Below are 144,179 nucleotides of genomic sequence, written 5' to 3' on the forward strand. Positions count from 1 at the left end.
TGAATTTTGCCCCATTTTACGACTTATAGTTGTTAAGTGAATCACAGCAGTTGTTAAATGAGTAACACGGTTGTTAGGAGAATATGGCTTCCCCGCTGACTTTGCTTGTCAGAAGATGATAAAAAGTGATCATATGACCCCTGGACACTGCAACCATCATAAATACAAGTCAGTTGCCAAGCGTCTGAATTTTGATCATGTGACCATGGGGATGCTGCAACGGTCGTAAGTGTGAAAAACTAAGGCACTTTTTCCTGTGCTGTTGTAACTTTGAACGGTCACTAAATGTTGTCAGTCGAGGGGTACCTCTATTTAATAAAGTGCTTTTATGTTTTTTCGGCCGAAAGAAACTATTCAAAGCAACTTGATTTATTTGGAGACTCCTAGTTCTGGTTGCACGTGCGATGCATGTCAAGCTAATTTCCAGAGAGGCTCAATTTTGATTTTAACAGCCTTTTTTTTTCCCCAGTTGCTCCAGTGGTGACGATGAGCAGTAGGACAGAAGCCGATGGTATGGAGAGGCACGTCTGCCGAATCCATGGCTTCTACCCCAGGGAGATCGATGCCTCCTGGACGAGGGATGGGGAATTCTGGCTGCAAGACACCTTCCATGAGTCTCTGGCCCCCAACTCAGATGGGACCTACTATTACTCGCTCGGAATCCAGATCGATCCCAAGGAGAGGGACCGCTATCGGTGCAGAAGCCGATGGTATGGAGAGGCACGTCTGCCGAATCCACGGCTTCTATCCCAGGGAGATCGATGCCTCCTGGACGAGGGATGGGGAATTCTGGCTGCAAGACACCTTCCATGAGTCTCTGGCCCCCAACTCTGATGGGACCTACTATTACTCGCTCGGAATCCAGATCGATCCCAAGGAGAGGGGCCGCTATCGGTGCCACGTGGAGCACGATGGCTTGCAGCAGCCTCTGGATCTGGACCTGAAGGGTGAGAGGCTACAGGGAGGGAAAGGCTAGGCTCTTTGGAGGATTATGGGAGAGAAATTGTGCCCAGATATATAATAATAATAGTAATAATAACAACAACAACAACAATAATAATAAATAGTAGTAGTAGAGTTGGAAGGGACCTTGGAGGTCATTTAGTCCAACCCCCTGCTCAGGCAGGAAACCCTATACCATTTCAGACAAATGGCTGTCCAGTCTCTTCTTAAAAACTTCCAGAGTTGGAGCATTCACCGCTTCTGGAGGCAGGTTGTTCCACTGGTTAATTGTCCTCACTGTCAGGAAATTTCTTCTTAGTTCTAGGTTGCTTCTCTCTTTGATCAGCTTCCATCCATTGCTTCTTGCCCTGCCTTCAGGTGCTTTGGAGAATAGCTTCACTCCCTCTTCTGCTACGGTATCATGTCACTCCTTGTCCTCCTCTTCATTAAACTAGACCAGGGGACTTCAAACTTGGCCCTTTTATGACTTCTGGACTTGAACTCCCAGAATTCCTCAGCCAGCATGCTTGGCTGAGGAATTCTGGGAGTTGAAGTCCACAAGTCACAAAAGGGCCAAGTTTGAAGACCCCTGAACTAGACATATCCAATTCCAACAACCGTTCCTTATATGTTTTAGCCTCCAGTCCCCTAATCATCTTTGTTGCTCTTCTCTGTACTCTTTCTAGAGTCTCAACATCTTTTTTACATCGTGGTGACTAAAATTGGATGCCGTATTCCAAGTGTGGCCTTACCAAGACATTGTAAAGTGCTATTAACACTTCACCTGACCTTGATTCTATCCGTCTGTTATTGCAGCCTAGAACTGCATTAACTTAACTAGAACTGCATTAGGTTTCAAGCTGATTCTTGCCAGGACCCATTTTGGAGCAGACCAGTTTATCCAGCTTCTTTGATAGCCACAGGGTTGCGTGTCAGATGGCATGTCAGAAAAGAGCAACTAAGATGATCAAAGGCCTGGAGACCAAAACGTACAAAGAACGGCTGCAGAACTTGGGTTTGGCCAGTCTAAAGAAAAGCAATAGGAGAGACATGATAGCAGTATTTCAGTATCTGAGGGGCTGCCACAAAGAAGAGGGGGTCAGGTTGTTCACCAGAGTACCAGAGGGAAGGACGAGTAAAAAATGGTTGGAAGCTGATCAAAGAGAGAAGAAACCTGGAATTAAGGAGAAACTTCCTGACAGTGAGGACAATCAACCAGTGGAACAGCTTACCCCCAGAAATTGTGGGTGCTCCATCACTGGAAATTTTAAAAAAGAGCCTGGACAATCACCTGTCTGAGATGGTATGGGTTCTCCTGCTTGAGCCAAATTCTATTCTATTCTATTCTATTCTATTCTATTCTATTCTATTCTATTCTATTCTATTCTATTCTATTCTATTCTATTCTATTCTATTCTATTCTATTTTACCATTCTATTCTATTCTACTATTCTATTCTATTCTATTCTATTCTATTCTATTCCATTCTATTCTACTATTCCATTCCATTCTATTCTATTCTACTATTCTATTCTATTCTATTCTATTCTATTCTATTCTATTCTATTCTATTCTATTTTACCATTCTATTCTATTCTATTCTACTATTCTATTCTATTCTATTCTATTCTATTCTATTCTATTCCATTCTATTCTACTATTCCATTCCATTCCATTCTATTCTATTCTACTATTCTATTCTATTCTATTCTATTCTATTCTATTCTATTCTATTCTATTCTATTCTATTCTATTCTATTCTATTCTTCTGTTCTATTCTATTCTATTCTATTCTATTTTACTATTCTATTCTATTCTATTCTATTCTATTCTATTCTATTCTATTCTATTCTATTCTATTCTATTCTATTGCCCAATGTGGAGCGGAGTCCATCTGCCAAGCAACCGTGTGTTTCTCAAAGACGTTGGCTGGAAAAAAATTTTCAATCCTTCAGAAAGATTGCATTTGCGAAGCATTGGAGAGGAAAAGAGATGCTGACTGTTGAAGAATGGATTTTAAAGTTGACTAAATTAGCCGAGATGGCAGAATTAACTGCCCTGATGAGGCAATGGACTAGACAGCTTTATAAGAGACTGGAAGTCATCTGTGGACTTTCTATGTGTTAAATACAATAACAGATGGTTAACGGGGCGATTTGAAGATTAGGATAATGTTTGGGTTAACCTATTGGCTTTTTTTTCTTTCTTTTTACATATATATTATGTTGGGTCGACTTGATTGTTAGATACATATATTCTCTCCTCTGGAATATTTGTTTATGTAATATAGTATTTTGCTAAATAAGGATGGGAAAACTTATAACTATTTGTAGACCTGTTAATGTAAAGGGAGGAAAACCTATCAGTTTTTTTAAAAAAATTCATCTTTCAGCATCCAGCCAGGTTGGATACTTTATGTTCATCGTTAGATATATCTGACATTTTTTTTAATTTTCCCTTCTTTTTTGTACACCTCAAATTTTCTTTCTTATTTTCACTGTTAATGTTCTATGTTTTTTGTTTTTCCTGTTTTGTATTTTATTCTTGTTAAGAAATGAAAATAACTATGTTAAAAAAGAGAGAAAGATTCTGCTTGCTGCCTTTCTGCAAACACGATCTTTTCAAAGGTAGAAAGGCTTTTCTCAACACTTCACCCTTCGGAAAGTTATCCTTCAGAGTGAATAGCCTGTAGAATGTGTGGAATAAAAATGTTGACATCTCCTGTGACGTAAAGACATCTGACATTTCTTAACTTGGTAGATCCCTTATCTTTCTCGCTGTTTTAGATCTTTCCCCCCCAATAAGTAGATATTTTGTGGTTCCCATGGAGTGATTTGCTCTTTCTCCCAATCCAGTTCCAGAATCCAGTTCCAGTCTGGGGCTTATCATCAGTGTTAGTGTGGCTGGCGTTATCTTGGTGTGTGCAATTTGTGGGATCTTGGCATTTCTCAGTAAGTATCCTTTTCTGGGTGATTGAAAGATGGATCAATTTCTTTCATGTGTCTCCCTTTGGGGAGCTAGCTAACATGTTTGCTTACTTGCTGCTTGCTTGTTTATTTATGAATTCATGTATTTATTACCTGTCTTTATTATTTTCACAAATAACTCAGGGCTGTAAACATATCCAACACACCTTCCTCCTATTTTTTTCTCCACAACAATAACCCTGTGAGGTGGTTATGCGACTGGCCCAAGGTCACCTAGCTGGCTTTCGTGGCTAAGGCAGGACCTGATCTCAAGCATGGTCTTCCGCTTTCTAGCCCAGTGCCCTAACCACTAGACCAAACTGTTTCTCTTCTTTTTCTGGGCTTCCTTTTTCCCTGTTTTCCCAGCTAACTTAAGGAGCATCTGAGATCTCAGCCTCTTGCTGGGATTCCAGTCTCAGTTCAGCTGAGTCCAAGGTTTGGACAGTCCTGTCTTCTTCTGAGTTGGGAAGAGGCATTCCAGTTCTGTCCCTCTCAAAGGCTTTGTTCAAAGAGAAGGGCTTCAATGAAAATCTTCCTCCCCTCCCAGCTGCTGCTTCTGCTTGGTGCTTTCTCCATTTCCTTTCCCTCCTGGGGAATGATCCATTGATCATTGATAATCAGGTGATCCTGTCAGAGAATTGGGCAGCAGCTGACACAAACTTGTAGGTTTATATAAATAAATATATTTAACATCTCTATGTATACAGTAGACTAGATAGTCAGGCAAGCAGGAGCATCGTGAGGTAAATCGCAGAGCCCAGAAGGCACACAGAAGAAAAAAGGCGGGGAAAAAAGGACACTATCCCTCCGCCGCACCCACAGCAACCAATCACAGTGCAGTTTGCCTCAGGCAGGAGCCAGCACACTCAAACCATCGGTACCTAGTTAAAAACAAATATACATGACACCTAAAGAAATGGCAAGTCAAAATGAACAGGCACGTAGCTGCCAAAGTTTCATTCTTGACATATCACCTCCCCAAAAGAAGAATGAATCTGGAAATACATAAAAACAAATATACAAGCATATAGACATGGATTAGGAATTAAAACCCCTAATCTGTGTCTATATGTATGTATATTTGTTTTATTGGTTTAATTCTATGAACTGGTGTCTGGGAACCTCAAAGTTAATTTTGCTTTGACATTACCATGCCGTGTATTCAATAAACAGTAAGATTTTCAGAAACAGAGTGAATCTGATGATTTATTTGGATCCTCAAGCTGGATGTTGAAAACAACCCGTGTATTTGGGCTCACTGCACAACCCCACTGCTCCAGCAACTAAATTTGAATATCTTTAACACGATCCATTTGTATCAAAGCCAGGATCCTGGGATTCTCTGCCCTAAGAGAGGGACTGATTTGATCCTATTTGGAAGGCCTGTTGCCGTGTGAGGTTGGCATGCTTTGATTCCTGATGCGTCGGCAATGTCTTTTGGTTGGATCCAGAAAGGGTACCGTCTCTGATCCTGCTCCTCCTTTTGGAAACAGGGCAATAACCTCCCCTCCCTGAGATTTGGTTAGTCCCAAATAGAGATGGGAAGGCCTGGGGGAAAAAACCCGGAAAAAATGGGGGGAAATGGGGGGGGTGTTCTGTTTTTTTCCTTTTTTCCCCAAAGCCATTTGGAAAAAACTGGACAAACTATTTTTCCCCACTTTTTCTGGGTTTTTTCCAGGCCTTCCTATCTGTTTTCTTTTTGGAGAACATTAAAGTCCTATTTTTTTCCCCAGACCTTGGAAACCCTTTTTCAGATTAACACATTTTGTTAAAAGGCACCAGCTTTTGCAATATGCATCTTTTGAAGTGAAGTCATGAAAGTTTACGCCTTCCCATCGTTGACCGGCTTCCCCTGGGGTTTTCTCCTAACATCTCCTTTTTTTGCTCTCTCTTTCTGCAATCTAGGATTCGGGAGAAGAGAGGATGATCCCAGGAATGACCCTTCTTGTGAGTAGAATTATTACCAAATATATTTGTGTTTTGCATGCGAGAATCAAAATCCAGGCTGTGAAATGAACCTGAGAGCAAATGCAAGCAAAGATGTCGATGAGAATGACGGGCGGGTAGGATTTGAACATCCAGGTTCAAAATTTTCTCAGCCTGCTATAAAAATATTATGGGCTGCCTGGAGCCCTTCAGGTAGGTTTGTCTGTTTAGATTTGTATTGCATCTTTATTATTTTATTTTATTACTGTCAAGGTTCCGACTGACGAACCCAAACAAGCAAACACCTTCAAGAAATTCCAATCTCTTAATGTAAAATTTTATTGAGTACATCATTTCGGCACACATGAAAGCAAAACCAGCTCTGGCAAGATCCCTCCCAAACCCATATAGGAAAAGCATGGAATTCTCCCTCCTCCCTCTGGGTCAGGTCGCGTTGCCCAATCAAGTAGAAAAATATTGTTATGAGAAAGTGTCTCTGGGTTTGGTCAAACACCTGGTGCAATGTCCTTGAGTCTCTCGGTCTGGGTTCCGAATCTTTTTTTTTTTTTTTTTTTTTGAAAATATTTTATTGTTTTTTTTAATTTTTAAGAAAAAGTACTCAGGACACACCGTGGTGTTTGGGTAATCAGACATTCCAAAGTAAAAACATAAATAAACAACTCAACTCAATACATTCACTGTCTCCTCTCTATTTCCCTCAAATAACATTATACGTTTAAAATATTCCATTTCTAAATTAAATTTCTATTACTACTAAACCTATTTTAAAACTTTATCAGTTTACAATTACCAAAATCAAATTTAACTTTAAATCAACAAGTTATAAATTCAGATATCCCTTCCAGAGATATTCTAGTTCTTAATCTCTCATCCCTCCTTTTATCACCAATCTCATTTATTTATTCTTCCATTACACAATAGCTATCTTAGTTAAAAAATAATGTTAAACCTTAATTCACTTCAATTCATTACAGAAACTTCAAATTTCATCCAATTGATTGTCATACCTTATCACATCTATGTTATTGTACAAAAAAATCATCTAAATTAAAACACTCCATTAATTATTAAAACCATCCCAATCTAAAAAATCAACATTTTTTCAATTCCAATACATAATTTTCATCAAAATAAATCTGTTACTCCAAAAAGTATTTTTAATCTATTTAAAATATCTTTTCTAAAAAACACCCTCATATATATATATTTATATTTTTTCTTGCTTCTAACTCTAAGTCATAATCCTTAAAACAAACCATAAATCAAACATTGCCTTTAAATCCATTACACAATTTTAAATTTCTCTTTTCAGTCTAATTCTGGCTTTTTTCCTGTGTCAAGCAGGTTTCCATAGGGATGCTTCCCTTTCAGCCAGTAAATCTGTCTTTGTTGCTTGCAGTAGCCTTTGAAATAATAGCAATCCCATCTTCTGCATTAGACGTCTATTTCTCTCTTCCTTAAAGGGTCATTGCTTTGTAGTTTGAAGTCTCAGTCTTTGCTTCTTCAGTTCCTCTAAATTGCAGATGGAAGGTTTGTAAGCTGGAATAAGTTCCTCTTTTATCTCTGTTAATTACTCTTCTAGTATGTTTTGATTTATACCATAGTCAGATGTAGCCTGGACATCCATTTGCACATTTGAAGTGAAATTTCTGGATCTTAGTTTTGTAGTGAACTTTTTCATTGTAGCACATATTTTTGCAGTAGCCTCATAGATCTTTTCCAATATAAGTGTACAGTTTAATTGTGACTGAGGTTTCTCCATTTTGATAGTAATTAAAAAGAGTCTCTTTTTTCTTTTCTTTTCTTTTTCTTTTTGTGGAGGCTATATTTGATATAATTTAGGCAATATCCACCCCCACAGTTCCCACAGCTGCCCAGCTTATCTTTTCTCTTCAAAAGTGTTTTGAAGGTCAGATCTAGTCCATCTTCACACCAAGTAACCAGATGTTGTAGTTTTAAATTTTCGCCACTAGATGTCCTCAGTAAATTAAAAAAGGTCTTTTCCAGAAACCATTTCCTTTTTTTTGGTATCTTTTAAAATATAATGTGACAAAGAAATAATCTTCCAGTATAGGATAATAATACAATTCTTAGAAAGAGAGGAAAAAAGAAAAAAAATTTCCTGTACCCCAAAAAATATAAAAGTAAAATATAGTCTTTAAAATTTTGTTCTATTTTTATAGAACACCTTTCTTCCCAAAGAATGTAGAAGCTGCCTTTTCAAGTCAGGGAAATAATTCCAACAAGGCTCTTTCAGGTACCAAAAACAAAATAGAATAGAGAGAATAGCAAAGCAAAGTCTCACCCGGATTCACCATGGGGGTTCTTACAGCTTAGATGTTCTTTGGCTTGCGGTTTGAAGCAGCAGGGTGATCGGCCATTTTACTGGCCGATCTTCGTCGGCCCTCAGAGATAGCTCAAACCGCTAAAGGAGCCGCCACTCCTCAGTAGCCTCCTCGACAGAAGGGCAACTTTGGAGCCGCATAAGGGTCTGCCGGCGGAGAGAAAGCTAGCCGACGAGGAGACGAGTCTCCCCGTGCAACTAGAGAGGCCGCGATGGGTTCCGAATCTTTGATGTCTGCATTCCAAACCCTTCCTTTCTCCCCCCTCCCGGAGTTCATTGGCAGCTGAAAAGCAATAATTATCACACCTGCAAAATCATGCTTCGAAACTTGACAATTACTTTGTATTTATTTATAAGTAACTCCTTGTGGGGAACAGACATAGTACTCTTCTTCCTCCTGTTTTCTCCACAACAACAATCCTGTGAGGTGGGTTGGGTTGAAAGAGAGAGTGACTAGTCCCAGCAGGCTTTCATGCCTAAGGCGGGACTAGAATTCACCATTTCCTGGTGATCGGCTGAAATTCATCCAGCCTGTTTTCGTATGTAAGGCTGGACTAGAACTCACTGTCTCCTAGTGTCTAACCTGGTGCCTTCACTACTAGACCAAGGTGGTTATACACTGGTGCCCCTCCAATCAGCTTCTCTGCTGTGACAACTTGGCTCCAATTCTGTCTTTTTGGACCCTCAGCTCTGAAGTAGAGAGATGAGGGAAGGAGCCTGGAGCAACTTTGACCCCAGAAATGGAGGTTCTCCCTGAGAAAAGATGGGGTGAGGGAGGAGGAGATGTGGAAGGAGAAGGGGGGAGATGGCTGGGCTGGAGGGGAAATCCTTCATGGTGGTGGTACTTAGGGATGGAGGAGAAGCGAAAAAGAGAAGTCTAGAAGAGAGATGAAGAACATATCCAGGAATTCATCTCCTCAGGGAGCTGATCCATCAACAGGGAGCAGAAGCTTCCCATTATACAACTAGATGGGAACTTCCCTGTTTTTCTCCCCTTTGCAGCAAAAAAGCTGCCAATTCTGACCAGGTTGAACTGAATGCTGGCGCTGGAGAAGAAGAGGAGTTTCTCTCCCACAATCAGGGATTCCTGCAGCCTCTTCTGGGAGGGGGAGAGCAGTCCCCAGATTGTTCAAGACCTCATTTTGGAAGCCTTAAGAAGGAACAGACGATTGTGGTGTTGGCTGTTGCTCCTTTTCCGGTCTCCTGTGATTTGCAATTAAATAAATTTGAGGGCACCGAATCAAGTTCAGTTCCTGATGACTATAGAGTCAAAAAAGGCTTCTCAGTCTCCTTAACTTGGCTGATTTTGGTCATTTCTGCCTTCTCATCTTTTTCTATAGGTAAACCTCCACTTATGACCAGTTGCTGAGCTACCGTTTGAAGTTACAACAGACCTCCTCAGAGGTATTTACTACCAGCTTCCATAATACTGCCCATCTTCCCCACCCACGACCCCCCACCTCTTCATAGCACTTATGGCTGTTTGCGGCTTCCTGCAGTCACATGACCGTGTTTTCCTAAAGGTGCTTTTTCATGAGGCAGCTGGACTTTCTTGTTTTAGTTTGAAGACATTTTGCTTCTCATCCAAGAAGCTTCTTCCGCTCTGACTGGATGGTGGGGAATGGAAGGATTTATACTCCTTACAGGCAGCTGGTCATTTGCCTTCTTTTAGAGAGTCGTTGAGGCCACTTGGAAGAATGCAAATGACCAGCTGTCTGCAAGGAATAAAAATCCTTCCATTCCCCACCATCTGATCAGAACTGAAGAAGCTTCTTGGGTGAGAAATGAAACGTCTTCAAACAAAAACAAGAAAGTCCAGTTGCCTCCTGGAAAAGCAATTTTAGAATAACCATAACCTGGATGACTGAGAATCTCCATAGTCATGAGCATATTTTGTGATGTTTTTGTTGAAAACCAGCATTTTTCAGCAAAACCAACCCATGGTTAACAATTGACTACATCAAAAAAAAGTTGTAAAATTGTGTCGGTCACATGGGTGACTTGTTTTATGACCACCGTGACTTAGAAGCATAATGGGCGGGCTCCATTATGGTCATTAGTTGGAAACTCCCTCTACCTCCCTCCCCCTTGTCAAGCCAAAACATTTTATTTTGAGGGGTCCTTGATGTTCTCTGAGCTTGCTGTCAGCAAACAAGATTCCTTACTAGCACTGATGATGTTACCTAGTTAGGTAATGAAACGTCTGCAAGAAAACAAGCAAGCTCAGAGGGCACCAAGGACCTTCTCAAAACAATGTTTCTCAGCCTTAGTAAGTTTAAGATGTGTGGACTTCATCCCCCAGAATTCCCAAGCCAGAGCTACAAATACATTTCAACCCTGAGCTACAAATATACTCCTTTATTGGTACATTTTATTTGATTACACCAACTAAATAAAACCCATATTAGTTTGAGCTGGGGGGGGGGCAACTGATCCCAAGAAGAAAGTCAAGGTCAATTCTGGTTAGTCAGAATCACACTCCAGCTTGAAGTCAGCAACCAGGATAGATCTTGGCCTCCTGGTTTGTCCTCATCCAGGAACAAAAGTAGATGTTTTTTGTCATTGCAGGTCTGTCACTTTGCTGTCCTTCTGCAGTGTTGAATTGATCATTGTTTGTCCTATGTTTTCTCCGCAGTCTGAAACGATGCTGTGAATTGAGATGGGAGGAAACGTTCCCACGTGGCTCTTTGTTCATGTCACGATGTCAACTTCCTGGCTCTGGCTGAGCTATTCGGACTGCAATAGAATTGATGAAATGTTTGCAAATGTATTTGGATGTTTGTAAGCTTTTTAACTGCTCGGATATTTAGCGAGTAGCAAAATGTCCGCTGAGTTCAACACAATGTGGTAAACAAGGCTATCAAAACAAGGTGGCTGTATTCACAAAGCTGTTATGGCAGAAGAAGTAAATATATGATTTAAGGTGAAGGCCTGCTTGATACAGCAAGCTAAGATGAACCGCTTGAGTTAGAATAGAATAGAATAGAATAGAATAGAATAGAATAGAATAGAATAGAATAGAATAGAATAGAATAGAATGTGGAGTAGAGTAGAGTGGAGCCTGGACAATTCCTATTGGCTTTTGAAAGCCAATAGAATTAGACTCTATTCAAGAGAGTCTATTCTGTTGGCTTTCAAAAGCCAATAGAATAAAAGGGAGTAGCACAGCTAAGGAAAAGGGGGAAAAAAATGGCGGACTGCGTTGTTTGGCGACCCCCGTGAAATGGTCGTTCGACTCCAAATGGGGTCCCGACCCACAGGTTGAGAACCGCTGTTTTAAGGGAAGACGGGAAAGAAGAAAATACAGCACGGCTGATTCTGGAATTCTGGGAGTTGAAGTCCATGAGTCATAAACGAGGCCGAGTTTGAAGACCCCTGTTCTAGATCAGTGGCCCGCAAGCTTTTGAACACCAGGGACCGGTTCTGCAAAGAAAGGGTTTTCTGCGGACCAGAGGGGGCGTAATTCCACGTGTTGCCTGCATCCCGTGGATGGGGCTTCTCTTGTTTGCACGAACCGGTGCCGATCCACGTACCGGGAGTTGGGGACCCCTGTTCTAGATTATCCTCAGCTGCCCAAATACCAAACTATTATTGATTGCTGCCCCCTTCCCCACCCCTCACCCCACCCTGTTGGCCCAGCCCCAGTTCCCCCTTGCTGCCCTCCAATCCTCATTGGATGACAGTATTGTTAGCTATTAAATGTGTAGGATGCCAAGCTGTTCTAGTGCAGGCAGTCCTCGATGTATGATCACACGGAGCCCAAAATTTCTGTTGCTGAGACAATTGTTCAGTGAATCTTGCCCCATTTTAACAACCCTTCTTGTCACGGTTGTTAAGTGAATCACTGCAGTTAAGTGAGTAACAGGGTTGTTAAGTGAATCTGGCTTCTCCATTGCTGGTCATAAAGTCGCAAAAGGGGATCACATGACCCCGGGACACTGCAACTATTGTAAATCTGAGCGTCCAAATTTTGATCACGTGACCATGGAGAAGGTGTAACGGTCATAACTGAAAAACAGAAATCACTTTGAATGGTCACTAAAGAAATGTAAGTCAAGGACTATCTGTATGTTAGAGTCCCAAAGACTCATAAGCTCAGGGCTGACTCAATATTAAGCAATATTGGAAAGATAAATTTATGGCCCTTTCCCTCAATGGAAGGAAAATCTGACTGGCCATCAACTATGAGCCTATAGATGAAGACTTTGTATGGATAAATGCAGTTGAAACATGGGACTTATTTATACAGCTATAAATTAAATTTAAAAATAGCTATGTAAATGTGTCAGAAATATATTTGTTTGGAATAATTTTGCCCTAAAGAATGTGATTACAAAATTATATTTTTGCCTTTCAAGTACATACAGTATAGAATTGTAATATGTGAACCTATTTTTTATCTTTTTGTTCCAGCTCTTTTTACTGATATGTTTTTCCCTTCTCTTCCACAATGTATATATGCATCACTATTCCTATTGTTTTTGTGTTTTGTTCTTTAAATAAAAAAAACTATAAAACGTGCATACTGCCAACTGCTCCAGTATGCTGGAGTCAGCTCGGTGCTGTTTCAGTTTTAAGTTGTCCCTAAGGTACTTTTTTCAAAAGGCAACTGGGCTTTCTTTGTTTTTAGAGTAGAATAGAGCTGGAAGGGAGCTTGGGAGGTCTTCTAGTCCAGCCCCCTGCTCAAGCAGAAGAACATATATCATCTCTGACAAGTGACTGTCTAGCCCAGGGGTAGGCAACCTTGGCTCTTTTATGACTCGTGGACTTCAACTCCCAGAATTCCTGAGTCACCATGACTCAGCTTGGAAACCTCTCCCTTTGCCCTCAGCATGGCTGGTTCAGGAATTCTGGGAGTTGAAGTCCACGAGTCATAAGAGCCAAGATTGCCTACCCCTGGTCTAGCCTCTTCTTAAAAACCTCCAGTGATGGAGCGCCCAGGATTTCTGGAGGCAAGTTGTTCCACTGGTTAATGGTTCTCACTGTCAGGAAGTTTCTTCTTAATTCCAGGTTGCTTCTCTCTTTTATCAGCTTCCAACCATTGTTTCTTGTTCTTCCCTCTGGTGCTTTGGTGAATAATGTGACCCCCTCTTCTTTGTGGCAGCCCCTCAAATACCGGAATACTGCTACCGTGTTTCCCCCAAAGTAAGACCCGGTCTTATATTATTTTTGCCTCCAAAAGAGGCAGTAGGTGCTGCCTACTGTTTTGGGCAGTGTCTTATACTTTTCATGACACCTGCCTCACCTTGTAGTGGTGGCACCAACAGCCCCATCCAGCAGGAGCCGGCATGGCTGCTGGCCCACTTCTGCTGTGGCCGCTCACAGTAGAAGGCCACGCAGCAGATCCCATTGCGGCTGCCACAACGGAGGTTGGTGGAGGGACTGGAGCTGCTCCACACACTCTGCACCTGCTTCCTTCAGCCCCCCCCCCCCCAGCCAGGCCATTCCTTGGTCCCTTTCACTTCCCTGGTGAGCTGGACTTCCATGCTACCCTACGGAGGATGGGCAGAGTAGACCTGGTCCCCCTCCACCGTTTCTGAACCTGAGGGGAGTGACGGTGCAAGGCTCTGCTGTTGTGCGCCGCTAGAGGGGCTTTCTTCATGCTCCGCCCCACAAATTACCTGCCTGGCAATGTCGCCTCCCTCCGCCAGCCCTCCATCGCCACCACTAGAGAACAGAGAACGGGGAGGGAAGCGTCTCTTTGTAGCAATGCAGAGCAGAAAAGAGCACTTGCTTGCCACCCTACCATCGCCTCGCGTCTCTCTTCTCTGTTCTCGAAATGGCATCCCTGTTTCCTGCCACTTCTCCCGGTGCTGCTATAGAGCATGGCGCACCATTGTCCTGCTCCTCCCTCTTCCCAAAAGGAAAAGATTTCTTCACTAACCTGCTTTCCAGCTCTGGCATGTTTCTCTCCTGCTGCAGGGAAACAGAGTTTGTGGGACTAAAAAAATTTCAGTCAGACCTTCCAACTTCTCGCAAAAAAATTAAATAAATCTTGCTCCACCCCCTCCCCCACCTGCCTCAGCTCATTGTGGCGGCAGTGGCGGGATGTGCCACGTGGCCTCCTGCCCCATTGTGGCAGCCAGGTGGGACGGAGTGGGTAGGTTCCTAATTAGGGCTTATTTTAGAGTGGGGCTTATATTAGGCCCACCCCCACAAATCAGGGTAGGTCTTTTGGGGGGGGTTATTTTCGGGGAAACACAGTATCATGTCTCCCCTATTTCTTCTTTTCGTTAGATTTGCCAGAGCCAAGTCCCATAGCCGTTCTTCCTATGTTTTAGTCTCCAGGCCTTTGATCATCTTAGTTGCTCTTCTCTTTTTTCCAAACTCTCAACTTTTTTTTTGTGATACGATGACCAAAATTGGCTGCAGTATTTCAGGTGTGGTCTTACTAGTGTTTTATAAAGCAGTACTAATACTTCATGTGATCTTGATTCTATGCCTCTGTTCGTACAACCTTTTAGCTTTTTTGGTTGCTGCTGCACACTGCTGGCTCATAGTCAAGTGATTGTCCACTAGGACTCCAAGGTCCCTCTCAGTTACAGTTTTTAAGCCAGGTCTTGCCCAGTCTGCACTTGTATCTTTGATTTTTCCTGCCTAAATGCAAAACATTGCTTTTGTCCACAATGAAACTCATTTTGTTGGGTAGGGCCGATTGTTTATCAGCCTGGGATCTTTTTGGATCCCGAGTTTATCTTCTGGGGTGTTGGCTACTCCTGTCAGTTTGGTGTCATTTTCCTTGAAGATGTTTTGCTTCTCATCCAAGAAGCTTCTCCAGTTCTGACTGAATGATGGGGAATGGAAGGATTTGTATTGAAGAATATAAATCCTTCCTGTCGAGACTGACTCGCACTTTCATCTATATTCCCCTTCACTGGCAGCTTGACAAAGAAAAGGGATGAGGTGGGATGCTATTAACCCAGCTGTATAGTGAAAGGCCTACAAGAAAACAACCAAGTTCAAAGAGCACCAAGGATTCCACAGTTCAACTCCGAGCTCTCTTCTGTTGGTATCTTCCCTTGTTTTTTGTGTACATGGAATGCATACTCATCACTTAAAAAAGATTGGCAACGCAAGTAAAAGATGGGTTTGTGTATTTTAGTTTGACTTATTGCTAAACAAAATGTGCCGGTAGCATGCTGCAGTCAGGCATCTCCCAAGAAAAACTATTGAGAACTATTATTATTATTAATAATAATAATAATAATAATAATAATAATAATAGTAGTAGTAGTAGTAAAGTTGGAAGGGACCTTGGAGGTCATCTAGTCCAACCCCCTGCTCGAGCAGGAAACCCTACACCATTTCGGACAAATGGCTATCCAGTCTCTTCTTAAAAACTTCCAGTGTTGGAGCATTTACTGCTTCTGGAGGCAAGCTGTTCCACTGATTGATTGTTCTCACTGTCAGGAAGTTTCTCCTTAGTTCTAGGTTGCTTCTCTCCTTGATTAGTTTCCACCCGTTGCTTCTTGTCCTGCCTTCAGGTGCTTTGGAAAATAGCTTGATTCCCTCTTCTTTATGGCAGCCCCTGAGATATTGGAATACTGCTATCATGTCCCCCCTTGTCCTTCTCTTCGTTAAACTATACATACCCAATTCTAGCAACCGTTCCTTATATGTTTTAGCCTCCAGTCCCCTAATCATCGTTGTTGCTCTTCTCTGTACTCTTTCTAGAGTCTCAACATCTTTTTTACATCGTGGTGACCAAAACTGGATGCAGTATTCCAAGTGTGGCCTTACCAAGGCATTAAAGAGTGGTATTAATACTTCACGTGATCTTGATTCTATCCCTCTGTTAATGCAGCCTAGCACTGTGTTGGCCTTTTTTGGCAGCTGCAGCACACTGCTGGCTCATATTTAAGTGATTGTCTACTAGGACTCCGAGGTCCCTCTCACAGTTACTACTAGTGAGCATGGTGCCACCTATGCTGTACTTGTGCATTTGGTTTTTCTTGCCTAAATGTAGAACCTTGCTTTTTTCACCATTGAATTTCATTTTGTTAGTTAGTGCCCAGTGTTCAAGTCTGTCCAGATCCTTCTGTATCTTAAGCCTGTCTTCTGGAGTGTTGGCTATTCCTGCCAGCTTGGTGTCGTCTGCAAATTTGATGAGTTCCCCATCTATCCCTTCATCCAAATCGTTGATGAAGATGTTGAAGAGTACTGGGCCCAGAACAGAGCCCTGGGGCAAAGGGTTTGTTAAGAACCCTGTTTTTAAGAAGAGACTGAACAGACACTTGTCTGAAATGATATAAGGTCTCCTGTCTGAACGGGGCTGGATTAGAAGACCTCCAAGGTCCCTTCCAGCTCTATTCTGCTTGAGAGGTTGGATTGCTTGGACTTGAGATTGTGACGGTTGCCTTTGTTTTGCAGAAACCCCTAGGTGAAAGAATTTGAGACAAATTCCTGAGAATAAAAATTATGGAAGAAAAAAATGATTCCCAGCCTGAGCGCAGAATAGCACAGCAGCTGCACCTGAGAGGAGAAAGGGGGAGCCCTGATCCTCAAGGCTGCCACAAAGAAGGAAAACTCTTCTTCATGGTTCAGTCCAAGCTAGGAATAAACAACATGGCGACTGCTTTAAAAAGAAGGTTGCAGTTTATAGCTGGAGGCCTCCAACCTTCCTGAATAGATTATTACATCTGTATTTCTACAGAGCTGGTTTCTGCTTGGGGGAGGGAGACTTGGGGCTATTAAGAAAAACTGGGCATGCTTTTCTGCCTCTTTAAGATTCTTTGAGGAAATATAATATTCTGCCCTTTTAATATTTCCTTCTCTGGGGTATGTACTCTCCCGGTATGTACTTTAGAGTGAAGTTAAAATGGTTAAAGTACTGTGCCCAATGTACCTGTTTCAGGGACAATTTGCGAGTAGTTTTCAATGCTTCTAGATTTTTGTGATCTGTCCATAGTTCAAAAGGCACCTTGCTCCCTCCTAGATAGTGTCTCCAGTTTAATAGAGCCCACCTGATTGTAAAAGCCTCCTTTTCCCAGATGGCCCACTTCCTTTTGCTTTCAGTAAATTTTTTCGAGGTGTAGGCGCAGGGTTGCAAAGATCCACTTTGGTTCTTTCGCAGCAATACAGCTCTGATGGCCATGTCACTAGTGTCGGCTTGAATTACAAAGGGCTCCCCTGGGCAAGGGTGCTTTAGGACCAGTTCAACAGCAAATAGTCTTTTTAAATTCTCAAAAGCGGTTTGACAGCTCATGGTCCATCCTAGTGGTTGGCCCGGTTGCGGCTTCCCTCCTCCTTTGCCTGTTTTGAGTAGTTCTGTAAGGGGTTGGGCAATCTCAGCAAAGGAGGGGATGAATTGAGGGTAGAAGTTGGCAAAACCTATGAAATTCTGGAGCTGTTTGCGAGTCTTTGGGGGGCTGCCGTTCAATTACAGCTTTCACTTTGGCTGGGTCCATTTCAATGCCCTCATTGCAAATTCTGTAGCCAAGATAATCTAATCGGTCTGGTGAAATTCACATTTTGACAGTTTGACATAAAGCTTGGCATTCAATAGTTTCTTTAACACTTCTCTCACCAACTGTATATGATCAGTCATATTCGTGCTATATATCAGGATGTCATCAAGATACACCAGGACCCATCTTCTTTTTCTTTAAACAATACAGGGACTCCCACAGCAAACCTGGCCCATTCAATTAATCCTCTCACTAGATTTTTGTCCACATATCGCTGCATCTCCTCCATTTCGAGGGGGAACATAGTGTACATTCTCGATTGTGGGAGTTTGGCCCCCAGCAACAGTTCAATGGAGCAATCATTGTGTCGGTGAGGAGGCAGGGCATCGCATTCTTTCTCACTAAATGCCTCCGCTAGGTCCTGGTACTCGCTGGGGATGAGTGGCTCGCCTGGTGGCAGTGAGGCAGCCATGTGCGTTCCCTCATTGGGTGGACTAAAGTTTCCTGTAACGTCTGTTGAATCAGTGGGGCTTGGGCCCTATAGGTAGTCTCACAGTTCTCATTCCTTTCTCCCACCAGATAAATGGCTTCCATTAGTCCAACCAGGCTAATCCTAGGATCACAGCTCATTCATTTTTGGAGCCACCAGGAAGCGAATAAACTCCCAGTGCTCACCTATTTCTAAGCATAGGGGCTCAGTTACTTGCGTGACTAAAGTTCCTCCCATCAGGGAGCCATTGGCTTGCTCAAACCTCACAGGTTTGGAGAGCAATTTTGCTCGTATGCCCATTTTCATGTCAAATGGCAAGCTAATGATGCACCAGGAGCATCCAGAATTGACTAACACTTTTAAATCTACCTGTGCCCCCGACTTAGGGATTATGAGTTTAGGCTTCCGGTTCCGGATCACGGCGTTGGCGGATGTACAGGGCGATCGCTCCCTCTGCCGTCCATTTTCTCGACGGGGGACCCTAAAAGGGGCCGAAAGTTGCCTTGGAGGGGCAACGAGAGGGGAAGAGGATGTCCTGATTGATCGCGGAAGGGCAGCAGCCCTTCCATTTGATCCGGGGCAGCTCTTCGAACCGACAGAGAAAAGATCGGCCATTCACATGGCCCATCATTAAGCCGCTCTGCCAAGGCCAAATTTACAACCAAACACATTGAAATCCCCACGGAGGAACTGGGTGAGACTTTACCTTTTTGTATCCCAAGTATTTTCCTGTCAAAAGCCTTCTGAAACTTCTTCCCCCTGCGAGGAGAGAGGGAAGGAAACATTTTCCTCCTACCCTCTAAAATGGCAGCGCCTGACTACGTAGGGAAAATAAAGTCCTGAAAAATACAATTAAGTAACTGGATTTTTATTACCTTGATATCTGAGGACCAAAAAATTCCTATTCTCATGGGGACCTGTCACCTTATCTATGAAAAAGAACTTTATCTGGATAAAAACCTAGCCCTGCTCTTGAAAAAGATTTTAAATGCTGTCAGGGACATCTTGTGGCAAAGCTTGGTATAACAAGAAAATACTTTGGTTAAAGAGACCTGCTTACAGCCCAGATTTGTCCTTGGTACTATCTAAAAGAGATAAAAAGCTGGGAGAACAGCTGGACAGTAAAATTGGTTTTTAGGAATCGTGGAGGTAAACATTTACTAACTTTCATCTAAAAATAGCCTTCACTAAAGGACTACCTATACCTGTGTTGGAAATGGAGGAAGACCAGCAACAACTTAATTATAAACTCCTTGAAGCTACTGAAGCTACTGAAATAATTAAATCCAGACTGAAAGACAAAGGTGCCAGCTTAAACCTACAAAATGAAACTCTGACTTCAACAAAAGAACCTATAATCCAAAAACCAACAGAGGCAGAAGAAATTAATACCAAGACAGAGGAGTTTAAAGATCAACCAATACAATTTATTGAAACTTTTGACAGACAAACCCTGACCACAACTAAAGAACTTACAACCCAAAAAGCAACAGAAGTGGAACAAAGCAACACTAACACAGAGACTGTTAAAGATCAACAAATATAGCATATTGAAAACCTAGATAACCAAATAACCACCCTAAAGCTGGACGTGACTCTCTACCTAAACCAGAAGAAACCTGAGGAACAAGAAGACCAAATTGAAGGAGCCACCTGGACAACAACCTACGACTATGAATGGGCCAGCCTTTCTAGAAAACTGATAACTAGATGGTCTCCCTTGGTTCAAGCAATACGTACAAGAACGAAGGGAGATTTATTTGATGATTTCAAGGCATGTATGGAAGACTGGTTGGCACAAAAAGAAAGCCAGAGTTAGATTTAAAAAAAATAGGATCTTTTAATTTATGATAGAGGATCCTAAAGTCTCAACTAATGGGCTAAAGGGAGATTTTTAGATGAAGGGAAATTATTGGATTTAAATATTGTTGTTAAATGATAAAAAATAAGGGATTAACTGGCTTAATATTCAGGATTTAGACTTATAAGGGAAATGAAAATAAACAATTAGGAATTAGCTTCGAACTATTGCTTAGCCCAGATAATATAGATGATGATGGACTTGAGACAATAAAGGACACTCTATCAGCAAATGATGATGTATTAGGATGAGAAATAGAAAATGTTTATGAAATAAGATAAGAATATATTTGTAAGTAACATGTATATTCTAGATATGATAACTTTTATGTAGTGAAATAAAGGAAATTTGGATTACCCGAAACTCAAACACTATGGATATTGTAATATAAAAATTAAAAATTAGGTAAAACTTAAAAACAGGATATGGATATGTATAAGCAAAAAATATATTGATAAATGTTTTAACTAACTTTGTTATAATTAAAGATCTATTAGCCTAAATGTGATATAACAAATGTTAAGGGAAATGGAGAAGGAATTTCTGATGATGTAACCTGAGATATGTACTAAAGATTTTGTTATTGAACCACTGATTACCCAGTCACCACGCTGCATTCCGAATACTCAATGTAAAATTGGAAAACCAATAAAAATTTGTTTTTAAAAAAAGAATATTTGAGTAGCATAGCATCGGCACTAAAATAATTGAAGCCAAAAACTGAGGTCTCCTTCCCTGAGCACATAATATCAAAGCACAATTCCCTCCTCCAGTTAACAGTCATAAATCACATTCCCCAATTAGTTGGAAGCATGGGCTTCCCCTCCAGCTTGCCAATTCCTTATCATTTCTTTTTTCAACAATCTTGGTTCTCACACTAGGTCCAGTGTTATTATGTCTAGCTAGCCTCTTCTGCACAACCCCCCCCCAGCATCATCTAACTCTAAAAGCAAAAAGAAGAAAATGGCTGCATCTCCATCTGTTTTCAATGCAAAAACATTCCACATTAAATGTTTCCTGTGCTCCCATCTCAATTGACAGCATCGTTTCAGACTGCGGAGAAAACATAGGACAAACAATGATCAATTCAACACTGCAGAAGGACATTAAAGTGACAGACCTGCAATGACAAAAAACATCTACTTTTGTTCCTGGATGAGGACAAACCAGGAGGCCAAGATCTATCCTGGTTGCTGACTTCAAGCTGGAGTGTGATTCTGACTAACCAGAATTGACCTTGACTTTCTGCCCCCCCAGCTCAAACTAATATGGGTTTTATTTAGTTGGTGGAATCAAATAAAATGTACCAATAAAGGAATATATTTGTAGCTCAGGGTTGAAATATATTTGTAGCTCTGGCTTGGGAATTCTGGGGGATGAAGTCCACACATCTTAAACCTACTAAGGCTGAGAAACATTGCTTTGAGAGGGTCCTTGGTGCTCTCTGAGCTTGCTTGTTTTCTTGCAGACGTTTCATTACCTAACTAGGTAACATCATCAATGCTGGTAAGGAGTCTCGTTTGCTGACAGCAAGCTCAGAGAACATCAAGGACCCCTCAAAATAAAATTTTTTGGCTTGACAAGGGGGAGGGAGGTAGAGAGAGTTTCCAACTAATGACCATAATGGAGTCTGCTCATTATGCTCCCAAGTCATGGTGGTTGTAAAACAGGTCACCCATGTGACCCACCCAATTTTATAACTTTTTTTGAGGCAGTCAATTGTTCACCATAAGCTGGTTTTGCTGAAAACTGCAAGTTTTCAACAAAAACATCACAAAATGTGGTCATGACTATGGAGATTCTCAGTCATCCAGGTCATGGTTATTCTAAAATTGCTTTTCCAGGAGGCAACTGGACTTTCTTGTTTTTGTTTGAAGATGTTTCACTTCTCACCCAAGAAGCTTCTTCAGCTCTGATCAGATGGTGGGGAATGGAAGGATTTTTATTCCTTGCAGACAGCTGGTCATTTGCATTCTTCCAAGTGGCCTCAACGACTCTCTAAAAGAAGGCAAATGACCAGCTGTTTGCAAGGATATAAATCCTCCCAGTCTCCACCATCCAGTCAGAGCAAAAGAAGCTTCTTGGATGAAAAGCAAAACATCTTCAAAGAAAAACAAGAAAGCCTCATGAAAAAGCACCTTTAGGAAAACACGGTCATGTGACTGCAGGAAGCTGCAAACAGCCATAAGTGCTATGGAGAGGTGGGGGGTGGGGAAGATGGGCAGCCCTTAGTATTATGGAAGCTTATTGTAAGTACCTCTGAGGAGGTCCGTTGTAACTTCAAATGGTTCCTGAGCAACTGGGCATAAGTGGAGCTCTACCTACAGAAAAAAATGAGAAGACAGAAATGACCAAAATCAGCCAAGTTAAGGAGATTGAGAAGCCTTTTTTGACTCTACAGTCATCAGGAACTGAACTTGATTTGGTGCCCTCAAATTTATTTAATTGCAATTCGCAGGAGACCAGAAAAGGAGCAGCAGCCAACACCACAATCGTCTGTTCCTTCTTAAGGCTTCCAAAATGAGGTCTTGAACAATCTGGGGACAGCTCTCCCCCTCCCAGAAGAGGCTGCAGGAATCCCTGATTGTGGGAGAGAAACTCCTCTCCTTCTCCAGTGCCAGCATTCAGTTCAACCTGGTCAGAACTGGCAGCTGTTTTGCTGCAAAAGGGAGAAAAAGAGGGAAGTTCCCATCTAGTTGTATAATGGGAAGCTTCTGCTCCCTGTTGATGGGTCAGCTCCCTGAGGAGATGAATTCCTGGATATGTTCTTCATCTCTCTTCTAGACTTCTCTTTTTCGCTTCTCCTCCATCCCTAAGTACCACCACCATGAAGGATTTTCCCTCCAGCCCAGCTATCTCCCCCCTTCTCCTTCCAGATCTCCTCCCCCCTCACCCCATCCTTTCTCAGGGAGAACCTCCATTTCTGGGGTCAAAGTTGCTCCCGGCTCCTTCCCTCATCTCTCTACTTCAGAGCTGAGGGTCCAAAAAGACAGAATTGGAGCCAAGTTGTCACAGCAGAGAAGCTGATTGGAGGGGCGCCAGTGTATAACCACCTTGGTCTAGTAGTGAAGGCACCAGGTTAGACACTAGGAGACAGTGAGTTCTAGTCCAGCCTTACATACGAAAACAGGCTGGATGAATTTCAGCCGATCACCAGGAAATGGTGAATTCTAGTCCCGCCTTAGGCATGAAAGCCTGCTGGGACTAGTCACTCTCTCTTTCAACCCACCCCACCTCACAGGATTGTTTTTGTGGAGAAAACAGGAGGAAGAAGAGTACTATATTTGTTCCCCACAATGAGTTACTTATAAATAAATGCAAAGTAATTGTCAAGTTTTGAAGCATGATTTTGCTGGTGTGATAATTATTGCTTTTCAGGTGCCAATGAACTCCGGGAGGGGGGAGAAAGGAAGGGTTTGGAATGCAGTCATCAAAATTCAGAAGCTAGACCGTGAGACTCAAGGACATTACACCAGGTGTTTGACCAAACCCAGAGACACTTTCTCATAACAATATTTTTCTACTTGATTGGGCAACGTGACCTGACCCAGAGGGAGGAGGGAGAATTCCATGCTTTTCCTATATCAATTTGAGAGGGATCTTGCCAGAGCTGGTTTTGCTTTCATGTGTGCCGAAATGATGTACTCAATAAAGTTTTACATTAAGAGATTGGAATTTCTCGAAGGTGTTTGCTTGGTTGGGTTCGTCAGTCAGAACCTTGACAGTAATAAAATAAAATAATAAAGATGGGATACAAAATTTAAATGGACAAACCTACCTGAAGGGCTCCAGGCAGCCCATAATATTTTTATAGCAGGCTGAGAAAATTTTGAACCTGGACTGTTCCCCAATCCTACCCGCCCGCCATTCTTACCGACATCTTTGCTTGCATTTGCTCTCAGATTCCTTTCACAGCCTGGACTTTGATTCTCGCATGCAAAACACAAAAATATTTGCTAATAATTCTACTCACGAGAAGGGTCATTCCTGGGATCATCCTCTCCTCTCCTGAATCCTAGATTGCAGAAAGGGGAAGGCAGTCAATGATGGGAAGGCGTAAACTTTAATGACCTCACTTCAAAAGATGCATATTGCAAAAGCTGGTGCCTTTTAACAAAATGTGTTAATCTGAAAAAGGGTTTCTAAGATCTGGGGGGGGGGGGGAAATAGGAGTTTAATGTTCTCCAGAAAGAAGACTGATGGGAAGGCCTGGAAAAAAACCAGAAACATTGGGAGGAAAACAGTTTGTCCGTTTTTTTACAAATGGCTTTGGGGAAAAAAAAGGAAAAAAACAGAATACCCCCTCCTGTTTTTCCCCATTTTTTCTGGGTTTTTTTTCCCAGGCCTTCCCATCTCTATTTGGGACTAACCAAATCTCAGGGAGTTTGTTTCCAAAAGGAGGAGCAGGAACAGAGACGGTACCCTTTCTGGATCCAACCAAAAGACATTGCCGACACATCAGGAATCAAAGCATGCCAACCTCACATGGCAACAGGCCTTCTAAATAGGATCAAATCAGTCCCTCTCTTAGGACAGAGAATCCCAGGATCCTGGCTTTGATACAAATGGATCGTGTTAAGATATTCAAATTTAGTAGCTGGAGCAGTGGGGTTGTGCAGTGAGCCCAAATACACAGGGGTTGTTTTCAACATCCAGCTTGAGGATCCAAATAAATCATCAGATTCACTCTGTTTCTGAAAATCTTACTGTTTATTAAATACACGGCATGGTAATGTCAGAGCAAAATTAACTTTGAGGTTCCCAGACACCAATTCATAGAATTAAACAAATAAAACAAATATACATACATATAGACACGGATTGGGGGTTTTAATTCCTAATCCATGTCTATATGCTTATATATTTGTTTTTATTTATTTCCAGATTCATTCTTCTTTTGGGGAGGTGATATGTCAAGAATGAAACTTTGGCAGCTACGTGCCTGTTCATTTCGACTTGCCATTTCTTTAGGTGTCATGTATATTTGTTTTTAACTAGGTACCGATGGTTTGAGTGTGCTGGCTCCTGCCTGAGGCAAACTGCACTGTGATTGGTTGCTGTGGGTGCGGCGGAGGGGGAGTGTCCCTTTTTTGCCGCCTTTTTTCTTCTGTGTCCCTTCTGGGCTCTGCGATTTACCTCACGATGCTCCTGTTTGCCTATCTAGTCTGCTGTATATAGAAATGTTAAATATATTTATTTATATAAACGTACAAGTTCGTGTCAGTGTCTCTGACTTTATTTGGACAGCTGCTACCCAATTCCCTCACAGGATCACCTGATTATCAATGATCAATGGATTATTCCCCAGGAGGGAAGGGAAACGGAGAAAGCAGCAAGCAGAAGCAACAGCTGGGAGGGGAGGAAGATTTTCATTGAAGCCCTTCTCTTTGAACAAAGCCTTTGAGAGGGACAGAACTGGAATGCCTCTTCCCAACTCAGAAGAAGACAGGACTGTCCAAACCTTGGACTCAGCTGAACTGAGACTGGAATCCCAGCAAGAGGCTGAGATCTCAGATGCTCCTTAAGTCACCTGGGAAAACAGGGAAAAAGGAAGCCCAGAAAAAGAAGAGAAACAGTTTGGTCTAGTGGTTAAGGCACTGGGCTAGAAAGCGGAAGACCATGCTTGAGATCAGGTCCTACCTTAGCCACGAAAGCCAGCTAGGTGAACTTGGGCCAGTCACATAACCACCTCACAGGGTTATTGTTGTGGAGAAAAAAATAGGAGGAAAGTGAGTTGGATATGTTTACAGCCCTGAGTTATTTGTGAAAATAATAAAGGCAGGTAATAAATAAATGAATACATAAATAAACAAGCAAGCAGCAAGTAAGCAAATAGGTTAGCTAGCTCCCCAAAGGGAGACACATGAAAGAAATTGATCCATCCATCCATCCAGAAAAGGATACTTACTGAGAAATGCCAAGATCCCACAAATTGCACACACCAAGATAACGCCAGCCACACTAACACCGATGATGAGCCCCAGACTGGAACTGGATTCTGGAACTGGATTGGGAGAAAGAGCAAATGGGGGGAAAGATCTCAAACAGCGAGAAAGATAAGGGATCTACCAAGTTAAGAAATGTCAGATGTCTTTACGTCATAGGAGAAGTGTAGAATAGAATAGAATAGAATAGAATAGAATAGAATAGAATAGAATAGAATAGAATAGAATAGAATAGAATAGAATAGAATAGAATAGAATAGAAGCAATGGATGGAAACTGATCAAAGAGAGAAGGAACCTATATCTAAGAAGAAAGAACAATTAATCAGTGGAACAATCTGGCTCCAGAAGTTGTAAATGTTCCAACACTGGAGGTTTTTAAGAAGAGACTGGACAACCATCTGTCTGTAATAGTATTTGGTTTCCTGCCTGAGCAGGGATTGGACTAGAAGACCTCCAAGGTCCCTTCCAACTCTACTATTATTTATTGTTGTTGTTGTTGTTATGATTATTATATATCTGGGCACAATTTCTCTTCCATAATCCTCCAGCTGTAAAAAGAGCCCAGCCTTTCCCTCCCTGCAGCCTCTCACCCTTCAGGTCCAGATCCAGAGGCTGCTGCAAGCCATCGTGCTCCACGTGGCACTGATAGCGGCCCCTCTCCTTGGGATCAATCTGGATTCCGAGCGAGTAATAGTAGGTCCCATCAGAGTTGGGGGCCAGAGACTCATGGAAGGTGTCTTGCAGCCAGAATTCCCCATCCCTCGTCCAGGAGGCATCGATCTCCCTGGGGTAGAAGCCATGGATTCGGCAGACGTGCCTCTCCATACCATCGGCTTCTGTCCTGCTGCTCATCGTCACCACTGGAGGAACTGGGGGGAAAAAAAGGATGTTAGAATCAAAATTGAGCCTCTCCAGAAATTAGCTTGACATGCATCACATGTGCAACCAGAACTAGGAGTCTCCAAATAAATCAAGTTGCTTTGAATAGTTTCTTTTGGCCGGAAAAACAAACATAAAAGCACTTTATTAAATACAGGTACCCTTCGACTTACAACATTTAGTGACTGTTCAAAGTTACAACAGCACAGGAAAAAGTGACTTAGTTTTTCACACTTACAACCGTTGCAGCATCCTCACGGTCACATGATCAAAATTCAGATGCTTGGCAACTGACTTGTATTTATGATGGCTGCAGTGTCCAGCGGTCATATGATCACCTGTTACGACCTCCCGACAAGCAAAGTCAGCGGGGAAGCCATATTCTCCTACTAACCATGTTACTCATTTAACAGCTGCTGTGATTCACTTAACAACTATAAGAAGTCGTAAAATGGGTCAAAATTCACTTAACAAATTTCTCGCTTCGCAACAGAAATTTTGGGCTCAATTGTGACTGTAAGTCGAGCTGTATTATTATTTTCTCTGTTGCCTTGCAAGTACACTGAGTGTTTCTGTCCTGGAGACAAATTCCTTGTGTGTCTAATCCCCTGTGGCTAAATCAAGTTGATTTGATTTGATTCGAATTAACTCTTCTGGTCCTGTTTCCTGTCTGGATTCTCTTACAAGATTGACACTACTATTTCCACTTCTAGAGGCTGATTTAAAAAAAAGAAAATCAGAGAGGGCTAAAAACAAGGGCAGCATCAAGGCTGCAATCGCTTGGACGACTCCCGAGATTCTTCCTCAGAGATAAGCTCAAGGCAGGATGAGGCCATTCCTGGCACGTCTGGAACCCGGTTAAATAATGACTCTGAACAGCCAGCCAAAAGAGAATCAGAGGAGGCTTCAGCTGGGGAAAACGTGCAGAGGCAGAGGGCCAGCGAAGAGGAGGAGGAACTGTCTCCTGCACCTGATCCAAGAGCACACAGAGCAGAGAAAAGGCAGGAGCAATAGAGGTCAGCCAGACTACTCAGGAAGAGAAGGCCCTGCCCGTCTTGATGGGCTGCACTGGGAAACTGGCTATTTAGGACAACAGGGATAGGGAGGCGTTACTGCCGGCTGTTTGTTTCCTCATCATTGCTTCCTGCTTCACTGTGTTTAGAATCGTGCCTTCGAGACTCTGAACTTTTCTTGCTAAGTGAGCTTTCGAGTGTGTATGTTATTTTGGCCTGGTGGATTTAAGTTTGTTTGTTGGAGCTATCTTTTGGAACAACTTTCATTTATTTGTGGACTACTGACCAGTTGCTTTGTGGACTAATCTTGGCTTGCTTGTGGCTGGACCTATAGAGACAGTTCTGAATATTGGTAAAGGGAATTACTGGGGAACATTAATAAACTCATTAAACCACAGTTACCTGGGTGTGAGTGAGTGGGGCAGCACATCGGCTGACGATCGCCAGCAGAAAACAAGCTAACTGGTTCATCTGACCTGTTCTTTGCCAGCAAACCTAGACAGGAAACACTTGCAACACTTAAGCACATGCAGCTCCCATACTTTCTCTCTGGCTGTTTCTCCATACCTTCCCTCAAGGATGTCTTTGATCTATAGTGGTCGTTCTTCTGCAGCCACTCCGTGCAGATGCTCTCCAGGAAATCTGTGAAACGCTGCTTGATGTAGGTTTCAGCCCTCTGCTTGATCCCTTGGGCTTCTTTGTCAGCTGCTGTCCAGATGCCGGTCGCCATCTCGTAGTCAAGGAAATGCCGCCCATCATAGCCGTACTGCCAGCGGCCGCTCCTTTTCCCATCTTCCCCCACTTCACAGGAGACCATCAACTGGACGATGTGAAAGCCTAAAAGAAGCATCCCCAAGGTTAGGAGAAAAAGCTCTCTAGGAAATCAGAGAAAGCCACTTCCTGCTGGAGCTCCAGATTCTGTGACTGCTGAGACAAGAAAGCAAGGAAGACAAGGATTACAGGAAGAGATCTTGAAGGCCAGTCGAGGTTGAGACAGAATTGGGGATCTATAAGACAGATTTCTCACTATAAAGGAACTCACTATAAACAAGGCTGGGAAATTCCTCATACAGTCCAAAATTTCTTAATTAAGATAGGATTTCTTAGAGGCCCACATCTCCCGGCACTGGAGTGAAGTCACCTTTCCTGAGATCACTTTTAGATAACTCAAAATTATGAAGGCAAAAGATCTATATTGTTAGCATTTGTGGATGATATTTGTTACAGATGTTGAGAATCAAGAAAGAGTGCAGAGAAGAGCAAGACTGGAGGCTAAAACATATAAGGAACGGTTGCTGGAATTGGGTATGTCTAGTTTAACAAAGAGAAGGACGAGGGGGGACATGATAGTAGCGTTCCAATATCTCAGGGGTTGCCACAAAGAACAGGGGGTCCAAAGCACCTGAGGGCAGGACAAGAAGCAATGGATGGAAACTAACCAAGGAGAGAAGCAACCTAGAATTGAGGAAAAGTTTCATGACAGTGAGCACAATTAACCAGTGGAACAATTTGCTTCCAGAAGTTATGAATGCTCCAACACTGGAAGTTTTTAAGAAGAGACTGGACAAAAATTTGTCTGAAATTGTGTAGGGTTTCCTGCCTGAGCAGGGGGTTTGGACTAAAAGATCTCTAAGTTCCCTTCCATCTATTCTATTCTATCTAATTCTAATTCTAATTCTATTCTCTGTTGTTGCTATGAAAATTATATGGATGTACAGATAGTCTTAGGACTGTTAGGGTTAGCGACTGTGCAGTGATTCGCTTAACAACTGGGGCAAGAAAGGTCGTAAAATGTGCCAAACTCACTTAGCAAATGTTTCACTTAGCAACAGCAATTTTGGGCTCAATTTGCTCAATTTTCTGCACCCACACAAAAAAAATTCACATTCCTAATGCTTCTCGGTGGGACTGCCATTGTCAACGCTGCTAACCTCAGATGTTTTTGCTTTGACAAGAGATGGAGATGCAACCATTTCCTTCTTACGTTTTACTCTTAGAGTTAGAGTTAGGTGATGCTGGGGGAAGGAATATGCATGAGAGTTTAGCTAGAGCAGCGGTTCTCAACGTTTGTGTGACGGCGACCCCCGTCACACAAACGTTATGCGCATGCGCGGCACGGCCGCGCATGGGGGCAGGGCCCCCGCGCGCGGCGCGCATGCGCGGCGCCACCCCCGGAGGTGCGGCACCGCCCCCATGCACGGCGCACATGCGCAGCGCCACCCCCCGGAGGCGTGCCGCCGCCCCCACACGCGGGGCGCATGCGCGGTGGCGCCCCCAGGAGGCGCGCCGCCGCCCCCACGCGTGGCGCGCGTGCGCGGCACCGCCCCCCCGGAGGCGCAGCGCGCTCCCGGAGGGAACAAAATGGCGGATCGCCGCGTTTGGCGACCCCACAAAAGAGGTCGATCGACCCCAAATGGGGTCGCGACCCATAGGTTGAGAACCGCTGAGCTAGAGATAATAATACTGAACCTAGTGTGTGAACCAAGGTTACTGAAATAAGAGATGATAAGAATTGGCCGGGCTGGAGAACTGGAGGGAGAGCCTGCATTTCAAACTAATTGTAGAATGTGATTTATGACTGTTAATTGGAGGATGGAATTGTGCTTTGATACTATGTGCTCAGGGGAGGGGAAATCCAATTTTTGGCTTTGACTGTGTTAGTGCCAATGCTATGCTTCTCAAATAAAGATTCTTTAGGGTAAACAATACCTTAATGTTCTTTGAAGAGTTTCATCTGTCAGGACTATGACAGCCATATTTTCATTTTAGACTCGAGCTCATTGGAGCTCTGCAAGAGGAAAAAGGCCAGGGCATCAGCAGCCAGCTTACTGTAAACCAATCGGTCCGATTCATGAGGAAGGCAGGAAGATCCATAAGAAAATAGAGCTTTCTCCTTCGTCTACTTTCTTGGAAGATAGCACCCATGTTTCTACCACTCCTCACTTGTCTCTCCCACCCCTCACTTACCTCCACTTTGGTTATAGCGCCTCTGGAGCATTTGCACATCCTCCTGAAAGTCTTTCTGGTCTTTTTGCAAAATCCAGGTGTACTTGTTAAAGAATCTGAAATCTTCCTTCTCCAGTGTATTTATCCAATCTACTCGAGGATGCATCTTCCTGGTGTGGCTTTCGTAGCGAACAATGAGCTGATCATCCATATAACCTTCGGCTGTGAAGGGTGACAGCCCTGGACAAGCCTCCGTCGCAGAAGAGTAGCTCACACGGGTTACGCGAGGGGAGGAGCCTAGGGAGAAACGAGAGCAGGGCGGAGTTAGGAGGGACTGGAGACGGGTTACAGACTGAGGCTCCAGAGTTGCAGCATCAGGTGCAATATGGGACTGTCAGAGCTGCCATCATACGTTCGTGGCTGTCAGCCTGCCATGAAGTATGGAGGGAGGGAGGGGAATGTGAAACAGTTGAAGGTGGTGGGGGTGCCACTCAGAGTCTTCTAAGTCGTTACCATGGGAGAATAATGCAAAAATAGTTGCAAAAACAGTTTACTCAAATATAATTGGACAATAAGGGGCCAGGGTGAAAAGACTGATTTGCCCTTTCACCTACATTTTCTCCTTGCTCATAGCTTGACAAGATTGTGGGATGCAAAGGTAGGAGGGATGGTATGTAGGCAACCGAGGCATCTTTTGAGAGCTTGGTGCTGATAACACCAAGGTCACTAATGCAGGTGCTCGATGGAGAAGTGGACTTTTCCCATAACAAGAAGAAGTATTACTATTGGACAATGTGAATACCCAGTGGGTAGAGGGAGGGAATCTATTGTTTAATTAAGCAAGCTTTTGAGCGGGAAAGCCAGAGCTGGTGTCAACTCTACAAATGGCTGCAACCATTTTTCTTCCCATTCTAGATTGCCACATAAAACGGAGGGAGAGGTGTTGCCCAGGTGCTTCGCTAGTCAAAATAATCTTTTGTCCCATGGGAACCAAGGTCATCGGCTCATCCCGAGACTAGGGATTGGGCGTTTCATAAAAAGCCTGCCAAATAATCATACTGGGTAATGTAGTTGCTTGCATAACTTTTATGGGTGGGACATTTAACTTTGTATTGGAAAATTGTTGCTTGTGTATCCAGACATGGTTTCAACTTTGACCATGCTTATATTTTGTAACTAATAAACAGGTTCTTTGAGGAATTTGCAAGCCTCAGCGTTCTGCTTTATTCATCTCTGTCTGTCAGAACCATGACAGCTGGTTTTGCGTGCCAATGTAAATTTTGTGCCAATGTAAATTTTCAGTAAAGTATTATACTCTTGGTAAAATCATGTCCCAAAAGTTTCTTTACCTGGAAATGCCAACTGGACAGTTGACATAGAGGAGGAGAGGAACTGGACAGGGAATGTTAACTGGGAAATTTTGGCACACGAACTTCAGTTCTGGCTTTGCTATACTGTAGTCCATTTGGCTTTTAGTAACTTTCACTACAAATGGAGTCGAGGGTCTTCCTTTATTAAGAAACCAAACTGGGGGAAGGTGTGAAAGAGACCTTCACTCCACCCAAGTTATAAATTTTGAAATGAATATAGTCCGCGATTTACAGACACAATTGGGACCAGATTTTCCATTGTAAGTTTTTGCAGTCAGGCCCAATTTTATGAGAAATTTTACAGCATCCATTAAGCAAATCACATGGTTCTTAAGTGAATAACATGATCATTAAACAAATTCAGCTTCCCCAATGGGCATTATTGCCAGGAATCAGTCCTCCCCCCCCCAAAAAAATAGGAAATCTTGATCAATGGCCAGTGCAACTGATCATAAAGCTGGTTGTCAAATGCTCAAGCTGCAATCACGTGTGTATGTGTATGTGTGTGTGTGTGTGTGTCAGTCATAAGTGTGAGTACAAATCCTTAAGTCATTTTTTCTTAGGCCGTAACTTAGAATAGAATAATTACTTTAATGCTAGTTTTTATGGTGTTTCTATGTCAATGAGCGATACTAGAGAATATGATAAACATTTCAATATAAAAAGGTTTACTATTAGATATTTATTAAGTGGTATAGGCAAGGCTTTTTTTCTCATAGAACGCCCAGAACGGAGTTCCGGCACCTTTTTGGATGGAACTTCGTAGGGTAGGCAAGGCGGGTTGTATGACATGTTTGAGTTACGGCACTTTTTTTTTTTTAGAAAAAGAACACTGGGTATAGGTTACAAAATGAATTGGCACTGTGAGAATATTGATAAAAACTAATAGATGAATTAATTAAAAAACAAAAAATGTAATCTTAGCATATTTAAAATTGTTACAGGTGGAAACTGCTTGTTTATAGAAACTCATTTAATGGAACAAGATAAATATTAATAAAGGATTGGATGGGACTGATCTATCTCACAGATACTTTGACAAAAACTAAAAGTGTGTCCATTTTGCTTCAAAAAGGATTTCCAATTGATGTACAATACATTACTGATGTAAATGGATGTTATTTAATTTTAAATGCTAAAATAGCAGGACTTGTAATAGCTATAGTTAATGTTAATGGATGTAATTTAGATTCTCCTATTATGTTTTATTAATTTCTTCAGTAATTGAATGAGTGTATTTATGATGAGGTAAAGGAGGGGATTTTAATGAAGCATTAGATCCCATACTGGCTAGATACACCAGCTTGATATTCCAGCATTAACTATAAATATGAGTTTAAGTTAATGCTTACCTATCATACAAAAAACAAACAGCAGATATTACTTTAATACCAAAAGAAGACTCAGATTTGACACAGGTAAAAAACTACAGACCGATATCGTTATTGAATGTGGACTATAAAATTTTTACTTCAGTAATGGCTGAGAGACTGAATTTATATATCCAGACCAAAATGGTTTCTTACCAAAGAGACAAATTAAAAACAATCTAAGAGTGATAATGGATGTATTAGAATACTATGAATTACATCCAGGGAAACAAATGGCACTAATATTTCTAGATGCTCAAAAGATGTTTGATAATGTTTCCTGGCAATTTATGATTCAGCAATTACAAATAATAGACTCTGGACAGAATTTTATAAATATGATAAAAACGATATATAATAAACAAACAGCGAAAGTGATTGTGAATGGAGATTATACTGAGAACTTTGAGATAAGGAAAGGAACAAGGCAAGGATGTCCATTATCTCCACTGTTATTTATTTTTACTTTGGAAGTCTTAAGCAGAAATATTAGACAAGATATAGAACACAAAGGACTAGAAATAAAAGGCAAAACATATAAATTGCAAGCATTTAATGATGATTTGGTGTTCAATTTAGATTAGAGGAACCTTTGGAGATGATTCCTAAACTATTGGGAAACGGCAGGACTGAAAATAAACAAAGAAAAACTAAAGTAAGATTTAAAAATCTTACAGATAAACAAAATTTTTTGGGGGAAAAACAGAATTACAGATAATTAAAAAGATTAAATATTTAGGAATACAGTTGACAGCAAGATGTTCAATGATAAAAGACGCTAATTATATAAAATTATTAAATCAATTAAAATTGGACTTAGAAAAATGGAAAAATTTGCAATTGTCAATACTAGGAAAAATTGCTACAGTGAAAATGAATTTACTACTGAAAATTTTATTTTTATTTCAAACAATACCTATAAAACTGCAGAATTTTTTTTTTAAGATTTGAATTCATTAATTTTGAAATTCATTTGGCAACAAAAGAAAGCTAGCCTAGAATTAAGATGAAAATGTTACAAGATGCTAAAGGAAACGGGGGATTTGGCCTACCAGAGTAGGTTCTATATTATCAATAATCCGTATTAATATGGGTAAAAGAATGGATAATTCTTAAAAATAAAAGGTGGTTATATCTGGAGGGGCATGATTTACAATTGGGGTGGCCTGCCTTTTTATGGTATGGGGAAAATAAAGTTCATAAATATTTCCAAAATCACTATACAAAAATGCATTGTTAACAACATGGGAAAAAATAAAAAGCAAAATATATTTGAAAATTCCAGGGTGGTTGTCAACAATGGAAGCATTTGTACACCCAAATTTAGTGGACTTTGAAAAATCTGGACATATAGAGATATTCTAAACTCTGAAGAACATTTAAAATCTAAACAAGAAATGGAAAATCAGGGCATCAACTTATCATGGTGGACACATTTACAAATACAAACTAGATATGATAAAAGATGTTAAAATGTATGGGTTTTATAAGGAACAAACTGTGTTTGATAAGACTCTGTTAACTTCGGTTGAAAAATTAATTAAGAAAATGTATAATTTTTTATTAACTTTGGAAATGAAAGGCAAACAAGTTAAAGAAACAATGATAAGATGGGCGAAAAGTTTTGGACACAATATAGAACTAGAAAGATGGCAAAACCTATGGGAAAGAAATTATAAACTGACAATGTCAACTTCTTGTAAAGAAAATTTATATAAAATGTTTTATAGATGGCACTTGCCACCAGCAAGATCAGCGAAAATGTTTAAAAATATATCAGATAGATGTTGGAAATGAAAACATAAGTCAGGTACGTATTATCATGTTTGGTGGACATGTGATAAAGCAAAGAACTATTGGAAAAAGATACATACTTGGTTAGAAAAGATGTTAGGAGAACATGTTGATTTTAAACCTGAACTTTTTTTATTAGGTATAATGCCAGAAAAGGTCAATAAACAAAGCTTATATTTGACTTTGCACGTCACAACAACGGCAAGAATTACATTTGCGCAATACTGGAAGAATGAAGGAATACCATCAGATGAAGAAATAATTAAAAAAAATACTAGAATGCGCAGAGATGGACAGATTGACTATGAGACTGAAAGAAAAGGAAGGACTATTATCAAACCTGGAACTTATTTTACTATTGGCTTGAGCAAAGAATAAAGGATTAGGAATTAAATATGTATTAGCATATATAAACTCAGACAGCACGTTGGTTGAAAATTTATTATTGTTTCTATGGAAAAAATGAATAAAAAACTTTAAAAAAACAAGATTAAAATAGCATGGAAAATAATTTGCAAAACGAACTGAAACATTTACGGACACAGAAGGCTAGATACCTCCATCTACAATTCCACGCAGAGAAATATAGGAAAAAAAATGTGAATTAAGTATTGTAATATCATCGCGGTCCTGGGTGCTCTCTGAGCTTCGTTTTTATGTATGTTTCTTTTCCTTTGAGGATGTATGCACTTCTATTTTTGTGGGAGTTTTTAAATCATTGTTTTAAAAGCGATAAAACAGTTTCACTTTAAAAAGTGAAACTATGCAATAGATGGGTGTGGCATGCTTAGTTGTCCTTCTATATTTAGGAAGGGGCAGCAAAGAGAGCTCAGCATGGACAAGCTTCCTGTCCGGTCTTTTTTTTAAATAAATACATATATATATATTAAAACATTTAAAGAATTAAATAAATGACTAATCAACCATTAAAAATAAAAAGACATCGTGATTGGAAAGTAAAACACTGGAAAAATCAACAGGGACGTTTCAATCATCATAAATGATGCCATTCATTATTGAGGGGGGTCCTTGGTGCTCTCTCTGAGCTGGCTTGTTCCCTTGCAGACGTTTCATCACCCAGACTAGGACTAGCACTGATGAGGTTACCTAGTTTGGGTCAGGAAACGTCCGCAAGAAAACAAAGCCAGCTCAGAGAGCAGCAAGGAGCCTCTCGTGTCAACCCTGAGTTACGAATATTCTCCTTTATTAGTACAATACATGATTTCATGAATTCAGGGATCCCACCCGAGCAAGTCACGCCTTCAGGGATGTCAGGGAGGGGTTGGAGGGCAAAAAAGTCACGAACGGGGTCCTATCGCAGGTGGTGCCCAAGATCCTGACCTTGCAACCCACCTAATTCCCCCCACCCCCCTTCCTGACCCAGCTGTCCAAAATAAGCTCTTGCGCCCCTCCAACTACGCCCCGGGACTCACCGAGGCTGCCCTCCAGAAGGCAGGAAGCGGCGGCCCTGAGAAGCCACAGGAGCCCCCAGCGCAGCCCCATCGCTTCGGCTGTCCCGCTGAGCGGCTGCTTGCAACGAAACTCTCCGCGCGTGCGCTTTGGAACCGGGATTCCCAGGTCAGGTGGAACGCTGGAAAATCCCTCTCATTAAGGAGAGTTTACGCTTAGAACGCAGGTAGATAGTGTCGAACGTGATAATAGAGGGGCGTGGCCAAGGCCGCGCGGGGTGGGTCTTGCTGGAATCTGGAGGGTTGCCCAAAACAGAATGCGGAAAAAAAATAATAATAACACAGTCCGATTTCACACGAGACGGGCAGGCAGGTGAAGAAGGCAAGGCCGACGGTGGCCTTGGCGCAACGTAATAGAGTAGAGTAGAGTAGAGTAGAGTAGAGTAGAGTAGAGTAGAGTAGTTGGAAGGAACCTTGTAGGTCATCTAGTCCAACCCCCCCCCCCGCCGAAACAGGAGACCCTACCAAAAAAAGAAAATATATACCTATACATGTATACACCTATACATATGATAGAAGAATAGAATAGAATAGAATAGAATAGAATAGAATAGAATAGAATAGAATAGAATAGAATAGAATAGAATACAATACAATACAATACAATACAATACAATACAATACAATACAATACAATAGAAAATAGAATGGAATGGAATGGAATGGAACAGAATGGAACAGAATAGAATAGAATGGAATGGAATGGAATAGAATAGAATAGAATAGAATAGAATAGAATAGAATAGAATAGAATAGAATAGAATAGAATAGAATAGAATAGAATAGAATAGAATAGAAAGTGATAGGATTAAGTGAATGGTCTTCAAAATGTAATATTGAAAGAAAATTTTAAAATTCAATCTGCTGTGTAGTGGAAATTTACTGAGTGGAGAAACAAGCCTGTCAAAGAGTGTAACCTCATAGTACCTCAGCCAATGGGGAATGAGGAGGGATGTGGCGGCCCGGACACTATCCCTGTATTTGAGAGGCTGCCACAAAGAAGCGGGGGGGGGGCAAAAGCAAAAATGTGGGGGAGGCTGTCTCATTTGGGGAGCCCGTACAGCGCCTGGCACAGAGTCCCAAGGCCAGCCCTTCTCTCTCAGCCCCAAGAAGGAGCCAATGGCAAACCAGTTCTGAAACACCTGGTCAATAATAATAATAATAATAAAACGCAGTCAGGGCAGTCGCCAGGAATCACAAAAACTGGCTAGATCAGGGGTCTTCAAACTTGGCCCATTTTATGACTTGTGGACTTCAACTCCCAGAATTCCTCAGCCAGCCTGCTGAGTTGGTCCACAAGTCATAAAAGGCCCAGGTTTGAAGACTCCTGGGCTAGATGGCACCAAAAGAGGGAAACAGCACCAGAGAGAAAGCTGGAGACTCAAATGAATTTTCTTCTGCCCAGAAAATGTCCAAAGACTGGGCTGGTGCTGTTTTTCAAAAAAAGCATGTTTTACCTGTCACAGATGTGACAGCTATATAATATAGGTATATAAAAACACGCGCGTATTCGAATGCAACGTTGTGTGAAAATTTCAAAGTAATCGGTGAAGAACTTTCGGAGATTTAAGATTTTGAACAAACGAACATTTACATTTTTATTTATATAGATCAGGGGTTCTCAACCTTGGCAACTTTAAGACTTGTGGACTTCAACTCCCAGAATTCCTCAGCCAGCTGAGGAATTCTGGGAGTTGAAGTCCACAAGTCTTAAAGTTGCCAAGGTTGAGAACCCCTGATATAGATTATTCCAGAGTACAGGCATTCATTTTTTTCAAAGCTCCAAACTTCTTTGTTGGGTTTCTTTTTGGCAATAAAAGCCATCTTTAAAAGGTTAAATTAAATTTTAATTAATTAAATTATTTTTCCAAACATTAAATGCTAGCTTAAAATCCCCAACTCTGCCCAACCTCAGCCACCCTGGAAACAGACCCCTGCTTGCCTCAGGTGGTGTGCACAACGCACCGGATACTCCATGCATCGTTTTTTTTGTGTGCGGTTTCCTTTTACCTTTTGAACTGTTCACCGGCTGGATGAATAATCCATTTGCCAGATGAAATTGCAACTGGTTGAACACCTGTACCAAAGGCACTGTCTACGTGGAGGGAAATATGCGGTGGGCAGCTGCCAAAAAGGCCAACACAGTGCTAGGCTGCATTAACAGAGGGATAGAATCAAGATCACGCGAAGTATTAATACCACTCTTCAATGCCTTGGTAAGGCCACACTTGGAATACTGCATCCAGTTTTGGTCACCACGATGTAAAAAAGATGTTGAGACTCTAGAAAGAGTACAGAGAAGAGCAACAAAGATGATTAGGGGACTGGAGGCTAAAACATATAAGGAACGGTTGCGAGAATTGGGTATGTCTAGTTTAACGAAGAGAAGGACAAGGGGGGACATGATAGCAGTATTCCAATATCTCAGGGGCTGCCATAAAGAAGAGGGAATTAAGCTATTTTCCAAAGCACCTGAAGGCAGGACAAGAAGCAACGGGTGGAAACTAATCAAGGAGAGAAGCAACCTAGAACTAAGGAGAAACTTCCTGACAGTGAGAACAATTAATCAGTGGAACAGCTTGCCTCCAGAAGCAGTAAATGCTCCAACACTGGAAGTTTTTAAGAAGAGACTGGACAGCCATTTGTCCGAAATGGTGTAGGGTTTCCTGCCCAAGCAGGGGGTTGGACTAGATGACCTCCAAGGTCCCTTCCAACTTTACTACTACTATTATTATTATTATTATTATTAAGGTCCTGGCTGGGGCAATTATTCGGAGTGGGACAGAAGAACTGGTAGAAGTCAGCGGGCGGAATTGGTTTTTCTCACTGCACTCCATAAAGTCTGGGAGCCATTAGAAACTACTCAGAAAAAGCTACAGCAGCAACATGAAAAAGTGACTGCTTTTAAAGATCAGCTGTCTGGGTAAGCTAGGGTTTGAGGAGACAAATTCGCTGTCCATGTTACACTGACTTTTCCAATCAGAAATATTTACGGGTTGGAGAGGGCACTCCTAACATTTAGATTGTGCCTGAAAATTTTATATAGTATGTAAAAAAATCTTCTTAATTATTGTACTTTTGGTCTTATGCATTTGAGAGCATTCTAGACGGCTGGACCATCCACCACCTCCACGGCCCACCACAGATCACCCAGGCAGCCCAGCACGGCCATGGTAGCCACGCCCTCTACCCGTGCCCTGCAGCATCATCTGTGCGCGATGGGGTGCAAGGGCGGAGTCTTGTCCCTGCTGCCCGGCTACCATGTCCTTGGCTGCGCAGTATTGCATGAGCCGTGCCCGGGGGCGACTCTCCTGTGGAGGGCTGCTGGTGAGGAGGGGTGTGTGGGAGGAGGCGGGGCTGGGACGACAGTGCGTGTGCCCACAGAGAGGGCTCCGAGTGCCGCCTCTGGCACACGTTCCATAGGTTCGCCACCACTGCCCTATACCATTTCAGACAAATGGCTGTCCAGTCTCTTCTTAAAAACTTCCAGTGTTGGAGCATTCACCGCTTCTGGAGGCAGGTGGTTCCACGGGTTAATTGTTCTAACTGTCAGGAAGTTTCTCCTTAGTTCTAGGTTGCTTCTGTCCTTGGTTGCCTATCCCTGCACTAGCCCCTAATAAAAGTTCCTACTGAGACAATGCCTGTTTCAACAGTTCTGCTTTCTTAGGAGGCTGGGGTGAGGTAGGTCTTTACACTCCCCCCTTTCCCAATTTACTCAATTCCTTCCTCAATATCATTCCATATGTGGGAAGTCAGTTCCCCTCCCAGAGAAGGAAATATTAAAAGGGCAGTGTTGTGTCCTGAACCTGCAACAGCAGGCTCGGGACGTTGCAAGAGTCCTGGGCATTGCAAAAGCTGCCCGGGACCAGACTGAGTGGCGCCAGCCTTGCACGCATGCGTAAGGCGGGAAAAGTGCATGATCTCTATTGCTAGCCTGCCTGGGGATTTGGGCATATAAAAGGAGGCCTGCGCGCCTCTGCTCTTGTTCAGAGTTGTGACTGAGATGAATAAAGTAGTTGTTCTGTTCAACATGCGTTGTTGTCATTCGCCATTCCTGCGAGGACTTAACACTGGCGACGAGGATGGGATGTTCTCAAAGGCGAATTAAGAAGCTTTGAGGACTCACCCAAGAGGTCCTGAAGAGGGAAGACGGCATTAAAGTCAGCGTTCTATCCTGCCAGTACAGCATCGCTGGAGGGTGAGTTCGGCTGAAAGACCCTTTCCCTGGAAGAATGGCGAAGATAGGTCGCTTATCTGAGTTCGATGTCTCCCACCCAGAAAAATGGGAGCCTTATGTTGCAAGGATGGAGACTTACTTCGGAGTAAACCAGGTAAGAGAAGATGGAGTGAAGGCTGCCACGTTGCTGTGTGTTTGTGGGCAAGACGCCTTTGAAATTGCAGAAAATTTGGTATCCCCTGCCTCTTTAGAAACTGTTTCATATGCAGATTTAAAGAAGATGATGAAAGAGCACTTCCAGCCAAAGCAGTCTGTTATTGCTTGGAGGCATACATTTGAACAAAGGGATCAGAGAGCAGGGGAATCTGCAAAAGATTTTATCGCGGCCTTGAGAAAAGCAGCTAAACTGTGCAAGTTTAAAGACTTGGAAGAAAGGCTACGCGATCGTTTTGTGTGCGGACTGAGGAACAGAGACATACAACAGAAGCTCTTTGCAAAGGAAGATGTCTCTTTAGAAGATGCTCTGCGAGAGGTTACAGCAGAGGAAGCAGCAGGCAGAGCGGTGAAGAATTTGCGGCCCACCAGAAGTTCTCCAGAGACTGCAACGGTCCATAAAGAGAACGTGTGGAATGATTCGGAAGAGGATCCTGAAGATGAAGTGGATAAGCTTTACCAGGCAGCCGGAAGAAGGCAGAAGAAACGCCCAGACAAAGCGCCTACAGACCTTCAATGCTTCGGGTGTGGAGGACGACACAAGCGAGCGGACTGTCGGTTCCATTCCGCCATCTGCAGAACATGTGGAAAGAAGGGCCACATCGCATCCGTCTGTTTGAGTCGGCAGAAGGTACAACCAAAGAAAAATTGCATCTGAAAGGTACCAGAGTCCCCAGCCAAAACAGGGTGGGTTTCTGCGCAACACGCAGAAACATTTTGAGGATAGGCACACAAAAACCCCTAAAGAAAAAACTGTCCCTTAAAGTAAGGTTGCAAGGGGTTCCTTTGTCTATGGAACTGGATACTGGTTCCGCACTTTCAATAATTTCCCTCAACACATTCAGAAAAAAGTCTGCAGCAGCAGTGGCATTCGAGTTGCACTCAGGCCTTCCAATGTCATTCTTACAGATTTTCAAAATTCTAAGGTGTGCGTTAAGGGGGAGGCCACTCTTAAGGTACAGCATAAGGATTTTGAAGGTCCTTTAGAGGTGTTGGTTGTTGGGGGTGAACGAACGAGTCTGATTGGACTCGATTGGTTCGAGGCTCTGGGAATCCAGGTCACAGGGCTTCACAATTTGCAAACGGAGAGCCTAGCAGCAGTCTGCAAGGAATTTGCAGATGTGTTTAGCTCTGAGCTTGGATCCTACAAGGGGCCTCCAATTTCATTGAAGCTAGATCCTTCTGTACAACCCATAAGGGTTAAACCTAGGAGAGTACCATTTGCTCTCAAGAGTAAGATTGATGCTGAACAGGACAAATTGCTCCAGCAGGGCGTCTTAGAGCCTGTTGATTCTAGTCCATGGGAAACCCCCATAGTAATGCCTATAAAGGCTAATGGGGACATTTGTATTTGTGCAGACTATAAATGCACACTTAACAAGGCCCTTCAGCAACATGCATATCCAGTACCTGTGGTGAGCCACATCCTGGCGTCCCGGAAGGAGGGCAGGGTTTTTGCAAAGCTAGACCTGGCTCAGGCATATCAACAGTTGCTTGTTGATGCTGCAGCACTGAGGCTCAGACAATTGTGACCCATAGAGGGGTTTTCAAAGTGAAGAAGCTGCAATTCGGAGTGAATGTAGCCCCAGGTATTTTTCAAAGTGTAATGGAAAACACCCTGAGGGGTATTCTGGGTGTCTGCCCTTATTTTGATGATGTTCTCATCGCTGGGGCTTCACCTCAAATCTTGGCTGAGAGGTTGAAGGCTGTCTTACTTCGTTTTCGAAAAGCAGGCCTTAAGTTAAAGAAGGAGAAGTGTAAGATTGGAGTCTACTCTACTGATTTCCTGGGGTTCAGGATTGATGCTCAAGGCATCCACCCATCTGAGGATAAATTGAAAGCCATTCACTCCCTATATAAGCTGCTTTCAAGGCTCTGTGAACAATAGGGTGTAAGAAGGCCAACTAATTTTAAAGAAGACAAAAGGAGGCAATGGTGTCTGAGCCATAATAAAAGTGTAAAGGCTCAAATGAAACCTTCTACTACTGTATTATATAAAATACTCCAACAGTTGCCAGGCCTGGAGAAAAACGACACCCCACTGAGTTGTGTCATTATACTGGAGTTCCATATGGGAGTTGCAGTCCGTGGACCGGCACCGGTCCGTGGCATGTCAGCAACCGGGCCACACAAACAAGCAAAGCCCCATCTGCAGGGTGCAGGCAGCATGCAAAACCAGGCCACCTCTGGTCTGCAGAAAAAACTTTCTTCATGGAACCGGTCCCTGCTGCCCAAAAGGTTGGGGCCACTGGCTTAGAGCATGACAAATGCAGGAACTTCTCGACTTACAGTTTGTTTAGTGATGGTTCGAAGTGTGAGGTACACAAGAAATGTACATGTTGCAATTTTCCATTTCTGCTAAAGGAATAGGCATATAGAGGCACTTGGCTAAGGTATTTTTTAGGAAAGGAGATGTAAGCTGGCGGAATAGAGAGGAACTATATACACTGACTTAGAACATATTTTTAGAATAGTACACACTATTGTAAAATAGCGTATAGCTTATAAATAACATATTATCCATTTATGTAAGGTTATTCTTTATAAAAACTGCCTAGAGTTAGTATTTTAAAGTATAACTATGAACCAAAGTGCAGCCATGTTTAACTGAAGCATGAACTCTGTTACACACATAGCTTCTAGATGAAAAGCAGACATTCTTATAGATAAACAAGGGAAGACGTAAATCTTTTTAAACTGTAATTATCCAGTTTGAGTAAAAGTTCACCTTGTAGATAAGGCTATACTCTTAGTGAACTGCATGTTACAAATCATGCCACAGACAAGGAAGTGAAGATAAGACAGGATCAAAGGGCACTTTTGATCTAATAATTGGAGGGTTTGGTCACTGTAATGGTTGCTAGGCAGTCGGAAAGCATGTGACCGAGTGGGTCTATCAACTGGGCTCACTTTTGGAAGGATTTGGCGTGATAAAAACCTATGCAAAAATTGATTTAGGTGTGGACTCTGGGATTTGCCATTGCCAAGAGTTCCACCAGCTTTTGCAAAAGCTTTAATAAGACTTGTTTTGTTTTCCAACACCCTTGGAGTTGAATTTTTATTCCTCACAGAAGTTACAACGGCTCTGAAAAAAGGTAACTATAATCTTTTTCATGCTTATGACCGTGGCAGCATCCCCATGGTCACGAGATCAGTATTCAGATACTTGGCAACTGACTCAGATTTGTGATGGTCGCAGCATCCCAGGGTCACGTGATCCCCTTTTGCGACCATCTGACAAGCAAAATCAATGGGGGGAGCCAGATTCACTTAACAACCGTCTTACTAATTTAACAACTGCAGTGATTCGCTTAACAAAAGTGGCAAGAGAAGTCGTAAAACTCACTTCACAAATTTCTCACTTAGTGACATAAATTCTGGGATCAGTTGTGGTTCATACATTGAGGACTACCTGTAAATGCTCAAATAAAACATTCTACTGACGTATTATATAAAATACTCCAACAGTTGCCAGGCCTGGAGAAAAACGACATCCCGCTGGGTTAAACAGCTCCTGTTGTGTAATTATACCAGAATTCTATATGGTGCTTGTCGACTTATTTTTCAAAGCACTAGAAGGCAGGACGAGAAACAATGGATGGAAACTGATCAAAGAGACAAACAATCTGGGATTAAGGAGAAACTTCCTAACAGTGAGGACAATTAACCATTGGAACAGCTTGCGTCCAGAAATTGTGGGCGCTCCATCACTGGAGGTTTTTAAGAAGAGACTGGATAAGTCACTTGTCTGAAAGGGTATAGGTTAGACATGTCAAACACAAGGCCCGGGGTCTGGATGCAGCCCTCGAAGTGGTTTCATGTGGCCCACAAAGCCATCCTGAAAACAGTGAGGGAACAGCCCCTGCTGCCTTGGCCCTGGCCCAGGCAAGCTGGGAGCCAATGTACAATTTTGTGGTGGCCATCTTGGCACTTGCCCCGGTCCCACCCCCTTCTGCAAGAGACCCTCAGATTTGTCCCACTCCTGCCCAGGCCCCCATAGGCACCCTTGACATGAATGATGTAGAACTGGCACGCCCACCCAGTAGGCCACACCCACTCCATCCACGCCCACCCAGTAGGCTGTACCCACTCTGGCCACACCCACCTGGTCCCCCAAGGGCAACCGCAATGCTGATGCGGCCGTCAGTGAAATTGAGTTTGACATCCCTGGTATAGGCTCTCCTGCTTGAGCATGGGGTTGGACTAGAAGACCTACAAGGTCCCTTCCAGCTCTATTCTGATGGATCTATTGCAGTGGTTCTCAACCTTTCTAATGCCGCGACCCCATAATACAGTTCCCCATGTTGTGGTGACCCCCAACCACTTATACATCACCGGGTGCCAGGGGTGTGGCCAAAGAAAAGGGGGAAAAAATGGCGGACAGCCTTGTTTGGCGACCCCTGTGAAATGGTCGTTCAACCCCAAATGGGGTCCGGACCCACAGGTTGAGAACCACTGATCTATTGTTTAGTGCATTACAACTACTGCCTTAAGGTAGAATTGTTCTGTCCTTGGTGCTGAAAGCAAGAAAATAAATGTAAACAGTATTATCAGTTCATAATTAGAAGTGTTGGGGGGATTGGGGGCTCTGGAGGGGCAGATGTCCCATCCCTCCTCCTGCGTGTACAGTGAAGGGCTTGGCAGAATTAGAAACGGCCCAAGCATCTGTCCAACAGCAATCAGCTCCCAGATCAGCATAGATTATCTCCAAGATTAACATCAGACCAGCGATCAAGAAATAACACCCCAATCAGGAAACTGTCAGAGAAGCCAACAGTAAACAGCCCAACCAAAGAATTTCTAAGACCTCTCCCCACCGACGCAGACAGGGCAAGCCACCAGACAATAAACTGACAGCACATGCCTTTCCTTATACCAGCACTTACCATGTAACCTAATTTGGATAATGAAAAGTCTACAAGAAAATAAGCAAGCGCAGAGAGCATCAAGATAAGAATTAAAAATTCATTCTGCAGGAGCAGCAAAACACATTGAACACGCCATCTCCGATTGGGCTTCAGAGGCAGAAGCAGCGCCCTCTGGTGTCTAGAGAGAGGCATTTTTTTCTAGTTTCGCTTTCCATTTCTTGGAAAACTTGTGGTTTCCCTAAATAAATATTTGGCACCCTTCCTTTTGTTTATCCGTCTTTTTAAAAGTGCCAGCTGCTTTTTTTTTTTTATTAAGCCAAAGGGATCAGGAGGACTGCCTTTTCCAGATTTTTCAGAGCCTGCAAAAAGAGAAAACAAGAAGCAGCGCCCTCCGGCGTCTAGAGAGAGGCATTTCGAGGGCACAACGGCAGCAGAACCTTTCGCTGTCACTCCGACATGGTGGAGGGGGACCAGGTCTACCTTGCCCATCCTCCATAGTATAGCATTGCAGTCCGGCTCGCCAGGGGAGTGAAAGGGAGCAAGGAATGGCCTAACTGGGGGAGGGGGGGGGCTGAAGGAAGCGAGTGCAGGGTGCATGGAGCAGCTCCAGTCCCTCCACCAGCCTCACCTCGTTGTGGTGGCAGCGATGGGATGTGCCACATGGGCTCCTACCAAGAGCGGTTGCAGCAGAAGTGGGCCAGCAGCCATGAGGGCTCCTGCTGGATGGGGCTGTTGGTTCCGCCACGGCGAGGTGAGGCAGGTGTCACGAAAAGTATAAGACACAGCCCGAAACTAAGACCTACTGCCTCTTTTGGAGGCAAAAATAATATAAGACCTGGTCTTACTTTCGGGGAAACATGGTAGCAGTATTCTGGTATTTGAGGGGCTGCCACAAAGAAGAGGGGGTCACGTTATTCACCAAAGCACCAGAGGGAAGGACAAGAAACAATGGTTGGAAGCTGATCAAAGAGAGAAGCAACCTGGAATCAAGAAGAAATTTCCTGACAGTGAGGACAATTAACCAGTGGAACAGCTTTGCCTCCAGAAATCCTGGGCACTCCATCACTGGAGGTTTTTAAGAAGAGGCTAGACAGTCACTTGTCAGAGATGATATATGTTCTTCTGCTTGAGCAGGGGGCTGGACTAGAAGACCTCACAAGGTCCCTTCCAACTCTGTTCTACTCTAAAAACAAAGAAAGCCCAGTTGCCTTTTGAAAAAGCACCTTAGGGACAACTTAAAACTGAAACAGCACCGAGCTGACTCTAGCATACACACTTTTTATTTTTATAGTTTTTTTTATTTAAAGAACAAAACACAAAAACAATAGCAATAGTGATGCATACATACATTGTGGAAGTGAAGGAAAAAAACATATCAGTAAAAAGAGCTGGAACAAAAAGATATAAAAAATAAGTTCACACATTACAATTCTATATGTACTTGCAAAGGCAAAAATATAATATTGTAATCACATTCTTTAGGGCAAAATTATTCAAAACAAATATATTTCTGACACATTTACATAGCTATTTTTAAATTTAATTTATAGCTGTATAAATGTGTCCCATGTTTCAATTGCATTTATCCATACAAAGTCTTCATCTATAGGCTCATAGTTGATGGCCAGTCAGATTTTCCCTCCGCTGAGGGGAAAGGGCCATAAATTTATCTTTCCAATATTGCTTAATACTGAGTCAGCCCTGAGCTTATGAGTCTTTGGGACTCTAACATACAGACAGTCCTTGACTTACATTTCTTTAGTGACCATTCAAAGTTACAACAGAACTAAAAAAAAGTGACTTCTGACCGTTTTCATAGTTACGACCGTTACACCATCCCCATGGTCACATGATCAAAATTTGGGCGCTTGTCAACTGGCTCATATTTATGACGGTTGCAGTGTCCCGGGGTCAACTTTATGACCAGCAATGGGGAATCCAGATTCACTTAACAACCCTGTTACTCACTTAACAACTGCAGTGATTCACTTAACAACTGTAACAAGAAGGGTTGTTAAAATGGGGCAAAATTCACTGAACAATTGTCTCACTTAGCAACGGAAATTTTGGGCTCCGTGTGATCATACATCGAGGACTGCCTGCACTAGAGTAGCTTGGCATCCTACAAATTTAATAGCTAATAATACTGTCATCCAAAGAGGGTTGGAGGGCAGCAAGGGGGAACTGGGGCTGGGCCAACAGGGTGGGGTGAGGGGTGGGGAAGCCCCATCCGCTCTGCAGAAAACCCTCTCTTCGCAGAACCGGTTCCTGGTGTTCAAAAACTTGCGAGCTGCTGATCTAGAACAGGGGTCTTCAAACTCGGCCCTGTTTATGACTCATGGATTTCAACTCCCAGAATTCCTCTGCCAGCATGCCTGAGGAATTCTGGGAATTGAAGTCCATGAGTCATAAAAGGGCCGAGTTTGAAGACCCCTGATCTAGAAGGTGAATTTAAAGAGAAAGAATGGGAGGTGAAAGAATCCAGTGTTTTGCTAGGGCGCAGTTCAAAACAAATCACATTTTCATCACTACATATTAAGATTCTTAGGAATCTTGTCAGTTATCAGTGGCTTTCTTTGAAAGCAGTGTTCCTGATTTTTGGGAGGACAGTGCCCCTCAATATTTCAGAGGTGCCCCTGCCGGCTCCACACAATCAGAAGTCCCAGAGGAGGGACAACGGGAAAAGCGGCAAGAATGAGGCTCCAGAGGCACTAGTGGTTTATTCTGCAGTCGATGACCGACATGACCCCTTCATCCTCTAAAACGGGTGGGGAAAGATGTCCCCTTTATGACTTGTGGACTTCAACTCCCAGAATTCCTCAGCCCTCATGGCTGGTTGAGGAATTCTGGGAGTTGAAGTCCATAGGTCTTAAAGTTGCTATGTTTGTAGACTCTTGAGCTACCTGGTCAGCCCTTCTTAGCTCTCTCCCTTCTGAGCTCTTCCACAGTGTAATAAGAATGCATCCCCCAATCCGTTCCCTGTACCCTTAAAGACACAGGAATCAAGTGCAAAGCAATAAAGAAACACAAACTCCATTTTCTCTCTCTCTCTTTAAGGTCCCTCAGGGGTGTCACATGTCACAATGTTGCAATCCTAGACTGAAAGGCTCAGGCAACTGTGAAAGCTTTAATTTAGATTTAAATTAAGCCTGCTTATCTTGAAAGAAAACTTTCTAAAAGGCAACTAATTACGTTTGTTTAAAGGGATTAAACCTTTCCTGTTGTCTTTTTCTCCCTTCCCCCATCCAAACCACCTCCTTTTATAGCCTCTCTGTTAGAGAATTTTAATTTCTCTATTGGTAAAAAATAAATCAGAAGCTCTCACAGTTGACTGCATTTAGCTGATTCAAATAACTTTATATTTGTATAAAAATATTTACAATACCATTCTTCTTTACAGCAACATATCTTAATGAAGACTTCTTACAGAGACAGACCAGAGATAAACCTTGAGACTGGAAATCCAGCTCCTAACTCAATACTCTTTTTGCACAGACTGAGTAGCACTTTCCTCACGTTGGCTGATTGAGTTACCACATGACTCTTCCTGTTCATGAATATTCCAACACTCCTCCCTTCATGACAGGAAGAGACATCAGACCTATTGACTTTACACATTTTCCATAGTGAACATCACCCAGTGGTTTAGTCATCATGTCTGCCAAATTATCCTCAGAAGAACAATGATCAATTGTAATCAATTTTCTTTTTACAGCTTCCCTGACATTACAATACTTAATGTCTACATGTTTACTTCTGTTCTTCACCCTGTCACCAGTTGCCATTTTTATACAGGCAGCATTGTCTTCAAATACCTTTACAGATTCTTTTACATTAATATTTAAATCTTGCAACAACTGTACATACCATGTTACTTCAGAACACAATTCAGATAAAGCAATAAACTCTGCTTCCGCTGTTGAAATAGCAACAGTTGTTTGTTTTCTGGACTTCCATCCAATCAGAGTCCCTCCAAACAATATTATAATCCCAGAATTTGATTTCCTTGTGTTTATGTCATTTGCATAGTCACTATTGACATAACACTTTAATTTCAATTCCTCAGTAATCTGTATTTGAAGACCCAAATTTATAGTTCCCTTTAAATATCTGAGAACCCTTTTTACACCCATCCAATGTAACTTTGTAGGTGCAGCAGTAAAACGATTCAAAATGCTTACTGCACAAGCTATGTCTGGTCTGGACCACGGTGATAGATATAACAAACTCCCTATTGCTGAGTGATATATCTCTTGATCACAGGTTTCACCTTTGTCCGCACTTAAACTATTATAAAAATCTGCATTCATGGGTGTGGGAGCAATATTGCAATCTTTCATATTATATTTCTCCAATAACTGCTCAATTTTTCTCCTTTGACTGAGAATATAACCACCTTTTTCATTTTTCTGTATCTCTACACCGAGATAATTTTTTATTTCTCCCAAATTCTTTAATTCAAATTTCTTTCCTAATTTATCAGCAAATTCTTTGACTTGTGATGCATCCTTTGCGATGAAGCAAAGATCATCCACAAATGATAACAGTAGACAATTCCCTCCTTGTAACTGTCCAGTATATATACAATTATCAGCTTTGCAACTTTTAAATCCAAGATCCTTTAAAGCAGTATCTAAACAGATATTCCAGTTTCTGGCTGACTGCTTCAGCCCATAAATAGCCTTGTTTAATTTATATACGATGTTAGATTTTGCAATTTCATATCCTGGTGCTTGGATCATATAAATTTCTTCCTCTAACTCAGAATTGAGGAATGCAGTTGTGATATCAAAGTGCCAGATTTTATGCTTATATGCCGCTGCCAACGCCAGTGCTAATCTTATACTCTCACTTTTCACAGTTGGCGCAAATACTTCATCGTAGTGCACATTCTTTAATTGTGAAAAACCTTGTGCCACTAACCAGGCCTTATACTGTATATCATTATTTGGCAATACCTTTTTCTTATATACTAATTTACAACCCACAGCTTTGGTTCCCTGTGGCAAAGTCACTGATTTAAATACTTCGTGGTCTCCCATGGATTTCATCTCTTTATCCATGGCCTCCTTCCATCTTTCTTGTTCAGCTTTTGGTAATGCCAACACTTCTTTATAACTTCTTGGCTCATACCACACATTGCAAACCTTTACCTTGCTGGCAGAATACCTGTCAGGCAGAATTCCTTTATTGCATCGCTCTGACCTACGTGGTATTAACTGCTCCTGTGTCTCAATTCTTTCTGGTTTCATGTCTTGTTCAGCCTCTCCTTCCTGAACATCGACATCTTCAATAATGATTTTTCCATCATTAGATGAGTTATTGTCACTAAACAGATCACCGTCATTAAGTGAGACATACCCAGAATTTGCATTAATTCTGTCCCAATTTTGTTCTGCAAAATTAGCAGACCTTGAAATTATAATTCTTTTACTTCCATCGCTAAAGCGATATCCTTTTGACCCTGGCTCATAGCCCACAAACCTGAGCTTTCTTGCCTTTTGCTGTCCCTTTCTTCTGATTGCTTTTGGAATATGTACCCATGCAGTACTTCCAAAAATTCTCAAATGTGCCAGTGATGGCTTTCTCCCATATAGAATGGCATATGGAGTATTATTAATGGAGGAACTCCACAGCCTGTTAACTATATAATTAGCAGTCAATATGGCTTCTCCCCAATATGACCTGCTCAAACCAGAATCCTCCAATAATGAATCTTTCATTGTTTGCAAAACACCATTCCTTCTTTCAGCTACACCATTCTCTGCTGCTGTGTAAGGATTTGTACGTCTGTGTCTTATCCCCAACTGCCCCAACCATTGTTGGAATTTAGTTGACATAAATTCAGTACCTCTGTCAGTTTACAACTGACACACTTGTTGTCTGTATCTTCTCTTTACAAAACTTACCCACTGTTTGAATTGTTGTAGCACCTCTGTCTTTGCTCTAAGCAAATAGCAAAATGAATACCTGCTATAATCATCAACAATTACCAGTACATATTTTGCTCCTCCCAAACTGGCTTGCATAGGTCCCACCAGATCTGCATGGACCAGCTCTAGAACTCTTTTTGTTTGTCTTGTGCTACATTTACTAACTGGGAATGCCTTTGACTTCGATGCTTTGCATACTGCACAGTCCAAATATGTTTTGCATCCCTTCAAATTTAGCCCTTCTGCAAAATCTTGCATTTGCTGCAAAACTTTAAAGCTTGCATGGCCAAGTCTTCTATGTAGAAGATGAACACATGAATCATGCTCTGCAACATTCTTAAATATGTGGGAACATTGAACCTTTTGTCCCTGCAATACATAAAGATTATCTTCCTTTATGCCTTCTGTACAAATATTCCCATTCCTTCTGATGAGACATTTCCCATTTACAAAAATGACCTCAAAACCTTGTTTGTCTAAATTAGACACACTTAACAAATTATGTTCCATCTCAGGTACACAAAGCACATTGGTAAACTTTGATTCCAAATATGGAATTTTTACATTGCCTTTTCCAATGACTTTTGCTTTCTGGCCATTTGCCAAAGCCACAGCTTCTTGTGCTACTGAAACAAACCTGCAAAATAATTCAGAGTCATTAACAATTGTTTGACTTGCCCCACTATCAATTAGCCATTTGTCTCTGTTGTTGCTATTGCAAACGTTTGCAACACCAAAATGCTCCTTTTGCAAAGCAGTCCTTTTTCCTTGCACAAATGTCTTTTTCTGCAAATTGTTCCTCTGCAAACAGTTCCTTTGCAAATGTGTGCTCGCTCCACAAATGTAGCAAGTCTTTTCCCGCTCTCTGCTTGCTCTCTGCTTGCAAAATCTCTCCTTTGTTGCAATTTGGTCTGGATCTGATCTGCTTGTTTCTTCTCCTCTGGAGACTTGCAGTCTGGACCCCCTCCTCAGGAATTTCTCCTCCTCGTGGCTGCTTCTAAAATGGTGTTTTTCCTCCTCATTAAGCAAACATGCCTTTAAAGCCTCAAACTTTAAGTCTTGTTCTTCTTTGCATTCAAATATTGTAGAAACTGTGTCCCAGGTTTTATCTAAACTGTTCAACACCAATAAAAACTTCTGGGACTCAGGGAATTTAATCCCACGTTGTTCTAAGTCCAAAAATAAACTTTGCATTTTATTTAAATGCTGTTTCACAGATTCACCTAGTTGCAAACAGGCCCTGTAAAGTTTTCTTGATAATTGCACTATATTGCATGCAGAAACATTCACATTCACAGCTCTCAACTTCAACCATATCTCCTTTGCAGTCTTTAAATTTGCAACATTTAGAAATTGTGCATCATCTAAATTCAAGATGAGATAAGCCATAGCTTGATCATGGCTTTTCTGATCTGCTGCTGCAAACACTTGTGGTGGATTTTCAACAATATACCACAGCTCTTTTGCTTTCAACAAACATTCCATTTTTGCAGCCCACACAATGTAATTCTTCTAGCCCAAACGAGGCACACAGCTTTTTTTAAATTCCATTGCAGCCATTTTGCTAATTCTGCCTTGTTCTTAAACTTTCTAAACCAGCGGTTCTTAACCTTTGTGTGACGGCGACCCCCGTCACACAAAGGTTATGCGCATGTGCGGCGGCGCGCATGGGGGCGGGCCCCCGCGCGCGGCGCGCATGCGCGGCGGCGCCCCCCCGTGCGGCACGCATGGGGGTGGGGCTCCGCGCACGGCACGCATGCGCGGCGGCGCCCCCGGAGGCGCGCCGCCACCCCCACGCGCGGCGCGCGTGCACGGCACCGCCCCCCCAGAGGCGCAGCGCGCCCCCGGAGGGGACAAAATGGCGGGTCGCCACCTTTGGCGACCCCCGAAAGAGGTCGATCGACCCAAATGGGGTCGCGACCCATAGGTTGAGAACCGCTGTTCTAAACCAACGGTTCTCAACCTGTGGGTCGCGACTCCATTTGGGGTCGAACGACCATTTCACGGGGGTCGCCAAACAATGCGATCCGCCATTTCCCCCCCCTTTTCCTTAGCTGTGCTACTCCCTCTTATTCTATTGGCTTTAGAAAGCCAATAGAATAGACTCTCTTGAATAGAGTCTAATTCTATTGGCTTTCAAAAGCCAATAGGAATTGTCCAGGGCTGTCTCTGCCCTGCTGAGCCTGCCAAAAGCCCCAGTCTGCAAACGGTGCTGCAAGGGGAACAGTCTGCAGAGCTTCCCTCCCTGTTGAGCAACTAAAAAGTAAGTAAAAGAGGGCCGCGGTGGGAGGTGGGAGGCCAATGGGTGCAGGGAGGGTTGCTGGCATGCGTGGGGCCCGGCAGGTGCATCCGGGCCTGCCTGCCACCGCCCCTTGCCGGCTATGCCTCAGCCAGCGCAGGGGGCGGCACTGCGCATGCGCGCCGTGCCGCGCATGTGTGCCGCGTGCTTATGACCGGGGTCGCCAGTATAAAAAGGTTGAGAACCACTGTTCTAAACACAGGCAATTTCTTCCAGCTTTAAATTACAATGCAGTCCTTAGTAAGCTCTGGGCCTATAACCTGTTAGAGAATTTTAATTTCTCTATTGGTAAAAAATAAATCAGAAGCTCCCACAGTTGATTGCATTTAGCTGATTCAAATAACTTTATATTTGTATAAAAATATTTACAATACCATTCTTCTTTACAGTAACATATCTTAATGAAGACTTCTTACAGAGACAGACCAGAGACAAAACTTGAGACTGGAAATCCAGCTCCTAACTCAACACACTTTTTGCACAGACTCAGTAGCTCTTTCTTCACATTGGCTGACTGAGTTACCACATGACTCTTCCTGTTCATGAATATTCCAACACTCTCCTCTCCTCCTCCCCCTTTTTCTTCAGTTTACCTCCAGCTCCGAGCTGCTTCCGGAAGCGTCAATCAGCTGGAGCCAATCAGCTGGAGCCCTGCTGGCTCCTGGGGCTTCTGCCGAGCCCAGACAGTCATGCAGCTGCTCGGCTCGCTTAGGCTCATTCCCCTCCCCTGCTACACTTGGCTAGCATTTGTGTACCACCTGCCACGTGGCAAAGTACCACAGATGGTACGCGTACCACCAGTTGAAAAGCCCTGTACTACAAGACCTCCAAGGTCCCTTCCAGCTCTATTCTATTCTAACTCAAGCGGTTCATCTTAGCTTGCTGTATCAAGCAGGCCTTCACCTCAAACCATATATTTACTTCTTCTGCCATAACAGCTTTGTGAATACAGCCACCTTGTTTCGATATCCTTGTTTACCACATTGTGTTGAACTCAGCGGACATTTTGCTACTTGCTAAATATCTGAGCAGTTAAAAAGCTTACAAATATCCAAATACATTTGCAAACATTTCATCAATTCAATTGCAGTCCAAATAGCTCAGCCAGAGCCAGGAAGTTGACATCGTGACATGAACAAAGAGCCACGTGGGAATGTTTCCTGTGCTCCCATCTCAATTGACAGCATCGTTTCAGACTGCAGAGAAAACATAGGACAAACAATGATCAATTCAACACTGCAGAAGGACAGCAAAGTGACAGACCTGCAATGACAAAAAACATCTACTTTTGTTCCTGGATGAGGACAAACCCGGAGGCCAAGATCTATCCTGGTCGGTGACTTCAAGCTGGAGTGTGACTCTGACTAATTAGAATTGACCTTGACTTTTTTCTTGGGATCAGCTGTCCCCCAGCTCAAACTAATATGGGTTTTATTTAGGTGGTGGAATCAAATAAAATGTACCAATAAAGGAGTATATTTGTTGCTCTGGCTTGGGAATTCTGGGGGATGAAGTCCACACATCTTAAAGTTACTAAGGCTGAGAAGCATTGCTTTGAGAAGGTCCTTGGTGCTCTCTGAGTTTGCTTGCTTTCTTGCAGACGTTTCATTACCTAACTAGGTAACATCATCACTGCTGGTAAGGAGTCTCGTTTGCTGACAGCAAGCTCAGAGAACATCAAGGACCCCTCAAAATAAAATGTTTTGGCTTGACAAGGGGGAGGGAGGTAGAGAGAGTTTCCAACTTATGACCATAATGGAGCCTGCCCATTATGGTCCTAAGTCATGGTGGTCGTAAAACAGGTCACCCATGTGACCGACCCAATTTTACAACTTTTTTTTGAGGCAGTCAATTGTTCACCATGGGCTGGTTTTGTGGAAAACTGCAGGTTTTCGACAAAAACATCACAAAATGTGGTCATGACTATGGAGATTCTCAGTCATCCAGGTCATGGTTATTCTAAAATTGTTTTTCCAGGAGGCAACTGGACTTTCTTGTTTTTCTTTAAAGATGTTTCACTTCTCACCCAAGAAGCTTCTTCAGCTCTGATCAGATGGTGGGGAATGGAAGGATTTTTATTCCTTGCAGACAGCTGGTCATTTGCATTCTTCCAAGTGGCCTCAACGACTCTCTAAAATAGTGGTTCTCAACCTTTTTAATGTTGCAACCCCCAACTGGTCGTACGTCGAGGACTACCCAACCGGTCGTAAGTCGAGGACTACCCAACGGGTCGTAAGTTGAGGACTTTCCCTGCCCGGGAGCACCACGCATGCGTGGTGCTGCCCCTGCACCAGCCGAGGCGTAGCTGGCAAGCGGCAGAGATGGCGCAGGCCGACCACCAGCTGGGCCACCAGCTGGCCCAGCCCAAGGGAGGTAAGGCACCCGCCGGGCCCTACGCGTGCCAGCAACTGTCCCTGCGCCCGCCGGCCTCCCACCTCCCACCCCTGGCCCTCTTTTACTTACATTTTTAGTAGTTGCTCAGCAGGGAGGGGTGGAAACTTCCAGATAGCTCGCCTTCACTGCAGACAACTTGCAGCACCATTTGCAGAATGGGACTTTTGGCGGGCTCAGCAGGGCAGAGACAGCCTGGACAATTCCTATTGGCTTTTGAAAGCCAATAGAATTAGACTCTATTCAAGAGAGTCTATTCTATTGGCTTTCAAAAGCCTATAGAATAAAAGGGAGTAGCACAGCTAAGGAAAAGGGGGAAAAAATGGCGGACTGCGTTGTTTGGCGACCCCCGTGAAATGGTCGTTCGACCCCAAATGGGGTCCCGACCCACAGGTTGAGAACCACTGCTCTAAAAGAAGGCAAATAACCAGCTGTTTGCAAGGAGTGTAAATCCTCCCAGTTCCCACCATCCAGTCAGACGGAGGAAGCTTCTTGGATGAAAAGCAAAACATCTTCAAAGAAAAACAAGAAAGCCTCATGAAAAAGCACCTTTAGGAAAACACGGTCATGTGACTGCAGGAAGCTGCAAACAGCCATAAGTGCTATGGAGAGGTGGGAGGTGGGGAAGATGGGCAGCCCTTAATATTTTGGAAGCTGGATGTAAGTACCTCTGAGGAGGTCCGTTGTAACTTCAAATGGTTCCTGAGCAACTGGGCATAAGTGGAGCTCTACCTACAGAAAAAAATGAGAAGACAGAAATGACCAAAATCAGCCAAGTTAAGGAGATTGAGAAGCCTTTTTTGACTCTACAGTCATCAGGAACTGAACTTGATTCGGTGCCCTCAAATTTATTTAATTGCAATTCGCAGGAGACCAGAAAAGGAGCAGCAGCCAACACCACAATCGTCTGTTCCTTCTTAAGGCTTCCAAAATGAGGTCTTGAACAATCTGGGGACAGCTCTCCCCCTCCCAGAAGAGGCTGCAGGAATCCCTGATTGTGGGAGAGAAACTCCTCTCCTTCTCCAGTGCCAGCATTCAGTTCAACCTGGTCAGAACTGGCAGCTGTTTTGCTGCAAAAGGGAGAAAAAGAGGGAAGTTCCCATCTAGTTGTATAATGGGAAGCTTCTGCTCCCTGTTGATGGGTCAGCTCCCTGAGGAGATGAATTCCTGGATATGTTCTTCATCTCTCTTCTAGACTTCTCTTTTTCGCTTCTCCTCCGTCCCTAAGTACCACCACCATGAAGGATTTCCCCTCCAGCCCAGCCATCTCCCCCCTTCTCCTTCCACATCTCCTCCCCCCCTCACCCCATCATTTCTCAGGGAGAACCTCCATTTCTGGGGTCAAAGTTGCTCCCGGCTCCTTCCCTCATCTCTCTACTTCAGAGCTGAGGGTCCAAAAAGACAGAATTGGAGCCAAGTTGTCACAGCAGAGAAGCTGAGTGGAGGGGCGCCAGTGTATAACCAGCTTGGTCTAGTGGTGAAGGCACCAGGTTAGACACTAGGAGACAGTGAGTTCTAGTCCAGCCTTACATACGAAAACAGGCTGGATGAATTTCAGCCGATCACCAGGAAATGGTGAATTCTAGTCCCGCCTTAGGCATGAAAGCCTGCTGGGGCTAGTCACTCTCTCTTTCAACCCACCCCACCTCACAGGATTGTTTTTGTGGAGAAAACAGGAGGAAGAAGAGTACTATGTTTGTTCCCCACAATGAGTTACTTATAAATAAATACAAAGTAATTGTCAAGTTTCGAAGCATGATTTTACTGGTGTGATAATTATTGCTTTTCAGGTGCCAATGAACTCCGGGAGGGGGGAGAAAGGAAGGGTTTGGAATGCAGTCATCAAAGATTCAGAAGCTAGACCGTGAGACTCAAGGACATTACACCAGGTGTTTGACCAAACCCAGAGACACTTTCTCATAACAATATTTTTCTACTTGATTGGGCTACGTGACCTGACCCAGAGGGAGGAGGGAGAATTCCATGCTTTTCCTATATCGATTTGAGAGGGATCTTGCCAGAGCTGGTTTTGCTTTCATGTGTGCCGAAATGATGTACTCAATAAAGTTTTACATTAAGAGATTGGAATTTCTCGAAGGTGTTTGCTTGGTTGGGTTCGTCAGTCAGAACCTTGACAGTAATAAAATAAAATAATAAAGATGGGATACAAAATTTAAACGGACAAACCTACCTGAAGGGCTCCAGGCAGCCCATAATATTTTTATAGCAGGCTGAGAAAATTTTGAACCTGGACTGTTCCCCAATCCTACCCGCCCGTCATTCTTACCGACATCTTTGCTTGCATTTGTTCTCAGATTCCTTTCACAGCCTGGACTTTGATTCTCGCATGCAAAACACAAAAATATTTGCTAATAATTCTACTCACGAGAAGGGTCATTCCTGGGATCATCCTCTCCTCTCCTGAATCCTAGATTGCAGAAAGAGAGAGCAAAAAAAGGAGATGTTAGGAGAAAAGCTCAGGGGAAGGCAGTCAACGATGGGAAGGCGTAAAACTTTCATGACCTCACTTCAAAAGATGCATATTGCAAAAGGTGGTGCCTTTTAACAAAATGTGTTAATCTGAAAAAGGGTTTCTAAGATCTGGGGGGGGGGGGAAATAGGACTTTAATGTTCACCAGAAGGAAGACTGATGGGAAGGCCTGGAAAAAACCCAGAAACATTGGGAGGAAAACAGTTTGTCCGTTTTTTTACAAATGGCTTTGGGAAAAAAAGGAAAAAAAACAGAACATCCCCTCCTGTTTTTCCCCATTTTTTCTGGGTTTTTTTTTCCAGGCCTTCCCATCTCTACTGGGGACTAACCAAATCTCAGGGAGGGGAGGTTATTGCCCTGTTTCCAAAAGGAGGAGCAGGAACAGAGACGGTACCCTTTCTGGATCCAACCAAAAGACATTGCCGACGCATCAGGAATCAAAGCATGCCAACCTCACACGGCAACGGGCCTTCCAAATAGGATCAAATCAGTCCCTCTCTTAGGACAGAGAATCCCAGGATCCTGGCTTTGATACAAATGGATCGTGTTAAAGATATTCAAATTTAGTCGCTGGAGCAGTGGGGTTGTGCAGTGAGCCAAACAACACAGGGGTTGTTTTCAACATCCAGCTTGAGGATCCAAATAAATCATCAGATTCACTCTGTTTTTGAAAATCTTACTGTTTATTGAATACACGGCATGGTAACGTCAAAGCAAAATTAACTTTGAGGTTCCCAGACACCAATTCATAGAATTAAACCAATAAAACAAATATACATACATATAGACATGGATTGGGGTTTTTAATTCCTAGTCCATGTCTATATGCATGTATATTTGCTTTTATGTATTTCCAGATTTTGGGGAGGCGATATGTCAAGAATGAAACTTTGGCAGCTATGTGCCTGTTCATTTCAACTTGCCATTTCTTTAGGCGTCATGTATATTTGTTTTTAACTAGGTACTGATTGGTTTGAGTGTGCTGGCTCCTGCCTGAGGCAAACTGCACTGTGATTGGTTGTTGTGGGTGCGGTGGAGGGGGAGTGTCCGTTTTTCCCGCCTTTTTTCTTCTGTGTGCCTTCTCGGCTCTGTTGTTTACCTCAAGATGCTCCTGTTTCCCTGACTATCTAGTCTGCTGTATATAGAGATGTTAAATATATTTATTTATATAAACCTACATGTTTGTGTCAGCTGCTGCGCAATTCCCTGACAGGATCACCTGATTATCAATGATCAATGGATCATTCCCCAGGAGCGAAGGGAAATGGAGAAAGCAGCAAGCAGAAGCAGCAGCTGGGAGGGGAGGAAGATTTTCATTGAAGCCCTTCTGTTTGAACAAAGCCTTTGAGAGGGATAGAACTGGAATGCCTCTTCCCGACTCAGAAGAAGACAGGACTGTCAGCTGAACTGAGAGTGGAATCCCAGCAAGAAGCTGAGATCTCAGATGCTCCTTAAGTCAGCTGGGAAAACAGGGAAAAAGGAAGCCCAGAAAAAGAAGAGAAACAGTTTGGTCTAGTGGTTAGGGCACTGGGCTAGAAAGCGGAAGACCATGCTTGAGATCAGGTCCTGCCTTAGCCACGAAAGCCAGCTAGGTGACCTTGGGCCAGTCACATAACCACCTCACAGGGTTATTGTTGTGGAGAAAAAAATAGGAGGAAGGTGTGTTGGGTATGTTTACAGGCCTGAGTTATTTGTGAAAATAATAAAGACAGGTAATAAATAAATGGATAAATAAACAAGCAAGCAGCAAGTAAGCAAACAAGGTAGCTAGCTCCCCAAAGGGAGACACATGGGAGAAATTGATCCATCTTTCAATCACCCAGAAAAGGATACTTACTGAGAAATGCCAAGATCCCAGAAATTGCACACACCAAGATAATGCCAGCCACACTAACACCGATGATGAGCCCCAGACTGGAACTGGATTCTGGAACTGGATTGGGGGAAAGAACAGATCACTCCATGGGACCACAAAAGATCTACTTATTGGGGGAAAAGATCTCAAACAGCGAGAAAGATAAGGGATCTACCAAGTTAAGAAATGTCAGATGTTTTTATGTCATAGGAGACGTGTAGAATAGACTAGACTAGACTAGACTAGACTAGAATAGAATAGAATAGAAGCAATGGATGGAAACTGATCAAAGAGAGAAAGAACAATTAATCAGTGGAACAACCTGCCTCCAGAAGTTGTAAATGCTCCAATACAGGAGGTTTTTAAGAAGAGACTGAGCAACCATCTGTCTGTAATAGTATTTGGTTTCCTGCCTGAGCAGGGATTGGACTAGAAGACCTCCAGGTCCCTTCCAACTCTACTACTATTTATTGTTGTTGTTGTTATGATTATTATATATCTGGGCACAATTTCTCTTCCATAATCCTCCAGCTGTAAAAAGCCCAGCCTTTCCCTCCCTGTAGCCTCTCACCCTTCAGGTCCAGATCCAGAGGCTGCTGCAAGCCATCGTGCTCCACGTGGCACCGATAGCGGCCCCTCTCCTTGGGATCGATCTGGATTCCGAGCGAGTAATAGTAGGTCCCATCAGAGTTGGGGGCCAGAGACTCATGGAAGGTGTCTTGCAGCCAGAATTCCCCATCCCTCGTCCAGGAGGCATCGATCCCCCTGGGGTAGAAGCCGTAGATTCGGCAGACGTGCCTCTCCATACCATCGGCTTCTGTCCTGCTGCTCATCGTCACCACTGGAGGAACTGGGGAAAAAAAGGGATGTTAGAATCAAAATTGAGCCTCTCTGGAAATTAGCTTGACATGCATCGCAAGTGCAACCAGAACTAGGAGTCTCCAAATAAATCAAGCTCCTTTGAACAATTTCTTTCGGCCAGAAAAACAAACATAAAAGCACTTTATTAAATACAGCTAACTCTCAACTTACAACATTTAGTGATTGTTCAAAGTTACAACAGCACAGGAAAAAGTGACTTAGTTTTTCACACTTACAACCATTGCAGCATCCCATAGTCACATGATCAAAATTCAGATGCTAGGCAACTGACTTGTATTTATGATGGTTGCAGTGTCCAGGGGTGATATGATCACCTTTTACGACCTTCCGACAAGCAAAGTGAGTGGGGAAGCCATATTCTCCTAACAACTGTGTTACTCATTTTAACTGCTATGATTCACTTAACAACTATAAGAAGTCGTAAAATGGGGCAAAATTCACTTAACAAATTTCTTGCTTCTCAACAGAAATTTTGGGCTTAATTGTGATTGTTAAGTCGAGCTGTATTATTATTTTCTCTGTTACCTTGCAAGTACACTGAGTGTTTCTGTCCCAGAGACAAATTTCTTGTGTGTCTAATCACCTGTGGCCAAATCAAGTATTCAATTTGATTTGATTTGATTCAAATGAACTCTTCTGGTCCTACTTCCTATCTGGGTTACTGTCATTGTTCCGACTAATGAAACACTTCAAAGAACTTCAAGGCATTGTTTATCCTAAAAAGTCTTTAATCGTGAAACAAAGTGTCGGCACAGCATGGTGGATGCCAAGATCTGAATTCTCCTCCCCTGAGCACATAATATTCAATCATAATTCCTTCCTCTAATTTGCAGTCATAAATCACGTTCTCCAATCAGTTTGAAGGGCAAAGTTTCCCTTCCATTCTGTAGCCCAAGGTTTCTTATCTTAACTAATCCCCACACACATTATTTCTTCTCCCCTCCCAGCATCATCTAATTTAACTCTAAAAGTACCACACATCTTATACAGAGAGTGGCTGCCTCTTCATATTTTGTCAAAGCAAGAACATCCAATGTTAGCAGCACTGACAATTACCTTACAAGACTGACACTACTATTTCCACTTCTAGAGACTGATTTTTAAAAAAAAAATATCAGAGAGGGCTAAAAACAGGGGCAGCATCAAGGCTGCAATCGCTTGGATGACTCCCCAGATTCTTCCTTGGAGATCTGGAACTTGGTTAAATAATGACTCTGAACAGCCAGCCAAAAGAGAATCAGAGGAGGCTTCAGCAAAGAGGAGGAGGAACTGCCCCCTGCACCTTATCCGAGAGCACACAGAGCAGAGAAAAGGCAGGCGCAATGGAGGTCAGCCAGATTACGCGGGAGGAGAAGGCCCTGCCCGTCTTGATAGGCTGCACTGGGAAGCTAGGTATTTAAGACAGCAGAAATAGGAAGGCGTTACTGGGAACGTGCTAGTTTGCCGGCTGTTTATTTACTCGTGCTTCCTGCTTCACTGTGTTTGGAATCATGCCTTGGAGACTCTGAACCTTTCTTGCTAAGTGAGCTGTCATGTGTGTATTTAATTTTGGCCTGGTGGATTTAAGTTTGTTTCGTGGAGCAACTTTCACTTATTTATGAGCAACTTTCACTTATTTATGGACTATTAACCAGTTGCTTTGTGGACTAATCTTGGCTTGCTTGTGGCTGAGCCTATAGGAACAGTTCTGAATATTGGTAAAGGGAATTACTGGGGAACATTAATAAACTCACTAAACCACAGTTACCTGGGTGTGAGTGAGTGGGGCAGCACATCGCCTGACGATTGCCAGCAGAAAACAAGCTGGGTCATCTGGCCTGTTCTTTGCCAGAAAACCTACACAGAAAACACTTGCAACATTTAAGCAGATGCAGCTCCCATACTTTCTCTCTGGCTGTTTCTCCATACCTTCCCTCAAGGATGTCTCCGATCTGTAGTGGTCGTTCTTCTGCAGCCACTCCGTGCAGATGGTCTCCATGAAATCTGTGAAACGCTGATTGGCGGCAGTTTCAACCCTCCGCTTCATCTCCTGAGCTTCTTTGTCAACTGCTGTCCAGATGCCGGTCGCCATCTCGTAGCCAAGGAAATGCCGCCCATCATAGCCATACTGCCAGCGGCCGCTCTTTTTCCCATCTTCCCCCACTTCACAGAAGACCATCAACTGGACGATGTGAAAGCCTAAAAGAAGCATCCCAAGGTTAGGAGGAAAAGCTCTCTAGGAAATCAGAGAAAGCCACTTCCTGCTGGAGCTCCAGATTCTGTGACTGCTGAGACAAGAAAGCAAGAAAGACAAGGATTGCAGGAAGAAATCTTGAAGGCAAGTCAAGGTTGAGACAGAATTTGGGATCTGTAAGACAGATTTCTCACTATAAAGGAACTCTCTATAAACAACGCTGGGAAATTCCTCATACAGTTCAAATTTCCTTAATTAAGATAGGATTTCTTAGAGGCTCACATCTCCCGGCACTGGAGTGAAGTTGCCTTTCCTGAGATCACTTTCAGATAACTCAAAATTGTGAAGGCAAAAGATTATTGTTAGCATTTGTGGATGATATTTGTTACAGATGTTGAGACTCTAGAAAGAGTGCAGAGAAGACAACAAAGATGATCAGGGGACTGGAGGCTAAAACATATAAGGAACGGTTTTAATGAAGAGAAGAATGAGGGGAGACATGATAGCAGTGTTCCAATATCAGGGCCTGCCCCAAAGAACAGGGGGTCAACCTCTTCTCCAAAGCACCTGAGGGCAGGACAAGAAGCAATGGATGGAAACTAATCAAGGAGAGAAGCAACCCAGAACTGAGGAGAAGTTTCCCGACAGTGAGCACAATTAACCAGTGGAACAATTTGCTTCCAGAAACTATGAATGCTCCAACACTGGAAGTTTTTAAGAAGACTGGACAAAAATTTGTCTGAAATTGTATAGGGTTTCCTGCCTGAGCAGGAAGTTGGACTAAAAAATCTCTAATGTCTATTCTATTCTATTCTATTCTATTCTATTCTATTCTATTCTATTCTATTCTATGTTGTTGCTATGAAAATTATACGGATGTACAGGTAGTCTGATGACTGTTAGCTTTAGCGACTGTTCAAAGTTAGATGGGCCTCCCCAAAGGTACTTACAATCTGATTCCGAAACCAACAGCTATTTCCCTCCCTGTGGTCACATGACTGTATTTCAGGCACTCAGCAACCACTGTGTATTTACCGCCAATTGCAGCTTTCCATAGTCATGTGATTGCAATTTGTGGACATTTTTTGCCCCAAACTGGCATTTTCTTCCAATTTTTGGCAAAAACAGCCCATGATCATATGGGAATTAGGGAGGCGGATCGTCTTCAGAGACAGAATGGACTCCTTCCCAGTCGATTCCAGCCTGACTCCAAGGTTGCTGAGCCCTGAGAATGACCCACTATCCGTCCTGTACCTCAGCATTCTCAAAACAACCTTTTAGCACTGTATTGGCTGCCGGTGGACTGGTCAGGGAGGTTGGGTTTTTGTGGGGGAAGAATAGGTTGGTGCTTTGCGCAGGAATGTTAGATTCCACTTGGCCTTACTGCCACCACTGTCTCTCCGTAAAAGTTCTTTTGCTTAACCACATGGCATCAAGTTGTCCTTTCCTGGCTTCCCCTTCTGGTTCGTGGCGGTGCAGTCGGGCGAAAGGGTCGTCTCTTTGCCGACCGAGTTTCCCCTGCCAGTAGACCCCTGAGAAGGTCGAAAAGACGCTCTGGAGGAGCATCTACTGTTGAGGAGGCTTCTTCGATAGTTGCAGAGGAGCGGCGGCATCCTCTGTGCACCGAGTATCTCCTTTGGGCCAACAGGGTAAAGATCGGCCAGTAAAATGGCGGATCATTTAGCTGCGCCAACTGCAAGCCACAAGATCAGCTAAGCAAATGGACCCATCGTGGAGAACTCGATGAGACTTTCCTTTCATCTCTATTTTCTTTATGCCTGTGAAAAGTCTTTTTTTTCCTTGGAATTACTCCCTTTTCTGGTGAAGCGGCTTTTTAAATGGGGGAAGAGAAGCTCAAAGGATTAAATTTATTTTTGTTTTAATGGTTGATTTTATTTTTGGATACTGGGAGCCTCAAGAAAGATTTTCATAATATTTGGAGAATACTGTTTGCTTTTATCTTTATGGTGTCCGGAAGGATTGAATATCTGACTAATCTTGATTATTTTCTAGGGGACATTCTCTGATAAATCTATTCACTGCATTAGCTATTTTTTCTTCACTGGAAAGGGTTTCATTTTGTGCAAAGGAAAAAGATGAGGAAGCTGGCAGGAGATGGATATTGTGATCATTTTTTAAATATAGTCTCCTTTAAAAGGATAAGGATTTTAAATATAATAAAAATGGAGGAAACTGGTGCAGATCTTACTTATAAGTACATTCTGGACAAAATTTTGGAAAATACGGAGAAGATAATTGCTTGCTCAAAGGAGATTTCTTTGTATCGACAAGGCAAAATACAAGGATTAAGTGAAACATTAGTTTATAAACAAGAGACTTGTGCTCCGCTTATAGAGTTGGAAGAAGTAAACGCACAGTTGGACTATCAATCGATATCAGAAAAAAGACTTGATACCAATGGACAAAGGACTTATGATAAGGAACTGGAGGACTTTGTTTCAGAAGGACAAGTTGGCCTGCAGATGCCATTTGACTTTGAGATAGAGAAAAAAACATGGGAAGAAGAGGAAAACTCGATCAAAGAGGACGATGTAAAAGAAAGGATTTTAATTGAAATTTATTCAATCTTAAAAGAAAGGGGAAATGATGTTCTGCTACAAGTTACCCAGATTAATTATAATTTTCATATTAACTTTAAAAAATGCACAATGGGAGCTTTCCTTTTGGAGTGTATAATGTGGCAGGCGGACGCCCGATTATGGAAACCTATTTGGAATAGAAAGAAACCCAGAATAAGATATAAATATTAAATCTGATTATAGTAATGTGGTAAAGGTTTTATAGTGATCTGGATTGATTTAGATTTGGACTTTGTTAAAAGGGCTTTATTTGTTTTTAATATTAGAGATGGTAAAATGAGAAAAGAATTGAAATATGGGAAAAGATGGAATTAATTATTGGAGATTTGGAGAAACAGTGAAAAATAATAGAATATTGTGAGAAAAAGAAGAATTTATTTTTGGAGTTAATAATGCTTAAATAAAAAAACACTTGGGGCACCTGAATAGTAAATGAATATGTTAATTTAAGATTAAATATTTGCAAAATTAAGAAAGCATGATACAGGATCTTTGGGATAGATTATGTGTTTTTGTAAATTTTTATTGATTAATGAAATATATAGAGAGTGATATGTATGCAATGAAAATTTGTCTTAGAAATGTTTTAATGAGCTTATAACAATATAAATAGATAATGTTAGCCTATTTTGAATAATACAACCTGGATGAAACGTTATATTAGTGAATGAATTGGTTTTAGAAAGATATTGATTTTATTATATATTTTTTTAAATAAATGGAGAGTTTTTTATGTTTAAGTTTAAATGTGTGAAGAAATATAGGTTTCTATAGATTGAAAACTTTTTATGGATTAATGCAGTTGATGGTTAGACATAGTAATAATAATAATAATTATTATTATTGTTATTATTATTATTATTATTGCATTGACAGATTCGTTATTAGTCAATTGCAAAAGGCGGCCTTACTAGGAACTGCTTCCATCCTGCGACGATATCTGTAATACCATCAAACATCCACATCTGCCTATCCCAGGTCATGGATAAGGACTCGATAGGTAGACAAAATGCCAAATCCAGTCTGAACATCTGGCTGACTGTGCGATGATCCATAATAATAATAATAATAATAATAATAATAATAATAATAATAATAAAGTTGGAAGGCACCTTGGAGGTCATCTAGTCCAACCCCCTGCTCAGGCAGAAAACTCTATACCATTTCGGACAAATGGCTGTCCAGTTTCTTCTTAAAAACTTCCAGTGTTGGAGCATTCACTGCTTCTGGAGGCAGGTTGTTCCACTGGTTAATTGTTCTAACTGTCAGAAAGTTTCTCCTATTAATTTGATTATAACATTCTATATAGATAGAGAGGGATATTTTTCAGAAATATTGTGTATATATTTACCATGTTATTGTTTGTTTTTTTAAAAAAATTGATCACCATGTTTCCACGTGGGTTCTTAAGCTGTGTTGGTGTAAAATGGAAAACTAATAAAAATTGTTTTGAAAAAAAAAAATTGTCCTTTCCTGAGAGGGACAGGAGGGACAAGTCCTTACACTTATGAAATGAAATGAGCGTGCCACGACCGAACAAAATACCTCTTGCACATCACAGAGAGCATTGCCTGTTTTCCCTCGTAAGAATTTTCATTTCCATTAAATAAAGTTCATTCTGATGAAATTGGCTTTTAGTACCCAGTTTCTGGAGAACCCAGAAGGACACAACACAGTGTTCCTCAACTATGGCTCTTTTAAGAGGAGTGGACTTCGACTCCCAGAATTCCCCATTTCCATGGACATTAGGAAGAATACCCCCCCTTCCGTGCATGAGGAGAGCTGCCTGGATAGAAACATCATAAATAAGTCTAGATCAGCGGTTCTCAACCTTTGTGTGACGGCGAACCCCGTCACACAGATGCGCCGCGCATGCGCGCCACCCCGCCCACCTGCGCTGCCCCCGTGTGGTGCGCATGCGCGGAGGTGCCACCATGCGTGGCACGCATGCGCGGCGGCGGCCCCCTGCATGGCGCACATGCGCGGCGCGCCCCCTGAGGGGGGAAAATGGCGGATTGCATTGTTTGGCGACCCCCGTAAAATGGTCGTTCGACCCCAAATGGGGTCACGACCCATAGGTTGACAACCGCTGGTCTAGATACTTGGGTCAATAAATACGCTTTTGCCCCATCCATAGTATGGAGTCTGGTATGTATCTATGGAGATTCTCAGTCAAAGGTGCTTTTTTCAAGGGGCAACTGGACTTTCTTGTTTTTCTTTGAAGACGTTTCGCTTCTCATCCAAGAAGCTTCTTCTGCTCTGACCGGAGGGTGGGGAATAGAAGGACTTATACTCCTTGCAGACCGCTAGTCATTTGCATTCTTTTAGAGAGTCGTTCAAGCCACTTGGAGGTTTACCTGTGTGCTCAGGGACACCTAAGATGTGCAAATGGAGGTGGAGCCTTCTTGGAATTGTCTGAAAGGACTGTGTTGTAGACTGGAGATAGATGATGTTGTATCCCTCCCCCTCTGTTGATGTCGTATCCCTTCCCCTCTGTTCAATTTTGACATAGATGGCTTCGTTGATCCCTCTTTCAAACCAGTGGTCCTCTCTGTCCAAAATGTGGACTTTGCTGTCTTTGAAAGAGTGGCTTTTGTCTTTTAAATATAGATGGACTCCTGAATCTTGTCCTGATGGGTTTGTTCTCCTCTGTTGTGCCATGCATTTGTGAAGTGGTTGTTTTGTTTGTTTTGGTTTACTGTTGTGATTCCTCGCCAGCCAGTGGATCCAGCAGGTGAGTCTGAGGAATCAGATGAGGAGGAGGGATCTGCAGTGACATTAGAGTCAGAGGAAAGCTCTGAGGAGCTCCAAGACTTACAGTTGGACAAGGAGCCTGGCCCTCTACTCACACGCTGGCTGAAACACAGCTGTGCTGGGAGTCTGAGTTAGACAGTGATGAAGAATAGTTGGGAAATATCCAGGATGCACAAAAGCGCAGGCAAGAGAAGCGAGTGGGACAGAGGAGTGAAATGGGGCGGCTCCAAAGGCAAAGGAGAAAGCATTAGGAAACCACGCCTTGGCTGAATTATAAAAGAGAAAGTGTGGGAGGTGCTGTTTTGCCGAAGGCAACCGTTCGTGTTGAGGATCGAGTTTCTGTGAACTGTGTTTGTTTGCCTTGGACATTGACTCAGGTCTGTGAGAATAAAAGGGGTTGGTTTTTTTCTTGCGGTTCCTGCCTGCTTGTTGAAAGAGGGGTTTCTCCTTGTGAGCATAACAAGGACTCACGTAGGCTGGGGCTGAACAGTTACTAACTTATCAACTGCAGTGATTCGCTTAACAACTGGGGCAAGAAAGGTCGTAAAATGGGGCAAAACTCACTTGACAAATGTCTCACTTAGCAACAGAAATGTTGGGCTCGATTTGCTCAGTTTTCTGCACCCCCACACAAAAAAATTCACATTCCTGATGCTTCTCGGTGAGACTGTCATATTTTCATTTTAGACTCGAGCCCACTTGAGTTCTGCAAGAGGGAAAAGGCCAGGGCATCAGCAACCAGCTTATTGTGGGCCAATTGGTCTGATTCATGAGGAAGGCAGGAAGATCCCTAAGAAAATGGAGCTTTCCCCTCTGTCTCCTTTCTTGCAGGATAACACCCACATCTCTCCCACCCCTCACTTACCTCCACTTTGGTTATAGCGTCTCTGGAGCATTTGCACGTCCTCCTGAAAGCGTTTCTCATCTTTTTGCAAAATCCAGGTGTACTTGTTATAGAATCTGGAATCTTCCTTCTCCAGTGTATTTATCCAATCCACTCGAGGATGCATCTTCCTGGTGTGGCTTTCGTAGTGAACGATGAGCTGATCGTCTATATAACGTTCGCCTGTGAAGGGTGGCAGCCCTGGACAAGCCTCCGTCGCAGAAGAGTAGCTCACACGGATTACGTGAGGGGAGGATCCTAGGGAGAAACGAGAGCAGAGCGGAGCTAAGAGGGACTAGAGACGGGTTATAGACTGAGGCTCCAGAGAAGTTGCAGCATGAGGTGCAATATGGGACTGTCAGAGCTGCCATCAAATGCTTAGCATTCGTGACTGTCAGCCTGCCTTGAAGTATGGAGTGAGGGGAAAGTGAAACAGTTGAATGTGGCCCCATCACAAAGTGGACTTTTCCCATAACAAGAAGTATTACTATTGGACAATGTGAACACCCGGTGGGAGGGGGCGAGAGAATCTATTGTTTAATTAAGCGAGCTTTCGAGTGGGAAAGCCAGAACTGGTGTCAACTCTACAAATGAGCATGGCTGCAGCCATTTTCCTTCTCATTCCAGGTTGCCACATAGAACGGAGAGGTGTTGCCCAGGTGCTTCGCTAGTCAAAATAATCTTCTGCCCCATGAGAACGAAGGTCATCGGCTGCTCCGAGACTAGGGACTGGGCGTTTCATAAAAGCCCGCCAAATAATCATATTGGTTGGGACATTTAACTTTGTATTGGGAAATTGTTGCTTGTGTATCCAGACTTGGTTTCACTTTTGACCATGCTGACATTTTGTAACTAATAAACATGTTCTTTGAGGAATTTCGAAGCCTCGGCATTCTGCTTTATTCATCTCTGTCTGTCGGAACCATGACAACTGGTTTTGCGTCTTCTGTGCCAGTGTAAATTTTCAGTAAAGTATTATACTCTTGGTAAAATCATGTCTCAGAAGTTTCTTTTCCTGGAAATGCCAACTGGACAGTTGACATAGGGGAGGAGAGGAACTGGACAGGGAATGTTAACTGGGAAATTTTGGCACATAAACTTCAGCTCTGGCTTTGCTATACTGTAGTCCATTTGGCTTTTAGTAACTTTCACTACAAATGGAGTTGAGGGTCTGCCTTTACTAAGAAACCAAGCTGGGGACAGGTCTGATAAGAGACCTTCACTCCACCCAAGTTATACATTTTGAAATGAATATAGTCCGCGATTTACAGACACAATTGGGACCAGATTTTCCATTGTAAGTTTTTGCAGTCAGGCCCAATTTTATGAGAATTTTTAAAGCATCCATTAAGCAAATCACATGGTTCTTAAGTGAATAACATGATCATTAAATAAATTCAGCTTCCCCAATGGGCATTTTTGCCAGGAATCAGACACTAAAAAAAAAAAAAAGGAAATCTTGATCACATGGCCAGTGCAACTGATGTAAAGCTGGTTGCCAAATGCTCAAACTGCAATCGTGTGTGTGTGTGTGTGTGTGTGTGTGTGTGTGTGTCAGTCATAAATGTGAGCACAGGCCTTAAGTCATTTTTTCTTAGGCTGTCATAACTTAGAGTAGAATAATTACTTTAATACTAGTTTTTATGATGGTTCTATGTTAATGAGCGATATGAGAGAATATGATAAACATTTAAATATAAAAAAGTTTACTGTTAGATATTTATTAAAAGGTATAGGTTATAAAATGAATTGGCACTGTGAGAATATTGATAAATGGGCCAACTTAAAACTAATAGATGAAGTTAATTAAGAAAAAAAATGTAATTGTAACATATTTAAAATTGTTACAGGCAGAAACTATTTGTTTATAAAAACTCATTTAATGGAACAAGATAAATATTAATGAAGGATTGGATGGGACTGGTCTGTCTCACAGATACTTTGAGGAAAAACTAAAAGTGTGTCCATTTTGCTTCATAAAGGATTTCCAATTGATGTACAATACATTACTGATGCAAATGGATGTTATTTAATTTTAAATGCTAAAATAGCAGGACTTGTAATAGCTATGGTTAATGTTAATGGGTGTAATTTAGATTCTATTATGTTTTATTAATTTCTTCAATAATTGAGTGTATTTATGATGAGGTAAAGGAGGGGATTTTAATGAAACATTAGACCCCAAACTGGCTAGATACACCAGCTTGATATACCAGCATTAACTACAAATATGAGTTACCTATCCTACAAAAAACAAGATTAAAATAGCATGGGAAATAATTTGCAAAACAAACTGAAACATTTACGGACACAGAAGGCTAGATATCTACAATTCCATGCAGAGAAATATAGAAAAAGAATGTGAATTAAGTATTGTAATATCATCACGGTCCTCAGTGCTGAGCTTGGTTTTTATGTATGCTTCTTTTCCTTTGACTATGTATACACTTTGATTTTTGTGGGGGGTTCTTAATCGTTATTTTAAAAGCAATAAAACAGTTTCACTTTAAAAAGTAAAAACTATGCAATAGGTGGGCTTGGCATGCTTAGCTGTCCTTCTATATTCAGGAAAGGCAGCAAAGAGAGCCCAGCATGGCCAAACTTTCTGTCCCATTTTTTTTAAAAAAAATATATTTTAAAACATTTAAAGAATTAAAATAAATGACTAAACAACCATTAAAAATACAAAACATCGTGATTGGAAAGTAAAACGCTGGAAAAATCAACAGGGACTTTTCAATTATCATAAATGATGCCATTCATTATTGAGGGGGGTCCTTGGTGCTCTCTCTGAGCTGGCTTGTTCCCTTGCAGACGTTTCACAACCCAGACTAGGACTAGCACTGATGAGGCAACCTAGTTTGGGTCAGGAAACGTCCGCAAGAAAACAAAGGCAGCTCAGAGAGCAGCAAGGAGCCTCTCGTGTCAACCCTGAGTTACGAATATTCTCCTTTATTAGTACAATACATGATTTCATGAATTCAGGGATCCCACCCGAGCATGCTAGTCGCGCCTTCAGGGATGTCAGGGAGGGGTTGGAGGGCAAAAAAGTCACGAACGGGGTCCTATCGCAGGTGGTGCCCATGATCCTGACCTTGCAACCCACCTAATTCCCCCCCTTCCTGACCCAGCTGTCCAAAATAAGCCGTTGCGCCCCTCCAGCTACGCCCCGGGACTCACCGAGGCTGCCCTCCAGAAGGCAGGAAGCGGCGGCCCCGAGAAGCCACAGGAGCCCCCAGCGCGGCCGCATCGCTTCGGCAGTCCCGCCGAGCGGCCGCTTGCAACGAAACTCTCCGCGCTTGCGCTTTGGAACCGGGATGCCCAGATCAGCTGGAACGCTGGAAAATCCCTCTCATTAAGGAGAGTTACGCTGGGAGATAGTGTCGAACGTGACGCAATAATGGAGGGGCGCGGCTAGGGAGGGGCGTGGCCAAGGCTGCGCGGGGTGGGGCTTGCTGGAATCCAGAGGGGGAGAAATATTATGCCCAAAACAGAATGGGGGGGGGGGAATAACACGGTCCGCTTTCACACGAGGCAGGCAGGTGAAGAACGTAATAGCATAGCATAGCATAGCATAGCATAGCATACAGTACAGTACAGTACAGTACAGTACAATACAATACAATACAATACAATGTGATAGGATTAAGTGAATGCTCTTCAAAATTTAATATTGAAAGTAATTTTTAAAATTGAATCTGCTGTGTACAAGGAGGGATTTGGGGGGGGAGAGGGGCAGAAACAAAAATGTGGGGGAGGCTGTCTCATTTGGGGAGTCTGTACAGTGCCTGGCACAGAGCCCCAAGGCCAGCCCTTCTCTCTCAGCCCCAAGGAGGAGCCAATGGCAAACCAGTTCTGAAACACCTGGATAACAACAACAACAACAACAACAACAACAATAATAATAATAATAAAAAACTCGCAGTCTGGGCGGTCGCCAGGAATCACAAAAATCGGGTCTTCAAACTTGGCCTATTTTATAACCTGTGGACTTCAACTCCCAGAATTCCTCAGCCAGCCAGCCAGCCAGCCTGGCTGAGGAATTCTGGGAGTTGAAGTCCACAAATCATAAAAGGGCCAAGTTTGAAGACCCCTGGGCTAGATGGCACCAAAATTGGGGGGGGAACAACACCAGAGAGAAAGCTGAATTTACTTCTGCACAGAAAATGTCCAAAGACTCGGCTGGCACCTTAAACACGTGTATTTCATGGGGGGGTGGGGGTGGGAATCCTCTAATCCCTTATTTCTTATTATTCTAGAGTAAAGGCACTCATTTATCCAAAGCTCCAAATTTCTTTTGTCAGGGTTTTTTTTGGGGGGGGGGGAGGGCAATAAAAGTCATTTTTAAAATGTTAAATTAAATTTTAATTAATTAAATTATTTTTCCAAAAATTAAATGCTAGCTTAAAATCCCCAACTCTGCCCAACCTCAACCACCCTGGGAACAGACCCCTGCTCGCCTCAGGTGGTGTGCACAACGCACCGGATACGCCATGCATTGTTTTTTTGTGTGGTTTCCTTTTACCTTTTGAACTGTTGCAACTGGTTGAACACCTGTACCAAAGGCACGGTCTACGTGGAGGGAGTTATGCGGTGGGATGCCCGAAGGTCCTGGCTGGGGCCCTGGGCCTTTACAAGATTTTTGTACGTGGCTTAGACAAAAAGGAACGCTCAGCTAGAATAGAGTAGAATAGAATAGAATAGAATAGAATAGAATAGAATAGAATAGAATAGAATAGAATAGAGAATAGAGAATAGAGAATAGAGAATAGAGAATAGAGAATAGAGAATGGAATGGAATGGAATGGAATGGAATGGAATAGAATAGAATAGAATAGAATAGAATAGAGAATGGAATAGAATAGAATAGAATAGAATAGAATAGAATAGAATAGAATAGAATAGAATAGAATAGAATAGAGAATAGAGAATAGAATAGAATAGAATAGAATAGAATAGAATAGAATAGAATAGAGAATGGAATGGAATAGAATAGGATAGAATAGAACAGAACAGAACAGAACAGGAACAGAACAGAATAGTAGAATAGAATAGAATAGAATAGAATAGAATAGAATAGAATAGAATAGAATAGAATAGAATAGAATAGAATAGAATAGAATAGAATAGAATAGAATAGTTGGAAGGGACCTTGGAGGTCTTCCAGTCCAACCACTGAAAATCCTTTTCCAGCTGTTTTGCAAATGAATAAATTGTGATGGTTCTTTTGTTATGTACCCAGATAGTATTGTGGGAAACAAGAAATGTTGCCCTTTCTCATTTCATAGGGATAGGAATGAATAAACATAGAATAGGTTCCAAATTAATGATTTAATGCTTTAACTTGAACTTTATGTTATTTCACAATAAGAATGTGCTATTTGTAATCTGCTGAGCTTTGTGCAATACATAAAATGCAATGTATGTAATTATGTATGTAATTATATATATATATTTGGAATATACGTATTTTACTGTAGGGAAAGGGGAAGTGAAAGTAGCAGATATGTAGAAATTTCAGAGGGGAACTGTCATTCCAAGGAAGAATTATGGGTGGATGGTCAGTGAAAGGGAAGTATAAAAATGTTGGTTTAAGTCTGATTCGGGGCCACTGGTTTATAGCTGTTGTGTTTGAATCTGCTATTGTCAGGTGGTCCTCATTGCAATCGGTTATTGATGTAAGTCGTGAAAGCTACGTTATTATGTTATGTTCCAAATTATTAGCAAATTAAACCTCTGAATCCTAAAGGAAGAAATATTGTCCTTGTGTTGCTGTCTCTTGTCATTTTCATTGGGTTTTTCCACGACAGTATTAATTAACTAAATGCATCTTTAGGTGAATTGTGAAATGTGATCAGAATAATAGAATAGCAGAGTTGGAAGGGACCTTGGAGGTCTTCTAGTCCAACCCCCTGCTCAGGCAGGATACCATTTCAGACAAATGGCCGTCCACTCTCTTCTGAATGTTCCACAACCTTTTTTCTCTGGGCTGCGGTGGGCCTCCTGGATGAATCTAGGGGGAACCCACCGTCTCCCCCCAAAGTTTCCTTATATCAAATACAGGTAGTCCTCAACTTATGACCTCAACTCAGCCCAATTTTTTTTCTTTCTTAAGCGAAACGTTTGTTAAGTGAGTTTTGCTCCATTTTACCACCTGTCTTGCCCCATGTTGTTAAAAGCATCACTGCCGTTGTTAAGTTAGCAACGTGGTTGTTAAGTGGCTTCCCCCACTGACTTTGCATGTCAGAAGGTCGCACAAGGGGATCCCCTGACTGCGGGACACACCAACTGTCATAAGTATGAGTCAGTTGCCAAAGGTCTGAATTTTGATCATATGACCACTGGGAGGCTGCAACAGTTGTTAAGTGTGAAAAACGGTCATAAGTGTGAAAAATTGTTCCACTGGTTAATTGGGCTCACTGTCGGGAAACTTCTCCTCAGTTCTGGGTTGCTTCTCTCCTTGATTAGTTTCCATCCATTGCTTCTTGTCCTGCCCTCAGGTGCTTTGGAGAAGAGGTTGACCCCCCCCTGTTCTTTGGGGCAACCCCTGAGATACTGGAACGCCGCTATCATGTCCCCCCTCGTTCTTGTTGCTCTTTTCTGCACACTTTTTAGAGTCTCAACATCTTTTTTACATTGAGTGGTCCTCAATGGAACCACATCTACATGGAGGGAAGTGTGTATTGGGGTGCCCCAGGGCTCTGTTCTGGGCCCAGTGCTCTTCAACATCTTCATCAACGATTTGGGTGAGGGGATAGATGGGGAACTCATCAAATTTGCAGACGACACCAAGCTGGCAGGAATAGCCAACACTCCAGAAGACAGGCTTAAGATACAGGAGGATCTTGACAGACTTGAACACTGGGCACTATCAAACAAAATGAAATTCAATGGTGAAAAAAGAAAGGTTCTACATTTAGGCAAGAAAAACCAAATGCACAGGTATAGTATAGGGGGTACCTTGCTCAATAATAGTAACTGTGAGAGGGACCTCGGAGTCCTAGTGGACAATCACTTAAATAGGAGCCAGCAGTGTGCTACAACTGCCAAAAAGGCCAACACAGTGTTAGGCTGCATTAACAGAGGGATAGAATCAAGATCATGGGAAGTATCAATACCACTTTACAATGCCTTGGTAAGGCCACACTTGGAATACTGCATCCAGTTTTGGTCACCACGATGTAAAAAAGATGTTGAGACTCTAGAAAGAGTACAGAGAAGAACAACAAAGATGATAGGGGACTGGAGGCTAAAACATATGAGGAACGGTTGCTGGAATAGGATATGTCTAGTTTAACAAAGAGAAGGACGAGGGGGGACATGATAGCAGTATTCCAATATCTCAGGGGCTGCCACAAAGAAGAGGGAATCAAGCTATTTTCCAATGCGCCTGAAGGCAGGACAAGAAGCAATGGGTGGAAACTAATCAAGGAGAGAAGCAACCTGGAACTAAGGAGAAACTTCCTGACAGTGAGAACAATTAATCAGTGGAACAACCTGCCTCCAGAAGCGTTGAATGCTCCAACACTGGAAGTTTTTAAGAAGAGACTGGACAGCCATTTGTCCGAAATGGTATAGGGTTTCCTGCCTGAGCAGGGGGTTGGACTAGATGACCTCCAAGGTCCCTTCCAACTTTACTATTATTATTATTATTATTGTGGATCATCGCACAGTCAGCCAGATATTCAGACTGGATTTGGCATTTTGTCTACCTATCGAGTCCTTACCCAGGACCTGGGATAGGCAGATATGGATGTTTGATGGTATTATAGATATCATCGCAAGATAGAAGCAGTTCCTAGTAAGGCCGCCTTTTGCAATTGACTAATGGCAAATTTGTCAATGCCAATGGTGTTCAAGTGGTGCTCCAGTTGTTTTGGGATTGCACCCAAGGCGCCTATTACTATTGGTACTACCCACTGCTGGTGGAAGGGAGACTTCAGAGAGGAGTAGATGAAAGCTGATGGCCCCATTGTTATGAATTAGTCCTTTTGGTGGTATCCACATTCAATCCCCTTTGAAGTTGTACCCTAGGAAGTGAGGGCCATAAACCCCTTTGTTCACCCCCTCTTCCCCTCCATCGTATGACAAAATCCAGAGAGGGCAGAAATGGGGCTTTCCATGGTGAATAACTAGAGATGAAATATAATTGGTTTCTGACATTGACTCCCTCTTCTTTGTGGCAGCCCAGAGTTTTGAGTTTTGCATTCTGCTTCCCAGAATGACTCACATTATTACACCTGTATTGATTTGTGTTTTGTTTCTCAGCTGAGGTTTCTGACAGGAAGCAATGCAACGAGGGGGGGAACTCTGTTATTCTCTAGACCCCCCAGGGTACCAGAAGGTAAGATAAGAAGTCATTGGGTGGGGGGGGGAGAGCTGGTTAAAGAGGGAGCTTAGCTAGAAGCAAGGAGATTTTTTCTGACAATGAGAACAATTAATCAGTGGAACAGTTTGCCTCCCGGAGTTGTGGAGGCTCCATCACTGGAGGGTTTCGAAAATAGACTGGACAACCATTTGACTCTGATGGCATTAGGTCTCCTACCTTGATCAGGGGTTGGACTAGAGAGCCTCTGACGTCCCTTTCAGCCTTATGATTCTATGAACTCTATGCCCTTTTTCTCATTAATTTCCTAAATTCTCCACCTACGGGTTTTTAGAAGGTCATTTTAATGTGGAATAATGAAAAATCACTAGAATAAGGATGTGTCTGCATAATTACTGGAATAGTGCTGCCTTAGTAGTATGTGACTAACCTAATGCACATTGCACTTGGATACAATATATGTAGCAAACTCCCCATTGTAGACCCGTGAGAAACGAGCCTAATGTATTACAATGTGTATTTCAATGTGTATTCCTTTGTTCCTGAGAAAGAAAAAAGGGAGGTATAAAACTGAAGTCTGAAGCCGCCCTCGTGGTTCAGAATTGCTTGTTGCTCTTGCTTCTGAACCTGCGCAATAAATCTCTCTGCTAAAACCCTCTGGAATTCGTAAGAGTCCTTTCGTTTTCCACAAGAATTTAAATGATCATGCTTAGTATTGTAGAGCCAAAAATAGATTGCTTGAGGCTAAATTTAACAACAAATGGGAGGTGAGAAACCGCTGTGTCATCACTGCAACAGAAACTTGGTTAAAGGCCTCTGTCCCAGATAGTGCTGTTCGCTTGATGGGATTTTCAGCATTTCAGCTGGGTGGGAGTTTTGCTCTTAGTGGCAAATCCCGGGGAGGGGGGTGTCTGTGATGTGGCACGTTCTTCCATAATTCATTGTCTTACTGGCCATTCCAGCTGGTTAGCTCCCTACTGCCTTAAACTCAGTTTGGATGAGACCAAGATGATTGACTTTGCTCTGGCTGGCTCACTTAAAATATTCTTCGTATGCTTTGGTCTCCAGGCCTTTGATCCTCTTAGTTGCTCTTCTCTGAACTTTTCCCAAAGTCTCAACATCTTTTTTGTAGCATGGTGACCAAAATTGATTGCAGTATTCCAGGTATGGTCTCTTCCCCCAGGAGAAGTAGACGGTTTGCACCTGGAGCAGCTCCAGTCCCTCCACCAGCCTCACCTCATTGTGGTGGCAGCGATGGGATGTGCCATGTGGCCTCCTACAAGAGCGGTCGCTGTCAGAATCCAATTATATTTCATCTCTAGTTATCAATTATAAAAAACCCCATTTCTGCCTTCTATGGATTCTGTCATACGATGAAGGGAAGGGGGTGAACAAAGGGGCTTTATGGCCCTCATTTCCTTCGGTACACTTCAAAGGAACTGGATGTGTGTATTGCCAAAAGAGCTAACCATAAGAATGGGGCTATTACCTTTCATGTAGTTTTCTTTGAAGTCTCCATCCAGCCGGCAGTAAGGAAAAGGGGGTGGGAGTGTATTGCCTGAGACTGTCGCTGGAAGAGGGGGGTGATTGGGTGGGGCTACTGGGGAACCCCTTAAAACCTTGAATGGGAGAGCTTGGACCCCAAGTCCTGTCTAGAACGCCTGCAACCATTTTCTCTTAATAAAGGATGCCTGTTGGAAGAATTATTCCAAGAGTTCTGTCTTCTTAAGATGCAAAGTGGGGTGGGTCCTTACATTAGACAGGATTTGCAAAATTAATCCACCTGGAAGGGAAACCCTTGCCGGGGGATTTTGCAAAACTTTACCATGTCAGACAATGGAGCAAGAAAGGGGGGAAACTCCTTGGAAAGAGAGCCGCTGCCCCAACTGGAACCTTGCCAGATGTTGGGATCCGAGAGGTCAGATTCCTCAGGAGAAGAAGTGGTGGAGACACGGGACCACAAGCCTCGCTGGTCAACTGGGCGTTGGAAAGAAAAGTGAGTGGGGAAAGGAATCAAAAAAGGTGACTCTGAGACGGGGGACCAAGCAACCAGACTGGAAGTAGGAGATGGAGAAATCCCTGCATGCAAGTGAAGAGGGAGAAAGCTGGGCACCGTACTCAGACTGGATCCTAGAGAAAGCTATTGACCTGATGAAGAGAACTCTCAGCTCCCTAGGAGAGGAGAATCCTGAGCCCTACGGCCGCCTCAGCTCCTGGAGCCACAAAGGGAGAGACACTGAGGGGGAAGTGGAACCTGCAACCCCGGGGACATCTGCTGATCCAGTAGTCCCCACCCCCTACTGAACCACAGATGGCGATCTGGACGGAAGACACTACCACCAACAACAGAGGCACCAATCCATTCCAAGACGTCTGCTGTTGGAGGTGAAATTCAAAGGGGAGCCAACACCCTTGGGGTTTTTCCTAACCCAAGTTCTCAGCTACATGGAGGAATACGGGCAGGACATCCCCAGCGACAAAGCCCACATCCAGATTGTGCAATCTGCCCTGGACGGACCGGCTGCAGACTGGGTGGTGAACTTGCATGACTCCAATGCCCCAGAACTCAGCGACTTCAACCGTTTCATGTCCTCTCTGAGAAGACGATTTGAAGACCCCCTGGCTGATCGCAAAGCCCGCGAAAGGATAAAAACGATGAGGCAAGGCAAACGCCCAGTGGCTGAATATACACAAGAATTCCAGGCCATTGCAAACAAACTGAACTGGCCAGAAGACATCCTCCTTAGCCATTTCAAAGACGGACTAAATTATGACCTCTGTGACGCTTGCCTGCCCCGAGGGGACCCACACCAACTTGAGGAATGGTACATCTTGGCAGAGGAAGCAGAGATCGACATATTGAAGAGGCACCGCCGAGGAAAACAATGGAGCCACCCCCCGCCTGAGCTGACACACAAACCGGTGAAATCATCAGCTACAGACAAGAAGCAAATGGGGTGTTTCAAGTGCGGAAGAGAAGGGCATCGAGCTGTAGAATGCCGCTCAAAGGCCCCCCAGCACAACCCAGGCAGATCCCCAATCAACAAATCCGGAAAGTATTCAGCTAAGCCAAAAGAAACTGCCATGAGAATGATAGAAATTGCGGAACCCCCCACATCTGCTCATCAGGGGGAAAGAACTCCAGCCTACACCGCAGGGCTGGTGGATGCCTCAGATGACAGCTCAGAGGGCGAACCCCTGGTAAGTGGACACATCGCACCCATCCTCAAGACAGTAACTATATTAATTCCCCCCATGCCCGAAACCATGAAGGTGAAAGCCTTAATAGACTCTGGCTGCACCCACTGCCTCATTAGCCCAACACTAGTGGGGAATCTGGGCATTCCATTGAGGAGACTGGAACAACCAATCTCATTTGGCCAATTAGATGGATCCATAGCAGGGGGGGTGCCAGCTACCCTAGCCACTCTACCAATACACCTCTTCCTGGGCAAACATGAGGAGGACATAACGTTTGTGGTGACCCCAGGCATGGAATGCCCAATGATCCTAGGGATGGAATGGTTGAAAAAAATGGAACCCCTGGGTAAATTGGAGGATAACAAAAATCAAATTCCCGAAGGGGGACCCTATGTGTCAGACCCAGCGTGACACCTACCCGGCTATTCATAGCATCCAGCGTGGCTTGAGTTGACGGTCTAGCGCATCCAGGCAGCCCCGGCGGAACGGCACCTACACCGCCAGCGTCAGTTGATTGCGCGCATGGCTCCCTCACGTGATGGGGCAGCTGCCGGAGTGACTGCAGACGGGGGAACACGGCCCTGGAAGAGACGCTGGGTCTGACAGGTTCTAGTGTTAGCGAACGAAGGGGAACTGACGGATAGAGTTATGTCACGGGGTTTGCTGTTGTTCGGACCGGCTGTGGGGAAACGGCAGGGGATCCGGCGGTTGGAGTTTATCACAGGGTGGGGCGGACGGGTGAAGCATGGGCGGGGTTTCCTTATATGGCTTGTTTGGGGTGTGTGTGGTGGGCGTAACGCGGTGTAACATTTAACGCGCGGGGACGGAGCCTTCCCAGGGCAAACTTTGTTTTCCTACAACGTGCAATAAACCTTGTTGGATCCTGGAGCGTTCCTGTTGTGCTGTGTTGCCGACCTACCTAGGACGTTCCTTACAGTAAGTTTGCCCTCACCATTTATTGCCGATCGACGCCGGTTGCCTGCAGCGTTATGGCGGAGGGAACACAAGGGGCGGACCCGGTGGAGGCTGCGGAGGCGGTGGAGCCCGACGAACAGCTGGAGAGCCCGGACGTCGACGGTGCAGTAGTCAAGCAGCCGGTAGTGCGGCCAAAGGAGAGAGTTCGCATTCCGGCGGAGTTGGAACCAGGTTTAAGGCTACAACGCCCGGTGGGGACCGAGGGTGACTGGTGGCTAGGTTCGGCATTGGAAGGACCAGAAGACAATAGGGGACGGCGGTTAGTGCCGAGTTTCACTGGATGGAGGGAACGCAGGGTGACTGGAGATCCAGAGGAGGAATGGAGCTGCTCCACGGCTCCAGGACAGTATACTTTAGATGTCCTTAGGGAGCAGTTCGGGGAACGTCTCCATCCTGCAACGCTCCGTAGTTCTGTTAAGGGCAGTCCGGTCTATTCCTCCCGTTTCCACCTGTCAAGTACAGGGATGGAAATGAAAGCATTCCAGGACCCAGACCCGGGGCGGGTTGAAGCGGAACAACCCCGTTACGGACTGGGGCCGCGCCCGGCGGCAGGTCAATCTCTTGGTGCTGATAGGCTAAGGGCGGGGCCCATGGGGGAGGGATCTCGCCCTATACCACACTCAGGGAATGCCCCATACGAAGGCCTGGCGCCAACCCCATGGCCACAGAACGTGGTATGGAACCCCCCCCCCGATCACGCTCACGTTCGACGGTGACTCAGATCGGTTAGCAGTATTCCTGAGCCACGTGCTTAATCATCTGGACCGCTTTACCGCCCTATACTCTTCCAACTGGGCAATGGTGGTGGCGGTCACAGCATGTTTGCAGGGAGAGGCTGCTGCTTGGGCCGCGGATTTATACAGCGAGCAAGCAAGAGAGTTAACTGACGTAGGGCTGTTCCTCGAGGCACTGAGGGCAAGGTTCGATGACCCAACCCGTCTACAAAGAGCCGAGGCCCAATTGGTAGGCTTACGACAGAGGGGCAGACCGGTGAAGATATATATCCGCGAGTTTCAAAAGGCGGCTAGGAGGCTGAGGTCGTGGCCCGATAGGTTACTGATCCATCACTTCCAGGCTGGCCTGGATTCGGACATACGTCGCGCCTGCGCAGTCAGAGGGGTTGTAGGACACCTAGTCGACTGGTTTAAAGCGGCTATGGAATTGGAGTTTGGATTGAGGGACCGTCCTGACGTACGTGAAGACAAACCGCAAGCACGCCGTGCTCCAGACCGGTCCGGGGCGGGCGTTACTCAGGCCGTACCGGGTACCGCCCGACCGAAGCCCGTATTCAGGTGCTTTCGTTGTAACCGACCGGGCCACCGGGCTGCAGAGTGTGGGGTGGCCGACCTAACCGAGCTGACTGGCACACCGACGGCAATCGGTAGACCGGGTACCACGCCGAAGAAATCCGCAGAGAAGTCTCGAGTTGCTTACCATACGGGTCAGATGCCGCTCCAACAAACCCCTGGTGATGCACCCCCGGCGCTCCACGAATACGAGGAGGAGGGTCCGGTGGAGGATCCCATGGTAAGTGAACCTATAGTTCCGTTTAACATTCCAATAACGTTAACAAGTCCGGTCACTGGGGAACCGAAGCCATTCCAGGCGTTAGTTGACACCGGTTGTACCAGATGTCTTATTAGCAAGGGGGTGGCGCAACAGATGCATATAAGGGTAACCCGATTGAAGTCCCCAATCCGCTTTGAGCAGGTGGATGGGTCCCTATTAGGAGGAGCACCGACCACGTTAGTGACTGAACCCGTTAGGATGGAAGTAGGTGCGCATTGGGAGGTATTAAGATTCATAGTGGTCCCCTCCATGTCAGAGTCTATTATTCTAGGGCTGGTGTGGTTGGATAAATGGACACCAACCATATGGTGGGCAGATGGAGCTCGCCACCTACGCCTTGCAGTAGGTCCTCAACCACCGGTTCCGGAGAGGCTTATTAGCGACAGGAAGGGGGAGGTGGCAGATCTAATAAAGGATGGGGAGCAGTTCAAATATCCATCAGTGTATGATGATCTCGCAATGGTCTTTAGTGAGCAGGAGTGCGATAGTTTGCCTCCCCATAGGCGTACAGACTGCGCAATTGAACTTATTCCTGGAGCCAAACTTCCAAAGTCCCGAATGTACCCAATGACATTCGCGGAGTTACAGGAGATGAGGAAGTACGTGGATAAGAACTTGGCCAGAGGCTTTATAGAACCGGCACGGTCTCGGATGGCCGCTCCTGTGTTATTTCAGGGCAAAAAGGATGGGGGCTTGAGGTTATGCGTGGACTTCAGGGGTCTCAATGCGGTATGCATAGAGCAGGTGTATCCTCTGCCACTTATGAAAGACCTTCTGACCCATTTGGCTACTGGAACTATTTTCACAAAACTGGATCTCCGTGAGGCGTACTACAGGGTTCGAATCAGGGAAGGGGATGAGTGGAAGACAACCTTTAACTGTCCGTTAGGCAGTTATCAGTTCAAGGTGATGCCCTTCGGGTTACAAGGAGCCCCGGCTGTATTCATGCAGCTTATTAACGAAGTGTTGCATGACCACTTATACAAGGGTGTTCTTGTGTACCTGGACGACATATTGATCTATTCACAGTCATTAGAGGAACATGTGGAATTGGTGCGCACAGTTTTGCGCAAATTGTTAGATGCTCAGCTCTACTGTAAATTATCAAAGTGCGAATTCCACAAGGAGCGTATTGACTACCTCGGATTCAGGGTTTCTGCGGCAGGGATAGAGATGGACCCTAGTAAGGTACAGTGCGTATTAGAATGGCAAGCTCCAAAAACCCGACGTCAACTGCAGCGGTTCCTGGGGTTTGCGAACTTTTACCGGCAGTTCATCCCCTTATTTGCTGATGTAGCCCTGCCGTTGACTCAGCTATTGCGCACCAAGCATATAGCTGGCAAACCCCGTCCGGGACAACCTCTCGCCTGGACTGTAACCTGTCAACAGGCCTTTGAGTCCCTTAAGAGACTATTTGCACAGGAACCTATACTAGTGCACCCCGACCCAGGCCGACCATTCGTGATCCAGGCCGACGCCAGCGACGTCGCTGTTGGGGCAATATTGTTGCAACGCAATGCAGAAGGTCTATTACAACCGTGCGCCTACACATCCAAGAAGTTCACTGAGACGGAACGACGATGGGCAGTGTGGGAAAAGGAGGCGTTTGCTGTGAAATGGGCTCTGTCTACCTGGCGCCATTTGTTGGAGGGCGCACAGCACCCCTTTGAGGTGTGGACGGACCACCAGAACCTCACGGTCCTCCAAACTCCAAGAAGATTGGCACCCAAACACGTCCGATGGGCGCAATACTTCCAACGGTTCAGGTTCCATCTGAAGGTCGTTCCGGGAGGAAAGAACTTCCTAGCAGACGCATTGTCTAGGCTACCGCAGTATAATAGCAGGAGAGAGCAGGTGATTCACGCTATCATACCTCCAAAAAGTCCGGGTTCCACACAACCTGAGGTGAGTGCACAATTGGTAACCTTCGAGGATGAGCTGAGATCGGCCTTGTTAACAGATCCCTGGATCTTAGCTAACCCCGGAGTCTTAAGTCGTCGTGATGACCTAGCCTGGCATGGGGATAAGCTGTATATTCCACAGGGACTAAGGAACCGAGTATATCACAGGTGCCATGACTCAAAGTTAGCTGGCCATTTCGGTTTTGTAAAGACATTGCATTTAGTGAGACGCCAGTTCTGGTGGCCAGGGATGAGGAAAGACATTGAAGAGTATGTCAAAGGGTGTCACATATGCGCACAGGCAAAAACAATACCGAAAAAGCCAATGGGATTACTGCAGCAGGTATCTGACCCGAACCGGCCGTGGCAGGATATCGGGATGGACTTCATTGTGGACCTGCCAAATGTGAGAGGCTACACGGTTATTTGGACAGTGGTCGACCTATTTTCAAAGCAGGCCCACTTTATCCCCTGCAAGGGTCTACCCTCGGCAAGAAAGTTAGCAAAAATGTTTGTGCAACATATTTACAGACTACACGGGGCACCCCGTCGGGTTATTTCAGACCGTGGTGTGCAATTCACGGCCCGTTTCTGGCGCAGCTTTTTAGCCAGCATCGGGACCACACAAGGACTAAGCTCGGCATACCACCCTTGCACCAACGGGGCGGCGGAACGGGCAAATGCAGCCATCGAGCGGTACCTACGCTGCTATGTCTCCTACCAACAGTCGGATTGGGTGGACTTTGTACCGTTTGCAGAGCTAGCGTATAACAACGCGGTACATAAAAGCACCGGGTTGACCCCCTTTCAGGTTGTTTATGGACATGACATGGTCTCCGTGCCCGGATGTATGTCCTCGGAACCCCTTTTACAGCGATCAGATGATTGGCTTGCTCGAGCGGGCCAGGTATGGAATAGGGTGAAACAGGCGCTGGGCCAGGCAACACAGGCGACTAAGTACCACGCTGATAAGGGTCGTCGACAACCAGTCCAATTACGGGTGGGGGATAGCGTATATTTGTCCACCAAATATATTAAGTTACAGGTCCCATGCAGGAAACTGGCACCGAAATATATTGGCCCCTTCCGCATAGTGCAGATCATCAACCCTGTAACGGTGAAGCTCGCATTGCCAAAACTACTAGGTAAAATACATCCGACATTCCACGTAAGTTTATTGAAGCCTGTAGGGAGAGTCCCCCGTGGCCAACCCCCAGGTCCTGTCACCCCAGGACGGTATGAAATAGAGGACATAGTCGACTCACGGCTACGGGGAGGAAGACTGTATTACCTGGTCGTATGGAAGGGGTATCCCTTGTCCGAGGCCTCCTGGGTACCGAGGGAGGATGTATCCGCCCCTGGGCTGGTCAAGAGGTATCATGAAAGGCTGCAGCACAGAACGGGGGGGAAAGGAAAGGGGTAGTTGTATTGCATGGACTCTGTGGTTTACCAGTTATCTTTTCTTCCAGGGGGAGTTGTGGTGAGGGGAAGCCGAATGTCAGACCCAGCGTGACACCTACCCGGCTATTCATAGCATCCAGCGTGGCTTGAGTTGACGGTCTAGCGCATCCAGGCAGCCCCGGCGGAACGGCACCTACACCGCCGGCGTCGGTTGATTGCGCGCATGGCTCCCTCACGTGATGGGGCAGCTGCCGGAGTGACTGCAGACGGGGGAACACGGCCCTGGAAGAGACGCTGGGTCTGACAGGTTCTAGTGTTAGCGAACGAAGGGGAACTGACGGATAGAGTTATGTCACGGGGTTTGCTGTTGTTCGGACCGGCTGTGGGGAAACGGCAGGGGATCCGGAGGGTGGAGTTTATCACAGGGTGGGGCGGACGGGTGAAGCATGGGCGGGGTTTCCTTATATGGCTTGTTTGGGGTGTGTGTGGTGGGCGTAACGCGGTGTAACATTTAACGCGCGGGGACGGAGCCTTCCCAGGGCAAACTTTGTTTTCCTACAACGTGCAATAAACCTTGTTGGATCCTGGAGCGTTCCTGTTGTGCTGTGTTGCCGACCTACCTAGGACGTTCCTTACACTATGGACTTAAAACTCCAAGGGAGGCTACCAGAATCAAGAATAGAAAAAGCATCCATAGGAGAGGAAAAAAGATTAACAGAAATACCAGAGGAATATAGAGACCTTGCTGAAGTTTTCAGTGAGGAGAGGGCGGGTGAGCTCCCCCCCCACCAACCCACAGACTGCATCATTGAATTCAAGCCTGGGGTAAAACTCCCGAAGCCCAGATTATACTCCATGAGCCCAAAGGAGAAGGAGGAAATGGAAAAATTCATTAAAAAAAAAAACCTAGAGAGAGATTTCATTGAGCCAGCCAAGCCTAAAGTGGCTGCCCCGGTCCTTTTTAGAGAGAAGAAGAATGGCTCTTTACGCTTATGCATGGATTATAGTGCCCTGAATACAATCAGTGAAAGCAACCTATACCTTCTGCCCCTCATGAAAGACATGCTGTCACACCTCTCGAAAGGGAATTTTTTTTCTAAACTAGACCTAAGGGAAGTGTACTATCACGTGAGAATTAAGGAAGGGGACGAATGGAAGACCGCATTTAACTGCCCCATGAGGTGCTATCAATTCAAAGTCTTGCCATTTGGATTACAAATGCAAATGGCAAGTCTTTATGCAATTAATCAGTGACGTTCTAAGGGAGCACTTGTTTAAGGAGGTCCTTGTTTACTTGGACGACATTCTTATCTTCGCCGAAACAAAAGAGGAACATGTCAACCTTGTCAGAGCAGTTTTAAAGAAACTGCGAGCCGCCCACCTATATGCCAAACTCTCAAAATGCGAATTCCACCAGGAAAGGATAGACTACCTAGGCTATCGCATATCCCCACAGGGCATTGAAATGGACCCGGAGAAGGTCAAAGCAGTACTAGATTGGGCACCACCCCGCACAAGAAAGCAACTACAAAGTTTCCTGGGCTTTGCAAATTTTACCGCCAATTCATCCCCTCATTTGCACAGATAGCCCTGCCCCTCACTAACTTACTAAAAATGAAGGGAACATCCTCAGTAAAACCTAGCCAGCCACTAACATGGACAATGGAGTGCCAAGCAGCGTTTGAGAGACTAAAGAGACTTTTTTCTGCCGAACCAGTACTAAGGCACCCAGACATGGACAAGCCCTTCATAATACAGGCAGATGCAAGTGATGTGGCAGTGGGGGCTGTTCTATTACAAGAAAACGATGATGGAGTATTGCAACCCTGTGCACATACATCCAAGAAACTCACGGAAACAGAACAGTGCTGGCCCGTATGGGAGAAGGAGGCATATGGGATACGTTGGGCATTACTCACATGGGACAGTTCCTGGAAGGCAACAAAATCCCCTTCCAGGTGTGGACTGATCACAAAAATTTGAAAGCCCTGAAAACGCCCAGGAAACTCAATCCCAAACAAGCCCGCTGGTCCCAGCATTGTCACCAGTTCCAATTTAACCTCAAACATTTACCAGGGAGAAAGAACTTCCTGGCAGATGCACTATCTCGCATGCCCCAATATAACAGCGCACGAACCACAGATTCTAAACCAATGATGGCAGAGTCACAACTGGCAGCACCAGTAACCACAAGAACCCAAGCTAAATTAAAACCACAACTGGACAGCCAAACTGGAATTGAATTCAGAAAAAGTTTGGAAATAGACGAATGTTTCCAGAAAAACAAAAATGTGTGCACAATGAGAGACGGGTTGCCTTGGGTAGGGGAAAAGTTATATATACCAACAAACCAAAGAGTCACTTTCATGCAGCTTTGCCATGACACAAAATCAGCAGGGCATTTTGGATTTGTAAAAACTTTACACTTAATTAAACGGCAATTTTGGTGGCCATCAATAAAAAAAGACATAGAAAGTTATGTAGCCAGCTGCCCAAAATGTGCAACTGCAAAGAGGTTGCAAGGGAAATCGCCAGGACTATTACAACCAGTGGCAAATCCCTCAGCCGCCTGGAGGGAAATAGCCATGGATTTTATAGTGGAATTGCTAGAAAGCAATGGGAATACTGTTGTCTGGACGGTCACGGACTTGTTTTCCAAACAGGTACACTTTATCCCTTGCCAAAAGATTCCCACTGCAAAAGCCTTAGCAAAAGTTTTCGTCCAGCACATTTACAGATTGCATGGGGCATCCCAACACATCATCTCTGATAGGGGAGTGCAATTTACGTCTGCATTTTGGAAGGAATTTTTATCCCTCTTAGGGACCATTCAGGGACTGACATCTAGCCATCATCCACAAGGGAATGGACAAACAGAACGTTGTCATTCAGTACTTGAGCAATATTTAAGATGTTTTATTTATTTTCAGCAAACAAATTGGACGGACCTACTCCCTTTCGCAGAAGTTGCTCACAATAATGCAATCCACTCCAGCACAGGTTACACTCCTTTTCAAATAGCCACCAGTCAAAGTTTCAACCCCATGCCAAAATTAACCCCACAGGAACCGGCAATCCCATCACTGAAAGAATGGATGGAACAATTACAAAACATCTGGCCAATAGTCAGAAAAGCACTAGATGAAGCTAGGCAGGCAGTCAAAGCACAAGCCGATAAAAAAAGGGTTGACTCTAGACCATTCATTATAGGAGAAATGGTGTACTTATCTACAAAATACCTAAAGTCCCTATAGCCCTGTAAAAAACTTGGACCAATATATATATATATATATATATATATATATATATATATATATATATATTCCAATTAAAAGAATCATAAACCCAGTAACAGTAGAATTAGAATTACCCAAAATTCTCAGGCAAATACACCCAATTTTTCATTGCAGCTTGCTGAAAAGATAGTGTCAGTCACCTCTACGGCCAAAAATCCCCCCCCCCACCTCCAATCATGATGGAGGGTGAACAACACTTCGAGATAAAGGAAATCCTTGACTCTAGGAGATATCATGGAGCGACTCAGTACCTAGTTGCCTGGAAACACCTCCCTCCCTCACAAAACGAGTGGATCCATAAACGTCATGTCAGAGCTCCAAAGCTATTAAAGAAGTTTCACACAGAACACCCTAACAAGCCTGACTAACTTTTATACCTGTTTTGTTTTCTTTCAGGTGGATCTGTCATATTTTTGAGGGGCAGGATGTCAGAATCCAATTATATTTCATCTCTAGTTATCAATTATAAAAAACCCCATTTCTGCCTTCTATGGATTCTGTCATACGATGAAGGGAAGGGGGTGAACAAAGGGGCTTTATGGCCCTCACTTCCTTCGGTACACTTCAAATGAACTGGATGTGTGTATTGCCAAAAGAGCTAATCATAAGAATGGGGCTATTACCTTTCATGTAGTTTTCTTTGAAGTCTCATCCAGCCGGCAGTAAGGAAAAAGAGGTGGGAGTGTATTGCCTGAGACTGTCACTGGAAGAGGGGGGTGATTGGGTGGGGCTACTGGGGAAACCCTTAAAACCTTGAATGGAAGAGCTTGGACCCCAAGTCCTGTCTAGAACGTCTGCAACCATTTTCTCTTAATAAAGGATGCCTGTTGGAAGAATTATTCCAAGAGTTCTGTCTTCTTAAGATGCAAAGTGGGGTGGGTCCTTACATTCGCAGCAGAAGTGGGCCAGCAGCCATGAGGGCTCCTGCTGGATGGGGCTGTTGGTTCCGCCACAGTGAAGTGAGGCAGGTGTGACGAAAAGTATAAGACACAGCCCGAAACTAAGACCTAATGCCTCTTTTGGAGGTAATAATAATAATAATAATAATAATAATAATAATAATAATAATAATAATAATAATAATAATAATAATAATAATAATACGATGATGATGATGATGATGATAAAGTTGGAAGGGACCTTGGAGGTCATCTAGTCCAACCTCCTGCTCAGGCAGGAAACCCTATACCATTTCGGACAAATGGCTGTCCAGTTTCTTCTTAAAAACTTCCAGTATTGGCACATTCACTGCTTCTGGAGGCAGGTTGTTCCAGTGGTTAATTGTTCTCACTGTCAGGAAGTTTCTCCTTAGTTCTAGGTTGCTTCTCTCTTTGGTTAGTTTCCTCCCGTTGCTCCTTGTCTTGTCTTCAGGCGCTTTAGAAAATAGCTTGACTCCCTCTTTTTTGTGGCAGCCCCTGAGATATTGGAACACTGTTATCATGTCCCCCCTCATCCTTCTCTTCGTTAAACTAGACATACCCAATTCCAGCAGCCTTTCCTTATATGTTTTAGCCTCCAGTCCCCTAATCATCTTTGTTGCTCTTCTCTGTACTCTTTCTAGAGTCTCAACATCTTTTTTACATCGTGGTGATGAAAACTGGATGCAGTATTCCAAGTGTGGCCTTACCAAGGCATTGTAAAGTGGTTTTAATACTTCACGTGGTTTTGATTCTATCCCTCTGTTAATGCAACCTAGCACTGTGTTGCCTTTTTTGGCAGCTGCAGCACACTGCTGGCTCATATTTAGGTGATTGTCCACTAGGACTCCGAGATCCCTCTCACAGTTACTACTATTGAGCAAGGTACCCCCTATACTATACCTGTACATTTGGTTTTTCTTGCCTAAATGTAGAACCTTACTTTTTTCACCATTGAATTTCATTTTGTTAGTTAGCGCCCAGTATTCAAGTCTGTCCAGATCCTTCTGTATCCTAAGCCTGTCTTCTGGAGTGTTGGCTATTTCTGCCAGTTTGGTGTCATCTGCAAATTTGATGAGTTCCCCATCTATCACCTCGTCCAGATCGTTGATGAAGATGTTGAAGAGCACTGGGCCCAGAACAGAACCCTGGGACACCCCACTACACGCTTCCATGTAGATGCAGTTCCATTGAGGACCACACGCTGAGTACGGCCAGTCAGCCACCTACTGATCCATCTGGTGATGATGCTGTCTAACCCGCATTGTTCTATCTTCTCAAGTAGTAGGTTGTGGTCTACTTTGTCAAATGTCTTACTGAAGTCCAAGTAAATTATATCCACAGCATTCCTCTGGTCCACTAATTTTGTCATTTGGTCAAAGAATGCAATATTTGTCTGGCATGATCTATTTTTGACAAACCTATATTGACTTTTAGTAATGACTTTGTTTGTCTCTAGGTGTTCGTTGATTCGTTGTTTGATTATCTTTTCCAGGATCTTCCCAGGTATTGAGGTCAGGCTGATAGGTCTGTAATTTCCTGGGTCCTTTTTTCCCCCTTTTTTGAAGATGGGAACTACATCAGCTCTTTTCCAGTCCTCTGGTAGTTCGCCAGTGCTCCAGGATCTTTGAAAAATATAGTTCAGTAGTTCTGAGATCACATCTGCCAGTTCTTTAAGAATCTTGGGGTGTAATCCATCTGATCCTGGTGATTTGAACTTGTCTAGGCTGGACAGGTGTTCACTTACCATTTTCTTTCCTATCTTAACTTGTATTTCTATTTTGTTTAACTTCTATTTCCATAAGACCTGGTCTTACTTTGGGGAAAACACGGTAGCAGTATTCCGGTATTTGAGGGGCTGCCACAAAGAAGAGGGGGTCACGTTATTCACCAAAGCACCAGAGGGAAGGACAAGAAACAATGTTTGGAAGCTGATCAAAGAGAGAAGCAACCTGGAATCAAGAAGAAATTTCCTGATAGTGAGGACAATTAACCAGTGGAACAGCTTGCCTCCAGAAATCCTGGGCGCTCCATCACTAGAGGTTTTTAAGAAGAGACTGGACAGGCACTTGTCTGAGTTGGTATAGGTTCTCCTTCTTGAGGGGGGGGCTGGACTAGAAGACCTCCAAGGTCCCTTCCAGCTCTATTCTACTCTAAAAACAAAGAAAGCCCAGTTGCCTTTTGAAAAAGTACCTTAGGGACAACTTAAAACTGAAACAGCACCGAGCTGACTCCAGCATACTGGAGCAGTTGGCAGTATGCACGTTTTATAGTTTTTTTTATTTAAAGAACAAAACACAAAAACAGTAGCAATAGTGATGCATACATACATTGTGGAAGAGAAGGAAAAACATAGCAGTAAAAAGAGCTGGAACAAAAAGATAAAAAAATAGGTTCACATATTACAATTCTATATGTACTTACAAAGGCAAAAATATAATTTTGTAATCACATTCTTTAGGGCAAAATTATTCAAAACAAATATATTTCTGACACATTTACATAGCTATTTTTAAATTTAATTTATAGCTGTATAAATAAGTCCCATGTTTCATTTGCATTTATGCATACAAAGTCTTCATCTATAGGCTCATAGTTGATGGCCAGTGAGATTTTCCTTCCATTGAGGGAAAGGGCCATAAATTTATCTTTCCAATATTGCTTAATACTGAGTCAGCCCTGAGCTTATTAGTCTTTGGGACTCTAACATACAGACACTCCTTGACTTACATTTCTTTAGTGACCATTCAAAGTTACAACAGAACTGAAAAAAGTGACTTCTGACCGTTTTTATGAGCCGAGGTGGCGCAGCAGTTAGAGTGCAGTACTGCAGGCCACTTTAGCTGACTGTGTTCAGCAGGTCAGCGGTTCAAATCTCACCGGCTCAGGGTTGACTCAGCCTTCCATCCTTCCGGGGTAGGTAAAATGAGGACCCAGATTGTTGGGGGCAATGTAAATATATATATATATACATTGCTTACTGGCGTACACCGCTTAGAGAGTGCTTGCACTTAAAGCGGTATATAAGTCTCATAAATAAATAAATAAATTTTTCACAGTTACGACCGTTACACCTTCTCCATGGTCACATGATGAAAATTTGGACGCTTGGAAACTGGCTCAGATTTACAACAGTTGCAGTGTCCTAGGGTCATGTGATCCCCTTTTGCGACTTTATGACCAGCAATGGGGAAGCCTGATTCACTTAACAACCCTGTTACTCAATTAACAACTTCAGTGATTCACTTAACAACTGTGACAAGAAGGGTTGTTAAAATGGAGCAAAATTCACTGAACAATTGTCTCACTTAGCAACAGAAATTTTGGGCTCCGTGTGATCATACATCGAGGACTGCTTCTACTAGAGTAGCTTGGCATCCTACAAATTTAATAGCTAACAATACTGTCATCCAAAGAGGGTTGGAGGGCAGCAAGGGAGAACTGGGGCTGGGCCAACAGGGTGGGGTGAGGGGTGGGGAAGAAGGCAGCAATCAATAGTTTGGTATTTGGGCAGGTGAGGATAATCTAGAGCAGGGGTCCCCAATCCCCGGTACATGGACCGACACCGGTCTGCTCAAACAAGGGAAGCCCCATCCGGTCTGCAGAAAACCCTCTCTTCGCAGAACCAGTCCCTGGTGTTCAAAAGCTTGCGAGCCGCTGATCTAGAACAGGGGTCTTCAAACTCGGCCCTGTTTATGACTCATGGACTTCAACTCCCAGAATTCCTCTGCCAGCGTGCCTGAGGAATTCTGGGAATTGAAGTCCATGAGTCATAAAAGGGCCGAGTTTGAAGACCCCTGATCTAGAAGGTGAATTTAAAGAGAAAGAATGGGAGGTGAAAGAATCCAGTGTTTTGCTAGGGTGCAGTTCAAAACAGATCACATTTTCATCACTACATATTAAGATTCTTAGGAATCTTGTCAGTTATCGGTGGCTTTCTTTGAAAGCAGTGTTCCTGATTTTTGGGGGGACGGTGCCCCTCAATATTTCAGAGGTGCCCCTGCCGACTCCACACAATCAGAAGCCCCAGAGGAGGGACAACGGGAAAAGCGGCAAGAATGAGGCTCCAGAGGCACTAGTGGTTTATTCTGCAGTCGATGACCGACATGACCTCTTCATCCTCTAAAACGGGTGGGGAAAGATGGCCCCTTTATGACTTGTGGACTTCAACTCCCATAATTCTTCAGCCCTCATGGCTGGTTGAGGAATTCTGGGAGTTGAAGTCCATAGGTCTTAAAGTTGCTACATTTGTAGACTCCTGAGCTACCTGGTCAGCCCTTCTTAGCTCTCTCCCTTCTGAGCTCTTCCACAGTGTAATAAGAATGCATCCCCCAATCCGTTCCCGGTACCCTTAAAGACACAGGAATCAAGTGCAAAGCAATAAAGAAATACAAACTCCATTTTCTCTCTCTCTCTTTAAGCTTCCTCAGGCGTGTCACGTGTCACAATGTTGCAATCCTAGACTGAAAGGCTCAAGCAATTGCAAAAAGCTTTAATTTAGATTTAAATTAAGCCTGCTTACCTTCAAAGAAAACTTTCTAAAGGCAACTAATTACATTTGTTTAAAGGGATTAAACCTTTCCTGTTGTCTTTTTCTCCCTTCCCCCACCCAAACCACCTCCTTTTATAGCCTCTCCTCTCCTCCTCTCCCTTTTTCTTCAGTTTACCTCCAGCTCCAAGTTGCTTCCGGAATCGTCAGTCAGCTGGAGCCAATCAGCTGGAGCCCTGCCGGCTCCTGGGGCTTCTGCCGAGCCCAGACAGTCATGCAGCTGCTTGGCTCGCTTAGGCTCATTCCCCTCCCCTGCTACACTTGGCTAGCATTTGTGTACCACCTGCCATGTGGCAAAGTACCACAGATCGTATGTGTACCACCGGTTGAAAAGCCCTATACTAGAAGACCTCCAAGGTCCCTTCCAACTCTATTCTATTCTAACTCAAGCGGTTCATCTTAGCTTGCTGTTATCAAGCAGGCCTTCACCTTAAACCATATATTTACTTCTTCTGCCATAACAGCTTTGTGAATACAGCCACCTTGTTTCGATAACCTTGTTTTGTTTACCACACTGTGTTAAACTCATACATTTTGCTACTCGCTAAATATCCGAGCAGTTAAAAAGCTTACAAACATCCAAATACATTTGCAAACATTTCATCAATTCTATTGCAGTCCAAATAGCTCAGCCAGAGCCGGGAAATTGACATCTTGACATGAACAAAGAGCCACGTGGGAACGTTTCCTGTGCTCCCATCTCAATTCACAGCATCGTTTCAGACTGCAGAGAAAACATAGGACAAACAATGATCAATTCAACACTGCAGAAGGACAGCAAAGTGACAGACCTGCAATGACAAAAAACATCTACTTTTGTTCCTGGATGAGGGCAAACCAGGAGGCCAAGATCTATCTTGGTTGCTGACTTCAAGCTGGAGTGTGATTCTGAATAACCAGAATTGACCTTGACTTTCTTCTTGGGATCAGTTGTCCCCCAGCTCAAACTAATATGGGTTTTATTTAGGTGGTGGAATAAAATAAAATGTACCAATAAAGGAGTATATTTGTAGCTAAGGATTGAAATGTATTTGTAGCTCTGGCTTGGGAATTCTGGGGGATGAAGTCCACACATCTTAAAGTTACTAAGGTTGAGAAACATTGCTTTGAGAGGGTCCTTGGTGCTCTCTGAGCTTGCTTGTTTTCTTGCAGATGTTTCATTACCTAACTAGGTAACATCATCAATGCTAGTAAGGAGTCTCGTTTGCTGACAGCAAGCTCAGAGAACATCAAGGACCCCTCAAAATAAAATGTTTTGGCTTGACAAGGGGAAGGGAGGTAGAGAGAGTTTCCAACTTATGACCATAATGGAGCCTGCCCATTATGGTCCTAAGTCACGGTGGTCGTAAAACAGGTAAACCCATGTGACCAACCCAATTTTATAACTTTTTTTTGAGGCAGTCAATTGTTTATCATGGGCTGGTTTTGCTGAAAACTGCAAGTAGTCACAGCAGAGAAGCTGATTGGAGGGGCACCGGTATATAACCAGCTTGGTCTAGTGGTGAAGGCACCAAGTTAAAAACTAGGAGACAGTGAGTTCTAGTCCCACTTTACATATGAAAACGGGCTGGATGAATTTCAGCTGATCACCAGGAAATGGTGAATTCCAGTCTTGTCTTAGGCATGAAAGCCTACTGGGACTAGTCACTCTCTCTTTTAACCGACCCCACCTCACAGGATTGTTGTTGTGGAGAAAACAGAAGGAAGAACAATGAGTTACTTATAAATAAATACAAAGCAATTGTCAAGTTTTAAAGCATGATTTTGCTAGTGTGATAATTATTGCTTTTCAGCTGCCAATGAACTCCGGGGAGTGGGGGGGGGGGAGAGAGAAAGGAAGGGTTTGGATTGCAGTCATCAAAGATTCAGAAGCTAGACCGGGAGACTCAAGGACATTGCACCAGGTGTTTGACAGACCCAGAGACACTTTCTCATAACAATATTTTTCTACTTGATTGGGCTACGTGACCTGATCCAGAGGGAGGAGGGAAAATTCCATGCTTTTACTATATGAGTTTGGGAGGGATCTTGCCAGAGCTGGTTTTGCTTTCATGTGTGCCGAAATGATGTACTCAATAAAGTTTTACATTAAGAGATTGGAATTTCTCAAAGGTGTTTGCTTGGTTGGGTTTGTCAGTCAGAACCTTGACAGTAATAAAATAATAAAGATGAGATACAAATCTAAACAGACAAACCTACCTGAAGGGCTCCAGGCAGCCCATAATATTTTTATAGCAGGCTAAGAAAATTTTGAACCTGGATGTTCAAATCCTACCCGCCCGTCATTCTCATCGACATCTTTGCTTGCATTTGCTCTCAGGTTCCTTTCACAGCCTGGACTTTGATTCTCATATGCAAAACACAAAAATATTTGGTAATAATTCTACTCACAAGAAGGGTCATTCCTGGGATCATCCTCTCCTCTCCCGAATCCTAGATTGCAGAAAGAGAGAGCAAAAAAAGGAGATGTTAGGAGAAAAGCCCAGGGGAAGCCGGTCAACGATGGGAAGGCGTAAACTTTCATGACCTCACTTCAAAAGATGCATATTGCAAAAGGTGGTGCCTTTTAACAAAATGTGTTAATCTGAAAAAGGGTTTCCAAGGTCTGGGGGAAAAAAATAGGATTTTAATGTTCTCCAAAAAGAAGACAGATAGGAAGGTCTGGGAAAAAAACAGAAAAAGTGGGGGAAAAACTGTCAGATTTTTTCCCAATGGCTTTGGGGAAAAAAGGAAAAAAACATCCCCCCCCCCCCCGTTTTTCCCCATTTTTTCTGGTTTTTTTCCCAGGCCTTCCCATCTCTACTGGGGACTAACCAAATCTCAGGGAGGGGAGGTTATTGCCCTGTTTCCAAAAGGAAGAGCAGGATCAGAGACGGTACCCTTTCTGGATCCAACCAAATTACATTGTCGACACATCAGGAATCAAAGCAAGCCAACCTCACATGGCAACAGGCCTTCCAAATAGGATCAAATCAGACCCTCTCTTAGGGCAGAGAATCCCAGGATCCTGGCTTTGATACAAATGGATCGTGTTAAGATATTCAAATTTAGTCGCTGGAGCAGTGGGGTTGTGCAGTGAGCCCAAATACACAGGGGTTGTTTTCAACATCCAGCTTGAGGATCCAAATAAATCATCAGATTCACTCTGTTTCTGAAAATCTTACTGTTTATTGAATACACGGCATGGTAACGTCAAAGCAAAATTAACTTTGAGGTTCCCAGACACCAGTTCATAGAATTAAACCAATAAAACAAATATACATACATATAGACACAGATTAGGGGTTTTAATTCCTAATCCATGTCTATATGCTTGTATATATGTTTTTATGCATTTCCAGGTTCATTCTTCTTTTGGGGAGGTGATATGTCAAGAATGAAACTTTGGCAGCTACATGCCTGTTCATTTCGACCTGCTATTTCTTTAGGTGTCATGTATATTTGTTTTTAACTATGTACCGATTGGTTGGAGAGTGCTGGCTTTTGCCTGAGGCAAACTGCACTGTCATTGGTTGCTATGCGTGCGGCGGAGGGGTAGTGTCCTTTTTCCCCCGCCTTTTTTCTACTGTGTGCCTTCTGGGCTCTGCAATTTACCTCACGATGCTCCTGTTTGCCTGACTATCTAGTCTGCTGTATATAGAAATGTTAAATATATTTATTTATATAAACTTACAAGTTTGTGTCAGTGTCTTTGACTTTATTTGGACAGCTGCTACGCAATTCCCTGACAAGATCACCTGATTATCAATGATCAATGGATCATTCCCCAGGAGGAAAGGGAAACGGAGAAAGCAGCAAGCAGAAGCAGCAGCTGGGAGGGGAGGAAGATTTTCACTGAAGTCCTTCTCTTTGAACAAAGCCTTTGATTGGGACAAACCTGGAATGCCTCTTCCCAACTCAAAAGAAGACAGGACTGTCCAAACCTTGGACTCAGCTGAACTGAGACTGGAATCTCAGCAAGAGGCTGAGATCTCAGATGCTCCTTAAGTCGGCTAGGAAAACAGGGAAAAAGGAAGCCCAGAAAAAAAAGAGAAACAGTTTGGGCTAGTGGTTAGGGCACTGGGCTAGAAAGCGGAAGACCATGCTTGAGATCAGGTCCTGCCTTAGCCACGAAAGCCAGCTAGGTGACCATGGGCCAGTCGCATAACCACCTCACAGGGTTATTGTTGTGGAGAAAAAAATAAGAGGAAAGTGTGTTAGATATATTTACAGCCCTGAGTTATTTGTGAAAATAATAAAGGCAGGTAATAAATAAATGAATACATAAATAAACAAGCAAGCAGCAAGTAAGCAAACAGGTTAGCTAGTTCCCCAAAGGGAGACACATCAAAGAAATTGATCCATCCATCCATCCAGAAAAGGATACTTACTGAGAAATGCTAAGATCCCAGAAATTGCACACACCAAGATAACGCCAGCCACACTAACACCGATGATGAGCCCCAGACTGGAACTGGATTCTGGAACTGGATTGGGAGAAAGAGCAAATGGGGGGAAAGATTTCAAACAGCAAGAAAGATAAGGGATCTACCAAGTTAAGAAATGTCAGATGTCTTTACGTCATAGGAGACGTGTAGAATAGAATAGAATAGAATAGAATAGAATAGAATAGAATAGAATAGAATAGAATAGAATAGAATAGAATAGAATAGAATAGAATAGAATAGAAGCAATGGATGGAAACTGATCAAAGAGAGAAGGAATCTATATCTAAGAAGAAAGAACAATTAATCAGTGGAACAGCCTGCCTCCAGAAGTTGTAAATGCTCCAACACTGGAAGTTTTTAAGAAGAGACTGGACAGCCATTTGTCTGAAATGGTATAGGGTTTCCTGCCTGAGCAGGGGGTTGGACTAAATGACCTCCAAGGTCCCTTCCAACTCTACTACTACTATTTATTATTGTTGTTGTTGTTATTATTATTGTTGTTATACTATTATTATTATATATCTGGCCACAATTTCTCTCCCATAATCCTCCAAAGAGCCCAGCCTTTCCCTCCCTGTAGCCTCTCACCCTTCAGGTCCAGATCCAGAGGCTGCTGCAAGCCATTGTGCTCCACGTGGCACCGATAGCGGCCCCTCTCCTTGGGATCGATCTGGATTCCAAGCGAGTAATAGTAGGTCCCATCTGAGTTGGGGGCCACAGACCCATGGAAGGTGTCTTGCAGCCAGAATTCCCCATCCCTCGTCCAGGAGGCATCGATCTCCCTGGGGTAGAAGCCGTGGATTCGGCAGACGTGCCTCTCCATACCATCAGCTTCTGTCCTGCTGCTCATCGTCACCACTGGAGGAACTGGGGAAAAAAAGGGGGGGGGGTTAGAATCAAAATTGAGCCTCCCTGGAAATCAGCTTAACTTGTGCATCACACGTGCAACCAGAATGAGGAGTCTCCAAATAAATCAAGCTGCTTTGAATAATTTCTTTCGGCCAGAAGAACAAACATAAAAGCACTTTATTAAATACAGTTAAACCTCGATTTGCAACATTTAGTGATTGTTCAAAGTTACAACAGCACAGGAAAAAGTGACTTAGTTTTTCACACTTACAACCGTTGCAGCATCCCCACGGTCACATGATCAAAATTCAGATGCTTGGCAACTGACTTGTATTTATGATTGTTGCAGTGTCCAGGGGTCATATGATCACCTTTTACGACCTTCCGACAAGCAAAGTCAGCGGGGAAGCCATATTCTTCTAACAACCGTGTTACTCATTTTAACAACTGCTATGATTCACTTAACAACTATAAGTCGTAAAATGGGGCAAAATTCACTTAACAAATTTCTCGCTTCGCAACAGAAATTTTGGGCTTAATTGTGATTGTAAGTCGAGCTGTATTATTATTTTCTCTGTTACCTTGCAAGTATACTGAGTGTTTCTGTCCCGGAGACAAATTCCTTGTGTGTCTAATCACCTGTGGCCAAATCAAGTATTCAATTCAATTTGCTTTGATTCGAATGAACTCTTTTGATCCTGCTTCCTGTCTGGATTACTGTCATGGTTCCGACTAATGAAACACTTCAAAGAATTCAAGGCATTGTTTATCCTAAAAAGTCTTTAATCGTGAAACAAAGTGTCGGCACAGTATGGTGGATGTCAAGATCTGAATTCCTCTCCCCTGAGCACATAATATTCAATCATAATTCCCTCCTCTAATTTGCAGTCTAAAATCACGTTCTCCAATCAGTTTGAAGGGTAAAGTTTCCCTTCCTTTTGTAGCCCAAGGTTTCTTATTTTAACTAATCCCCACACACATTCTTTCTTCTCTCCTCCCAGCATCATCTATTTTAAATCTAAAAGTACCACACATCTTATACAGAGAGTGGCTGCCTCTTCATATTTTGTCAAAGCAAGAACATCCAATGTTAGCAGCATTGACAATTACCTTACAAGATTGACACTACTATTTCCACTTCTAGAGACTGATTTTTTTAAAAAAATATCAGAGAGGGCTAAAAACAAGGGCAGCATCAAGGCTGCAATCGCTTGGACGACTCCCAGATTATTCCTTGGAGATCTGGAACTCGCTTAAATGATGACTCGGAACAGCCAGCCGAAAGACAATCAGAGGAGGCTTCAGCTGGGGAAAGCGTGCAGGGGCAAGACAGCCAACAAAGAGGAAGAACTGCCTCCTGCACCTTATCCGAGAGCACACAGGGCAGAGAAAAGGCAGGCGCAATGGAGGTCAGCCAGATTACTCAGGAGAAGGCCCTGCCTGTCTTGATAGGCTGCACTGGGAAGCTGGGTATTTAAGACAGCAGGAATAGGGAGGCATTACTGGGAACGTGTCAGTTTGCCGGCTGTTTATTTCCTCGTTGTGCTTCCTGCTTCACTGTGTTTGGAATCGTGCCTTTGGAAACTCTGAACCTTTCTTGCTAAGTGAGCTTTCATGTGTGCATTTAATTTTGGCCTGGTGGATTTAAGTTTGTTTCGTGGAGCTATTTGTTTGAGCAACTTTCATTTATTTATGGACTATTGACCAGTTGCTTTGTGGACTAATCTTGGCTTGCTTGTGGCTGAGCCTATAGGGACAGTTCTGAATATTGGTAAAGGGAATTACTGGGGAACATTAATACACTCACTAAACCACAGTTACATGGGTATGAGTGTGTGGGGCAGCACATCAGCTGACAATCGCCAGCAGAAAATAAGCCAACTGGGTCATCTGGCCTGTTCTTTGCCAGCAAACCTACACAGGAAACACTTGCAACACTTAAGCAGATGCAGCTCCCATACTTTCTCTCTGGCTGTTTCTCCATACCTTCCCTCAAGGATGTCTCCAATCTGTAGTGGTTGTATTTCTGCAGCCACTCTGTGCAGATGCTCTCCACATAATCTGTGAAACGGTGATTGGCGGCAGTTTCGACCCTCCGCTTGATCTCCTGGGCTTCTTTGTCAGCTGCTGTCCAGATGCCGGTCGCCATCTCGTAGCCAAGGAAATGCTGCCCATCATAGCCATACTGCCAGCGGCCGCTCCTTTTCCCATCTTCCCCCACTTCACAGGAGACCATCAACTGGACGATGTGAAAGCCTAAAAGAAGCATCCCCAAGGTTAGGAGGAAAAGCTCTATAGGAAATCAGAGAAAGCCACTTCCTGCTGGAGCTCCAGATTCTGTGAGTGCTGAGAAAGCAAGAAAGACAAGGATTACAGGAAGAGATCTTGAAGGCAAGTCAAGGTTGAAACAGAATTTGGGATCTGTAAGATAGATTTCTCACTATAAAGAAACTCACTATAAACAAGGCTGGGAAATTCCTCATACAGTCCAACATTCCTTAATTAAGATAGGATTTCTTAGAGGCCCACATCTCCCGGCACTGGAGTGAAGTCACCTTTCCTGAGATCACTTTTAGATAACTCCAAATTGTGAAGGCAAAAGATCTATATTGTTAGCATTTGTGGATGATATTTGTTACAGATGTTGAGACTCTAGAAAGAGTGCAAAGAAGAGCAACAAAGATGATCAGGGGACTGGAGGCTAAAACATATAAGGAACGGTTGCTGGAATTGGGTATATCTAGTTTAATGAAGAGAAGGATGAGGGGTGACATGATAGCAGTGTTCCAATATTCCAGGGGCTGCCCCAAAGAACAGGGGGGTCAACCTCTTCTCCAAAGCACCTGAGGGCAGGACAAGAAGCAGTAGATGGAAACTAATCAAGGAGAGAAGCAACCCAGAATTGAGGAGAAATTTCCTGACAGTGAGCACCATTAACCAGTGGAACAATTGGCTTCCAGAAGCTATGAATGCTCCAACACTGGAAGTTTTTAAGAAGAGACTGGACAAAAATTTGTCTGAAATTGTATAGGGTTTCCCTGCCTGAGCAGGGGGTTGGACTAAAAGATCTCTAACGTCTATTCCATTCCATTCCATTTCATTTCATTCCATTCTATTTCTATTTCTATTCTATTTTTTATAACAAATTTTATTGGTTTTTTAACTTTTACCAGAATGCTCGAGGCACACTGTAGTGGTTGGGTGATGAATCATCCAGAAACAAAATCATATAATATCTCGAGTAAATACATTAAATGTTCCCTCTCTATTTCCCTCAAATAATATAACCTATTTAACATAATCCATTTCTACATTACATTTCTATAAGTCCTAATCCTGTTTTTAAACTTTATTAATTTACAGTTACCATAGTCCAATTTAATCTTAGATAAACATATTATCATTTCGGGTATCCCTTCTAAAATACAAATCCAAATATATTCTAATTCTTAATCTCATAAATCATTGATTTTATCACAAATCTCTCTTATTTCTTCAGATAGCATTTAAATCTCATCCAAATAGTTATCATGTCTAAAAAAAACCCACACCTATTATTACACAAAACATCGTCTTACTAACTTAACACACTGAATTAATTGTTAAATCAATCCGAGTCTCTAAAACCCTTTTTCATATTCTTATTCTCATTCCATTACAAAATAATTTTCATACAAATAAATGTATTATTCCAAAAAATACATTCTTACTCTGTTTAACATATATATTCTAATAATCATAGATTTTCAACTCTAAATCTTAATCCTTAAATCAATCCATATTTCTCAAAACCTTTTTAATCCATTACACATAATTTTAAATTTCTCTTTTTAGTCTTATTGTGGCTTTCTTTTTATGCCAAGAAGGTTTCCATAACAAGGCCTCTGTTTCAGCAAGTAGATCTCCCATTATTGCTTGTAATGTCATTTGGGTCAGTAGAGGCCTCCCATCCTCTGTTTTTGACTCCTGGCTCCTGTCTGCTGAATAAAACACTTGATCATGTCCAATTTTATAGTTAGTAGTTGATTCTCAAAGTTGTCATAGTTCTCCAATAGTTGTAATTTCAAGTCCATTTCTGTTACTTTTGCAATTGTAGATGGTTTAGTTACAATCATTTTTTGGTCATTCAAAGTCTCAATAGGTTGTATGTAGAATGAAATAGAATCTTCTTTAGCGTAAATTAATTCCTCTTCTATTGCTTTTTGGTCTGTATAATGATCAAATAGAGCAGCGGTTCTCAACGTTTGTGTGACGGCGACCCCCGTCACACAAAAGTTATGCGCATGCGCGGCGGCGGCACGCATGGGGGCAGGGCCCCTGCGTGCGGCGCGCATGCGCGGTGCCACCCCACGCGCCACGCGCATGCGCGGCGCCACCCCCGGAGGCGCGGCACCACCCCCACATGTGGCGCGCATGCGCGGCGCCGCCCCTGGAGGCGCGCCGCCGCCCCTACGCGTGGTGCGCATGCGCGGCAGCGCCCCCGGAGGCGCACCGCCACCCCCATGCGCGACGCGCGTGCGCGGCACCCCCCCCCGGAGGCGCAGCGCGCCCCCGGAGGGGACAAAATGGCGGATCGCCGCGTTTGGCGACCCCGCAAAAGAGGTCGATCGACCCCAAATGGGGTCACAACCCATAGGTTGAGAACCGCTGAAATAGAGGCTGAAGGTCAGTTTGTAAATTCACAGTAGAATTTCTGTTTATTATTTCTGTAGTACTCTCTCTTATTTGGAAACATATTTCCTCAGTAGCTTCATAGATTTTATCCCATATGAGTTTAGAGTTGAGTTGTAAACAAGATTTCGCCATTTCAATAGTAACTAAGACCAATCCTGTTATCTTTTAGTGGAGGCTGTATTCCAAAACATTTAATCAGTATTCATCCCCACAAATAACAGCTGTTGAATTCTTTTTCTTTTCCTTTATGATGGTCTGGAGATCAAAGCCAATCTCATCATTAGACCAAAAGAAATAAAAAATAGTTGCAATTTTAAATTTCTCCACAAGGTATACTATGAAAGTCTCTTCCAGACACCAAAAATGACGTTATCAAAGTGAAAGAGCTGTGAAATCTCTTTTCCGGCTTCTCCTAGAGTTTTTTTTTTTCAAACAATATTTATCCCTTTAAAAAAATAAGTCCAAGACATAGGAAAACAATATTCTCCAGCTTAGAAGATATAATAATAAAGTTCTATGATAAGGATTTTTCCAGGGCCCCAAAGTAACCAAAAATAAAAATAGTCAATAAAAAGATAACTTTTTACCCCCTTTGTTATGAAAAGCTCTTTTTCCCAGATAGACAAAGGCAGCTCTTTCAAAGCAGGGAAGTAATTCCAAAAGGCTTTTAACAGGAGAGTAGTTAGGCAAAGAGAGAGAGGGAAAAGTCTCATAGGGATCATCCACGATGGTTTCTTAATGCTTAGATGTTCTTTTGACTTTTGGTTGGAGCAGCTAAATGATCGGCCATGTTACTGGCCGATCTTTTCTCCGTCTGCCCTGAGGAGCTGCCTTGGACTACGGAAGGAGCTGCCTCCTCCCCCTGCGATTGATGAGAGCCCTCCTCATTGGTAGTCACCCCTCCAGGGTGGCTTTTCGACCCAATTAAGGTTCTACCGGCAGAGGAAAAGCAGGCAACGAAGAGAGAAGTCTCTTCGTATAACTGCACCCACTGCAACCCGGAACTGGAAGTCTATTCTATTCTATTCTATTCTATTCTATTCTATTCTATTCTATTCTATTCTATTCTATTCTATTCTATTCTATTCTATTCTATCCTATTCTATTCTATTCTCTGTTGTTGCTATGAAAATTATATGGATGTACAGGTAGTTTTATGACTGTTAGTGTTAGCGACTGTTCAAAGTTAGATGGGCCTCCCCAAAGGTACTTACGATCTGATTGCAAAACCAACAGCTGTTTCCCTCCCTGTGGTCACATGACTGTATTTCAGGCACTCACCAACCACTGTGTATTTACTGCCATTTGCAGTTTTTCATAGTCACGTGATTGCAATTTGTGACATTTGTCTCACCAGGATCATTCACAATGGTTTCTTAATGCTTAGATGTTCTTTTGACTTTCGGCTGGAGCAGCTAAATGATCAGCCATGTTACTGGCCGATCTTTTCTCCGTCAGCCCTGAGGAGCTGCCTTGGACTGCGGAAGAAGCTGCCTCCTCCCCACATGATCGACGAGAGCCCTCCTCATTGGTAGTCACCCCTCCAGGGCGACTTTTCGACCCAATTAAGGTTCTACCGGCAGAGGAAAAGCAGGCAACGAAGAGAGAAGTCTCTTCGTATAACTGCACCCACTGCAACCCGGAACTGGAAGTCCATTCCATTCTATTCTATTCTCTGTTGTTGCTAGGAAAATTATATGGATGTACAGGTAGTCTTATGACTGTTAGGGTTAGCAACTGTTCAAAGTTAGATGGGCCTCCCCAAAGGTACTTACGATCTGATTGTGAAACCAACAGCTGTTTCCTTCCCTGTGGTCACATGACTGTATTTCAGGCACTCACCAACCACTGTGTATTTACTGCCATTTGCAGTTTTTCATAGTCACGTGATTGCAATTTGTGACATTTTTTGCTCCAAACTGACATTTTCTTCCAATTTTTGGCAAAAACAGTGCATGACCACATGGGAATTAGGGATGTGGATCGTCTTCAGAGACAGAATGGACCCCTTCCCAGCCGTTTCCAGCCTGACTCCAAGGTTGCTGAGCCCTGAGGATGGCCCGCTCTCCGTCCTATACCTCAGCATTCTCAAAACAACTGGTGAAGCCAGATTCACTTAAGCCCTGGGTTACTAACTTATCAACTGCAGTGATGTAGCTTTCCCCTCTGTCTCCCATGTCTCTCTCAACCCTCACTTACCTCCACTTTGGTTATAGCGTCTCTGGAGCATGGGCACGTCCTCCTGAAAGCGTTCCTCGTCTTTCTGCAAAATCCACATGTACTTGTTAAAGAATCTGAAATCTTCCTTTGCCAGTGTATTTAACCAATCTACTCGAGGATGTATCTTCCTGGTGTGGCTTTCGTAGCGAATGATAAGCTGATCGTCCATATAACCTTCAGCTGTGAAGGCTGGCAGCCCTGGACAAGCCTCCGTTGCAGAAGAGTAGCTCACATGGCCTACCCGAGGGGAGGAGCCTAGGGAGAAATGAGAACAGGGCGGAGTTAGGAGGGACTGGAGACGGGTTACAGACTGAGGCTCCAGAGGAGTTGCAGCATTAGGTGCAATATGGGACCGTCAGCCTGCCATGAAGTATGAAGGGAGGGGAAAGTGAAACAGTTGAAGGTGGTGGGGATGCCACTCAGTGTCTTCAAAGTCATTACCCTGGGAGAATAATGCAAAATGATTACAAAAACAGTTTACTCAAATATAATTGGACAATAAGGGGCCAGGGTGAAAAGACTGATTCGCCCTTTCACCTACATTTTCTCCCTTGCTCATAGCTTGACAAGATTGTGGGATGCAAAGGTGGGAGGGATGGTATCTAGGCAACTAAGGCATCTTTGAGAGATTGGTGCTGATAACGCCAAGGTCACTAACGCAGGTGCTCGATGGAGAAGTGGACTTTTCCCATAACAAGAAGGCCTTAAGTCATTTTTTCTTAGGCTGTCATAACTTAGAATAGAATAATTACTTTTAATGCTAGTTTTTATGATGCTTCTATGTCAATGAACGATACTAGAGAATGTGATAAACATTTAAATATAAAAAAGTTTACTGTTAAGATATTTATTAAATGGTATAGATTACAAAATGAATTGGCGCTGTGAGAATATTGATAAATGGGCCAACTTAAAACTAATAGATGAAGTTAATTAAGAAACAAAAAAATGTTAGCATATTTAAAATTGTTACAGGCAGAAACTATTTGTTTATAAAAACTCATTTAATGGAACAAGATAAATATTAATGAAGGATTGGATGGGACTGGTCTGTCTCACAGATACTTTGACAAAAACTAAAAATGTGTCCATTTTGCTTCAAAAAGGATTTCCAATTGATGTACAATATATTACTGATGTAAATGGATGTTATTACATTTTAAATGCTAAAATAACAGGACTTGTAATAGCTATGGTTAATGTTAACGGATGTAATTTAGATTCTTCTATTATGTTTTATTAATTTCTTCAATAATTGAATGGGTGTATTTATGACGAGATAAAGGAGGGGATTTTAATGAAGCATTAGACCCCAAACTGGCTAGATACACCAGCGATATTCCAGCATTAACTATGAGTTTGAGTTAACACTTACCTCTCATACAAAAAACAAGAAGCAAATATTACTTTAATACCAAAAGAAGACTTAAATTTGACACAGATAAAAAACTACAGACCGATATCATTATTGAATGTGGACTATAAAATTTTTACTTCAATAATGGCTGAGAGACTGAAAAGATACTAAAACTGAATTTATACATTCAGACCAAAATGGTTTCCTACCAAAGAGACAAATTAAAAACAATCTAAGAGTGATAATGGATGTATTAGAATACTATGAATTACATCCAGGGAAACAAATGGTACTAATATTTCTAGATGCTCAAAAGCGTTTGATAATGTTTCCTGGCAGTTTATGATTCAGCAATTACAAATAATGGACTTTGGACAGAATTTTATAAATATGATAAAAACGATATATAATAAACAAACAGCGAAAGTGATTGTGAATGGAGATTATACTGAGAACTTTGAGATAAGGAAAGGAACAAGGCAAGGATGTCCATTATCTCCATTATTTATTTTTACTTTGGAAGTCTTAAACAGAAATATTAGACAAGATATAGAACTCAAAGGACTAGAAATAAAAAGCGAAACATATAAATTGCAAGCATTTAATGATGATTCGGTGTTCATTTTAGAAGAACCTTTGGAGATGATTCCTAAACTATTGGGAAAGATAGAACAGTACGAAGAAATGGCAGGACTGAAAATAAACAAAGAAAAAACTAAAGTAATAGTTAAAAATCTTACAGATAAACAAAAAAAAAAAACAAATATTGGAAAAACAGAATTACAGATAGTTAAAAAGGTTAAATATTTAGGAATACAGTTGACAGCAAGATGTTCAACGATAAGAGAAGATAGTTATATAAAATTATTAAATCATATAAAATTGAACTTGGAAAAATGGAAAAATTTGCAATTGTCAATACTAGGAAGAATTGCTACAGTGAAAATGAATTTACTACCAAAGTTTTATCTTTATTTCAAACAATACCTATACAATTGCAGAATTATTCTTTGAAGATTTGAATTCATTAATTTTGAAATTCATTTGGCAAAGAAAGAAAGCTAGAATTAAGATGAAAATGTTACAAGATGCCAAAGGAAATGGGGGATTTAGCCTTTCAGAGTAGGTTCTATACCAGGGGGTCGGCAACCTGCAACAGTGAAAGAGCCTCTTGGACTCGTTTTCCTCGCAAAAGAAAAAACTGGGAGCCGCAAAATGCGAGCGCGCATGTGCACAGAACACGGGGCTTGATTAAAGAGTGGAGCTTAAGGCGAGACGTGCGCCGGCCCTGCCCCCCATCCAGCTCTCGTATGGATGGGTCTGACATCCTGGCTTCTCCTCCCTTCGGAAAAGACTGCTCTCCCCCCGCCCCATGCTCTCCCTCTCCGGGACTTTCTTCTTTCCGTCTTTTGGCGCGAAAGGTTCCAAGGGAGCGGAGGAGGAGGCTGACGGAGAGAAAGAGTTGCTGCGGTGAATCTTCTGAGGCGGCAGCAGATGGCCGCTCGAGCTCGCCTATCTCAGCCTGCTGCGGGAGGCTGAAGTTGAGGCTTCTGGCTCACTCTGGGAGGGGTGCTCGGAAAAGAGAGGATGGGAAGCGGAAAGTGGGAGAAAGGACGTCTTCCAGCTCTCTGGGGCTCTTTCGCTGGGAGGGCGAGAAAGCGGCAGTTCTGCTCCGTGGGAGGTGGGAGCAGATGGCCTCTCCTTCAAACTTTGCCAAGTGACTCCAGGAGCGAAGCGAGCTCCGAGTCCCCGGAATGTCAACTTTGCGAAAGAGGGAGGCGATGGTGGGATTAAAATAAAATGGAGGGGGGAGGTTGAGGAAACCCAGCAGACGCTTACATCAGAGGGCCAGCAAGAAAGGCAAGATCAGGGAGAGGAAGAAAGCTTTTGGGACGTGCACAGACACAACTGACTCCTCCTCGTCTCCTGCCCTTGCTGCATCTCCTGTGGAGACGCGTTTGCATCTCTCTGTGTCTCTGCCACTCAAAGCCATCCTGCAGTCCAATTCATAAAGCGATTTCAATCAGCCCCTTCATTGTCAAGAGTCCCCATGGAAGTCAATGGAGGTCCGCGGAGACTAGAAAAGCCAGCCGCAGCACCTCCAAGCCTGTTGATTTTACCGGCTCAGTGGCCCGGGGACGGCTAGAAACCAATGCCCTGCCAGCCGCCGCTGCCGCCCAGCCCGGGGAAACGTGAGGCCGGCTCAGCAGCCCAGGGATGGCTAAAAACCGATGCCCCTGCCAGCCACCGTTGCCGCCCAGCCCGGGGAGACGCGAGGCCAGCTCAGCAGCCTGGGGATGGCTAGAAACCGATGCCCCCGCCGCCTGCCGCCCAGCCCGGGGAGACGCGAGGCCGGCTCAGCGGCCCGGGGACGGCTAGAAACCGATGCCCCCGCCGCCTCCCGTCCAGCCCGGGGAGACGCGAGGCCGGCTCAGCGGCCCGGGAATGGCCAGAAACCAATGCCCCGGCCGCCCGCTGCTGCCACCCAGCCTGGGGAGATGCAAGGCTGGCTCAGCAGCCCGGCGAGGGGCAGGAATCGATGTCCCGCCAGCTGCTGCCCCACCCGGGCCTACTGCCCGGCCCGGGGAGGGGCAGGAACCGATGCCCCTGCCGGCCGCCGGCCCCACCAGGCCTGCCGCCCAGCCCGGGGAGACACGAGGCCGGCTCAGCGACCCGGGAATGGCCAGAAACCGATGCCCCGGCCACCCGCTGCTGCCACCCAGCCTGGGGAGATGCAAGGCCGGCTCAGCGACCTGGTGAGGGGCAGAAATCGATGCCCCGCTGGCCGTTGTCCCCGCCGGGCCTACCGCCCGGCCCGGGAAGGGGCAGGAACCGATGCCCCTGCTTGCCGCTGGCCACACCAGGCCTGCCGCCCAGCCCAGGGAGACATGAGGCCATCTCGGCTGCCCCTCTGCCTGGTGCAGGAAAGCCCCCCCCTCCCCCCACTCATCCTCCATCTCCGGCTCTGCTGCTGCTTGGCCAACCAGGGCTGTGGCTTGCGGGAGGGCTGGCCCGCTCAACGGAGGTTCTGCTGGGCTGCTCCCAGCATGGATCCCGGGGCTTCCCCGCACGGCTCTCTGGCCACATGCACCTCTGACCGGGCCAGCCCCGGAGTGGCCCTTCCTGGCACCCTTCTCCCAGGAGGCAAATCTGCATGAGAGAGAGAGAGAGAAAGAGAGAGAGAGAAGGGAAGCACTCTGTCTCTCTCTCTGAAAATGGCGGAGGAGGCTCCAGAGCCGCAGGAGATGGCTCAAAGAGCTGCCTGCAGCTCCGGAGCCACGGGTTGCTGACCCGTGTCCTATACTATCAAGCATCCATATTAACATGGGTAAAAGAATGGATAATTCTTAAAAATAAAAGGTTGTTATATCCAGAGGGACAATTGGGGTGGCACGCCTTTTTATGGTATGGGAAAAATAAAGTTCATAAACATTCTCAAAATCACTATATAAGAAATGCGTTGTTAACAACATGGGGAAAAAAAATAAAAAGCAAAATATATTTGAAAATTCCAGGGTGGTTGTCAACAATGGAAGCATTTATACACCCAAATTTAGTGGAGTTTGAAAAAATCTGGACATATAGAGATATTCTAAACTCTGAAGGACACTTAAAATCTAAACAAGAAATGGAAAATCAGGGCATCAACTTATCATGGTGGACACATTTACCAATACAAACTAGATATGATAAAGATGTTAAAAATGTATGGATTTTATAAGGAACAACCTGTGTTTGATAAGACTTCGTTAACTTCGGTTGAAAAATTAATTAAGAAAATGTATAATTTTTTATTAACTTTAGAAATGGAAGGCAAACAAGTTAAAGAAACAATGATAAGATGGGAGAAAAATTTTGGATATAATATAGAACTAGAAAGATGGCAAAACCTATGGGAAAGAAATTATAAACTGACAATGTCAACTTCTTATAAAGAAAATTTATATAAAATGTTTTATAGATGGCACTTGCCACCAGCAAGATTAGCAAAAATGTTTAAAAGTATATCAGATAGATGTTGGAAATGTAAACATAAGTCAGGCACGTATTATCATGTTTGGTGGACATGTGATAAAGCAAAGAACTATTGGAAAAAGATACATACTTGGTTAGAAAACATGTTAGCAGAACATGTTGATTTTAAACCTGAACTTTTTTTATTAGGTATAATGCCAGAAAAGATCAATAAACAAAGCTTATATTTCACTTTGCACATCACAAGAGCGACAAGAATTACATTTGCGCAATACTGGAAGAATGAAGGAATACCATCAGATGAAGAAATAATTAAAAAAAAATACTAGAATGTGCAGAGATGGACAGATTGACTATGAGACTGAAAGAAAAGGAAGAAACAGACTGTTATCAAACCTGGAACTTATTTTACTATTGGCTTGAGCAAAGAATAAAGGATTAGGAATTAAATATGTATTAGCATATATAAACTCAGACAGCACTTTGGTTGAAAATGTATTATTCTTTGTATGGAAAAAATGAATAAAAAAACTTTAAAAAAACAAGATTAAAATAGCATGGAAAATAATTTGCAAAACCAACTGAAGCATTTATGGACGCAGAAGGCTAGATACCTCCATCTACAATTCCACGCAGAGAAATATAGAAAAAAAAATGTGAGTTAAGTATTGTAATATCATCGCGGTGTTGGGTGCTCTCTGAGCTTGGTTTTTATGTATGCTTCTTTTCCTTTGACGATGTATGATTTTTGTGGTGTTTTTTTTAAATCGTTAAAACACTTTCACTTTAAAAAGTGAAACTATGCAATAGGTGGGTGTGGCATGCTTAGCTGTCCTTCTATATTTAGGAAAAGAAGCAAAGGGAGCCCCGCATGGACAAACTTCCTGTCCGTTTTTTTAAAAAAATATTTTAAAACATTTAATTAAAATAAATGACTAAACAACCATTAAAAATACAAAACATCGTGATTGGAAAGTAAAACGCTGGAAAAATCAACAGGGACTTTTCAATTATCATAAATGATGCCATTCATTATTGAGGGGGTCCTTGGTGCTCTCTCTGAGCTGGCTTGTTCCCTTGCAGACGTTTCATCACCCAGACTAGGACTAGCACTGATGAGGCGACCTAGTTTGGGTCAGGAAACGTCCGCAAGAAAACAAAGCCAGCTCAGAGAGCAGCAAGGAGCCTCTCATGTCAACCCTGAGTTACGAATATTCTCCTTTATAAGTACAATACATGATTTCATGAATTCAGGGATCCCACCCGAGCAAGTCGCGCCTTCAGGAATGTCGGGGGGGGGGGAACTGGAGGGCAAAAAAGTCACGAACGGGGTCCTATCGCAGGTGGTGCCCGAGATCCTGACCTTGCAACCCACCTAATTCCCCCCCCCTTCCTGACCCAGCTGTCCAAAATAAGCCGTTGCGCCCCTCCAACTACGCCCCGGGACTCACCGAGACTGCCCTCCAGAAGGCAGGAAGCGGCGGCCCCGAGAAGCCAGAGGAGCCCCCAGCGCAGCCCCATCGCTTCGGCTGTCCCGCTGAGCAGCCGCTTGCCAAGAAACTCTCCGCGCGTGCGCTTTGGAACCCGGATTCCAGCTGGAACGTTGGAAAATCCCTCTAATTAAGGAAGGTTAAGATGTTAGTGTCGAACGTGACGCAATAATAGAGAGGCGTGGCTAGGGAGGGGCGTGGCCAAGGCTGCGCGGGATGGGGCTTGCTGGAATCCAGAGGGGGGAAAAATACCATGCCCAAAACAGAATGGGGAATAATAATAATAATAATAATAATAATAATAATAATAATAATAATAATAATAATAATAATACGGTCCACTTTCACACGAGATGGGCAGGCAAGCAAGTGAAGAAGGCAAGGCCGACGGTGGCCTTGGCGCAACGTAATAGACTAGAATAGCATAGCATAGCATAGAATAGAATAGCATACGATACAATACAATACAATACAATACAATGTGATACGATTAAGTGAATGCTCTTCAAAATTTAATATTGAAAGTAATTTTTAAAATTGAATCTGCTGTGTACGAGGAGGGATTTGGGGGGGGGAGAGGGGCAGAAACAAAAATGTGGGGGAGGCTGTCTAATTTGGGGAGTCCGTACAGTGCCTGGCACAGAGCCCCAAGGCCAGCCCTTCTCTCTCAGCCCCAAAGAGGAGCCAATGGCAAACCAGTTATGAAACACCTGGTCAATAATAATAATAATAATAATAACAACAACAATAATAAACTCGCAGTCCGTGGCAGTCACCAGGAATCACAAAAACTGGCTAGAATCAAGGGTCTTCAAACTTGGCCCATTTTATGACTTGTGGACTTCAACTCTCAGAATTCCTCAGCCAGCCTTGAAGACCCCTGGGCTAGATGGCACCAAAATTGGGGGGGGGGAACCACACCAGAGAGAAAGCTGAATTTTCTTCTGCACAGAAAATGTCCAAAGACTCGGCTGGCACCTTAAACACTTGTATTTCATAGGGGGGGGGGGAATCCTCTAATCCCTTATTTATTATTATTCTAGAGTAAAGGCATTCATTTATCCAAAGCTCCAAACTTCTTTTGTTGGGGTTTGGGGGGGGGCAATAAAAGCCATCTTTAAAGTGTTAAATTAAATTTTAATTAATTAAATTATTTTTCCAAAAATTAAATGCTAGCTTAAAATCCCCAATTCTGCCCAACCTCAACCACCCTGGGAACAGACCCCTGCTCGCCTCAGGTGGTGTGCACAACGCACGGATACTCCATGCATTATTTTTTTGTGTGGTTTCCTTTTACCTTTTGAACTGTTGCAACTGGTTGAACATCTGTACCAAAGGCACGGTCTACGTGCAGTGAGTTATGCGGTGGGGTACCTGAAGGTCCTGGCTGGGGCCCCGGGCCTTTACAAGATTTTTGTAGGTGGCTTAGTCAAAAAGGAAAGCTCAGCTAGAACAGAACAGAACAGAACAGGAACAAAACAGAATAGAATAGAATAGAATAGAATAGAATAGAATAGAATAGAATGGAATGGAATGGAATGGAATGGAATGGAATGGAATGGAATGGAATGGAATGGAATGGAATAGAATAGAATAGAATAGAATAGAATAGAATAGAATAGAATAGAATAGTTGGAAGGGACCTTGGAGGTCTTCCAGTCCAACCACCGAAAATCCTTTTCCAGCTGTTTTGCAAATGAATAAATTGTGATGGTTCTTTTGTTATGTACCCAGATAGTATTGTGGGAAACAAGAAATGTTGCCCCTTCTCATTTCATAGGGATAGGAATGAATACACATAGAATAGTTTCCATATTAATGATATAATGCTTTAACTTGAACTTTATGTTATTTCACAATAAGAATGTGCTATTTGTAATCTGCTGAGCTTTGTGCAATACATAAAATGCAATATGTGTGTGTGTGTGTGTGTGTGTGTGTGTGTGTATAACAAATAAATAAATAAATAACGATCACCAGGAGAATAAATGAAAAAACATTTAATAAAATCAACCTAGCTTTCGTCGGAAGCTTCTGACATCGTCAGGGTTAAAAGCAGTCATTGGGAAGAAGCTTATATATGATCACTAGATGCTTGCATCCGGCTTCTGTAACGTGTCACCGGTCCCAGCTGATCGAATTGCACTCTAAGTATATCTCTTGCATCGGCGTCCAGCAGTTTCCTATTTCTACTCTGTGCACTACAGTGCACTCCTCCACCGTTGGTTCTGGGGCTAAGTGGGGCCCTCCCCCATCCCTTTCGGGTGGTAGCTGTTTCTATTACCCCACTCCCTTGTGCACTGTTCTCTTTATCGGGGGGCCTGGGGTGCGAGCTATTCAAGTCTTTACTAGTTTCACTGCCCGTCGCAACTAAATTCCGGGTCCTAATACAGCTGGATGTGAATCTGTTAGATTTTATCGCTGCGTTGGAGCCCACCATGCACCGCGGGGGTATGGGGGAGGAGTCTATGGACTTGATTAGGCAGCAGGTCACCGGGTTACTCATGCACCATAAGCATCATCAAGTGCTGGCTAGAGATGAGATGGAGGCCCTGGAACAACTCAAGAGGGACGATACCATTGTGGTACTCCCCGCTGACAAGGGGAGAGCCACAGTGGTAATGGACAGGGTGCTTTATGTTGCCAAAGCGCTGCAGTTATTGAATGATAGAACAGCTTATAGAGTCATCAGGAAGGATCCCATAGTGACATTGAAAAATAAAATTAACAAATTACTTGATAGCTTTAAACGAGCAAAAAAACTCGATGATGACACCTTGAGGAGAATATGGCCCAATGATTTGGCACTTCTGAGGTTTTATGGGCTGCCAAAAATCCATAAGGAAGATACTCCACTTCGCCCCATTGTCTTGTTCAGAGGCACCCCCATTTCGGGGTTGGCGAAGTGGCTCAGCGACCATATCTCCTATTTGGTCGATGGCAGCCCTACTATAGTTAGATCTGCAGAGGAATTCTTGGAGAGGATTAAGACCCTTAGGGTGGAGGAGGATGAGGTGATGGTCTCTTTTGACGTCACCTCACTCTTTACCTCCATCCCCCAGGATCTAGCGGTCAAGGTCCTGAGAGACCAGTTGGAAAAACAAGGAAAGGCTGGGCACCGAGATTCCATGCAAACCGAGGATTTAGCGCAACTAAACTAAACTAAATAAGCTTAACAACTTATTTCACCTTTCAAGGTGTCACATACGAGCAAGTAAAAGGTACACCTATGGGCTCCCCAATATCTTGCGTGGTGGCAGAGGCGGTCCTCCAACAATTGGAACGTGAGGCTATGACCCGTCACCAGCCCAAATTTTGGGCTTGGTATGTTGACGACACTTTTGTCATCATCAAGCGATGTTATCAAGCTGACTTTATGGGAGTGTTAAATTCAACATATCCAGATATTAAATTTACGGTGGAGGAAGAGATCCGGGGCTCGATAGCCTTTCTAGATGTATTGGTCCAGCGCTCACTGGATGGAGCTTTGAACACCAAGGTCTATCGGAAGCCCACTCACACGGATCGAATCCTCCATTATTACAGCAATTATCCAGCCTCCCATAAAGCCAGCTGTATTAGGACCCTGTTCAAACGGGTACATTCGCACTGCAGCACGGCTGAGTCAAAGGCAGAAGAAAGGAAACATTTGTTCCGCATCTGCTGGATAAATGGATATCCCCCAAGGTTTATCAAACGGTATGGCATGACATCAGAGCCCCGAAGTAGACAGCAGGGGGAGGAACCCCCAACATGAGCCGTACAGGTGTCCCTACCGTACATTAGCAATGTGTCCGAGGCCACGACTATGTTACTGGTGCCTCACAATATAAAGGTGGCCCATAAGCCCAATCAGACTCTACGAGCAAAAGTGATGCGCCCTAAGGACCAACTCCCCACCGCCGAGAGATCGGCGGTAGTTTACAAGATCGATTGTATGGGTTGCCAGAGTAACTATGTAGGCGAGATGTCGAAAAGATTAAAAACATGCCTACATGAACACAAACTGGCAATTAGGCGAGGTGAACAACACGCACAGATTTGGGCTCATGTAGCTGAATACGATCATTGCTTTGACTTTGGGAACACCCAAATTTTGGCTAACGATGCTACAAAGGGAGGCCGCCTGCTGAAAGAAGTGTGGTTCTCAGGAACAGATTCGATCAATCGGCATGTGGACTTGTGCTCAGCACACCAGGCTCTAAGAACGTGGAGTGCTGGTTGTCGTGCCAACATTCAAAGGGGACTTAATCACAAGCCGCACGGCCGGGAGAAGGATAACCCCCTGATCCCCCACCCCCCTCCACTCAATTATGCTGGCGGAGCCCCGGTTGATAGCTCGCCCTCACCAAGTACGCAACTACGATTTGACTAATAACAGACCGATCCCAACGGACGACTACCACAGGACCCTTTGCGACACCTTGAAGGCAGGTTCCCCTTGGAATGGAAGGATAACATGCAGAGCAATGGAGTGGGACCCGAGGGACCGGAGGACAGACGGGATATGGCGAAATCTGAAGGTGGTAGTGAGGATGAGCTGCCTTCCAATGACACCGTTAGACATGCAATGGTGACCCGATCACGATTGAATGAAGGGAGACACCCCCCTCCAGTGTATTCGGCATGGGAGCGGGCAGTTAGACAACGATTGCAACCAAGACAGAGGAGTCCCATAGGGGGTGAAGGTGGGGAATCAGAGACGAATGAGAACGGCACTCACCGACAACGGACTGAACAGCAGAGTGCTATCAATGGGACGGCAACAGAGAATGTTCTGGGCATGCATGAGAGAAGAGATGCTGGAATGAATAATAGGCCACCCGGGACGACGCATGGGAGGGAGGACAGGAGGGAGAATAACACGAGGCGGGGGGGTGGAACTCACGTCATGGCTCCGAGGGATAAGTAAACAAGAACGAAACGGGTTTGAGGTCCATGGGGGCACGGGAAGTGACTCAAACACCCCCCCTGCTCCTCAGAGGAAGCCACATACAGGGCAGTGGAGGAACCGTATATAAGGGAGGAGGGAGCATCCTGATCCCGAATCCGCCTAACTCCGAAGTGGTGGATAGAACAGCGTGTGAGGGAACGCAAGCTAGGAAAAAGAAAGGAATGTGCATTGACGTCGGAGGTGCGCTTGGAACACAGCTCAATCAGCTGGGGCCAATGACACGCTCCAGGAGTCAGAAACAGGCACTTAACAACTGTATATGGGGCTCTTCTCAGTGTTTACCTTTTAACCCTGACGATGTCAAGTGTATTTGACAAAAGCTAGGTTGATTAAATTCTATTTTCTTAGATATTCTCTTGGTGATCATTATTTTAGTCACACACACACACACATATTTGGAATATACGTATTTTACCCGGGGGGGGGGAAGGGGAAGTGAAAGTACCAGATGCGTAGAAATTTCAGAGGGGAACTGTCATTCCAAGGAAGAATTATGGGTGGGTGGTCAGTAAAAGGGAAGTATAAAAATGTTGGTTTAAGTCTGATTCGGGGCCACTGGTTTATAGCTGTTCTATTTGAATCTGCTATGGTCAGGTGGTCCTCATTGCAACGGGTTATTGATGTAAGTCGTGAAAGCTACGTTATTAAGTTATGTTCCAAATTATTAGCAAATTAAACCTCTGAATCCTAAAGGAAGAAATATTGTCCTTGTGTTGCTGTCTCTTGTCATTTTCATTGGGTTTTTCCACAACAGTATTAATTAACTAAATGCATCTTTAGGTGAATTGTGAAATGTGATCAGAATAATAGAATAACTGAGTTGGAAGGGACCTTGGAGGTCTTCTAGTCCAACCCCCTGCTCAGGCAGGATACCATTTCAGACAAATGGCCGTCCACTCTCTTCTGAATGTTCCACAACCTTTTTTTTCTGAGCTGCGGTGGGCCTCCTGGATGAATCTAAGGGGAGCCCACAGTCTCCCCCCAAAGTTTCCCCTTATCAAATACAGGTAGTCCTCAACTTACGACCTCAATTCAGCCCAATTTTTTTCTTTCTTAAGCGAAATGTTTGTTAAGTGAGTTTCACTCCATTTTACCACCTGTCTTGCCCCATGTTGTTAAAAGCATCACTGCCGTTGTTAAGTTAGCAACGTGGTTGTTAAGTGTCTTCCCTCACTGACTTTGCATGTCAGAAGGTCACACAAGGGGATCCCCTGACCGCGGGACACAGCAACTGTCATAAGTATGAGTCAGTTGCCAAGGGTCTGAATTTTGATCACATGACCATGGGGAGGCTGCAACAGTTGTAAGCGTGAAAAACGGTCGTAAGTGTCAAAAACGGTCGTATGTCACTTTTTTCAGTGCCGTTGTAACTTTGGTCACTATGCTGACCTTGAGTTAAAATGCCTTCTTAAATCAAGTCAGATAGATAGACTCAATAGAAATGATTTCATAACAAAAAACATATTTTAATCAGAAAGATTACTTGCATTCATGACAGTTGTTTCTGAGAATACATCTCTTGTCCATTTCTATAGGTGAAAGAATGATGCTCCCTCCATATCATCTTTATAGTGGCACAGAGTCATCTGGAGACATCTGATGGCCCATGCTCTTCTTTAGACAAAGACATTCCAATCTGGAAGTCTACCAATGCCCTTTAGAAACTCCTCCCACTGACCCATTAACATGGTATGACTGACTAGCCAAACTGCATTTCCCATAATCCATCTCTTAAGGAGACAGTACTTAACCCAATATATGCCAGATATTCTAACATAGTGATACATGCTCTCTAGTTAGGGTTACATAGAGCTATACGATCAGAACAGTCACTAAATGAACTGTTGTAAGTTGAGGACTAGCTGCACCAAGGTTCTCTCCCCTCTTTTCCCCCATCCATGTGCTTTCTTCGTGTCACCCCAATCAGTGGGGTTGACCACATTGGGGGTGTGTGTGTAGCTAGCAAGGTGTCTTTTCAAGGAGACTCAACTGTCCTCTTCAGGTCTTCTCTGCAACAATGTGGTCTTTCTTAGATTCTGCCTCCCTTCAGTTCCTCCTCACGGGGGTTGCCCTCTGTTTCGTTTGGGTGGGTTGTCCCAAAGATGCTTTTTCAAGAGGCAAGTGGACTTTCTGGATTTTCAAAGAAAAAACAAGAAATTCCAGTTCCCTCTTGAAAAAAAAAAAACCTTTGGGACAATCGTGACCTGGATGACTGAGAATCTCCATAGCACATATGAATGGATTGTTCTCCCCAAAGCCTTTTCTTCTTTTCGATGTAAAAAAGGTGTTGAGACTCTAGAAAGAGTACAGAGAAGAGCAACAAGATGATTAGGGGACTGGAGGCTAAAACATATAAGGAACGGTTGATGGAATTGGGTATGTCTAGTTTAACCAAGAGAAGGACAAGGGGGGACATGATAGCAGTCTTCCAGTATCTCAGGGGCTGCCCCAAAGAAGAGGGAGTCAAGCTATTCTCCAAAGCGCCTGAAGGCAGGACAAGAAGCAACAGCTGGGAACCAATCAAGAAGAGAAGCAACCTAGAACTAAGGAGAAACTTCCTGACAGTTAGAACAATTAACCAGTGGAACAATCTGCCTCCAGAAGTGCTATTGCTAAGTTACACATACTCCATGCTAACACCCCACAATTCTATGCATGATCACGAACGGGCGTTAAATGAGAACCACTTTTATCTTCCAACTGATGTGATTGTTTTAAGTGAGCCAGCCACAGCCAAGTCAATCATCTTGGTCTCATCCAAGCTGACTTTAAGGCAGTAGGGAGATATCCAGCTGGAATGGCCAGTAAGACAATGAATTATGGAAGAACGTGCCACATCACAGACACCCCCCTCCCCGGGATTTGCCACTAAGCGCAAAACTCCCATCCAGCCAAAATGCTGAAAATCCCATCAAGCGAACAGCACTATCTGGGACAGAGGCCTTTAACCAGGTTTCTGTTGCAGTGATGACACGGCGGTTTCTCATCTCCCGTTTGTGGTTAAATTTAGCCTCAAGCAACCTATTTTTGGCTCTGCAATACTAAGCATGATCATTTAAATGACCTTCTAAAAACCTGTAGGTGGAGAATTCAGGAAGTTAATGAGAAAAAGTGCATAGAGTCGTAGAATCATAAGGCTGAAAGGGACCTCAGAGGTTCTCTAGTCCAACCCCTGATCAAGGTAAGAGACCTTACGCCATCCTGGTCAAATGGTTGTCCAGTCTATTTTTTAAGCCCTCCAGTGATGGAGCCCCCACAACTCCAGGAGGCAAACTATTCCACTGATTAATTGTTCTCACTGTCAGAAAAATTCTCCTTGCTTCTAGCTTGACTCTCTCTTTAACCAGCTCCCCCACCCAATGACTTCTTATGACTTCTTCTGGTTCTCTAGAGTCTGCCTTAGAGAATAACAGAGGTTTCCTCTGGGCTGCATTGCTTCCGGTCAGAAACCTGAGCTGAGAAATGAAATCCGAGTCAATACAGGTGTAATAATGTGAGTCATTCTGGGAAACAGAATGCAAAACTCAAAACTTTGGGCTGCCCCAAAGAAGAGGGAGTCAAGCTCTTCTCCAAAATGCCTGAAGGCAGGACAAGAAGCAACGGATGGAAACTAACCAAGGAGAGAAGCAACCTAGAACTAAGGAGAAATTTCCTGACAGTTAGAACAATTAACCAGTAGAACAACCTGCCTCCAGAAACAGTAAATGCTCCAACACTGGATGTTTTTAAGAAGAGACTGGACACCCATTTGTCCGAAATGGTGTAGGGTTACCTGCCTGAGCAGGGGGTTGGACTAGATGACCTCCAAGGTCCCTTCCAACTTTTTATTATTATTATTATTATTATTATTATTATTATTATTATTATTATTATTATTTCTCAGCAGATAATCTCACAACCCTTTTTACTTAGCATTGAGTCAGAATGATGGCAGTTGTTCCCAGGGGCTGCCCCAAAGAAGAGGGAGTCAAGCTATTCTCTGAAGTGCCTGAAGGCAGAACAAGAAGCAACGGATGGAAACTAACCAAAGAGAGAAGCAAACAAGAACTAAGGAGAAATTTTCTGACAGAACAATCAACCAGTGGAACAACCTGGCTCCAGAAGCGGTGATAAAGATTGACTCAAAGTCCATCCATCTGCCTTCTCCATCAAACACCTTCAGGATCATCATCTTCTCATTCTCTTCTGCCTTAGACAAGACAGTCATGGTAGTGCTGGACTTTCCAGCCACAAAGTCAAGAAACCATCTGAGGAGGTGGCTTGAAAAATGTCTGGTCAATTCTACACCCTTTCTTACTCTGCAGTTCAAATTCCAATTGCATCCACCTGGTTGGAAGTTTCTTCTCCATTCCGTGAATTTGATATGAACTCCCAATCTGGAGAAATCCTCCTTCAGTTCAGTGAAGATTTTACTATCCTGTTTTATGGAACTGTCGGCTACATGGGCTTCATCTCTATGACCTGCTTCAAGGTGGCTTTTATCAGGATGGCCATCACCACCAGGATGGTCCTGTCTATCTCTGCATCTCCCTCTTCTCTCTCAAATCCCCAATTCTCCATATGTGTCCTCCTCCATATAAGAAATGTAATGTAATCCTCCCAACAACCAACTCAGATATAACTGGAGCACAAGGAGTCCCAACCCTGGAATTGACACTTAGAATTGGCAGCCTTGGGAGGAGGATTATAGGAGAGATTTCTGACTGCACCTGTCCTCTACTATCTTCTGGAGTCCATTTAAGCTCACACCTACTGCTTCAGTGACTCCATCCAGCCCACTTCATTCTCTGTCGTCCCCTTCTTCTATTGCCCTCCATCTTTCCCAGCATTAGGCTCTTCTCCAGTGAGTTCTTCCTTCTCATTAGGTGGCCAAAGTACTTGAGTTTCAACTTCAGAATCTGGCCTTCTAAAGAGCAGTCAGCATCCCCATAGTCAAGTAATCAAAATTCAGATGCTTGGCAACAATGGTTTCAGTGTCCTGGGACCATGTGATCAACTTTTGCAGTTTTCTGACAAGCAAAATCAATGGGTAAAGCAGGTTCACCTAACCGCCATGTTACCATTTAATAACTGCAGTGATTGGCTTAACAACTGTGGCACAGAGGAGTCATAAAATGGGGGGAAACTCACGTAACAAATGTAACTTAGCAACAGAGATGTTGGCATCAATTGCAGTTGTAAGCTGAGATGTACAGAATAGTTACAAGCACAACTGTTTGTTGTTGTTGTTAGTTGCTAAGTTATGTCCGACTCATCGTGACTCCATGGACAACATTACTCCAGGCCTTCCTGTCCTCTACCATCTTCTGGAGTCCATTTAAGCTCACGCCTACTGCTTCAGTGACTCCATCCACCCCACCTCATTTTCTGTCGTCTCCTTCTTCTATTGCCCTCAATCTTTTCCAGCATTAGGCCCTTCTCCAGTGAGTCCTTCCTTCTCATTAGGTGGCCAAAGTATTTGAGTTTCAACTTCAGGATCTGGCCTTCTAAAGAGCAGTCGGGGTTGATCTCTTCTAGGAGTGACCGGTTTGAATGCCTTGCAGTCCAAGGGACTCGCAGGAGTCTTCTCCAGCACCATAGTTCAAAGGCCTCAATTCTTTGGCGCTCAGCCTTTCTTATGGTCCAACTTTCACAGCCATACATTGCAACTGGAGAAACCAAATTAATCTATGCAATGCTACGTAGCCAGATCCTTTTGGAAAAGGGGGTACAACCCTATTAACCAGAACATATCACAGCTGATTGGTACCAATTAGGGTCGGTTTAATCCTTCCAAAATTGCATGGCAAGTATTTTGACACGTGGTTTTGGACTATTGCACGGCTAATTTTAGTTTGAATGCTTTTCTTTTCATAACGATTGGAAACGGTGCTGTTTATTTTTAGCTCTCTCTAAAAGGTTTTTTTGGGGGGGGTCATCAAAAGGGGTTGGGAATTGCATTCCCCCTTGCAAGGAATCAGTCTAAAGGATCCCCTGTGGGAGGTTCAGAAATGAGGATTAAAAAAACTAGCTGACAGTTTTTAACCACAAGAGCTTGCACATAATGACACTAACTGCTCATGCCTGTGCAGATGCGTTCCAACAAAACGGAACCTGTGAGTCAGGCAAACCTTGCCACACTGCTAACAGAGAAACTTAGAAAGGGCCAAAGCCAATGGGGAACTAGGCAAAGGGTGGGAAGGAATAAAAACACAGGTGGGGGATTCACATGGGTGAGTTAGGCGTTCTGGTTAGGGTGTAAACCTTGTGGTCCTTGTCAAATGGGGTTGCAACAGAGGGACTTTGGCTTTGGGCCTAGTGAATAAAATCATGCCGAAATCTCTTTTTGGCTGTGCCAACTTGCTAGCCAGCCGCTCTTGCAAGAACGTATTTTTCAATAAACTACTTGCTGTCAACTCTATCATGGGCCTGGCTGCAGCCAACTTTCTCTTCATTCTAGGTTGCCACACCGGAGGGAGGGAGGGAGGGGGGCTTACCCAGGTGCTTCACTAGTCATAATAATCTTCTGTCCCATGGGAATCAAGGTCATCTGCTGCTCCTGCAATCAATGACTGGGCGTTGTATTAGAAAGCCAGCCAAATAAATATTATGATTATGATTAATAATAATAATAAAGTTGGAAGGGATCTTGGAAATGATCTAGTAGTCCAGCGCCCTGCTCAGGCAGGAAACCCTATACGATTTCAGACAAATGGCTGTCCAGTCTCTTCTTAAAAACTTCCAGTGTTGGAGTATTCACAGCTTCTGGAGGCAGGTTGTTCCACTGGTTAATTGTTCTAACTATCAGGAAGTTTCTCCTTAGTTCTAGGTTGCTTCTCTCCTTGGTTAGTTTCTATCCGTTGCTTCTTGTCCTGCCTTCAGGCATTTTGGAGAAGAGCTTGACTCCCTCTTCTTTGGGGCAGCCCAAAGTTTTGAGTTTTGCATTCTGCTTCCCAGAATGACTCACATTATTACACCTGTATTGACTCGGGTTTTGTTCTCAGCTGAGATTTCTGACCGGAAGAAACGGAACCCAGGTGAAATCTCTGTTATTTTCTAAGGCAGACCCTAGGGAACCGGAAGGTAAGATAAGAAGTCATTGGGTGGGGGAGCTGATTAAAGAGAGAGCCAAGGTAGAAGCAAGGAGAATTTTTCTGACAGTGAGAAGAATTTTTTTTAAAAAACAAGTTTTATTAGTTTTTTCATTTTACAAACCAATGCTTAAGAATCACTGTGGTGGCAGGCCAATCAATTGTCCAAATACAAAATCATACTCGTAAAGATCAAATAAAATCATTTTTAAAAAATGCACCTCTCTCTATCCCCTCTAGTAGTATATTATATTCAAGTTAATATATTTCAGTACAACTACTGTAAGTCAGTCAAAACAGTCATCAGTAAGATTTCATCTAAATAAATCCAAATCCTATATTAAGCTTTACTATTTCAATTGCTATATTCCATATTGGTAACATAAATACATAATTAACACTTCAAATGTCTCTCCATGTCTTTTTTTCCCATTAACACAACCAATATTCACTTATTAATAACATTCCTTCTTTTTTTCTTAATCAGTAACATTTCATCTAAATAAGTCCAAATCCTATATAAAGCTTTACTATTTCAGTTACTATCTTCCATATTGTTACTCTACATCAGTGGTTCTCAACCTTTCTAATGCCGTGACCCCATAATACAGTTCCCCATGTTGTGGTGACCCCCAAGTGGGTGTGGCCACCAATAAGAGGGAGTAGGACAGCTAGGGAAAAGGGAAAAAAATGGCGGACAGTGTGGTTTGGTGACCCCTGTGAAATGGTCATTTGACCCCAAATGGGGTCCCGACCCACAGGTTGAGAACCACTGCTCTACATACATAATTACACTTCAGGTATCTCCCCATTCCCTTTTTCCATAACATAATCAATAAACATTTGTTAATATCATATCTTCCTTTTTTCCTTTCTTATTCTTCTTCCATTACAAAATAGCTATCATTCCTACTAGTAAAAATATTAATTCAAAAAAGAAAAGAGAAAAAGAAAAAAACTATCACTCCCTCAATACCTGTGTCAAACTCCTTTAACCTCCTCCCCAAATTACTATTACCACAACAAACCTATTAATATATAGACAAACGTCTTCTTATTAAATTCAAATCTTAAATTAATTTTTATTCAATCTAACATCTTATTTAACCATCTTAAGCCATAAATCAATCCATATCTAGTAAGTCTTAAAATCCAATATATAGAGCCTTAGATCAAAAATCTTAAATCTTATTCTAGGTTTCCTTTTATGCCAAACAGGTTTCCATAACACCGCCTCTATATCAATGAATAAATCACTTTTTAGGCCTTGTAGTATCCTTTGAGTCAAACAAGAGCGTCTCCTTTTCTGTTTTAAAGACCTAGCTCATTTGTAAGTAACCCCTTATTGTTTTAAAGAGTCAAGTCTCCACATTTGAAACTGTTGAATAACAGGCTCAATTATGTCCAATTTTGTAGTTAATAGATGCTTATCCAAGCTGCCATAGTTTTCAGTTAGTTGAGCTTGTCTGTTCATTTCTGTTAATATTAAAGTTGTAAGTAGTTCAGTTACAGTTCTTTTTGGTTCCTTGGAGATCTCATCAGCAAGCGTATGAAGTAAGGTAGAATCTTCTTTGATCTTAGTTGATTCCACTTCTGTTGTTTTTTGATCTATAAAATACTCAGATGTAGTTGGGGGTCAGTTTATAAGTTCAAAGCAAAATGTCTGTTTTTTATTGCCATAGTACACTCTTTTATTTGGAAATGTATTTGGTCAGTAGCTTCATAAAATTTTTCCAGTATAAGTTTATAGTCAAGTTGAACATTAGATTTCTCCATTTCAAGGAAAGTTAGAAACAATCTGTATCTTTAGTAGAGGCTGTGCTCAAAAAACATTTAATCAGTATCCACCCCTACAAATACAGCTGTTGAATTTCTTTGTCTTTCCCTTTTTGTGGTAGTCTGAAGGTGCAACTTTAACGTTATCCACAAGGTGTCCTCAGCAGAATATAAAATCTCCTCCCGGACACCAGAAATATCATTAACAAGATCAGAAAATGTAGGAAAAAATAGAATTCTTCAGATGTAGACAAAGTCCAATAGTAAATAATATTCAATATTAAAAAGATGTTCCAAGACCCCAAAGTGAATAAAAAATAAAGTAAAAATAGAGAGAAAAAAGTCACTTTAAATTAATTCAATCCATAAGCTTCTTTTTCCCACACTCACCAACGCTGCCTTCACAGAGCAGGGAAATGATTTCAAAAGTGCTTTTTACAGGCACACACACACACACACACACACACACACACGCACACACACACACACACACGCGCACACACGCACACACACACACACACACACGCACGCACACACACACACACACACACACACACACACACACACGGAGAACCAAGAGAGGAAGAGAAAAAAGTCTCACCCAGTTCAGCCACGGTGGTTCCTGTGCTTAGATGTTCTTCTGACTTCTGGTTTCAGTGGCTAGGTGAGCGGCCATTTTACTGGCTGCTCTTTCCATCGTTGGCCCAAAGGATAAGGTGACCAACGGTCCTCCTTTAGGGAGGACAGTCCTCCTTTTGTAAGTTCTGTCCTCCCTCGAAAAGTGTCCTCCTACATGTCCTCCTTTTCAATATTTGAAGACTAATCTGCAGGGCTTTTTTCCCCTCATAGAAAGCTCAGAACGGTGTTCTGGCACCTTTTTTGATGTCTTTTTTTTAACTTTTGCATGAGCTGTACTACTCCTGCTATTGGCTTTCAAAAGCCAATAGGAATTGCTGCTGAGTGCGCCAAAATACCCAGCTGGCAAACTTTGCACATGCAAATTGTCTGCAGCGAAGGCGAATTGGCAGGAACTTTGCACCCCTCCCTGCTACCCAACTACACCATCTCCTAGTTAGTCCCGAAGATACCTGGAGAAGACTGGAGCATGGACGCCATGGTAAGTTTCTTTCAATCTTCGGCCCTGCTAGGGCAATAATGGCTGTGGGTGCAAGAGGCAGCGGCGGTAGGGCTGCTGCGGGTGGGGGGTGTGAGGGGCGGTGGCGGCCAGCTGCCCCCCATGCTGTGGGAGCCACAGGGCCTGCTCTACACGGGGCTGTGCAGGGTGGGCAGTGGTGCTGGCGGGGCAGCTGCAAGTGGGGTATGTTCATATTCATATTCATATTAGTAAAGTTGGAAGGGACCTTGGAGGTCATCTAGTCCAACCCCTGCTCGGGCAGGAAACCCTACACCATTTCGGACAAGTGGCTGTCCAGTCTCTTCTTAAAAACTTCCAGTGTTGGAGCATTTACTGCTTCTGGAGGCAAGCTGTTCCACTGATTAATTGTTCTCACTGTCAGGAAGTTTCTCCTTAGTTCTAGGTTGCTTCTCTCCTTGATTAGTTTTCACCCGTTGCTTCTTGTCCTGCCTTCAGGTGCTTTGGAAAATAGCTTAATTCCCTCTTCTTTATGGCAGCCCCTGAGATATTGGAATACTGCTATCACGTCCCCCCTTGTCCTTCTTTTCGTTAAACTAGACATACCCAATTCTCGAAACCGTTCCTTATATGTTTTAGCCTCCAGTCCCCTAATCATCTTTGTTGCTCTTCTCTGTACTCTTTCTAGAGTCTCAACATCTTTTTTGCATCGTGCAGCGGGCTGCCTCCCGGGGCCGGAGCTGGTGCAGCTGGTGCTTTGGGAGCTGCGGGGCCTGCTCTACCCGGGACAGCGGTGCTGGTGGGGTGGCTGCGGGCGGGGGCACGGTGGGCGGTTGACCTTCCATGGGCCGGACCACTTGGTGGTCTACCCAGTGCTGGACCTGCGCTGCTGCCACCTTGCCCTGCAACACCTGCCTCCGCCATCCATCCCGCGCAGTACTCATTTAAATAATAATTAATAGGCATGTAAACATAATTACAATATAAAATTTTATTGTTACAAATGTTTTTATTATGCATTTATCATATTCTAATGTATTCTGTATTGTTGTTGCAATGAATAAAATGTTTCTTTTATTTACGATTTTTTTTTCTTCAATTTATTTGTGTCCTCCTTTTCGTTGTAAAAAAGTTGGTCACCTTACGAAGGAGAAATCTCGGTCCTTGGAAGAAGCTGCCGTTCTCCCAAGGATGACAAGGACGACAGTGAGAACAATTAATCAGTAGAATAGTTTGCCTCCCAGAGTTGTGGTGGCGCCATCACTGGAGGGCTTAAAAAATACACTGGACAACCATTTGATCAGGATGGCATAAGGTCTTCTACCTTGATCAGGGGTTGGACTAGAGAACCTTTGAGGTCCCTTCCAGCCCTATGATTCTATGACTCTATGCCCTTTTTCTCATGAACTTCCTAAATTCTCCACCTACAGGTTTTTACAAGGTCATTTAAATGATCATGCTTAGTATTGCAGAGCCAAAAATAGGTTGCTTGAGGCTAAATTTAACCACAAACAGGAGGTGAGAAACCGCCGTGTCATCACTGCAACAGAAACTTGGTTAAAGGCCTCTGTCCCAGATAGTGCTGTTCACTTGATGGGATTTTCAGCATTTCAGCTAGGTGGGAGTTTTGCTCTTAGTGGCAAATCCCGGGGAGGGGGGTGTCCGTGATGTGGCAGGTTCTTCCATAATTCATTGTCTTACTGGCCATTCCAGCTGGATATCTCCCTACTGCCTTAAAGTCAGCTTGGATGAGACCAAGATGATTGACTTGGCTGTGGCTGGCTCACTTAAAACAATCACATCATTTTGAAGATAAAAGTGGTTCTCATTTAACGCCCGTTCGTGATCATGCATAGTATTGTGGAGTGTTAGTATGTGGAGTATGTGTAACTTAGCAATAGCACTTAGCACTTAGGCTTATATACCACTTCACAGCGCTTTACAGCCCTCGCTAAGCGGTTTACAAGCTCAGCCTGTTGCCCCTAGCAACCTGGGTCCTCTTTTTATTGAGAGAATAGAGCTGGAAGGGACCTTGGAGGTCTTCTAGTCCAGCCCCCTGCTCAAGCTCAAGCGGGAGAACCTATACCGTTTCAGATAAGTGACTGTCTAACCTCTTCTTAAAAACCTCGAGTGATGAAGCACCCACAAGGCAAGCTGTACCACTGGTTGATTGTCCTCACTCTTAAGAAGTTTCTCCTTAATTCCAGGTTGCTTCTCCCCTTAATTAGTTTCCATCCATTGTTTCTTGTATTACCTTCAGGCACTTTGGAGAACAATTTGACCCCCTCTTCTTTGTGGCAGCCTCTCAAATACTGCAAGGTTGATATCATGTCACCGCTGTTTCTTCTTTTCTCTAGACTAGCCAGACCCAAGTCCCACAACTGTTCTTCATATGTTTTGGTCTCCAGGCCTTTAATCCTCTTAGTTGCTCTTCCCTGAATTTTTTTCCCAAACTCTCAACATCTTTTTTGTGATATGGTGACCAAAATTGGCTGCAGTATTCCAGGTGTGATCTCACTAAGGTTTTATAAAGCGGTACTAATACTTCATGTGATCTTGATTCTATGCCTCTGTTTATACAACCCAGGATTGTGCTACCTTTTTGGGTTGCTGCTGCACACTGCTGGCTCATAGTCAAGTGATCTTGACTATGGAGTCAAGGACTCCAAGTTACTATTTTTAAGCCAGATCTCGCCCAGTCTGTACTTGTACCTTTGACTTTTCCTGCCTAAATGTAAAAACTTTGCTTTTCTCCACATTGAAACTCGTTTTGTTGGATAGGGCCCATTGTTCAAGTTTATCAAGATCTTTTTGGGTCCTGAGTTTATCTATTCTATTCCTGTCTATTTGGTGTCATTTTCCTTGAAGATGTTTCACTTCTCATCCAAGAAGCTTCTCCAGTTCTGACTGAATGGTGGGGAATGGAAGGATTTGTATTGAAGAATATAAATCCTTCCTGTCGAGACTGACTTGCACTTTCATCTATATTCCCCTTCACTGGCAGCTTGACAAAGAAAAGGGACGAGGTGGGATGCTATTAACCCAGCTGTATAATGAAACGCCTACAAGAAAACAACCAAGTTCAAAGAGCACCAAGGATTCCATAGTTCAACTCTGAGCTCTCTTCTGTTGGTATCTTCCCTTGTTTTTTGTGTACATGGAATGCATACAAATCACTTAAAAGATTGGCAACGCAAGTAAAAGATGGGTTTGGTGTATTTTAGTTTGACTTATTGCTAAACAAAATGTGCCAGTAGCATGCTGCAGTCAGGCATCTCCCAAGAAGAACCACTGAGCTCAGCTTTTAGCTTGGAAATAACTTTGAAGGGGGAGGGGGGCTAAGGTATTAAAAAGTTCCAAGATGCATCTACAGTGTGTGTAAGGATCCACCTCACTTTACATCTTAAGAAAACAGAACTCTTGGAATGTCTCTTCCAACAGGAACTTTTATTAAGAGAAACTGATGGCAGGCATGCTAGACAGGATCTGAGGGATTCCCCCCCCCCCACCATTCAATGTTTTAAAGTGTTCCCCAGCAGCCCCACCCCACAGTTCTTCTGGGTGATTCAATTCGGCAGATTTCTACTTGTTAAGTCCAGGAAATATATCGTCAGTCTGCTCCGTAGACACGATCACTCATTCTCTCTTTTTCCATATCCCAGGTGTTGCATTTTCCCCTTTTCCCTCGCTGCCGGCAAAGGGGAGAATTTCAGAGGGAGTAGGATGAAAGGGGATGGCCGCATTGTTATGGTTAGTACTCTCAAAGAGAATCAACAACCGGTGCCTTTGTAGTTAATGGAGGAAGTGAAGGTAGATTTTAGGTGTCTTTGTCATCTTAATCTTCTAGCTGGAGGCCTCCAACATTCCTGAATGGATTCTTACATTTGCATTTCTACGGAGCTGGTTGAGTGTGAGGGAGGGAGACTTGGGGTTATTAAGGAAAACTAGGCATGCTTTTCTGCCTCTTTAAGCTTCTATGAAGAAATATAATATTCTGCCCTTTTAATATTTCCTTCTCTGGGGTGGCGGCTGACCTTCCACAGTTGTTTGCGTGTAGTCATGTCACTTCTGGTTTTACTTTGCCTCTTTATTCCTGGGAAAAGGATTTTGATTCTCCAAAGCCTTGTGTGCAAATTTACATTTAAAGTTGTAGCCTGGAGGTTCTGCCTTCCTAGCAAACATTGGTGTAACAGACTGATCTATTATTTTATCGGCTGAATAGATTCTTGGCTTGATTCCAGAGGCAGGATCTGCCAAGGGATCTGAAGCCAGGGCTGGCTCTGGAGTGTGGAAATCTACATACCCCACCCAAATTCTAGGACAGGACATAATAGGATTAACCCACAGATGCCAAAGGTGCACACTCAGACTCAGGTCAAAATGCATGACACAATCCCTTCACTGTACACACAGGGACATCTGCTCCTCCAGAGCCCCCAATCTCCCCAACATTTCTAATTATGAACTGATAATACTGTTTACATTTATTTTCTTGCTTTCAGTGCCAAGGATAAAACAATTCTACCTTAAGGCAGTAGTTATAAAGCACTAAAAAATAGATCCATCACAATAGAGCTTGCACCTTGGAGGTCTTCTAGAATCTAGTCCAACCCCCTACTCAAGCAGGAAAGCCTATATCCGGGGTGGCAAACCTATGGCACGCGTGCCACAGGTGGCACGCAGAGCACTCTCTGTGGGCACGCGTGCCGTCGCACCAGTCCTAGGCCTTCAGTCCCATCCATGAGCTACCTGCATCAATACCCATGCAGGGTAAAGTTGCCGCACCCACCCCCGCCTCCCCAGGTATTTTTTTACGAACCTGCCCTTCAGCTGCATTCTGTTTCTCCATTCGCTTCTCAGCCTTCGCCACATGTTTTTGGGACTATCAGTTAAAAAATAAAGTTCCATCAGACTTTCTAACTTCTCATGAGATCCCAAGAAGTTAGAAAGTCTGTTGGAACTTTTTTTTTTACCCATAGTCCCACAAACATGCGGCGAAGGCTGAGAAGCAAACAGAGAAACAGAATGCAGCTGAAAGGCAGGTTAGTAAAAAAAAAAAAAACACTTGGGAGAGGTGAGGGCATCTGGGCGGGGGTGGGCACGGCAACCTTCCCCTGCATGGTGGTGGGAAGGTGGGACGCATGCCCTTCCCATGCCAGGAAAGCCCCTGTAGCCCCAGGGCAGCCGTGCTGGGCAACGTTGGGCAGGGTGTTGAGGTGGGGGCCAGTTCCACTTTTTCTGTATTATCCTGCGTAGATAATTCCTTAGTTATAGTCATAATTTGCTTTTGCATGTCCAGGCTGTCTTCTTGTTTTTTTCTGTAGCTTCTTATTTCATCACCAGCTGTAATTAAGGTTTGAAGAATTTCTTTCAACAGACAAAGAGTTTGGTCCTGCTCTTCTCCCATAAGGAAGATCCATTTCTGATCTTCCTCCATAATAGTATATTTAAACTAAAAGACTTTACATTCAAGAAATCCACTCAATAAAGAGCACAGTATCTTATCTTATCTACTTTCTGGGTTGTCAGCCAAGTCTCTTTTACACAATAACAGAAGTGATAAGAAAAATCCTGGACTGTGCTGTGATGGACAAATTAACAAAAGATGATTAGGGGACTGGAGGCTAAAACATATAAGGAACGGTTGCTAGAATTGGGTATGTCTAGTTTAACGAAGAGAAGGACAAGGGGGGACATGATAGCAGTATTCCAATATCTCAGGGGCTGCCATAAAGAAGAGGGAATCTAGCTATTTTCCAAAGCACCTGAAGGCAGGACAAGAAGCAACGGGTGAAAACTAATCAAGGAGAGAAGCAACCTAGAATTAAGGAGAAACTTCCTGACAGTTAGAACAATTAACCAGTGGAACAACCTGCCTCCAGAAGCAGTAAATGATCCAACACTGGAAGTTTTTAAGAAGAGACTGGACAGCCATTTGTCTGAAATTATGTAGGGTTTCCTGCCTGAGCAGGGGGTTGGACTAGATGACCTCCAAGGTCCCTTCCAACTTTACTACTATTACTAAGCTAAAAGAAAAGAAAGACACAGAGTACTATATAACATGGAACAAGTGGTATGACTGGTTGGAGACTAGAAATAATAGAGGAGAATAAATATGGAAAGGTCAAAAGTGAAAATATGTGATTAATAATGTATAATAATAATAATATGAATTATTCTTAGTAAGAAGTAGAATATGAAGGAAGAAAAATGTAAATAAGAAACAACGGGGCAATAAGGACAAATATTCTAAAGAAGAATAAGGGGGGAATGTAAATAATAGAAGATTACCATTATGTAATTGCTGTTAAAAAAGGGGGAGGAGTATATATTGTATGTGTATGTGTGTTATGTTTTGCTTTGTTTTGTTTTGTTGGTTAAAAATAAAATAAATAAAATAAAAAAATAACAATTGCAATATCAAGTTTAGCCACAAGATGTCTCTCCAAAGTTATTTTAATCTTTTCAGTTTTTTTCTTCTATTTTAAAAGAAAAAAACCAGATCTTCCATAAAAATAAGGAATGAAAATTGAAAAAAAAAATAGGAAATAGAAAATAAGAGTCTTTTAATCCACAAATTCTAAGAAATAGAATTTCCTTACCTGACTTCCAGCCCCATGCTGTTTCTCTGCAATCCACCGACGCTGCGTGCAAAGAGACAAAGGAAGTTTTTTGGGGGGGAAAAAAGGTCAGTCAATGAATTCCAACTTCTTGTGAAAGATCAGATGTGTTGCTCTTGCCAATGGCCCAACCACCCACTTCAGCACCTTCCCGAGTCTCCAGCACTCCACCTGCTGCTTTGGTGGCTCTGTAGGCAGAGCTGTGAAGTTCTCTTCTCTGACAGAGTCACCAAAGCTATAGCTGAAAGGGCAGGTGAGGGGGAAGCCTGCACCACTTGGTCCATGGCTGCTTTCGGCCGAGCCGCACTGCAGCAGCATTGGGCGTAATATGTGAGGCGGCAAACAGCTGCGTCATGCCGAGACCAGCCGTTTGCCGCCTCCTACCCAATGCGGCTGCCATGAGGCCACGTAACAAGCCGGGTGACAGTAAGAAACCGGTACATCAGTTCCGTACCTCATTAAATTTGCAGTCATCAAATTTGCAGATGACACCAAGCTGGCAGGAATAGCCAACACTCCAGAAGACAGACTTAAGATACAGAAGGATCTGGACAGACTTGAACACTGGGCGCTATCTAACAAAATGAAATTCAATGGTGAAAAAAGCAAGGTTCTACATTTAGGCAAGAAAAACCAAATGCACAAGTACAGCATAGGTGGCACCATGCTCAATAGTAGTAACTGTGAGAGGGACCTCGGAGTCCTGGTGGACAATCACCTAAATATGAGCCAGCCGTGTGCTGCAGCTGCCAAAAAGGCCAACACAGTGCTAGGCTGCATTAAAAGAGGGCTAGAATCAAGATCACGTGAAGTGTAAATACCACTCTACAATACTGCATCCAGTTTTGGTCACCGCGACGTAAAAAAGATGTTGAGACTCTAGAACAGTGGTTCTCAACCTTTCTAATGCCGCGACCCCATAATACAGTTCCCCATGTTGTGGTGACCCCCAATCACTTATACATCACCCGGTGCCAGGGGCGTGGCCAAAGAAAAGGGAGAAAAAATGGCGGACAGCCTTATTTGGCGACCCCTGTGAAATGGTCATTCGACCCCAAATGGGGTCCCGACCCACAGGTTGAGAACCCCTGCTCTAGAAAGAGTACAGAGAAGAGCAACAAAGATGATTAGGGGACTGGAGACTAAAACATATAAGGAACAGCTGCTGGAATTGGGTATGTCTAGTTTAATGAAGAGAAGGATGAGGAAGGACATGATAGCAGTGTTCCAATATCTCAGGGGCTGCCACAAAGAAGAGGGAGTCAAGCTATTTTCAAAGGCACCTGAAGGCAGGACAAGAAGCAACGGATGGAAATTAAGAAAGGAGAGAAGCAACCTAGAACTAAGCAGAAACTTCCTGACAGTTAGAACAGTTAACCAGTGGAACAACCTGCCTCCAGAAGCTGTGAATGCTCCAACACTGGAAGTTTTTAAGAAGAGACTGGACAGCCATTTGTCCAAAATGATATAGGGTTTCCTGCCTGAGCAGGGGGTTGGACTTGATGACCTCCAAGGTTCCTTCCAACTTTATTACTATTATTATTACTATTATTATTACTATTATTATTATTATTAAAGCAGTCGCCAAGTTGTTTATTCCTGGCTTGGACTGAACCATGATGGGGAGGACACGATTCTTGTTTTCTCTTTTTGCAAGCTCTGGAAAATCTGGAAAAGGCAGTCCTCCTGATCCCTTTGGCTTAATAAAAAAAAAAAGCAGCTGGCACTTTTAAAAAGACGGATTAAACAAAAGGAAGGGTGCCAAATATTTATTTAGGAAACCACAAGGTTTCCAAGAAATGGAAAGCGAAACTAGAAAAAAATGCCTCTCTCTAGACACCAGAGGGCGCTGCTTCTGCCTCTGAAGCCCAATCGGAGATGGCGTGTTCAATGTGTTTTGCCGCTCCTGCAGAATGAATTTTTAATTCATATCTTGATGCTCTCTGCGCTTGCTTATTTTCTGGTAGACTTTTCATTATCCAAATTAGGTTACATCGTAAGTGCTGGTATAAGGAAAGGCATGTTCTGTCAGTTTATTGTCTGGTGGCTTGCCCTGTCTGCGTCGGTGGGGAGAGGTCTTAGAAATTCTTTGGTTGGGCTGTTTATTGTTGGTTTCTCTGGCAGTTTCCTGATTGGGGTGTTATTTCTTGATCGCTGGTCTGATGTTAATCTTGGAGTTAATCTATGCTGATCTGGGAGCTGATTGCTGTTGGACAGATGCTTGGGCCGTTTCTAATTCTGCCAAGCCCTTCACTGTACACGCAGGAGGAGGGATGGGACATCTGCCCCTCCACAGTCCCCAATACCCCCAACATTTCTAATTATGAACTGATAATACTGTTTACATTTATTTTCTTGCTTTCAGCACCAAGGACAGAACAATTCTACCTTAAGGCAGTAGTTGTAATGCACTAAACCAGGGGTAGGCAACCTTGGCTCTTTTATGACTCATGGATTTCAACTCCCAGAATTCCTGAGCCAGCCATGCTGAAGTTCACGAGTCATAAAAGAGCCAAGGTTGCCTACCCCTGGGTTAGTGACAGCAGAGAAAACAAGGCAAGGTCTGAGGAAAAACCCGAGCAAGCAGTATATTAAAAGCAACTTTCAATACTTCTCCCCCTGAGTCCATTTCAATTCCAGCCAATCCACAGATGGCATGTTTTGGTAACTCACTTCTTAGGCAAGCCCTTTCAAGTTCTCTCTCGCTTTCGTTTCTCTCTGGCTCCATGTGCAAACCGTTTCCTAGATAAGGGTGATACATTCCTTCTCCTGGGGGAAGGGCATAGTAGCAAGACAGAGCTAATATATATATTAGAGGTTAATACAGCTGCCTAACATGCACACAGCCCAGGTTTGAATCTCAGAAGGGTATGTCTGGCTGAAGAGAGTTAAGAAGCTTGAAATAGCTATTCCAGTTCTCCCTTTATTCTTTGTTAACAATCTAAAAAAAATTGTATCTATATCTATATCTATCTATTTATCTATCTATCTATCTATCTATCTATCTATCTATCTATCTATCTATCTATCTATCTATATTGCAATCAGCCCCTCCTATAAAATACCACTCTGTCAAGTCTCTAAAGAAATACATTGTTGCAGAGATCACCTCCATCCAATACATATATATACACACACACACACACACACACACACACACACACACACATATACATAGATATGCATATGTATATGCATATGTATATACACATATGCATACATATACATACATATATATAATATATACATACAAACAGATAGATAGATAGATAGATAGATAGATAGATAGATAGATAGATAGATAGATAGACAGATGTTTTCTGAGGTTTTCGCGGGTGTTTGTACGTAGGTCTTTGGTTATTCGGGTTTTCTCCCGCATAAAATTGGAAGTGTCTTGGCGACGTTTCGACAAAGTCCCATTCGTCATCTTCAGGCTGGTGTTTTCATTGCTGCTCGAAGCACGAAGCTGAAAACACCAGCCTGAAGATGACGAATGGGACTTCGTCGAAACGTCGCCAAGACACTTCCAATTTTACGCGGGAGAAAACCCGAAAAACCAAAGACCTACATATATAGATATATTATATATATATATATATATATATATATATATATATATATTATTATAGAGAGAGAGAGAGAGAGAGAGAGAGAGAGAGAGAGAGAGAGAGAGAGAGAGAGAGAGAGAGAGAGAGAGAGTGTTGGATGGACGGGATCTCTATGGCAGCCTTTCTAGCAGCTTGCTGGCGTTGCTCTTAGATTGAAGAATAAAGAATTTCTGAAACTGCATGGTGATATATATTTTTTTATCATCTTGGCTCAGAACCAACTGGGTAAAGAATACATTATTCTAATGCAGCCTCACTTGGAGAATGCTCTTGGTGTCTAAGTTCCAGCTGAAAAGCCCAACGAAGTAAACACACCGGAGACATGATGGTCTCTAATGTAAATGTTTATTAGGCATAGCATACCGGTACAGTAGATGGAAAGCCAGTTCTGGCAATATGGCGGGGAAAAGAATAATTAAAAGAGTAAAACTTTACCTCCCTTCTCTGACAGCTCAGGTCATGTTGTGCCAATGATGGCAAACCTTTTAGAGACCGAGTGCCCAAACTGCAACCCAAAACCCACTTATGCATCGTTGGGTGCCGGGTGGGTCTGGCCCATTGGCTGGGTGTGGCCAATTGGGTGGGTGTGGCCCATTGGGTGGGCATGGCTGCGGTGATAACGGCAGACTGGGTGGGACTAAAAAGTTCAATCAATCAATTCCAACCTTGCAAGATGTTGTTTTCCCCGCGAGAAGTTGAAATTGACTGATTGATTGAACCTTTTTTTTTTTTTTTGCACACGGTGGTGGAGGCCTAAAGTGAAAAGGTTTTATAAAACCCAGCTGAAGGCCTAGGACTGGGACGATGGTGCACATGCCCACAGAGAGGGCTCTGAGTGCCGCCTCTGGCACCCGTGCCATAGGTTCGCCACCACTGCGCTATGCAATTAGTCTTCGAGCATTTGTCTTGGAGAAGAAAGTCTCCATTCCCCCAAACATCTCTGACCTCAGCTCTCAGGCTGATAGGGGACACCTGTGGATACCAAACCTTCCCCTCACCCCCTCGCAACTGTAGGCAAGCCAGAAGCAGTAATGGCAGTCCTAATGACAAGAATCTTCATAGCTTGACCCCTGAGAGTGTGATGTACATAAAAGGTGGGGGTACAAACACACTTTCATGGACACCATCTTGACTCCTGCAGACTTCCTGGCTTCTCTGTTTCTGTCTCTGATCCAAAACCAGGCGGGCCTTTCTTCAAGCAGCTGATGGTTAGGGAACCCTCAATATAGTCAGCCAATTCAGCTACCTTCCTTGTTTGACATGAGTCTCGAGGTGCGCTTTCGTCTTCCCTTCTCGCAGCTCTTCTCAATTCCTCTTGTAAATCCACCTCACTGAGCTTGATCTGGATTACTGTACTACTGCCACCCAGGAAAAAAGCAGTGTGCAGCCGCCACCAAAAAAGCTAATACAATTCTGGGCTGTATAAACAGAGGCATAGAATCAAGATCACGCAAAGTATTAGTACTGCTTTATAAAATCCTAGAATAATAATAATAATAATAATAATAATAATAATAATAATAATAATAATAGAAATAGTAGAAGTAAAAGTAGAAATAGAATAGAAATTTCTACAAATAGAAATAGAAAGTCTGTGGCAAAGGCAAGCAAGGATAGTACCAATAGTCATTGGCGCCTTAGGTGCAATCCCCAAACTAGAGCACCACTTGAACACCATTGGCATTGACAAATTTGCCATTAGTCAATTGCTAGGAACTGCTTCCATCCTGTGATGATATCTGTAATACCATCAAACATCCACATCTGCCTATCCCAGGTCCTTGGGAAAGACTCAATAGGTAGACAAAAATGCCAAATCCAGTTTGAACATCTGGCTGACTGTACAATGATTAATAATAATAATAATAATAATAATAATAATAATAATAATAATAATGGAGATTCATTATCACCATTACTATTTGTTATTGCACTGTTTCCTCTGTCAACAATACTGAATAACTCAGGACATGGCTATCAAACATCAAAAACATCTGCTAGACTATCCCACCTCCTTTACATGGATGATCTGAAGCTGTATGGAAAACATCATCTGAAATAGAATCGCTGCTCAACACTGTCCGTATATATAGCCAAGATATTGTAATGGAGTTTGGCTTGGACAAATGTGCCACACTTACTATCAAACAAGGAAAAATAGTGAAAACTGAAGGAATCAAGATGCCCCACGAAAATAACATTAAGAGTCTGGATGAGGAAGAGTACTACAAATACTTGGGTATCCTTCAAGCTGACAACATCAAGCACACTGAAGTCAAGAAAAAGATTAGAGGTGAATACATCAAGAGAGTGAAGAAGATCTTAAAATCCAAACTCAATGGAGGAAATACCATAAAGGCAATCAACACCTGGGCAATCCCAGTCATTAGGTACACAGCTGGAATAGTGGACTGGACTCAAGCAGAACTAAAAGCAATGGATAGGCAGACCAGAAAAATAATGACAATGAATCACGCCCTTCATCCACGCAGTGACATTGATAGACTTTATCTACCAAGGCAAATAGGTGGGCGTGGAATGCTACAAGTACATCAGATGGTTGAAGAAGAAAAAATGGCTTTGGAAGAATATCTGAAGAACAATGATGAAGATGCACTGAAATTAGTATATCAGGAAGGCTTACTGACTACTGGAGAGACCAAACTGGCCTACAAGAAAGACCAAATGAAGAACAGAATAGAGGCATGGGAAGACAAAGCACTACATGGCCAATACATGAAAAAAATAGCTGGGAAAGCAGATAATAATAAAACCTGGCAATGGCTAAGAGCAGGAAAATTGAAGAAAGAGACCGAGGGACTAATTCTGGCTGCACAAGACCAAGCCTTAAGGACAAATGCATACAAAGTCAAAATTGAGAAGACAGCAACAGACAGTAAGTGCCGCCTATGCAAAGAAGCTGAAGAAACAGTGGCCACTTGGTAAGCTGTTGCAAGAAGATTGCACAGACTGATTACAAGCAGCGGCATGACAAAGTAGCAACAATGGTGCATTGGAAGATCTGCAAAAAATATCATTTGCCTGTAAGCAAAAACTGGTGGGATCATAAAATAGAGAAAGTCATAGAAAATGATAAAATTAAACTGCTCTGGGACTTCAGAATTCAAACAGACAAGCACCTGCAACATAACACCCCAGACTTAACAATTGTCGATAAGAAAGACAAAAAAGTCTGGATAGTGGACGTGGCAGTGCCTGGAGATAGCAGAATAGAAGAGAAAGAACTGGAGAAGATAACAAAATACAAAGACCTACAAATAGAAATAGAAAGACTGTGGCAAAAGCAAGCAAGGGTAGTACCAATAGTAATAGGCTCCTTGGGTGCAATCCCAAAACAACTGGAGCACCACTTGAACACCATTGGCATTGACAAATTCGCTATTAGTCAATTGCAAAAGGCGGCCTTATTAGGAACTGCTTCCATCCTGCGACGATACCTGTAATACCATCAAACATCCACATCTGCCTATCCCAGGTCCTGGGTAAGGACTCGATAGGTAGACAAAATGCCAAATCCAGTCTGAACATCTGGCTGACTGTGCGATGATTCATAATAATAATAATAATAATAATAATAATAATAATAATAATAATAATAATAATAATAATAATGTTGGAAGGGACCTTGGAGGTCATCAAGTCCTGA

The 144,179-nt window shown here is 43.4% G+C and overlaps 5 protein-coding genes across 6 annotated transcripts in view; 2 read left to right on the plus strand and 3 right to left on the minus strand.

Annotated features, from left to right (window-relative positions):
* Positions 1–699, plus strand: part of LOC120318296 (class I histocompatibility antigen, F10 alpha chain-like) — a gene marked incomplete at both ends in the record, with an annotated part of 4,559 nt that extends 3,860 nt beyond the window's left edge. The window contains one exon of the mRNA XM_039365716.1: positions 470–699. Coding sequence (XP_039221650.1) covers positions 470–699 — 230 coding nt within the window. The remainder of the gene's footprint in view (positions 1–469) is intronic.
* A 5-nt stretch (positions 700–704) lies between these two features.
* LOC120318300 (major histocompatibility complex class I-related gene protein-like) lies at positions 705–11,275 on the plus strand. Its single transcript, XM_039365719.1, has 5 exons — positions 705–947; positions 3,798–3,893; positions 5,814–5,855; positions 9,540–9,603; positions 10,835–11,275. The coding sequence occupies exons 1-4, from the start codon at positions 713–715 to the stop codon at positions 9,566–9,568; spliced, it is 402 nt and encodes a 133-aa protein (XP_039221653.1). The 5' UTR covers positions 705–712; the 3' UTR covers positions 9,569–9,603; positions 10,835–11,275.
* Positions 11,276–20,646: 9,371 nt separating this feature from the next.
* On the minus strand, positions 20,647–46,151 carry LOC120318302 (class I histocompatibility antigen, F10 alpha chain-like). Of its 2 annotated transcripts, none has more exons than XM_039365724.1 (8): positions 46,022–46,151; positions 30,764–31,039; positions 28,364–28,633; positions 26,495–26,773; positions 25,866–25,961; positions 23,931–23,972; positions 22,215–22,278; positions 20,647–21,010 (listed from the first exon to the last, which is right to left on the minus strand). In XM_039365724.1, exons 2-7 carry the CDS (start codon positions 30,951–30,953, stop codon positions 22,238–22,240), a joined length of 918 nt encoding a protein of 305 aa, XP_039221658.1. In that variant the 5' UTR covers positions 30,954–31,039; positions 46,022–46,151; the 3' UTR covers positions 20,647–21,010; positions 22,215–22,237. The 2 variants fall into 2 exon arrangements, with proteins under 2 accessions (XP_039221658.1, XP_039221655.1); XM_039365721.1 differs by lacking the exon at positions 46,022–46,151 and adding an exon at positions 36,710–36,805.
* Positions 46,152–54,700: 8,549 nt separating this feature from the next.
* On the minus strand, positions 54,701–73,644 carry LOC120318301 (class I histocompatibility antigen, F10 alpha chain-like). Its single transcript, XM_039365720.1, has 8 exons — positions 73,445–73,644; positions 70,247–70,522; positions 63,763–64,032; positions 61,544–61,822; positions 60,955–61,050; positions 59,013–59,054; positions 57,295–57,358; positions 54,701–55,431 (listed from the first exon to the last, which is right to left on the minus strand). The coding sequence occupies exons 1-7, from the start codon at positions 73,512–73,514 to the stop codon at positions 57,318–57,320; spliced, it is 1,074 nt and encodes a 357-aa protein (XP_039221654.1). The 5' UTR covers positions 73,515–73,644; the 3' UTR covers positions 54,701–55,431; positions 57,295–57,317.
* A 22,799-nt stretch (positions 73,645–96,443) lies between these two features.
* LOC120318297 (class I histocompatibility antigen, F10 alpha chain-like) lies at positions 96,444–115,520 on the minus strand. Its single transcript, XM_039365717.1, has 7 exons — positions 115,353–115,520; positions 108,549–108,824; positions 103,662–103,931; positions 101,415–101,693; positions 100,770–100,865; positions 98,791–98,832; positions 96,444–97,123 (listed from the first exon to the last, which is right to left on the minus strand). The coding sequence occupies exons 1-7, from the start codon at positions 115,420–115,422 to the stop codon at positions 97,119–97,121; spliced, it is 1,038 nt and encodes a 345-aa protein (XP_039221651.1). The 5' UTR covers positions 115,423–115,520; the 3' UTR covers positions 96,444–97,118.
* Between the last annotated feature and the right edge of the window lie 28,659 nt (positions 115,521–144,179).

Source organism: Crotalus tigris, unplaced genomic scaffold (assembly GCF_016545835.1).
Source record: "Crotalus tigris isolate CLP2741 ecotype Arizona unplaced genomic scaffold, ASM1654583v1 scf7180000020172.164394, whole genome shotgun sequence".
In the NCBI taxonomy this organism is placed as follows: Eukaryota; Metazoa; Chordata; class Lepidosauria; order Squamata; family Viperidae; genus Crotalus; species Crotalus tigris.

Excerpts from the sequence above, each read along its gene's own strand:
- LOC120318302 (XM_039365721.1), bottom strand. The coding sequence starts at position 36,779 with ATGGGGCTGCGCTGGGGGCTCCTGTGGCTTCTCAGGGCCGCCGCTTCC. Across the intron at positions 26,774-28,363 it reads AAAGACATCCTTGAGGGAAG|TTCCTCCAGTGGTGACGATG; the intron begins GTATGGAGAAAC and ends TTTTCCCCCCAG. Across the intron at positions 23,973-25,865 it reads TGGGATCTTGGCATTTCTCA|GATTCAGGAGAGGAGAGGAT; the intron begins GTAAGTATCCTT and ends TCTGCAATCTAG.
- LOC120318297 (XM_039365717.1), bottom strand. The coding sequence starts at position 115,422 with ATGGGGCTGCGCTGGGGGCTCCTCTGGCTTCTCGGGGCCGCCGCTTCC. Across the intron at positions 103,932-108,548 it reads ACGCTATAACCAAAGTGGAG|GCTTTCACATCGTCCAGTTG; the intron begins GTAAGTGAGGGT and ends TGCTTCTTTTAG. Across the intron at positions 101,694-103,661 it reads GGAGACATCCTTGAGGGAAG|TTCCTCCAGTGGTGACGATG; the intron begins GTATGGAGAAAC and ends TTTTTTCCCCAG.
- LOC120318300 (XM_039365719.1), top strand. The coding sequence starts at position 713 with ATGGAGAGGCACGTCTGCCGAATCCACGGCTTCTATCCCAGGGAGATC. Across the intron at positions 948-3,797 it reads TCTGGATCTGGACCTGAAGG|TTCCAGAATCCAGTTCCAGT; the intron begins GTGAGAGGCTAC and ends CTCCCAATCCAG. Across the intron at positions 3,894-5,813 it reads TGGGATCTTGGCATTTCTCA|GATTCGGGAGAAGAGAGGAT; the intron begins GTAAGTATCCTT and ends TCTGCAATCTAG.
- LOC120318301 (XM_039365720.1), bottom strand. The coding sequence starts at position 73,514 with ATGCGGCCGCGCTGGGGGCTCCTGTGGCTTCTCGGGGCCGCCGCTTCC. Across the intron at positions 61,051-61,543 it reads TCTGGATCTGGACCTGAAGG|TTCCAGAATCCAGTTCCAGT; the intron begins GTGAGAGGCTAC and ends CCCCCAATCCAG. Across the intron at positions 59,055-60,954 it reads TGGGATCTTGGCATTTCTCA|GATTCAGGAGAGGAGAGGAT; the intron begins GTAAGTATCCTT and ends TCTGCAATCTAG.